Source organism: Quercus robur, chromosome 5 (assembly GCF_932294415.1).
Source record: "Quercus robur chromosome 5, dhQueRobu3.1, whole genome shotgun sequence".
Lineage (NCBI taxonomy): Eukaryota > Viridiplantae > Streptophyta > Magnoliopsida > Fagales > Fagaceae > Quercus > Quercus robur.
In genome coordinates this window covers 17214719-17358897 of record NC_065538.1, presented here as the reverse complement: position 1 = coordinate 17358897, position 144179 = coordinate 17214719, and the positions used below count along the sequence as shown (strand labels likewise).

Here is a 144179-nt window from a genome sequence, read left to right as displayed (position 1 = left end):
AACTGAACCCAGTATAGCAAATTAAATCCTCATCAAATATAAACAAACCAAGAAACATAATCCGATTCCACAGCAAATAGAAACAAACCCAGAAACCCAGAGACATAATTTGATCTCAAAAAACAACAAAACCTCGATCTTTTTTAAGAATTCTATTAGAAATTCAAAACAGAAACCAAAATAGAAAAAAATAAAAAAAAACAAATTGAAACCAAAGTTTCTTTGATTTTTCCCACTGTTTCCCAGCAACCAAACGGTGAAAGTGAAACACACTTTGAAGCAACTCACCTTTTATTTTAGTTTTGAGAAACCGCGTAGATTGAGGAACTCAAAGCTCTGTGAGTAAGAGTGGAGACTTTATCAAACCTCTGTACACCTTGCTGTGCTTTATCAAATCTTTTGTGCTAGGTGATGAATGTCAAATGGACTGAGTAAGAGAAGAGGGTGATCAGCGAAGTGATGAATGTTTAACAGAGTGGGAGAAGAGAGTGAGTGAGAGATGCGATGAAGTGTGAGAGGGAGAGGGTGTGACTGGTCTGGTTTGTGTGACAGAGACGGTGAGTGAGAGAGTGGATACTTTAAAAGTGAGGCGTTAATTTTAAAAAAACCCCTATTTGAAACCGAGTCTCTAAGACTCGGTTCCCCAGTCTTCCACGTGGTTCAACCACATCACAACCAGATTGCCACGTGGATGTCACGTGGGTAATCGAGTTTTAGAGACTCGATTTCCACGTGGCGTCCACGTAGACCTCCTGCCACGTTAGTTTTGATCAAAACATAAAAACCGAGTCTTAAAGACTCGATTTATAGGTCCAAAATCGAGTCTTTAAGACTTGAGGTGTTACTTAGTAATATACTTAGTGAACCAGACCTATTAACTAAATGGTTAGGAAATTATGGCTAATTACCCTGTAAGCGACTAAATTTCTAGTTTGAAATAAATCAAACAAGTAAAATAGTTTCACAAATGCGAATTTTGTATTGATGATTGTGTGGTACAATTCTCTGGAATTACAAAAGAGTTATCCTCTGATTCGATCTCCTTGCAAAACTTATTGATTAGATTTATGGTAATGTGGATTTGACTTGAACACAAAATATCCTTCAATTTGGTTGAGGGATGGATCGAAGATTACTGAAACAGAATTACAATGAATCTCTGGCTATGAGCTTGTTTAGAAATCCTTTGTTCTTCGCGTTCTTCGTGTTCTTCGTGCGTTCTTCGTCTTCGAAGGTTTGTGGTGGAAGTTCTTCGGAGCTTTAGAGGCTTGAATCCGTTGAGCTTCAATGATTTGTGATTTGTTGATGTTTTCGGACACGTTTGGCTTGATTCCCGTGAACTTTAGGATCTAGGCAGATGATCTGGACGATTCTGCTTCGAATGTTCTTCGATTTTGGGGTTGAAGTTCTTGAAGTTCTTGAAGCTTGATCTTCGCAGAGCTTTTTCACTTCTGAATTCTGGTCCCCTGAAATGTCTCAGGAAGGCTTCTATTTATAGGAGTTTTGGGGTGGGTGAGCGACACGTGGCGGAACTTGATTGGTGACACATGTCACAGCCTGATTGGTCTGCTTGTGTCATCGCTTACACGTGCTGGATCGCTTGAGTCATCGCTTACACGTGCGAGGCTACTTGAGTCATCGCTTACACGTGCGAGGCTGCTTGAGTCATCGCTTACACGTGCGCTGATGCATGATTGGTTATTGCATGACACTTGGCAAATTTCTGTTGGCTTCTGAATAGTGATAGCAAAACCTAGCAGCGATACATGGTGCTTTGTAATTGGCTGTATTTTGTGGACTTGGTAATGTGACGTGTCAGCTTGTGATAGGTCGGGAATTTTCCCTCTCTACAAATGCCCCCTCGAGACTCGTTCACGCACACAGTCTCGGAGTGTGGTGTGGGAATGGGTTTCGAAAAAATGGATTTTTGGTACTTGACTCTTTAAGTGAAGTAGTTGAAGGTGGTGGAGCTGTTGAAGGTGGTGGAGCTGTTGAAGGTGGTGGAGCTTTCAGAAGGATGGGATTAAGTTGAAGTACTTTCAAAAGAGTATTTTGGATCATTGGTGGCGATCATAAGATGTTGAAGATGGGGAAGATGAGAGAATGATGGCTGGATACAGCATGCAGGGTCATGGAGCTAGCCTCGTGTTTTTAAGAAGTCCAGGCGAAGTAATTTCTGAAGAACATACTTTGGATTACGGCGAGGACATGTGGGAAAGTGGTTGAATGTGCGTGTGTAATTGTTTCACCCAGGTTAAGTTGAGGTAATTTCAGAAGCTTATGTATTTTGGGTATGCTGGTGGTGGCAATGAAGAAGATGGAAATGAAGCAAAGTGAATGGATGAAACATACGCCACCATGGTGCTGGCCCTGTATGCTGGGACCCTTCTGGTGTAGATGTTTATGGGAAGTACAACTTTGAATATGGGACTGACTGTGTGTTGCATGGGGTCCGGCGGTTAGTAGTAGAATGTGCATGCGTGATGGGACCATGCCGACGGACGTTAAGTTGAAGTAATTTCAGAAGAGTACTTTTTGAAATTCTTCAAGCTGATTTTAAGTTGGAGTAATTTCAGAAAATGAGTTTTGAGGTACCAGTAACGATGACCTTTGGGTCCCATAGTAGTGGGGACATGGAATAAAGCTTTGATGACCATTTACCGGCACCAAAGGCTGAATTCTGATGAGCTGGCGCCTTGGAGGTTGTTTTAAGTGTTGGATGGAAAACAATTTGTAGGATACCCCAACACTTTTTACCATCTTCATCTACTGCCACTTGTTGGAAAAGCACAGAAAAAATGAAAGATGGAGCTAACTTGTGAACCTGGTTTGGAAACCAGACAAGTTGCTGTTTGTTCCGAACCACTGCTTCTGCTGGAAGACCAAGCAATTGGAAAGAGACTACAGGAGCTCTGAGGTTAGGAATAGGTGTGTCCGCTGGACTTGGATTTCCTGGCCAACCAAGTCCGCGGAAGCATGGGAGGACGATGCAGGCCTTGTTACGACTAATTTTATAGACAAAGGTGGTCATTAAGTGGAGAAACAAAGTTTGTTTGGATCTCAAAACTGCAATGATGTTGTAAATAGGGTTTCGACCGAACCATGAGAGGGTTGATCTCAAACCGATTATGAAGCAAAATCGGTTGCTAGGTGTTGAGAATGATGAGGTCATAGTGAGAAATGGTTGTGAAAAGGAGGATTTGAAAATCTGAAAGAGGCAAATCTTCATTTCATGATTCAGTGTTTTTTTTTTTTCTTCTTTTTTTTTTTTTTTTCTGGATGAGTTTTTGATGAACCCGGCCCTCCTATTTATAGTAGAGAGATGAAGAATGGTAGGTAGGTAGTTAAGAATGGTAGTTGAGAATTTTTGGTGAGAATGGTAGATGGGAACGGTAGGTGGGAGTGGTAGGCACCGAACGGGAATGGTAAGTTGGAGACTAGTAGGCACCGAACGGGAATCGCAGATTGAACTAATATCCTAGTGTAATTTTAAGACACATTTGTGAGAGTTCATTTGTACCTTGAAAGGCAAGTCTTGATGAAATCTGGAGAATAACCCTGCGGGGATCCTAATTAAATGGATGAATCTCAAATTTTGTTCTTGAGGACCTAAGTTTTTGAACACTTGAAATTGAGTCATTTTTGCAATTTTCAAGTCTCAAATGACGGAACGGACTCCAAAATCGGAATGTACTCGAAAAATTGAGCAAGATAGGTCTATCTCAAAAATTTTGACGTTTGGTCAACATTTGCACAAAAGTCAATTTTTTTGGAAATTGGACGTTTGCATAATTTCTGAGCTTCGAATGAAGAAACGGGTCCCAAAATCGGAATGTACTCGAAAAATTGAGTGGGACAGGTCCGTTTTGAAAATTTTGACTTTCTAGTCAATATTTGCACAAAAGTCAATTTTTTGGAAATTGGACGTTTGCACAATTTCTGAGCTTTGAATGAAGAAACGGGTCCCAAATCGGAATGTACTCGAAAAATTGAGTGAGACAGGTTCATTTTGAAAATTTTGATTTTCTGGTCAAGGTCAAAAGTCTGCTTAGTCAAAGCATTTTCTCTTTTTTTTTTTTTTTTTTTTTTTTTTTTTCAGGCGGTTCGGATTCGGGTCAAACCGGGTCAGACCGTAGTGGGTGGTGACGTCGCGGATGACGTCACTGTTCTTGGACGCGTGTGGCACGTGTGGAGGATGACGTCATCCATGACGTCATCTCACTCGTGTGGCACGTGCGAACCCTGACGGATCTTGATTGGCGCGTGGGATTTGAAGGCCGCGCCGCCGAATCTTTTGGCGGCGCGTGCGTGGGCTTTTGGGCCTAAAATTTTTGGGTTTTGTTGGTCGAAGGCCGTATAAGACCCCTGTATGGTCAGTTTTGTAAATCTCTGAGCAGGTTTGCACAAATCTGAAGGCTTAGGTCGCGGTTCCTTTGAGAGATTGTGGCGGTTCGTGGAGGCGGATGCGGCCGTTTCTGGGCTTGAAATTTTTGGGTTTTGCATATCGGGGCACGCTGGATCGAGTGGTGCGCTTAGTTTCCTGAAACGGTGTCTGGATTTGCACAGATTCGAGTGTGAGAGCCGCGGGTCGTTTAGGAGTTTGTGGCCGTTCGTGGCGGTGCGTGGCGGTGCGTGGCGGCGCCGTTGCTGAAGATTTTTCTGGGTTTTGTACACCAAAGTCCTTAGAAGACTTCTGTGGGTTGATTTCTTTGTGAAATTGTGTCAGAAACTTTAGAAATCCAGAACTACGTCCGCAGCCATTGTTGGTTTTTGCTGTCACCTTGGTCTACATGGGCGGTGGCCGTTCTGACAACACTTTGACAATCCAGGCAGGGAGTAGTTCCATGGTTCCAGAGCAAGCACTGAATGTCTCTGTGTTTCAAAGAGTTGGTGACATAGTAACAGGAAGCTTCCCTTCACTGGCTCAGAATGGGAAACTGCAAGCATTGCTGGACTTGTTGCCACCTTGGTCTACATTGGCGGTGGCCGTTCTGACAATGCTTGACAATCCAGGCAGCAAGTAGTTCCATGGTTCCAGAGCAAGCACTGAACGTCTCTGCTTCTCTTCAAAGAGTTGGTGACACAGTAAAACAAGAAGCTTCTGTGGATCCCTATATAAAGCCACTCAGGCATACACTAACTTGTACAAACATAGTCTCTAAAAACAGAATACATAATACTCTGTATGGAGAAACCATGCTCACCCTCTTTTTTATTTATTTATTTATTTATTCATTTTCTATTATTTGATAATAATAATAATAATAATAATAATTTTTTTTTTTTTTTTTTTTTTTACACAGCTATCATGACGCTCTTTTTTAAAGATTCGAAGATTGGCGAAGAATCAGCTTTGTTTATTTATAAGAAAAGAGATGGCAAAGATGCGAAGGCTACGACTTTGATTGTTCGTCCACCCATAATTGGAAGATTTTCAGAAAAATGGGGTCGTAACTCTTATCCTCTCAATTTGCCGAAATGGTCACAGATCGTTCCTTCTGATGGCGGCTCTAACTTGGAAACAACTGTCCTTCTTGCTTCACATCACAAAAATGTTGCTAGATCAAAGCCGTATAACACTTTAGGACGAGAGATAATTGCAATACGTGCGGATTGGGATTTTTCCTTTAGCGTGAATGGAGGGTTTTCCTACTTCTCCCTTTATTGGGATTGGCTAGAAGATGTGCTCAGTCGGTGTAAACACCTCCTTGATGCAACCCACCTCTACAGTGCTGTCTTTGCTTCTTTGTTCACATATGATTATGATGAGAATCTTATGAAAGCATTTTGTGAGTGTTGGAGTTCGTCAACCAATACCCTTCATACCTCAGTTGGGGAAATTTCCATCACACCATGGGATCTCTTCGTTCTCGGTGGACTTCCTTGCACCGGTGCATTTTATGATGAAGTAGTACCCAATGCACAAGAGCTGGATGGAATCAATGACCAGGGACGACCTTATCTGCCGTACAGCTGTCGCTACCTATTCCTAGCATATCATCATCTTCAAAACCGGCTGAAGAAACAAGGGAAAGTAAGTGTTCGCGACTGGATTACTTTTTGGTATAGAGGAAATAGCAAGTATCCAGCTCCTAGAAAACCAGCGAGACGGACAACCATTCCCAAGTTTAGTCAGAATCCCTCAGGTGAGATAAAGGAGCATGGACCATGGCTTGATAAAGAACACGGGGTCTTTGCGGATCTTCAAGTTGAAGGTGATTTAAAGGAGGAGACCTACTTATCGACGCTTCTTTCCTGTTGGCTGTGCATATTTGTCTTTCCTATCAAGGATCAGAACAGTATTCGTCCAGGCACTTTCAAGATTGCTAGTTCCATAGCTAATGGTCGTTCATTCGGCCTTGCTTCCCCAGTATTGGCTAGCATTTATCGTGGACTTAACACTATTTCTTCCTCTCCTACCCCGAGCAAGTCTGGAGCTAGTTTTGCCGTCCATTACGTTTATGCCTGGGTAGGTCATTTCTTCCGAAGCAATCGCCTTAGCCACGATAAACCATCTGATGCTTTGATGACTAAATATTCTGGTGTGGGCTATGCCTCTCCGTTCAATGAATTCTCTGCACGCAAGCACATACGAAACGCCACCAACTTTCTTTGGCACCAAACTGCTTTCAAGAAAAACTACGACCAGACTTTTATTGACAATGATCATTTATCCATTCAGAAGTTTGACTACTTTATGAGCCTACGCTCGGGGTACTTGTCACTTCGATGTGAAGATCAACATATTGTAGAGCCATATAGTCCTCACAGATTCAGTCGGCGTTTTGGATTTCATCAAGACATTCCAGGCGATTTGAAGGAAGAAATTCATACTGGTTCTTTAAAAGACCTGTGCCAATTCTACCAATCCTTCACTCGATGCAACACAGATTCTAAGATACTCATTTCAGCTTTTGCCACCGACTTTGGAAGTCGAGTCAGACATAGCTACAAACAATGGTGGGAAAGGGTATGCGGAAATGATTTTACCAAAGGAACAGATCTTCTTGCTGACATCGCCTCCTTCCCTGTTAAGCTAGTAACATCTAACAAACCTCAGAAGGGAAAGAGGGAACTACAAGACCCATACATTCCACAACCTTTGTCAAAGTTTGTACGACGTCGTCTTGAAGATGGTAATCATTCAAAGGACTCATCTCAACATATCGAAGTCACTTGCAGTCAAAGCACCAAAGGTCCATTTGTTGTACCAGTTAGGGATGCCAGTAAAATTTCTGAAGAGGAGGTGTGTAATGACCTAGGCTCCAATTGGAAACATTCGAAGAGTCCAATGGAGGGCGTTGATGCAGAGAATTCTATTAATCATGCGCACCTTCTTGCAAACAGTGAGTCTTCTATTTCAAAGCCATCTGCGAAGAGTTCAGATCTCAGGAGGTGTAAGTTTGCTGATGTTGGCGAGTCGTCCAAATTTCCGATTGAGACAGAAAGGGCACATCTCCCATCCCTGCAACTGACTAAACCTCCAGAAGTCTCTGTGTTTCAAGCCAAGGCGCATATTTCCTCCGTGTGTAGGAAAGGGGCTTCTATGCTAGGAGATGTTCTTCTAAACAGGCTTTCGAATCTTTCTGTAGACACCATCCTCCCACGAGCCGAAGTACATGAAATTTATAGTGGGGTTGAAAGTCTTGGAGTGGACCCTCAACACTTGCGTGAGAATGTTGACAAATATTGTGAGGGTATCGCAGACTATTTGAAAATGAAGGAATTTCTGAACAAATGACCAAGTCCTGTTATCTTATCTCAACGCCAGACTGAAGTTGAATTCCTCCTTTCTGAAGCATTGCAGAAGAAAGCATCTTTGAAGACCGAACTTGATGCTGTTAAATCAAGGATGGTTGACCTGAAAATCGAGCTCGTCCAACTAGAGCAATCGCTTTTTCAAATCGAGACTCATCAAGTTGAACAAGACAATGTTGTGCAAGACTTAGAAGAACAACTTGAAGAAGTCAAATCTACCCCCGTTCTTGAAGACCAGGATATGGAGGCTTTAGAGAAGATACGAGTCGTTCTGGAAGATAATCGTTCTAGCTTGAAAGATTTGAAATGGATGTCATAATTTCTTTCGTTTTAATTCCCTTCATACATGTCATCATGCTTTCCTCTTGTACTATTTTCCTTTCGTCAATCAATAAAGGAGACTTTATCCTCTGTTCCTTCATTTTTTTATTTTTATTTTTTCACAAATAATTTTTTTTTTTAGTGCGTGACTGAACTCAGCAAAAGATACTAAGTTGCCTACGTACCCCGGAGAGGGATCAAGTCATCATGTAGTTCAAAAGATTTTTGTTTTTGTTTTTTTTTTTTTTTTTTTAATAATAATAATTTTTTTTTTAGGTGTTTTTGCAAAAAAGGGGGCGCAGTGTGTAATAGTGGGTACCAATAAGGAGAAATTAATCCCACTCGCAATTGTTGACATGGAGTGGGATTAATTTCTCCTTATTGGTACATTTTCAAGCATAGAAGCATTTGCGGAACTTCCCATTGATGGGGCCGATCCTTGCATCGTCTTTGTTGATCAACTTGTGAGCTTAGTGCTTGCCCCCTGCTTGAGAGTTGGAAGTACATCCTAAGCAACGATCACATGGTTTGACCCGACAACTTCATTGAAGTCTAGATCAATCTTGTTTTCTTTGGCAAAAAGGGAGGGCTCACGTGTGTAATCCTCGCCCTACGCCCCACGGTATTTCATGGGTACCAATTGCGCATAGTGGGTATCACCATTAATCGAACCCGAGACCTTGGCCTCAAGGGCGACATAGGCATCCAACCACTATGCCACACTCGCAAATGGTGACATAGAGTGGGATTCATTTTTCTTTATTTGTACGCTTTCAAAGGTAATGGGAAGACATCATGTACCCTTGCAGCGTTATGGTGGGTAGTTTAAGCTCTTACCGAGGAGCAATCCTCGATTTTCAAGCATAGAAGCGTTTGAGGAACTTCCCATTGATGGGGCCGATCCTTACACCATCATTATCAATCAACTTGTAAGCTCCATTGGTGTAGACTTCTTGCACAACATAAGGTCCATCCCATTTTGAAGTGAACTTATTGCCTGTACGATGAGTTGTGACGATAGGTCTTCGAACGGCGAGGACTAAGTCACCAACTTGGAATGATCGTGGTTTGACTCTTTTATTGAATGCGCTTGAAAGACGAGCTTGATAGCATTCAAGGCGTTGTTGGGCCTCGAGCCTTTTTTCATCAAGTGCCTCTAATTCTTGCAACCTGAGCTTGGCATTTTCTTCTCCAGTCAATCCTTCTTGAATGGCAATCCGTAATGATGGGATTTGGCGTTCTAAAGGAAGGACGGCTTCCACTCCGTAGACAAGAGAATATGGCGTTGCTTGAGTGGGCGTTCGAAATGTTGTTCGATATGCCCATAATGCTTCTCCGATTCTTTCATGCCAGTCTCGCTTTGTCTTGGATACCACTTTTTTCAACAAACTGCCAAGTGTTTTGTTAAACGCTTCAGCTAGTCCATTTGCCGGGGCATTGTACATGGAGGAGTTGTATTGTTTAAATTCAAACTTCTCACATAGCTCTGTCATCAGCCTATTGTAGAATGGTTTGCCATTATCAGTTATGATATACCGAGGGACACCATACCGATAAATCAAGTGAGTTCGAATGAAATTGACCACTGTTTCTTTCTTCACTTCCCTAAGGGGTACAGCTTCCGCCCATTTCGAGAAGTAGTCAGTTGCGGCCAAGATGTACAAGTGGCCACCGGATGACTTTGGTAATGGCCCTATTGCATCAAGTCCCCATGCATCAAAAGGCCAAGAAGCTACAGTTGGGTGTAGAGGTTCTGGCGGTTGATGGATGAAGTTTGCGTGATACTGACAAGCTTCGCACTTCTTAGCGCATTCCATAGAATCTTGCACCATTGTAGGCCAATAGTAACCCATTCGTTTGATCCTATAATGTAACTTAGGACCTGACTGATGTGCGCCGCATATTCCAGAATGAGCCTCCTCCAAGGCTTGTTTAGCCTCCTCCTCTCCTAAGCAACGGAGAAACAATCCATCAAATGAACGGCGGAAAAAAGTGTCTTTATAGTAAATGAATCGAGCAGCCCTCCGCCGAATTTCGGTCTTGTGGCGTTTATCATCCGGGAGTCTTCCATGTTGAAGGTATTCAATGATCACTTGTCGCCAATCTTCTTTTTCGACAAGGCATACAGAAATGATGTTGGCTTGCTCTTCTTCTTCTTTTTCAATCATGAGAGGTACCACCCACCTTTGGGAAATAGCGACTTTGGTTGTCTCTTCTTGGGATAATGCTAAGGCAGTAGCCAAATTAGCTAAAGCATCGGCCTGTCTATTCTCCTTCCTCGGTATATGCTCCAATGTGATGGCCTCGAAATTTGCTAGCAACTTCTTCACATATTTGCAATAGGGAATGAGGTCTTCTTTCTTGACGTCATATTGCTCCAAGATTTGGTTAATAATTAATTTGGAGTCCCCAAAGATCTCAAGTTGCGATATGCCTATCTCAATGGCCATTTGTAGACCAATAATCAATGCTTGATATTCAGCTACGTTGTTAGAGCAAAGTTCACTTAATGAGAACGAGTACAGAAGTATTTGCCTTTGTGGAGAAACAAACACTACACCTGCCCCCGCTCCTTCTCGACGTGCAGCCCCATCGAAAAACATCATCCATGGTGGCATTACTTCAATGTAAAACACGTCTTCATCCGGGAAATCATCGGAGAACTCCCAATCAGATGGAACTGGGTGATCAGCTAGGAAATCTGCCAATGCTTGTCCTTTGACAGCTTTTTGTGGAACGTATGCAAGGTCATATTGCTGAAGCAAGACTGCCCATCGAGCTATACGACCCGAAACCACTGGCCTGGAGAGGACATATTTGATCGGATCCGCCTTTGCTATCAAACGGACTGTATATGCTTGCATGTAGTGCTCCAGTTTGTCTATGGCAAAGAAAAGAGCGAGGCACATCTTTTCAATAGGAGAATAATTTAATTCAGCCCCATTGAGAGTTCGACTTAGATAATAAAGGGCTCTTTCTTTCCCCTCTTTATTTTCTTGCGCCATAAGAGCACCTAGAGACCTTTCTTGGGCCGCAATATACAGCACCAAAGGCTTTCCTGGGATGGGAGCACCTAAAACTGGAGGATTAAGTAAGTATCTTTTGATGCGTGCAAAAGCATTGCTGCAAGCCTCATCCCATTCAAAGTGCACATCCTTTTTCATCAATCTATTGAAAGGTTGACATCGACCAGCCAAATTCGAGATAAATCGTCGTATGTAGGCCAGTTTTCCCTGCAAGCCTCTAAGTTCTCGCAGATTCTTGGGCTCTGGCATTTTCTGGATTGCTTCAATTTTGGACTGGTCAATTTCAATACCACGGTGCCTCACAATGAAACCAAGAAATTTTCCAGATGTTACGCCAAAAGCGCATTTGCGGGGGTTCATCTTAAGCTGATACTTTCTCAAGCGAGTGAACACGGATCGTAGATCTGCCAGATGGTCTTCCCTCCTTTTTGTTTTAACCACCAAATCATCGACATAACACTCCACGTATTTATGAAGTACATTATCAAAGATCTTCTGCATGGCCCGTTGATAAGTAGCACCAGCATTCTTTAGTCCAAAAGGCATCACTTTGTAACAGTAAATTCCCTTAGGGGTACGGAAAGCTGTAAGCTGCTCATCCTTAGGATTCATTCGAATTTGGTTGTAACTCGAAGATCCATCCATGAAAGATAAAGCTTCATGACCGGTAGTGGCATCAACCATGACCTCAGTGATGGGTAATGGAAAATCATCTTTGGGACATGCATTGTTCAAATCACGGAAGTCAACGCACACTCGGATTTGTCCATTCTTCTTCTTGACAGGGACGATGTTAGCAATCCATTCCGGGTACTGCACTTCACGAATGAAGCCTGCTTCAATGAGCTTATTGACCTCAGTTTCTATTTGAGGGATAAGCTCTGGCCGAAAGCGTCTTTGAGCTTGTTTGACTGGGCGCACGCCTTTCTTTACTGCCAAATGGTGTAGAGCAATACTCGGATTGAGCCCAGGCATTTCCTTGTAAGTCCAAGCGAACACATCTTTGTACTCTACTAGGAGCTTGAGGTATCCTTCTTCTTCTTCAGGGGTAAGAAGCGCACTGATGAAAGTTGGCCGGGGTTCTTCAGCAGTTCCTAAATTGATCTCTTTAAGTTCATCAACTGTAGCTTTTCCTCCATCTTCCAAGGCTGGAGGAGCTTCATCGACTTCTTCATTGGTTGCTTCAGCATCTGACAGTGTACCCTCTTCTATTGTAATATGAAACGAGGATGATACCTCTTCAATTTCCTCATCATGGACGGGTGACTGACTTGTATGTACAATCGTTCGTCTTTTGACTTTGAGCGATCCTTCAGCGTTGATCTCCAAGGTAAAGTTACGTTTCATGCGTGAAGGAATGCTACTGCGGATCTCATCATTGGCTTTCTTCTCCCCTTGAACGTCAAAGTTTATTGAACTTTGAGAATGACTATCAATAGACCTTTTCGTTGCCCCCAGTCGATCAAAGACTGATTTACAAGCAAGAGTGTCACGATTTGGTGTTAAACAAGTTGTATTTATCCTGTCGAACACTGTGATTCGTGATGACGAGGCCTCGATGCGATCAAACACTGAGACATGGGGTGAAGAATGGTCTTTTCTTTGATTTGAACTTTCGCTGACCTCCACCGTTATGTATTGAGAACTCGAAGGATCGCTTCTTTTCTTGATCCATATCTGAGCTGGTTGTTCGGGAGTATAACCTAATCCGGTCTTTAGGATAGGAATTTCATGCCCTTCAAGCCGCATTTTCCTCTGTGTTTTGCTAAGGCCATGCATCTTTTCTCCGGTGGCTTCTGGAATTAGCTTCCCTAAGTCTTCTTGTTTTGAGAAGTCGTAGCCTGCTTTGGCTAACAGCCTATATGCCTTTGGGTCGAACCATTCTTTCGTCCGCTCACTTGGTAGAATACCATGCTCTATTGGTCTTTGCGAAGACCTCACGAATCCATTTAACGGCCTCGATGGCAAAGGATTTGTAGATGAAGTTAAATGCATGACATGATTTTCTTTCAATACGGCTACATCCTCTCTCGTGAGCTTTGCAGGAGGCCTCCCCATGTCTTTTGTAGGTTGAGGGCATTCCGCGAATGGTGATTGTCCATTCTTGCGGTGTGATAATGGTATATACCGGAGGAATGGTTCTGGACCTTTCTTTGGGGAAGAAATGTCCTTTTTGGCGATGAATTTAACATGCTCCTTTTCATCCCGTTTACTTTTCATAGACGGGATCTCAACTGGAAGAACCTCACTAGAAATGTCTTCTTTTGCATAGAATTTTGCATCAGCAAAATGAGCTTCGGTCTCTGCAAAAGGCTTCAAATCGGCATCGACCTTTTTTATTCCATTTTGAAAGAATTTGAAGCATTGATGCAAGGTTGACGGCACTATTCCATTCTCGTGGATCCAGGGACGTCCTAACAACATGTTGTAGGTCGTCTTAGCGTCAATGACGTGGAACAAGATGCTGCTTTTCAATTATGCAATGGTTAATTCTAGGTGGATCAGGCCGATTGCACGTTGTCCTCCTTGGTTAAAACCTTGGATGACCAAACGACTGTGTGATAATTCTTCCATTGTAAAACCCAGTCGCTTCATGGTCATTTTTGGAAGTATGTTAACGGCTGAACCTCCATCAACAAGGATACGCTCAATCCTTTGTTCACGAACATAACCAGAGACATAGAGTGGGCGATTGTGGGGCTTAGAGCCTAACAATAGATCCTCATCAGTTAAGGTTAAGTCTGGAGAGCATGCGTAACATTCTTGTGTTTGTTGAAGCGTATTGGTATGAGGGGCGTATATCTCTGGCTCCTCAAGAGTTTGGGTGAGCACTTCTTTTGGTGGTGTGGAGGATTGCAAGGGTTTAACTTCATCGACCTGAGATTGGAGTTCCTCCAAAGATGACAAGATTTCTTTTGGATCACCATGGTCAACGTCCTCCTTTTCGTCCTGGATTTCGCAACGAGAAACTGTGTGGACGGCCTCGGCTGAGTCATTTTGAAAGAATTTTCTGGGGAAGAATTCTTCCAATGTGATTAGCTTTCGAGATTTTCGGGTTTGTGCTGAATCTTCATATACTTTTGTTCCCAGTCTCCTTTGCCTCTTATCACTCATTCTTTTTGACCAAGGCTGAATCTGGTTTTGTGCTCTTTTGTCCAACCTTCTTCCTCATCCGTTGTTGACCTTTTATCATCGTTTGCATTATAATGAGGTGCTTTTTGTGAGAGCTGAACTTGAACCGGTTCTAGAGAACCAAAATGGATGAGCGTGGTATTTGCCTCTTGCTTAGTATTTGGAGACAGGGAACTAGGTAACCCACAAGAAAATGTGACCAGGTTTGACTGAGCAACATCATTAAAATCCAAGTCGATTTTCCTTTCCTTGGCTAGCTTCATGATGAGTTCTTTAAGAACAAAGCATTTTTGGATTGGATGACTTATGATGCGATGATACCTACAATAGTTCGGGTCATCAACTTTTCCCATCTCTTCCGGTCGTTTGCATTCTGGCAATTCAATTAATTTCAACTTGAGCAGTTGTTCTAGCATTTCAGGCATATCAGCGTCTAGGAAAGGATAGACCTTTTGTTCCCATTCCTTAAGTGATGAGCGATGCGTCTCACGTTGTGGACCTCCTTCAGGCCTCTTTTCATTGGCCTTCACATTTTTTGTTGAAATTTTGACTGGGGCAGGATCGACATTCATTGAGTCTTTGATATTACTTTTCGCATTCCTGTCATTTTTCCTTATTTCCCGTCTTTCTTTCCTTTCTTCAGGTACTGGAGGTTTCGTATTTCCATGGCTGGAAATACTTAATTCCATGTCATGTGCACGAGTTGCCAACTCTTCAAATGTTCGGGGCTTTACTCCTTGAAGAATGTAAAGAAGTCCCCAATGCATGCCTTGGATGCACATCTCTATAGCAGATATTTCAGTAAGTCTATCCTTGCAATCTAGACTCAAAGAACGCCACCGATTGATATAATCAACGACGGGCTCATCCTTCCGCTGTTTAGTATTGGTAAGCTCCATCATGCTTACTGTGTGTCGTGTGCTGTAGAATCGGTTAAGAAACTCCCTTTCAAGTTGTTCCCAGCTATCGATTGACTCGGGCTCTAAGTCTGTATACCAATCAAAGGCATTCCCCTTTAATGAACGGACAAACTGCTTTACAAAGAGGCCTCCTTGAGTCCCTGCGTTCTCGCAAGTTTCTACAAAGTGAGCAATGTGTTGCTTAGGGTTTCCTTTGCCATCGAATTGCAAGAACTTGGGAGGTTGATACCCATTTGGCATTCTCATGTTATCAATGCGCTTTGTATAGGGTTTGGAATATATGAGAGAACTTGTGGAAGAACCTCCATATTGTGCCCGAATGGTATTTGTAATCATATCCTGCAGTTGTTGGACAGACATCGAGGCCATTGAGGTGGAATGTCCATGTTGAGAAGTGCCTTCACCTCTTTTTTCTTTATCACTCCTGGCATTTCCTCCTTTGAAGGTAAAGCCAGGTGGCTGCTCGGGGTCAAGACTTGATTCACCCGAATCTTGTACCTCCAGCTTGTTCATTAGGGTTGCAATTTTGACATCCTTTTCTTCAAGTGCCTTTGTGAGAAGGATGACCCTTTGTTCCATTTCAGCCATTTTTTCTTCCATGGTAGAGGTGTTAGTCATCATTACTGGCATGACCTCTATAGATGACGGAGAAAATGATGAAACAGAATGAGCTAGTGGTACTTCACTCCTTAAGTTTCTCATCACGGGTGAAGAGTTGATAGAAAAGGTTTTTGTTGGGGATGATTCATTATCGATCTCGAAATCTTTCGAGACAGATGAATCCTTAGTGGTAGCCTTCCTATTTGCAAGAAAGTCTAGAGAAATGGTTGGTTGGGGTTGAAGTCGATCAAGAGCTTTGGATCGACTGCGAGTGATTGGGCCGACATAATCATCAGCACTGGAATCATCGACCATTGATTTTCGGACATTCTTGCTAGAGGCCATTGAGACTAGTAGCAAATCGAATTTCTTTTCTTTTGAAGGAGAAAGAGATGAGAGGCAGAGATGTCCCACTGGGCGTGCCAGAATTTGTAAGCGACTAAATTTCTAGTTTGAAATAAATCAAACAAGTAAAATAGTTTCACAAATGCGAATTTTGTATTGATGATTGTGTGGTACAATTCTCTGGAATTACAAAAGAGTTATCCTCTGATTCGATCTCCTTGCAAAACTTATTGATTAGATTTATGGTAATGTGGATTTGACTTGAACACAAAATATCCTTCAATTTGGTTAAGGGATGGATCGAAGATTACTGAAACGGAATTACAATGAATCTCTGGCTATGAGCTTGTTTAGAAATCCTTTGTTCTTCGCGTTCTTCGTGTTCTTCGTGCGTTCTTCGTCTTCGAAGGTTTGTGGTGGAAGTTCTTCGGAGCTTTAGAGGCTTGAATCCGTTGAGCTTCAATGATTTGTGATTTGTTGATGTTTTCAGACACTTTTGGCTTGATTCCCGTGAACTTTAGGATCTAGGCAGATGATCTGGACGATTCTGCTTCGAATGTTCTTCGATTTTGGGGTTGAAGTTCTTGAAGTTCTTGAAGGCTTTGAGGCTTGATCTTCGCAGAGCTTTTTCACTTCTGAATTCTGGTCCCCTGAAATGTCTCAGGAAGGCTTCTATTTATAGGAGTTTTGGGGTGGGTGAGCGACACGTGGCGGAACTTGATTGGTGACACATGTCACAGCCTGATTGGTCTGCTTGTGTCATCGCTTACACGTGCTGGATCGCTTGAGTCATCGCTTACACGTGCGAGGCTGCTTGAGTCATCGCTTACACGTGCGAGGCTGCTTGAGTCATCGCTTACACGTGCGCTGATGCGTGATTGGTTATTGCATGACACTTGGCAAATTTCTGTTGGCTTCTGAATAGTGATAGCAAAACCTAGCAGCGATACATGGTGCTTTGTAGTTGGCTGTATTTTGTGGACTTGGTAATGTGACGTGTCAGCTTGTGATAGGTCGGGAATTTTCCCTCTCTACATACCCATTTCGTCCTTACAACTCCACTAACAAAAGTTGAAGGAGGGACTAACAATGCTTATTTTATAAACTCTAGGGACCAACAATACTCACTTGAAAGTTCAAGGACCAAAAGCACTCAGCAAGTAAACTTTAGTAACTAATATTATAATTTCACCTTACAAAAACCTATTTCCTATATAATAATCAAATTTCATATAAAAGAATAAATAAATTCAAAAGATGCCGCTAAGCTTGTTGTGACTTGTGTGAAAGGCTACACTAGATGCCCTAAGCTTACTATACATATACTCCCTCTCCAAACTTTGTCCCCTTAATTTGAAATTTGTCTATTATATGGTTTTAATTAAATATTATAATTTTTTTTAAAAAAATTAAGATTTGTTTGGATACCGCTTATTTTGATAAAATTGAAAACTTATTACTAAAAGTACTGTAGATAAAGATAAAAGTTATACTCCCTCTCCCAACTTTATCCCCTTAATTTGAAATTTGTCTATTATATGGTTTTAATTAAATACTATAATTTTTTAAAAAAAATTAAGGGTCTGTTTGGATATCGTTTATTTTGATAAAATTGAAAACTTATTACTGAAAATATTGTAGATAAAGGTAAAAGTTAGCTGAAATAATACAGTGGGGCTATGAATAGTACCAAAAAGTACAGTAAGGCTCATGAATAGTAACAAAAATAAGCTGAATAGTGAAATAATTTTCATTTTTCATTGGTATCCAAATGAAGGCTAAATATTATAAATCTAAATGAGTATTAAATATTAAATTATTAAAAATTTTAATTGAGTGGCTTTTTTTTTTTAGTCAATTTTGACTGATACTTTACACATAGTCAAATCTAGAAAATAAAATGTCATCCGTGAAACAGCTAATTCAAGTGAATTCTTGAAATCGAGACAAAATTATAATAATAAGTCACTGTTGGCATTGGTCCATATGCTTGGGTCCAATGGGCGTCCCCTTGTAAAGCCCAATATTAAAGGAAATCTGGAGTCCACCGCAATAGAAAGAGAGAGATATAGATGCTCTCCAGAAGAACTTTATTTTTCTAAAAAAAAAAATTAAAAAAAAACAACTATATTCATTCGATATCAATATATTTCTATTGCCTTTCTATCAAAAAAAGAAAAAAGAAAATCGCAGCCACTGATCCAAACGGTGCTGTGTTATCAAGACTCACACACATGTGGCATTAAATAATGAAGGAAATGGGTTACGGGATCATATCTATCCTGAGTAATGCTACAGTCACAAATTATTTTACAATATTTTTATAAAATATTAATGTGACCAACCTCTTATTGGTTTTCATCTAGGTCCACAATTAATATCATTTTTTTCATTTATTAATAATCATTCATCACATCAGTAGTTTGTAAAATTTTTTGTAAAATAGTTTGTATCTCTAATATTATTCATCTATCCTAGACCTGCTCGACTCGGTCAAACTATCTGACTAGTGGTGGCCTGATCCAAAACCCACTCAATTCGATGAGAGTGGTGGTCAACAATGGATGTGCAACTTCAATAATTCCATCGGGTTGAGTGGTGGGTCTCACTCTCCAAAAATTGGTCAAATTGATCTAATCACCCCTATCAACTCTGTTAAGATCTCTGTTGTCTATGACAAAAATCATTGTTGTCTATTGGTGGAGATCTCAAGATCTCCGATGAAGATTTTCTGCCTCTCTCCATTTCAATCGAAACTGACTTGACTAGGTTGAATCCGATTTGATTCAATCTGATGATGCTCTTTGGTCAATGACAGGCCCTCCATTCTATTACCCAACGGGATTTGGTCGGGTCTAGATTGAGCCCAAACCCATTGGCGGCTCTACACGTTACTCAGGGTGGTCATATGACCACCCTGAATTGATTTTTTTTTTTTTTAATACCTTAAAATTTTTGAATTTTAAATTAATATGGGTGTTGACCATCCGAGAAAAAAATCTTGACTACCCTAAAAAAAATCTTGAACACCCTAAATAAAAATTTGAGTTCATTAAAAATAAAGTTTGGTCACTCCAAAATTTTGGTCCGTTGAAGGTTGAACCAAAGAATTTCAAAAAATGCAATTTTTACAACATTTTCACAATAATTTCACAAATAAATCTTAAGTAGTAAGTTGTTATTGGCTGTTATTGGTGGATAAAAAAGTGATTTCTGTGGTAGGTTCAATTAGAACTAGTAAAAATTGCTCATCTATGATTTATTGTAAATGTGTCGTAAAAATGTTGCAAACATAACACTTTTCAAAAATTTCCCAAACAAATACAATTTAGCCTAAAAACCCAAATCAAATGTTTAATTGTGGTGTTTAAATTGTATTCTCAAAAGACACACCTTTTCAAATGGCTAGTCTATTAGTGTTTATTTTAGTCTAGTTGAATTTGTTGGATTTATGTGATATATTATGTACATACGCATATGCACTAAATTAAGTAATTCCTAAATACTTTATTGAATATGATTAATATAATAGTTGAATGCCTAAATTGAATATATTGAATGAACTTATAGTTTACCCTTTATTATTTTGCACTATGAATAAATTTCTTATAAAGAAATCACTTGTATTGTAAGATTAATATTCTAAGCAAAACTGTATTGACTTTAATAATTTTCTTTCAAATCATAGGCTATGAGAAAATGTCTCATCTTTTCATCCTATTGATTAGGTTGAAATAAGAAGAGCATATTTACAAAGAGGTTTTTGTCAACTTCTTGGCCATGATTTCCCTAAAAAAGAAATTAATGGAGCATTGTGTTGATTTAATACTAATTAGTTTAAAGAATACAAAAATTGTTTGCAATTGATCATAAAAAAAAAAAAAAAAAAAAAAAAAAAAAAAAAAAAAAAGATGATGTCTTTTGTTTATATTGTTACTTATTAGGCAAGATGTTCGTAATTGGATGGGATATCAGTAGTTTAATGATTTTTGGGTTGTATACATTGAAAATGATGTAGTTGATAGAATTGATAACGAAACTATCATACATCAATTTCAAAATATGAAACTCGTAGAATAGAATTTTAAAGATCTATGTATTTGCACTTTTTTTGTGATATCAATATATTCAAATTTTATTTTATTAAATTTTGTTTAATTTAAGTTTTTTAATGACCACCTTGAGAAAAATTCCTAGAGCCACAACTGTCCAAACCCGACTTGACCTAACCCATGTATACCCCTAGACTATAAAGATTCATTCTCTCAATTGTAAATATTAATAGAAAACTAGATTTCTTCATAAATTTAGATTCTTTGTGGAGAGAAGGTAAATACCATATTTTTTTACTCTTGAGAAACTGAATAATTATTATAAGAAATGACTTTAGCAAAGAAGATTGTTAAGCAGCTTAAGGCATAGGCCCATAGGGGCAATGAATTTGAAGGGAAGAAGCCATGGAATTCACCCAAATTATTATTCAGAGTATATTTTTGCTTGATCAATCAATGAGACAAAGTTTAGCTACAAAACCATTTGTAGCATAAGGCTACAAACTGCTCTAATAAATTGACATGTGTAAAAAAATGGCATGTGCATTGCACATGATTACTTAAGTAAACTTAACCCAACTAACCTTACTTAACCACACCATCTATTAAAAAAATAAAAACTAAAGAACTAAAATAGATACGTATTCTCTCTCTCTCTCTCTGTGCGGCTTCTCTCCAACCCCAAAAACCAAATCCCTCTCACCACTGGTCACCCCCTAATCTACCACGTGAGTCTCTCTCTCTCTCTCTCTCTTTTATTCTGTTTTGCATTTATTTTTCAATGCCACCAACTGTTTTTCAATGCCCAACAACTGTTTGAAACAAAGACTAAGTCAACATGTTTTTATTTTTCACCGTTGTTATTGATTGAAAACCTTTTCAAAGGTGATTATGACACAGTACAGTTCAATGGATATTAAAGGTTTCGATTGGTTTAATGGATATTTTATTATTGTTGTAGAATGGGTCGTATAGTGGCTTCAAGGGTGCAGAAACTAAATTAATATCTAACTTTGGGAAGAAACTAAAATCATATGCGTTGAATATATACTTAAAAATGTGAAAGAAAAATGGGCTATTGTTAAGGATGGGGAAGACTCAGCCTCTAAGTTAAAGGTGAAAGGTTTTCCTTTCCAGAAGTCCTACACTATCTACAGAGGAAATGATATTGTGGCTCAGGTACAAATAATTGATAAATGTTGCTAGCATTGAAAATTGAAGCCTTAATGATTCAGATTTGCTTTGTGTTTTGTGGAATTTACTGAAAAATGCAACAAAGATATATTGTTTTAAGCCTGATAAGTAACTTTGCAGAACCATATTTTGTTATTTACCAGAGGTTTAGGGTACTCCCGGGAACAAATCCAGTGGAGACGGGGTGGGGCCTGTAGCTCAGAGGATTAGAGCACGTGGCTACGAACCACGGTGTCGGGGGTTCGAATCCCTCCTCGCCCATAACCGGCCAAAAAGGGAAGGGCCTTTACCCCTGGGGTAGGAAAATCATGATCGGGATAGCGGACCCAAAGCGTGTGTGATTTGTGTATAGACTAGAAATTATTGAAGATTTTTAACAACAGCATACATTTGATGACTGGACAAAGAAATATGTACTTGGTACAAACTTAATAGCATTGCTCAACACTCTCTTTTTTTTTCTTTTTCTTTTTTCTTTTTTTTTTTTTTGCTGAGAGCTCAACAAATTGCTTAGTTAGCTACACTAAGATAAGATACATGACTTTTGCTTTATGTTATGAACTTTTAAACCATGCTTTTCTTTTGTGGCCTTAATTTATCTTGTTGATCTCTTGACTTGAACAGTTGAGCTACATTACTCTTGCTGGGGAATTAATTATATGTATAGGTACAGAATGACATGATTTTTAGGTCTTGTTCATCTCTTAATAGATTCATCTAATTTTTCATGCATGAATTTTTTTTTTTTTTTTCGTTCCTTAAAATTTTGTCTCATAGATTTGTTAAGAGCCACTAGCTGCTGCAATGTAAGTGTTGTAGATTGGTTATATATTTTTTTTCTCTTAATTTTGTAAGTACAATTTTATTCATTGTGGTTTTCAACATAAGGTCTCACTCTTATGTTTTGATGTAGGTATAAGTTGCGGCAGCTTATGCTAAAAGGAATAAATTTCGACTAACCATATTTCCTAGATCTGATGATCATGCTTTGGTTGTGGCATTGGTTGTAATATTTCTAGATTGAAGATAACACTTACGATAAAGCACCCTCCATAGTGCTGCAGGAGTACCAGGAACACTGCAAGACGTCCACTAGCACCTGAGAGTGCACCAAAGCCCAAAGGGCTATAGTCTTTTTAAGTTTCACTAGTTACATTATATGTTTTATTTATTTACGTGGGGTACTGTATTATGCTCAACACTAGAATGTACTCGGGTTGGCTACCATAAGCTGAGGTGGGCTAGCATGTCTTTGGTTGCCTAGCATGTCTTTGGTTGAGCACACCATGTAATTGACTCTTGCAATATATATATTTCTACCTTTCTCTCAAAAAAAAAAAAAAAAAAACTATTCTCTTCTCGTCTATTAATTTCTTGGAGGGTTGTCGCCTTGAATACAACTAATTCCTTTCAAACTCACCAGTTCACAGCATAGACTCTGGGGTATAGAACTAAACCAATTTTGATTAATCTACAAACAATAAATTGACAGATTCTAGAGGATCCACACAGCTATATGATAAAATAAATATAATTAATTAAATAAAAATCAAGCTTCCAATAATCTGCACCAAGTCATGTGCACATAAAGACAGCATTGTAATTTGTAGGGAAATCAATAAACAAAAACAGAGTTTTCTTGGTTTCCTATCAAATGTAAACTAGGAATGCAGAAAAAGTGGTACCATTTTGCACCACATGCTTTATCTCTCACAATAGCCAAAATAAATTCAGCCTAAACTATAAATATACATAACTTTTTTCTCTATAAACTTTATATCAAACAATAACTTAGTGCATTTCAAATGGTACAATAATAAGAAATAGTCATCAATCTGCCAATGGTTTGACAATAAAAAAACCAGCTTCAATCTGCCAATGGTCTAACTATAAAAAAAATAATAAAAAGTTAACAATTTGCCAATGGTTCTAAAAAACCAGCTTTAATCTGCCAATGGTCTAACGATAAAAAAAAATACTAAAAAGTTAACAATTTGCCAATGGTCTAACAATAAAAAATAGTCTTCAATCTGCCAATGGCCTAACAAAAATAAATAGTGTTCAATCTATAACAAATAAATTTGCATTGTCTTCAATCTCCACCCAAAATTCTTGCACCCTAACTCCAGTCTATTTAGTGCTTTTGCCAGTATGATGCTCTTCTTGGATGACATCAGAAGTAGCTATTGAAACCTGTAAATAATAGCAAAGAATAATTGTCACAAACTGTAAACAAATTTATGTGCCTACAAGATTGACAAATTATAGTGGAATGTAACATATCTTACTTTATTTAGGCTTCCAAGTGATTCAACTTGTCTCGCCTCACAATCTTTTTTTTGTAAGCCACTGACATGTTTTTTAGCATGTGTTGTTTTGCTTCGAGATTTACCATTTTTCTTCTCTAATGCAGATTTCAACCTTCTCTTTGGACGCCCAACAGTAGGTTTTGTTTTAATCCTACATATGCTATCACCTTGTAAAACATCTGTAGTAACATCATCATGGACCTCTATGCAACTTTCCATATTATTCGAATGACATTTTTTTCTAATCTCTTGCAATTCCTTCATTAATTTTTCAAAAGATTCTTTGGTATGTTCATACATTATCTCATTCTCTGCCGCAAGTGTAGAAATTTCACGAGCATTGTGGCTCAAATAAGAGTAGCGTTTTCCTATTGACTCTTGAGCATTACCTTTAATATCAATGCCATGATAGTCCTTGATAGAACCAGCCTTTGCATCTTGCGTCCATCTTTTCAATACATAATGAACGGGAAGTCTCTTAACATTTTTATGTTCAAGAACTTTCAAAGCATGGGCACACAGAATTCCTACAAAGCTGAACTTCTTGCAACTGCATTCCACCGAAGTAGTTGAGGCTTCATATTTAACTAGGTGCTCTTGAATTCTTTGACTATATTTGACCTTGTATTCTGTGATAGTATCAGATTTATTAGCCTTGTAAATAGTACAATCAGCAATCTTCATATATTCATTTTGAAACGTTTGAAAAATTTCTGGGGAGTACAACTCTACAACATGTCTCAACATCTCTACATTAGACTGTAAAATCGGTTTTGTTTGCCTCATTTTGAACTATGCCTGTAGTTCTTGATGTCTCTTATCAACCAAAACTCTAGAGTAATGTTCTGAAAAGCGCACAAAATCATGTTTTGGTTTCAAATATTTCTTTAACACATTGTTATTGACTCACTACGTTGGGTGCTTTTCATATCGGCAGTGAACATGTGTCGACCATATACAATAGCCCATTTTTCTTTCACATCAAATATGCTATGCAACCATTTATTATCAGTAAGACCATATTCCTTAAGCATATAATCCCATGAAATAAGCCATTCATCTTCATCTTCATACTCATATAAACAATCACTAAAATCTTTTGCAAATTGCTTAGATGAATGAAATACATGATGTAGATTCTTAGCAGCATTCTGATAAATATGCCATACACACAAACGATGATTAGATTTAGGAAATACCTCTGTTATTACTTTAGCCATTGCAGCAGATTGATCTGTAAGTATAGTTCTTGGCTGCTTTCCTGACATTGCAGTTAAAAAAGTTTCAAACAACCACTTAAATGACTCTATAGTCTCATCATAAAGTAAAGCTGCACCGAAGATAATTGATTGTCTGTGATGATTAACCCCAACAAATGGAGCAAAGGGACGATCATATCTATTTGTTCGATAAGTTGTGTCAAAACAAATAACATCTCCAAAGTTCCCATAATCAACTATTGATCTAGTATCAGCCCAAAAAATGTTCATGATTTGACCATCATCATCAACTTGTATTGAATAAAAATAAGATGGATCTACCAATTGCATCTTATGAAAGAACTCCATCATTGCAGGTCCATCTCCTTTCCTCAAAGCCATCCTCCTCTCATTATGTACATGATTCTTATAGTCAACATCTATAAACCCAAGATTTTCACGACCCCCAGCTTGCATGCTCAATAATTCAATGGTTTGTTTTATTGATATTCCAGACCTCTCTGCATCATTTGCAATGGCTTTTTGAGCAAGTGAAATTTTTCTCTTTGATCTTAACATATGTTTCATTGGCGAAGGAGCAAACTCATGATTATGCTGGCCGTGAAAAGAAACAACATGTAACATGCCATCCTTTTGAAGATGACAGGTCATCTGTGTTAAACAACCTGTTCGTGAAATTGGACGACGATAAGATGCATTTTTTCGACGTTTGTCAAAAACTCGTTCACCCTCTTTTGAGCAACTAAATGTTCTCCTTATAATTTGCCCCACATTTCCTCGCTTTACAGAATGTTTCCGTACACTAAAGCCGATTCGGTGAGCATAGTCTTTGTAAAATTCATATGCACTATCATCACAATCAAATTTCATACCAATTGCTGGAGTATTTGATTTGTTTGGACTTCCAGGAGTAATTTCTACTTTAGCCTTCTCTTGTTGATCAGGTATCCAACCAATGAATTCATCTTCCAACACAATTTCTGGAACTTCTACAATTTCTTTGCTATATTTACTTGGAGTATTTGATTTGTTTGGGCTTCCATGAGTAGGTTCTACTTGAGCCTTCTCTTGTTGATCAGCTATGCAACCATTCAATTCATCTTCCAATAAAATGATTTGACTAGTATCCATCATCTATAGTCAAGATACATATTCAAAATCAAATCAGAAAAAGGAAAAATTTTATAAACAATATTAAAAAAGTAGTATTCCAATATTCTGGACCCATTAAAGAATACTCTTAATGAATTACTTAAAAACATTACAGTTTTAGAATGTCTAAGTCTAGAAGCCTATAAAGTTTACTTACCCTCAGTTGCTTATATTTTTTAAAATCAAGTCAATATGAACAAGAAAAACAAACTTTTTTAGATGAATCAAAGATAAATTCAAATTTAAATGAAAAAGGAATACAATTTCTACAACTTAGCTAATTTAGTGAGGGAAAACTACAACAAAACCACAGTACAAGACAACAAATAGCAGCACTATTATATATTAGCGAAGAAGAAATACACAATTTCATTTTTTTATAAGTAAATTAAACAAGATTTGGTAACTTATAAACTACAGCTAGCAAATCCTCTTTAGTTTTTTAAGGAATCAAGGTTATCCATATACCAGATTTGCAAAATGTTCTAACATCAAGTTCTTGCTAATAGTTGAATCATTTAATCCTCACAAGTAATAAGATGTTAAATTGCAATTAATACTTCCTCGTTATGTATACAAAATAACAAATCATCATTGAGGCTTCAGTTTTCAATGCTAGCAACATTTATCAATTAAAAGTTCAGTGTATATGATTTTAGTTTCTTTCCAAAGTTAGATATTAATTTAGTTTCTGCACCCTTGAAGCCACTATAAGACCCATTCTACAACAATAATACGATATCCATTAAACCAATCAAAACCTTTAATATCCATTGAACTGTACTGTGTCATAATCACCTTTGAAAAGGTTTTCAATCAATAACAACGATGAAAAATAAAAACATGTTGACTTAGTCTTTGTTTCAAACAGTTGTTGGGCATTGAAAAACAGTTGGTGGCATTGAAAAATAAATGCAAAACGGAATAAAAAAAAGAGAGAGAGAGAGACTCACGTGGTAGATTGGGGGTGACCAGTGGTGAGAAGGATTTGGTTTTTGGGTTTGGAGAGAAGCCGCACACAGAGAGAGAGAGAGAGAGAGAGAGAGAGATAGAATACGTATCTATTTTAGTTTTTTAGTTTTTATTTTTTTATTTTTTTAATAGGTGGTGTAGTTAACTAGGGTTAGTTGGGTTAATTTTACTTAAGTAATCATGTGCAATTCACATGCCATTTTTTACACATGTCAATTTATTAGAGCAGTTTGTAGCCTTAGGCTACAAATGGTTTTGTAGCTAAACTTTGTCCAAAAAATTATAAATTGATAGTTAATATGGGCGTCAAAAAGATGGATTCTCAAAGATAACTCACAAAGAATCAAGTTTCTGGCCTCACAACTAATTTGTATGAACTAAGGATGAAATGATCCACAATAGGAAACTTGAACAAGAAAAGGTACATTCACTCTATGATATTTCTCTCTACATTCGCAAACTTATCATATTGCATACAAAGAACACTTGACTTCTAATCTTTGTTTGATAACTACCTAAGATGGGGCCATAAGCCTTATAGCTCAATTGACGCTTTCTAGTGAAGATGTCTAGGTTCTAATGCCCCCTCCCCAAACTACCAAATATTCCCCCCCCCCCCCCCCCCCCCCCCCCCCAAAAAAATCTACCTAGTATGAGGCACAATATCTGATTCATACTCCAAATGGGTCATTTTGAATGGAATGTTTGAAGTTGTTAAATTGGCCTCAATTGCCATCCTTCGAGTTCTTTCATGAGCCATCTCTAGAGCCAAACATTCCTTAAGTTCTGCCAACACATGACTCATGTCTAGCCTTTGGATAACATATGATGGTATGCATGACATGGCTATCTCTATAGCTTTCCAGGCAAAACTGGTGTTGAATTCTCTTTCTAATCTTGGATCAACAATGTTTTGAACATCACCCCTTTCAATCAAAGGATTAACCCAGTCAAGTATGTGATTGTTTTTCACAGGGCCTCTTACTATTGCAGTGCGGCCTGTGATTAGCTCAAACAAAATAATCCCAAAGCTATAGACATCGCTTTTCTTATTAAAGTTTCCAGATGCTTGAAATCTGCATGTAAAACATATGTGGATAGATAAATACAAGAAACTCATAGGTTGATTTAATTCTGCTATCTATTACTCTCATTATATCCTATCCTAGTTGCACTTAGTGATTAAATGATTGATTGCTTGGACCTTAAATAAGCATCCTAATGCTCTATATAACACTCCCATTGGTGAAGAAAGGGAGTTGTGCATCAAAATTATTATAGTACCCTGATGCTTTATATAACTCCTATCGGTGAAGAAAGTGAGCTGTGCATCAAAATTATAAAACTATGTACTTGTAAAAACTGCAAAGTTTTGAAATTTTGTTCAATTATTTGAAATTTGTGAATTTTATAGTGTTTGGATGCATTGGGTACTTGGAAATCAATGTTTGAACTTTAAAGGCAGAAAATATTTTTAATTAGTGGAAAATTTTATGATAACAGGCTTAGTGTGTTGCAGATTCCACTAGAACATATATACATGACACTTAAATTCACCCTTAACTCCAATTATATATATGGATTTCAAATCAATAGGTCTCAAAACTTACGCAGGATCAACGTATCCCAACGTGCCAGCTGGGCGAGTTGACACATGAGAGTCATTTTCTGTTGTGAAGGCTCTAGACAAACCAAAATCAGCTATCTTGGCTTGCATATGTTCATTTAATAAAATGTTGGAAGGTTTCAAATCTCTATGGATTATAGGTGGCTTGCAACTATTATGTAGATACTCCAACCCTACAACTCCACCAATATACCATTGGTAACTTATTCTTAATATATTTATAACTGAAATACAACAATATTGAAGATGAATAATCATGTAATTGATTTGTTTACAAACCATGTGCTGCATCCACTGCAATATGAAGTCTCTCATTCCAAGTTAAGACATTTCTGTTTGTCACTGCAGCCAAAACATTATCAATTTATCTCTTTAAGCTGGGATGTTATAAAAGATAGCTCTGATTTCACAATATTGTCAGAAAATTAGTAATATTTGTGAGTTTTTAGTCAAACTACACATCCCTAATCCTAATTATATGAAATAGAAATTGTACTTTTTTATATATTAAGCTTAGATTGGCTTGGTGGTACCTCACATTTCCTCTTTCTGGTTTGTTTTAATTGTTCTTATGCTTTGTATTGGTGTATCATGAAAATATTACCTGGGCCTTTGGATAGTTGTCATGCCCACATTCTAATATGCTTAGATAGTACCATAGGTGCTTCACTAAGGGGCAGGACATAGTTACAGTTTCATAGGCAGTATGCATTGTGTTTCATGATAAAATCAAGCAAAATGAGACTACCCACTGGAAAAAACTTGATACGCATCTGGTATGAGCAGCACATGTTAGGTGCCCTGCTCTCACTAGAAGCCAACATTCTTTTGATTTGACAAAGGTAACTAATCGCGGAAAAGACTGTACAGATTCTAATATGCTTAGCTAGCACTATAGGTGCAGTTATGGAGCCTTGCCCTAAACTAAATCATGCTTTTAATTTGACCAAGCCACAAAGGTAACTTATTGTGGGTCATATGATGAAGAGCCTTCAAACACAAATGGTAAATGGTAAATACCTGATAAATGCCGGTGCAGATTGCCATTAGCCATATACTCATATATAAATGCCTTCTTTTCACCCTCATCACAGTATCCAACAAGAGAAACCAAGTTTCTATGATGGACTATCATTAAGAGTTGTGCCTATTTCAAACCAATGCTCCAATTTAATCAAATGAAAGTATTTTAGCTGCATGCCTCATGCAATCCTAGTTTCAAATTAAATTAACATTTTTAAGTAGTCAAAAAGATTGGCTGCTATGTTCAATCTAATCTCTGCTCGAAATTCCTTATTGCCTTGGTTTGATGAAGTAGAGAGCAACTTAACAGCAACTTGAGTTTCATCTCTCAATTTGCCAAGGTACACTTTTCCAAATCCTCCTTCTCCAATGATGGTTTTGAAGTTATTAGTTATGCTCACAACCTCTGAGTAGCTATAATGTTGATTCTTTGATTTGATGTTGGATTTGGTGACCGTATCTACTGCAAGGAAGATTTTCACAATTGTAAAATGCAAAACCTATTAAATAAATTTCAAGGCTTGCGTGGGAATATGTAGATTTTATGCTCTAAATCTCTCATGTTTGTGTACTCAAATCGATTTCATCTCACACAACATTTTTGAGGATTAAATCTAGAGTCCACTATTCTAGATACAGAATGAAAATAAACTCTTGGGCTTGTGCCACCAAATCCATCTGCTGCTACATTTAGCTGACTTTATTTACAGTTTCTCCATAATATTTTGTTAGTGGTAAAGCTAGAGGAGGTCCTGGATTGCATGCTCATCTATGTGTTGTGCTTAAGGTAGAGTTGTCCAAATTTATATGGTCAGCATGGGCTCAAGATTGTATGAAGTGATCTGCCCAAGTTTGATTGCCTTCTCAATCTAAATTCCAAGAATTTTAGATGACTGGAACAAGACCTTTACAAAACCGCAAGAGATTGGGTTGACATGGTTAATAATCTCTGTGGCTCAGTGACTGGATTGTTATCATTTATTTGGCAATGTTAGGTGAATATAGGTACGGACTTGGTGTGTGGTGGTATATATAGGAACTTGGTGGTGTCGTGAAAGAAATAGTCAATTGTTTATTTGTTTTTTAACTACTTTTTTTTTTGTGCATCTTGAGATCTCATATGACTATTAGAAATCTTGCCAACTTGCCCATGGTCCCATGGATGTGATTAATACTGCAATTAATATTGTCATTTTGGTTGAGCAAAAAAGGGTATCACCACACAGTCCCAGGATGGCAATCCTGAGAAAAATACATCCCATTGACATCATAAAGTTAGGTAAAGCACAACTGAAACATGACTCGAGCATGATTCATATACGTGCATTGCATGAAGAGAATGAGCACATTTACCACTCAGATATTGAATGGTAAATGGATGGATTTTTATCGAATGCATTATATTCTGTCTTGATTGTGTGGTTTGTCGCAATCGCCACTGGTGAAAACTAATAATATTCTCAGCATTTTTATTCAATTTCTATAATTGATTTTCATAACTGTCTAAATAGCTTTGGTGTATCACAGGAAAAATAGGACTAGTTGGGACTGGGTGCTACATCTCCTGTAAACAACCTCACTTCAGTGAATTGTGATAACAATTACTGAACCAAAATATAAAGAAAGACGTACCTCCTTGTCTTTTCCTTCTACAGATAGCTAGAGCACTGAAGATGAACAGAAGAACCAGGACTGCTGCAATAGACGATGCAATGATTGGAATAACATATTCCTTTTTCATTTTTCTCTTGCATGGAACTGACATACAAAGATCTGGATTTTTGCCAACACTTGCATAAAATGCATCAAGGTAATAAGCCGGTAAGTTATTAAACATAGATAGATGGTGCTTCCATCATGCAATACAAATTGATGTCAGAAATATAGTAGACATCTGATTTTACATATCAGTGAACAACATATACTTTTTCTTGCATTTGGCATGTATAAAAAGCAGTTATAAACGGCAAAGAGAGAGAAAACATGAGAAGGTAAAAAAATGAAATTAGAGTTACTAAGTAAATAAAAATGTTGGAGGGAGGAAGTTAAGCAAACCTTAAGATTAATTTCCCATCCCTAAACGTTTGCAGAAGAGCCTCAAGAACTGAACCTGTGAGCTTGTTCCCGTTTACATTACTGCAAAGATATTATTATGCAGATCACCTCAATTTTCTTCCCTTGAATTTATGTTTGCTATACCAAGATCAATGCTAAAAAACTTACAAGGTGTTCAAATTCGGTAGTAGTGCCAAAAATTCTGGCAGAGGCCCGGTTAAGTCATTTTATGACAAATCCCTGGAAAAGAGTTAGCAAGATCCACAGATGTTAAGCTAAACAATTTATTTATTTATTTTTTGACAACCTAATATTCAACTGCAGGACTTGCATAGAGCATTTTCCAGATAAAAATTCCTGGGATCAAATCCCACATATACACTCTCCGAGCATTAACACCTTCTGCAATTAAGGGATCCATAATCTCAAGCTAGCAGATGGTGTTACTGGACCTGCCGGCTGCTGGTGTCTAGCTATCACTATTCTATAGCAACTGAAAGATAAATATCAATCACAATTCAGATTAAGACTCACAAGGACTGCATTGCTTTGAGATTAAAGAATGAAATTGCAATCTCCCCTGTCATATTGCTTGTGCTCAAGTTCCTGCTAGTCATTATGAAAGAAGGAAAAATTGTTACCATTCTTTGCAATTCAAACAAAGTTATTCTCATTTTGGGAAAGTGATGTGTTTGAGCCTTCCGTTGAAATGAATAAATCAAATATCAGAAGGAATGACATAACATTTTTTTTATAGCATATGAAAGGAGTCTGTTCCATTGTCACATTTCCTAAAATAATGCATCATCATATCAATAAATATGAGGGTCCATTTGATGTGTGTACAAGTTGAGGATTTTTTCACATTAGACAATATATTGATTGAAATTTCACAGCGTTTCAACACAAGTTTTGATGGTTTGGAAGTGCACTTACAATGAGATGATCCTTGGATGATGGTTGTCATTGCAGTTCAAACCATCCCATAAGTATTCACTTGGGACACATGGATCGCCTTGCCAGTTTCTAGTAACATTGTACATTTTCTTGATGTCCATGATAGCTTCAACTATAATTTTTTTTTTTTTTTTAATTCAAAAAGAGAGTGGGAGAGAAAGGTAGGTGAATCCGATATTATGGAAGTTAAATCCGATAGTTGAAAAATAATCTTCAAACTTCCCATATTTAGCTTGCTATGAGATAGAGTTGTTTTCCAAAAACAATTAGTGGAAAAAAATTTATAAAAACAAACCATACTTTTTCTATTGATCAAAGATATCTTTCCATTGACTCATTTTTTTTTTTTTTTATGTTACCAAATACTAAAAAAACTAAAAACTACATTTACATAAGATTTTCTATCGAAACAAATAGAACGTAATTGTTTTAAGATTATGTACATCAAATCAAAATAAGATCATAAGATATGGCACAAAGCTACAAAGTATTAATTGGTAAAATTCAGTTGCAGACTTGCATCATTTACTTCTTGTACTTAATTGGCAAAATTTAACTTGGTCTTTTAATTTTCTTTTCTTTTTGGGAGCTATGATGCCGTTTGGATTCAGCGTTTCCGTTGAATCCTGCGTTGCGTTTTTCTCTTCTCTCTTTTTTTTTTTTTTTTTTTTTTTTTTTTTGCTTTCATCGGAAGGAGACAAAATTTACTGTTCATGAGACAAATGTTATTGTTCACGCACTATTCATGGACCCACAGCCACTTTATTCAGAAAAAATTAAAAATGGGTCCCACGATACTATTCACATATTTAAAAATTATTTTGTTACAGTGTTTTCAATTTCAATTTTTAGTTTTAGCAAAATAAGCTCAATCCAAACGGACCTTATATCTTATAAATTAATAATACCTATAGATTAATGTACGAGCAAAAGTACAATTTCTATGGCTGGAGTACCACTTCTGTACGTGGCCGAGTCAGCCCAAATTCAAATACGGGTTGAAAGTATTTAACTGACGACGGTGAAGCCCAGACTCAAATCAAATATTGTAACCCAAAAAAATTGGTCCATAAGAGCGGAGCTCCAATTGAGAATGTTAGATGCCAAATACGAATAATTGGTTCTATGGATTAATTGCCCTCTTGCTTGCACTTCTCCCACTGTAATGGAATCGGGCTTTGTGTGTGAACTGTGAATTGGACACAAGCTGAACCCAATAACGTGTCCAATTAGGCAACGATCTCGAATTTCTAATCTATATATTTATATAAAACCGAAGCTTCAGAAGCTTCTACAATTTTTCACATCAGCACAATATTAAAATAATATAAACCGGATGCTCTGCTTCTCTATATTACATAAAAAACGACTAAGAGAGAGAGAGAGAGAGAGAGAGAGAGAGAGAGAGAGAGAGATATATATATATATATATATATAAAGAATAGAGAGCTTTTGTGACCGTGAAACACAGAAAAATCTGATACGATGCAAAGAGTGTTGGAGAGAGAAACCTAAGGGAGGCCTCTTCACTACTGTTAGACCAATCTCCCTCCATCTTCCAGTTCCACACAGTTGTCGGTAAGTTTTAGTTTCAGTTTCATGTTTTGTTCTATTCTATTTTGTTTTTTATTTTTATTTATTTGGCTTGATATTTGGGTTATTAGACAAGAAGGTAGTGGAGTAAATTTCAAATCCACAATGTTTCTCTCTCTCTCTCTCTCTCTCTCTCTCTCTCTCTCTCTCTCTCTGAATCTTTCTATTATTTGCCTTCTGTTTTTTGGTTTTTGATCTTAGTTTCATATTCTAGGGTTTTTAGGTTTATTGTGCTTATGCGATCAAAATTTGGGTAGTCCTGATTGATTTATAATCTGGGTTTGCTTTCATTTGATTAAAAAATGGGAAATTTCGTTTATTTTGTTGGGCAATTTGGGTTTTAATCTATGACTTGTTATCTGATTTTTGTTTTCCTCCTTCCTGTTTGTGCTTTTGATTTTAATCCTATCAGGGGGTTTCTCTACTTGAAAAAAGGGTCAAAATTAATGAAGTTCTTGCTTTTTATGAATACAGGTATATGGCCTTTGTTTTGACGCTGAGAAGAAATGCAAGCTTTTTGTTGTTAATTTTTTGTTCCAATTTTGTTTTCAGCGATTTAATTTTGATTTCCTTTATTTTTTATTTTTTATTGTGCAGAGAGAGTTGGAGAGAGAGAGAGATCTATGGGAGGCCCTTCACTACTATCAGACCGGTGCCCTCTAATACTGATGAAGAGATTGTTGTATTAGAGGGCACAACCAGATGAAGCATGGAGTTGAATATTATGTATATGAGATTGTTCTGGTATTGGACATATTCTTTTTCTTCTCTTTTAGTTTTATACTCTTGCACAGATTGTTTGTTCTTCTCTTTTCCATTATTATTATTTATTTTTATCTGAATGCAACCAAATGACCAATCTTTGGAACTCTGGCATATTTTTTTATATATGTTTTATTTAATTATTAGGTGTCTATGTGTTAGGAGGAACTGGAGCATGACTATAAGAAGAAGAATGAAAAGCCACTTCAATCTGCATATTTTATAATTTTAATGAGAACCAAAGCAGTCACAATGAATCTAAGAGGAGATATGAAAAACTTGAAATCTTTGACTTTCAATTCTTTTATTCGCTTGTATGTTATATGACTAAACATGTACCAAACATTGACTTTGTTATCATGTGATTGTTCATAATTGTTGGCTCATTCTAAGAAATCACAATGTGTATCACTATTGCACTCTTTCCTCTGTAAAAAAAAAGGGTATTTGGTATCGGATGTTGACTGAACTCTTTCCTCTGTAAAATAAAAGGGGGGGGGGCATTTGGTATCAGATACTGACTGGTAAAAATAAGCTGAGTGGATGTGTTTTGTTTGATTAAATGATGGAGATTACTAACAAATTGTTTCTTATGATTTAGTATTTATTTGTGTCTTACACATTACAATTAGGTGTTGGATTTTGAAAATTTTCTTGGTTTTAATAATTGAAGGATGGGAAAGAGGAAGGTGCTAGACAAATACTACTCACTTGTCTTCAACCCAGAGGCTTTTGAGGGGTCAAGCATGCATGATGCTCCCCATAAGTAGATGTTATTGGTGACAATTATTTAGGTATTCGAAGGTTCTGATTCTACTTCAAATGTACAGATGCTTTGTTGAGCTTACCATCAAGACTGACCCACAAAATTTCAACTATATTGTTGAGTCTGGTGCTACGAAAAATTTTGAACCTGTGTGAAGAGGATGAGGTAAAATAAAATAAATAAAAATAAAAGTCTTGCAATATTTGTACATATAACATGGTTTTTGACTAAATATTTTGATTATTCTTTTAATTCATTAGGCAGCAGCGACAATAACCATAAAAGAGAAGTTGGAGAGATGGAAGATGCAATGAAATCTTTAGAGAAGAAAAGCCTTGGATTTGAAAAGAAAAATGGACATCATTACTACATTGGATGGGATGAAATCTATGAAGGTATTATTTGCTTTACCAATTCTATTTTTATTTATTAGGGTAGGCTATCATCTCACAGTGCCACAAATGGAATCTTTAAGTCTTAAATAGCCTCTGTAAAAGATTATATGATTATAGATCAAAGTAGAAGGCCATGAAGGTTGTCTCTGGCCTTTCAGGTATAGGTTTTTATTTTTTGGGATGCTCTTCAAAGCATACACTTGGTTATGTGATGGCAATGTTTCTTTTAAATTTTCCTTCAAATTCACTCACTTTCTTAAAGTAATTTTTATTTTCTTTAGTTTATAATATCTGGTTCTTTATTTTTCGTTCAACTTTTATGGGTTCAGTTCTTTTTCTTTTATTTCATGGACTTAATCGGCAAACAAGGTACCCCCATGTGGTACTGCTCTTTCTTATCAATTTTCAGCTTCAATCTTCTTGGGTTTAATCCTTATTCAAATATGTTAAAACTTTTAAGGTTTTTGTCTTAATTGGTGGTAGTTGAGACTTGAGTGAGGATCTTGCAAAATATGCAAAAGTGTTAGTAGTAGGGGCTGATGGATTGGGCTGTGAGCTACTAAAAGACTTGGCTCAGTCAGGTTTCCAAAATCTCAAGGTTATAGACGTAGATAGGATTGAGGTTTACCGATTCATGTTTTTTTTTTTTTTAAATCATCACACCCATGTCATAGGTAATTTAGAAGATGTTACCATATAATAATAAAAGAAAATCAAAAAAAAAAAAAAAAAGTGATTTGGAAGATGTTTGCACTTGGGCAAAGTAGGTAAATGAGATCTATCAAGTATTTATCTTCCTATTTAATGATTAATTGTAAACATATAAAACAGGCAGTCATGAAGGTTTCAGTTGCAATAGTGAAACTTGGGATAGTATTTAACATTTTATGGCTTTTACAGAAATTATGAACTTGAGGTAGAGGAATGAATTTTGTTGCCAAGTTGTGATGGGTGTGAACCCTCATCCCTCAATTTTTAGCAAAGACAACATTCTTGGTGGCTGTGATGTCAAAGTTTACTTCATGCTTTTTCATTTCATTTTTTACAATTTTGTGGAAAGAGTAATGGAATTGAAGTTGAATAAGACGAAAGAGAGAATCTTTTTTATGGTATGGCAATGGTATCTTCTGCATCGTCACAATTTGGCATTCCAACTTCTAAGATTGGTGAGAGCATGTATTGGTAACTGTTTCTTCACCGTGTTGGCGTGCTTGACACAGCAATACGTGATGGAAATGTATGGTGCTGAGGACATAGATATAGGTTGTTTCTTCAAGTAATTTCTATTTGAAACCAAGGTAAACTACATATAGTTTCGATAATGTTTTATAGAAAGAGAATGATTGAAACTTTACTCTTAGTTTTAATATAGAGCTACATTCCATTTGCAATGATATGTTGACTCCAATTCCATTGATGATTTACGAAAGTCCCCTCTCTATATACCTGTTATCAATAAGTTATTTATGAAATGTTTTCCACATTGTCATTTGACCCTTTGACAATAGATTAATAGTTTTGTACATGAGCTATGATGCTACTTAGATTGATTACTTGATGAACAAATTAGTCTCTTATTGGTTTTTTTAATTTTTAATTTTTTTTTACCATGTGGTTGATTAATTATCTTTTTATTTAACTAGCCCGTGCATCGCACGGGTTAGCGACTAGTAATCAATTAATTATGTTACCTTCGGCTGCTATGAGCCACATACGCTGTAATCAACCAGTAGGTTTTTTTTTTTTTTTTTTAATTATATATTTTTTAATTTAATTTTATCAAATCAATAGTTATAATGTTTTTGTCAGACGACAAGAGCTGCATGTTGACCTATAATGCTTTTAATCAACCAGTCTTTCTTATTCTCTGAATTGAGCTATAAGGCTCTTAGTACCCATTTAGTTTTAGTGTCTGTGCGTCTGTATTTTTATTTTTAGCGTTTTTCCCTTTTTTTTTTTTTTTTAGCCTGCATTTGATGATTTTTTCACAATAAACAGTGCATTCATGCACTGTTTACAGACCTGTAAATTTCACTTTGCAGTCACTTTTTCATTAAAAATGGATCACACGATACTATTTACACATTTAAAAATTATTTTGCTACAGTATTTTCAGTTTTTAGTTTCAACAAAATAAACTATATCCACACGGACCATAATCAGCCGGTCTTTCTTCTTTTCTGAACTTCTCTGACAGAGAAGGCAACTAGTTTGAGAAAAAATAAAAATATCACTTGGGAAAAACTTAACACCACGGGTCAATGCTGATCAACAACCGATTTACAGTCTGTTGTTCTTTCTGCTGGGATGGATTTTCAATCATGGTCACAGATGGACCAATCATATATAGCTACAATTGTTGTAGATCAATGCTTCCATAGCTGCCGTTGTGGATATATATATCTTCCATAGCTACAATTTTGGCTTATAATTATAGCTTACAAACTTGTTTAATCACGATCATATTCGGACGACTCAAAGAGAAAAGAGTCAAAAGGAAAAAACCAATTTAGAAATACGGTCACCAAGGGGTTTTTTATTTTGTTTTTTAAAAACTGAAATCTCTTAGTAATTCTAAGCAAAAGATACCTAGTATTCGAAACTCCCTCCTCCAACAATTGAATTATCTGAAGAAAAGAAAAAAAAAAAAAAAAAGGCTATCATTTGAGAAAGGAAAAAGAGACATTACATTAATTTGTGACTACGGATATAGCACAGGAAGATTAAAATAGAATAATAAAGAAAAAAAACCTTTTTTAATATAAAAAAGAAAAAACTACTCTTCCCAAAATTTTCTTTTTAAAAGTCCAAATACCAATACTTTTTCCATCTTTCATAAAAGTGATGTCAAAATTTTCTTAAAATGAATTATTAACCGTTACCCTAAGGGCACCAATTAGAATGACTCAAAGAAAAATTACTCTTCCCAAAATACCATAACTTTTTCTTTAACTAACTTTGAAAAATAAGTGAGTTTCAATTAGTTCAACTGATTATCAGGTCTCTAATGATTGAATAAAATATCTGGAATTCAATACTCGCCTATACCAAAAATTGATTGGTGTCTTGTCTCTTGTTCTGATGATAAATAGTTATTATTAGGAGCGAACGCCATAAATTGAAACTCTAAAAAAAAAAAAAATTACAAAAAAAAAAAATTCATTCTTGCTAAAAGCTTTGTAGGTCAATTCATTGAAACCTTTTGATGTTTCAAAATGAGATATTTAGGATTCAAATCATTCTTTCCCCCTTATATGTTAAATTACATTGTGCTAATAATAATGAAATATTGAAATTTCATTTTTAACGGTAGTTCTCATGATTTGTAATATTTTACATATAAAATTTGTTTATTGACAAACAAATATAATCAATTATAAAAAGATTATAGTGTTTCTTGAAGATCCAAAGCTAAATTAAGAACAACTTCATTACATGCTCACTAAATTGATGATTTAATTCTTGTAATTGAGAATTTATTGGAACATATAAAATATCAAATTGATAAAGATGTTTAATTATAAAGTCATATTATTGATGAAAAAAAAAAAAACGATTCTTTAGGTGGATTTAAACAGCAAAGCAAGACCCAAATCCTAAAAGTCCCAAGTTTCTAACTTTGGCTTTGGGTATCAAGAACAAACAACCAACATATTATTCCAAATAGATAATCATAACTCACAATTCATTTGCATTATCTTTCAGAGGTTATTTATTTATTTTTATAAGAAATTTGTTTTTGTTTTATTAGTACAAATAAAAAATATATATATTTGGAAGGCCGCTACCAACACATTCAGATTTGCTGCATCATGATCCATGTTAGCCTTTCTCAGCAAATATATGCTCATGCTAGTATGTGCTTATAGGAGGATGAATGAGCTACTTATACGAGGATGAATGATACAAGGCAGATCGATTTTCTACCATCTTTATTGTTAAAGGATAGGGTATTCCTAATTCCTCTAAATGAATTTGAAGGGAAGTTTCTCCAACTCATTATTTGGTAACTCAGAATATCTATTGTAGGAATGATAGGCCCAGTAGTACATATTGGGCCGTGGGCCATGTCCGAGGACACCTAGTAGTCTGAGGACGGGTAAATGTTATCGCAGAAGTCCACATTAGTGAATGAAGAAAGGGGTCTAGTCATGAAGGTTCAGGAAGGTAGTTCGAGGAGGAGTGCCCCCTCGGCTAAGCAAAGTAGAGGTTAGAAGTTGTGGTTTGCTGTTAAGAGCAACACTCCAGAGGATTTTATTGATAAGGATAAACATCATGAAAGCATAGGACAAAGGGAAGCTAAGAAATATCTAAAAGAAAGCTGCTGCCACCATATTGAATGCTCTGCAACTAACTCTCTGACCACATTAATGTGGAAGTGATACCTGAACAGTGATTTTTAGCCTTACAGCTATTTCCAGAGATTTCATGAAAGTGCTAATGGGACAAGGATCAAAACCAGCTACTTGACCTACACGTGGATGGTGGATATGAAAGAAATAGGATAGTATAAAAGAGAAGGAAGCCCCTGAAGGAAGGGGATCGGAAAATTGATAGAAAAACATTGTGGCAATAAGAACTGGACTTGTAATCAAATTCAAAAGAAATATATACAAGAACTAATCTCCTCGAATTGTGCCGATGATGATTTTCTTTGGATAAAACCAATTTATCTTTGGTTTCTTGTCATCTGGACACTATAATTGTTATCCAATTCATTAGAGCCTAGTTTTCTAACCCACTCTCTATAAATTTATTGTATTAGGCTATTTAGGCCTAGATCCTTCTATCTTTGGGGCTTAGGAACCAAAATCTGCCCTTACATCGATGATGATTGTTCTTAATCTATATTAAACTCCAAACATAATATCATTTGATTTAAATGGACTGAATTTTAATTTGTTGATTTCTTTTCAAACTATAGGATTTAAAATTAAATTTTGTACTAAAAAAAAAAAAAAACCACCTTTAATTGTTTGTATTTACTTTAGAGAACATCCAACTAGTGCATCATTGATATATGATTTTATCAATGGAAAAGTTAAGTTACAAAATTAGTTATAGTCTAAGGCTACAACCTTACTCAATAAAAGAAATACTATTACATATTTTGAAAATCTAACCGTTGAATTGCATGTTCTTTATGCTCTTAATATACATGTCAAATTCTTTATCAATCGAATATTATTTACTACATGACTTATAAGTTTATATTTTATGCATAATTTTGAACTACAAAAACTTACAATTTAAATAATTTATTGATAACATAACTATTGATCTTTAATTTTTTAGAAATTTGAAAGTGTGGAGGATATAAGAAGAAGATGTAATCTAATGGTGGATTTGTCAAAATTTACATCCAATAAAAGATATTGAGTCAGGTTGTAGTCTTAGGTTACAACTAATTTTATAGCTAAACTTTGTCATTTATCAATAGGCACCTAGTACATAATGGATTGGAGAAATTTTCCTCCAAACTAGTTTGGTATTAAATTTTTTTCCTTTTTAAATTACCATGTAATAAATTGGAAATCTTTCCTCCAAACTAACTCTATCCAAAGAAAATTATTATCTAATTAGGACAAAGTTTGCCTACAAATTAGTTTGTAGGCAATGGCTTCAAACTCCCATTAAAAAAATTAATATGGCTATATATTTTAAAAATCTAACCATTAGATTACATGTTTGAAAATAAATGTCAAATTTCATTCAAATTGGATGTTATTTAATATTTGATTCATAAACTTAATTATTTTTTATGCAAAACTTAATGCTATAAAAACTTAAAATTTAAACATATAATTGATATATATGACTAATGATCTTCGATTTTCTTGAAATTTTGCAAGAAAGAAGAATATAATAAGAAAATGTTATCTAATAGTAGATTTGTCAAAATTCATATCGATTAAAAATATGTGTAGAGAGTTTGTAGTCATTGCCTACAAATCATCCAATTATAATTCATAATCTTCTTCATTTTTTTTTTTAAAGATATAAAAAAAATTAAAAAAAAAAACTTTTTGTCTTTTTTTTTTTTTTTTTTTTTTGGGAGAGAAAACCATACTCATTGGTATGTATTATTAAACTAGAAAATCTAAAAGAAAAAATGAAGAACATCTAGTGGAACATCCTCCATCTAAACCGTCAAAGGAAAAGAAAGTCTAACTCTTTATGCTAAAACATGGACTATAGAATTGCCTACCTCCTTACATGAGAGTAGGAGTGGGAATGATGCAAACCCGAAATAGACCTAAAGTCTTTTACAAGATGACCTATGCTCAAGAGGGAGGAATTTCCATCAGCAAGGGCTTTTATAATACATTTTGAGTCGCCGCCAACGTCTCCAAGGTTTCCACCAATAATGGTTGAGCTATCTTCTTAAATAAGGCAACCATAATTTCCTTGTTTTCATTTTGAATTACCGCACTAATCCCTGCCTCGCTTGATTCCACAAACATAACCCTATCAAAATTTGCCTTCACTTTAGGAGCATCTAGAGGCTTCCACTTGGACCTTGCTCAGCTCGGCCAATGAACGTGAACCCAAGTCTTTCTCTTATACTCAGATAGAAGATTAAGAATATATTCTAGAATTTTATGGGAAGGTAAACAAGGTTCATTACTTCTGATTTTGTTTCGTCGACACCATACTGAACAGGCCACCATTGCGAATAATTCCAGCTTGGGAAGTTGTGTATCCACCACTGGAACAAAGGCCCTAAGGGGAGTGAAGATGAGGATTATCAATTTTCACCTAGCAGAAAGATTTCATTATAGTGATTTTATGGTCACTATAATCCTCAATGTCTTCTACGGGGAGGTAAACAAAGTTCATTACTTCTGATTTTATTTCGCCAACACCACATTGACCAGGCCACCATCGCAAATAATTCCTGCTTGCGAGGTTGCGTATCCACCACTAAAACAAGGTTCGAAATGGAGTGAAGATGAGGATGATCAATTTTCACCCAGTCAAAAGATTTCATTATAGTGATTTTATGGTCACTATAATCCTTAATGTCATTCTTATTGAAAATGATTGCTGTTTTTTCTCTATTTATGGTCACTATAATCCTCATCATTTGGGAGATCATTGTTATGAAATTTTAAAGTACTCGCAACGGTACAAACCGTACCGAAGTATAGTTTGACAAGAACGAGGTCGAACCCACAGGAACTTGAATGAACGTAGGAAAATTAATCAAATCCTAACCAAATTAATTATAATCTAGTTTAATAAAAATTGGTTTTAAAAAAAAAAAAAATTAAATAAGCTAAACAAATAATTAAACTAAGCAAAGATATAATATAAAGCATAAAAGAGATGTAAACAATCTAGATAAAGAATTAAAGTTTTGGAATCCACCTTGTTAATTCTTATCAGCATATATTCAAAATCATTAATTTTTCCCAACCATTACATGATAATCTAGAAATCAATCTTGCTACCATGGAGAATATTATCATTAAAACTTCTATTTAAATATCTAAAGCATGCTCTTCTTTGGTTCCTTGGTATAAAATCAAATCATCAATTGTATCTGTAGTCAAATAAATCACAAGAGATATCCAATTTTAAAATCAAGAAATAATAAACCAAGCATTCAATTAATTAAGACAAATCATAAATCATGAGAAAAACATGATTGAACTTATATCTAGAATCTCATCTTAGTCAATTGATATGAAGCAAAAACAATTTAAATCATTAAAAAACAAATATTATGGCAAAAATCAAATCACATAAATAATACTGATAATCCTTAACAAGGTTTCATCTTCAACCCTAATTATAAATTTAACTAATCGTGATAATTGAAATAAAATACAAGAATAAAATACTAAACATTAAACTAAACAAATAAAATAAAATAAAAGATAGTCACAATGCTATCATGGAGAAAAGCCACATGCGGGCCCCAGCATTAGCCTCACTTTTCTGTTTGCTCATATTTATATCACACAAAGACGCGCACTTCAAAGAGAAGCCGCCTGACTTTATGAAAATTCCTAATACAAGTGAAACTAGGATTGTAAGCCACACGTTATGCTTTAAGTTGTGCCCAACTGAAACCGAAGACTAGCCCAAGAGTGTTAGTGTTTCAATAAGAAACAGAGAGGCCCACCAACAATTAACAAATGTTCATTTAAACCTCAAGCCCATGTATCTCTTCCACGTGAATAAGCTCCCTATCTATTAGTTCTTTTCTTTGCTCCTTCACGTATCTCCCTGTCCTTCTTTTCATGTTGGCTTTGAATCAATAAGCCTGGACCTCTTTTCTTTAATTTTCTTTCTACTTGCTTAGCACGTCATGCTTTTATTTTCTTTACTTCATGCCCTCCAGGTCCTTCAGGTTGGGTTAGCAATTGACTGAGCCCCACTTAGCATGTAAACCCTTATCACCTATTAAACAAAGATAATATATAATCAGTCGCAAAATAGCTTAAAAGTATGGCAAAAAAAATGCAAATATGAGAGTATTTTATTATATATGTTTCATGCACATCAATCATGCTCACTAAAACATTAGAAAATCACTATAATCTATGTCATTCTTAAAATTTATTGATAACCACATCATCTAACCTAATTAATTTGAGATAATATATATATATATATATATATATTTTCTACTTTCTTTCTCTCTCATTCTTACTGAAAATGACTGTTGTTTTCCCTCTATTTATGGTCACTATAATCATCATCATCTGGGAGATCATCCTCACTAAAACATTCTATGACATTCTTAAAATTTATTGATAACCGCATTATCTAACCTAATTAATTTGAGAGAATATTATATTATTTTCTTTTCTACTTTCTTTATCTCTTTTAATTAATTCATCCTTAGCCTTCACAAGTGTCCATTCTTAATGTTCTTAGGTTGAACCTGAGACCTCTCCCTTGTTAAGCACTATGGCTGACACCGTGACCAACATACCAGGTAAGCTCCTTATGAGCTAATAATAGGTATTATTAAATTTATATTAGATTTACATGATTTATAGTTTCTGAACTTCCATATCACCTCTATCTTAATGTATTAAATATTACTAAATTTGTTTTCATTGCTAAATTAACTTGTGATTTAAGAATAATACCTCTGCATAGGAATTTACTACTTATGACTTTATTTTAAAAGTGATTTTTATTTAATCAAAATAATTTCTACTTAAAGGATTGTATAATATATTTATTCATGCTTATTTATACTATACCTTTTTCTATTAACCTTATAATGTACTATTTTATGTTAACCTTATAATATCATGAAAATTTATTTGAAAGTTTGTTTCAATTTTTTAGATATTTTAGTCAATTTTGCTAATATTTACAAATTATTACCTTTATTTTATTTTAATTAATTACTAAATTAATTATGACATCATCATGATTTGACCTCGATCAACTTCAGTCTAACTTTAAAAACCTTGAACCTCTCCTTTTGCTGGTTCTTTGAATGGCCTGTGTTTGAAAACCATGGGTCACATCCCCTAACCACATCCCACATCCTGTCAATTTGCTTCAGCTTTAAATTTGTCAATTATGAAAAATAGACCAAGAAAATACATATATAAGGATGGTTGGATCAATAAGAAAATATATAAATAGAACTTCCCCATGCCAAACCTTATTGATGTGTGGGAACACGTTTTTGGGTAAAAATGCCACCATGGCCTGTGGGCTGTGGCTCACTTTTCAGATATTACAAATGAATGTGAAGAGCAAGAGCCAAGAGGCAATTTTTGGGTTTGTTTTTTTTCTTGTTCGATAGTGTCTCAATAGGACCATCTCAAACATTCTTAGCGCTTATACCGCATCACACTGTTATATTTTCCAAGTTTCAAATATTAAGCTTGGAAGCAATTTGGAAGAATAAAATGAAAATGAATGTGTGGAGACATGTTGGCCGGCTTCATCATCATCAAGACCATTCTTGTGCACTCATTCGTCGACGTGTTTCTTGAAAGTGCTATGAATATATACAAAAAGATCCAAACTTATTTTGAATATGGCTTCAAAAGGATGAAAGAAGGATATCAATGTTTTAAGTCGCAATATGGTGAAAGAAGGATTTCTTTTCGGATCAATTTCTAATGTTTTGGTTGCAAGCTAAGGACAATACAGTTCTATATGGATGTTATATTTAATAGTAAGTAGGTTGAAATGGGTTGTGTCACATTCATGTCAACCTAACACCACCCATTTATTAATCATGTCATGTGGGTTGGATTGTGTCAACCCACCCCATTAACAGGTCGAGTTAGGGTTGAATAGTTATGACATGATTATTAAATGAGTTGGGTTTAGATTGAGCCATTTAGTCAAATACCCTTACTTTGACATAACACAAACAAGACACGCTAACCTGAATTGACACCCTTACCTGACACCATGCAATACATTCCATCTTGATAGTTGTCATGTACCCACATGACATCAAGTACCCTTCCTGACACCTAATATGTGAGAGTCACTAAATAACCAGGGAGCCGACATGTACCCCCCCTATTGTTCGGTACCATACTTGAAGATTTGCAATGCAACCTACCTAGTGTCTACACTTCCAACATGCTGTGGTAACAAACGAGCAAGACCTGACAAATGGTCCTTTACACTTGGCTCTCAAACTCTAGCATGTTCTCCACTCCACTATCTCCATAAGGAAATAACATGCACACATCTTTTTACATATTCATATCTTCCAAGTATTGGAAGTCAAACTTGAAGATCTCTGGACATTAACTCCATACACTCCCTATAAGGGATAAGCCTACATTCACGGGAGCTTGGTTAGCTCTACACCACTATATAAGCAACAAGCCTCCTCTTCTCCAAGGCACGCCAAATTTCTTATCTCTCATACTTTTGGAGTTATTGGAAATCATTGAGTCACTAACTTAACTTTCAGAGGGTCTTTGGCCAGCACCCTATCGGTGCTCTCTGTAGGTTCTTCATCCTTCATTCTTTAAGTACCCCTCCTATCATTGCATGTTTGGATGATTGGATCATTGATGATTTTTTGTGCATCATCAATGCTAAAAGCTTTAGCTTTTAATAACCTAAAAAACTACTTTATCTATTTTAACACCCCACTTTATAATACACCCAACATCAAATGATCTATTTTCTTACCATTTCTTTTAAATATTTTTTCTTGTTCTTTCTCTATTCTTCCATCTCTCTCTCTTTCTCTCTTTTCTCCATCTCTATTTCTTTCTCTAAAGAAAGAACAACCATGAACAAACCCACACATTTTTCTTCATAACCTAGCAAACTCACAGCTGCCACCACCACCACTACCACCCACAAATCAAAATCCCAGGCCAAAACCAAATAAAAAAACCACAACCCCCACATCACAACTATCGAACCAACCTAGCCACAACCAACCACCACCACAATCACAACCATCCCACCATAACTTTGATATAAAATAAATAAAAATAAAAAAAAAAAAAAAAAAAAAAAACACAACAACCACCACCATTACCACAAACCCATCTCAACAACCATCATAAACAGCCACAAAATTGAGCAACCCACCACCCTTACAACCTACCATCGCTACCACAAACATCCATAGCCCACCCATTGCTGCAACAACTGAATTCAGCCAAAGCCAACCAAAATTGAAAAATAACAAGTCTAACCCAGCCATAAATCCATGATGAACGAGAGAGGAGGTAGAGAGAAGTGAGAGAGAGAAAGCGAGGAGAGGACAATGAGAGAGAAATGGAGAGTTAGAGAAGAAATACGAAGTGAGAGAGAGGAGGCGGAGAGCTTTGGCCATGGGTCTTGGTGGTGGTGGTGGCACTGTTAAGAGAGAGAGAGAGAGAGAGTTAGTAAATAGGGAGAGAAAGAGAATGACTAAAAATAATTTTTTTTTTTTTTAAATTTTACCTTTTAGCTACAGTGAACCTTTTAGCTACAACGAACTGGTATTGATACCATTTTATTGTTGCTAAACATTTTAGCTTTACCACCACCAATGTAGCATGTTTTTTGTGTTTTGGGGTGCTAAAATAGCTTTTTAGCAATTTCAGCACCATCAATGTGAGTGCTTATTGTTATTCTTTACTCATGGTGGTAGTATAAAGGAAGTAATTTATGAGAGAGAGAAGAATCCAGCTATAGATAGTTTAATGGCTTAATGCCTTATTCACTAATTACTAGAATCTTGACATGGCCACAAGTGGTCTTTAACCTTTAGATCAAATATAAATCAATGGTTTAAAAATGTGTAACTCTTACATTCTTTTCAGGATCACCCTGGGGGAGGACAAAATTTTCTATGTTTTTTTATGGACAAATAATATTCCATGTTCAGCTTTAGTATTTTCTCTTATCCTTTTTAGGTTTTTGTAATAGCGTACTTGTAACAAATATGAAGTTAGATAATTTGACTGTTGTGATCCATGTGTGACTAAAGTGTTAAATTGAACAAAAATTATAAGAGTTGAGTGATTTTTTTTAATTCAACAAAAATTATAAGAGATGAGTGATTTTTTTTTTTTTTTTTTTTTTTTTTTTATAAATTCAATAGTTGGAGGTTAGCCAATTTGAACCATGAATGTCTCAATTGATTAATATAAGACAGTTGAACACAAACTTGTAGATGTACAATTTTTGGTTAAGTGATGTCCATATTAATTATATTTACTAGTCAATTGAAGTTTGTCCGAAATGTCATCTTCCACCACTAACATGTAACTACCCTTTTTTGAGGCAAAAATTCGTAGAATAACATAATAATGGTGACAAAGGAGATCTAGCAACACAAACAATCCGAGCATAGAATTAATCAATCTTGTCATTTATGGATCTAAGGTTTTTTTACAATTTTAGTATAGACGTGTTTTTAACTTGTTCCTTTAAAAATAATAATAATAATAATAATAATAATAAAAAAAAAACCTTATTCCTTTAAAATAATTTTATCTCGTCTGTGTCAAATTTTATTTTTATTTTTTCTATTGCTAAATTTACTCGCATAGTCATCATCTCTATCAAACATAAAGTAGAGCAACTCAATTGCTTGGCTGCAGAAGGATTGGAGGAGCACAGAAAATTAGCGGCCGAAACGTAGGCCAACACAGTTGTCATGGACCAGCGCTTCCAGAATCACTTATCGCTCTCCCATTAATGAGCACCTTAAATATATAATACAATATACATAAATAAACCATAACTCATTTCAGGAATTAGATTTAAAACGAAAAAAAAAAATTTTTACAAGAAACCGAGTCAAACACCAAAAGAGAAAGTGCGAGAGAGACAGACCTCGTGATAGTAGGAGTTGACGGCATATATACAATAAAAATAATAATAATAATAATAATATAAACTCATTCATAATAAAAATTTTACATCATTGTATCGATATGCCCATCAAAGCAACAGAAATACATCGTATTACATCATTCGTACTTAATTGAAAGAGATACAAAACATTAGACAAGAATAAAAGAAATTCTTGAACTACCAATCTAATTCTAGAAATTTCTCATATGAGCATATCGCATGGAAGGAAAACTTGACCACAAACATTTTGTTTAACAACTACCTAGCAAGGGCAGCAATATCTGATTCAAGCTCTAAGTAGGATGTTTCAAGTGGAATGCTTGAAGGTGCCATATTACGCTCAGTTGCTAGGCTTGCATTAGTCATCTCCAAAGCCAAACATTCTTTTAGTTCTGCTAATACTTGACTGATGTCTGGCCTTTGGCTTGCAATTGGTGGTATGCATGACAAGGCAATCTCCACAGCTTTCCAGGCAGAATTGGTGTGAAATTTTCCTTGTAACCTTGGATCAACAACACTTTGAATATCCCCACTTTCAATTATTGGATAAATCCAGTCAAGTATGTGAGTGTTTTTCTCAGGTCCTCTCATTATTACAGGTCGACCAGTGATTAGTTCAAACAAAACAATACCGAAGCTATAGACATCACTTTTTTTACCAAAGTTTCCAGATGCTTGATATCTGTATGTAAAACACAAGGCAATCGGATCAAGACAAGAAATCCATAGCTTGATTTAATTCAACAGGTTATTACTTCCATTATATCTAGTTGCAGTTGGTGTTTCTATATAGTTGAATTTATAGATATTAGTTTTATATGTATTAGCCCAAGAAGCCCAATTATATTACTCGGCCCTAGATTCTAAACCATATATATACCCTACTGAAAATTCCCTATAGCATAGAATTGAGATTATATTAAAGATGAACTATCATATCAAGAGCTTCTTCTATGAATGTAGGCCGTTAGACCAAACCACGTAATCATTGCATTCTCTCTCTTCTCTTTATATTATTTCTTTCTCTCTTTTTAGATTTTCATAATATCTATCGTGGTATGAGCACCATAACTCTGATTCTAAAGTGTTGTTGGGCATTGTAGTGCAATCCTATCTTTCTCCGTGCTCTTGCCTTTGTCTTTTTTGGTCAAGCTCCACAATGCTCTAATCCTCTTTGGAATAGATCAATCATCATTACCAAAGACATTTTGTTTGTTTGTTTAGACCCCTGTAAACTTAGATTGTTTAACCTAATTAATTAACCAAATTGTTACTTAGGTTTATTATTTAAATCTAGGTTAAATACAAACAATCATATCACTAAGTACAGAAAAGTAAAAAAGACAAGCGATATGATGACCCGAGAAAACCAATGAAACCGTCCAGTTTCAAGGTAAAAAACTTGGGGAGGAATTAACCTAGACAATCCTCAAGGCAAAAAATTTGCTACATAGAATGGAAGTTTTACAATAGATTTTTCCCTAAATCTAATGCTACCTCTTGTCATACTTACTTGACTCGATGCAGCTCCGAATCCAAGGACTTTTCTATCTGAATTTGGTGTACACAAACACCTCCATTTGTGACTTTGAGATCTTACTTAAAGCTTTAGATCATCAGCAGCAATTGATCTTGTATGCAGCAACTTATCTCCACTAGTTCTTGTGATTGGATCTTCCTTTCGGTAGATGCTTGTTGAGTTAGAAGGTAACAGAACCTCACAGATCTCACAATAGTAACTCATAAAACTTCATAAGACTTTTGAAACTTGAATTAAGGTTTTCCTTTTTATATCTAGCAGTGTTGGACTCAAAACCTAAACATTTCATGGGCTTTCGAGCCTAATTTAAAATTTGTAGAAAACGAGTTTTGATCAGTCGAATCTGTCTCTCGATTGGTCAAGCCTTGCAATTTCTGAATTCTTCTTTCTGTAGCTTGACTATTCTTGAATCTTGACTTGGATCAACTTGAGCAATGTCTAATATTGTTCCAAGACTTAAATATCTTAAACTAGACATGTTTTTGTACTCAATTTGCCAACATACATAAAATTAAAGCCTAAACATTTATTTCTAAATATTTAGAACCTAACACATTTGATGTCATTAGATGCTGATAGATTGCCATAACACCATTGTTGATATTGGAACCACCTCTGTTTTGCCCACTGCCACTACCCTTGGGATGCTCCTTCGCTGATTTACTCAACCATGAAAGAATCACGGTCATTGAACGCATCATGCCTTGTTCAAAGTTTTTGCTTTTGCTCTCACACACCCATGCATTACCACATGCCTTTTGGACCCTTCATATGCTAGTGACCTACCTCCACACACCAGCCCTCTATGCCTATGCCATTTATCAACCTCCAAAATGTGCCACATCAGCTTTATGGCCATGTCATCAACCATGTTATGAGTATAAAACTAGGGGCAAAAGAGTAAACTGTATGTAGACCTATATATATCAATAATATGTTATATGTTAGGGTTAATTTCAATAACCCAATACATATGTTTTCTCTAAAACAAACCACATTTGCCATGTTAACACCAATGCCACATTAGTTATGCCACGTTAGCATTCATGTGTCACCTCAGCTTCCGCATCAGCCTATCTTCTCAAGTCATCATGCTATGTCAGGAATCTAGTCAAGTTAGGTTGAACTGAATATTTGACCTTACCCAAACTGAACTCGAATCGGTTTGATGGGTGGACTACTTGATCAATTCAAATTTGGATCTTTGAACTAGATTGGATAGTTGAGTTTTGGTTTAAAAAAGACTATGGACTAACTTTGATAGTTGACTTTCAATTTGAGTTTGACTAGTGACCACAGTTGACATTTTACAACCAAATGTGTCCCACTTTGTTTTTTGCTTAGATTCTAATTTATATTTTTTTAATAACGGGGAACCTCACCAAGGGAGGACCCTTTGGGACCTACCACTAGGGAATAAACCATAGATATATGATCCTAACTACCAGAAATGTGTATCAAGTGATCCAGGGGTACTCCTAGTGAAAATCAAACCTAGGATGTCTGGATTCATAACTCATCCCAAGCCTTCAACCATTGGGCTCACTTTGTTTCCTCATTTGAGGCTCCCAAGCCTCAAATCAGCAAAATAATAATAATGAAATTTGACCTTTTGCTCATTGAGTTCACCATCTATGATATTCATCAACTCATTCACATGCTTCATCACAACTCTATTTCGTTGCCAACGGCCCTCAAGCTATAACAGCTCCTCCTTGGTCATTGATGCAGCCTTCTTAGGCCCTTATTGTCTTTTGGCATTCATTAATCGTCGTTGTTTGCTCTCAATTTGCATGTTCATTGTCTGATCCATATGTGATTGTCTTCATGGTCATCTTCAAGGCATCTTTATCTTCACAAGTTACATTCCAAACCCAAAATGACACCTTGAGTTTGAGGAGGGGGGGGGGGGGGGGGGATGGGTTAGAGATATTTATGAGTATTAACCTAAGAGGCCCAATTATCTTACTCAGCCCATGTACGCCTAACCCTAGCTCCTAATCCCTATATATAGGTTGCTTAGGGTTCACTGTAACATAGAATTGAGATTATAGTGAAGAGTCGTCAAGGGCTTCCTTTGTGGACATTGATTGTAAGGCTAAATTACATAATCCTTGTGTTTTCTCTCTCTCTGTGTCTCTCTTCTATCTTTACGCTTTCTTTCTCTCTTCAAAGAATCTATCAGTTGATTACTTTAATTATAAGTAATAGCTTTTGGCATCCTAATGCTTTGACAACTCCCACCGGTGAAAATACTGAGTAATATCACCTTGTAACAATTTTTGTCTGTTCTCAAATCCCATTAGAACATATGTAAAAGATACTTAAATACAATCCAACTCCAACATAAAAAAAGAAAATAAAAAAGTATATCAACTAGTAAGTATAAACACTTACTCTGGATCAAGGTATCCTAATGTGCCAGCTGGGCAAGTTGACACATGAGAGTCACTTTCAGTTGCAAAGATTCTAGACAACCCAAAATCAGCTATCTTGGCTTGCATATGTCCAGTCAATAAAATGTTGGAAGTTTTCAAATCTCTATGAATTATAGGTGGTTTGCAACCATTATGAAGATACTCTAACCCTACAACTCCACCAACAATCCATCGTTAAGCCTAAGTAATAATTTATATAAAAAAAAAAAAAATCCAAAATGTATTAAAGATCAATAGTAATGTAATCAATTTGTTTGCGAACCATGTGCTGCATCCACTGCAATATTAAGCCTCTCATTCCAAGTCATCACATTTGTGTTTTTCACTACAGGAAAAATATATGAATATAACTGTCAGTTGGGTTCTATTGGAAAAGGTATTGTTTTGCAAATTCAAGGCATAAGAAATTATAATTGTAAGATGTTCGTCAAACATGCATTCCTAATCCAAATAGTATGAAATAGCAATAGCAATTCAGTTGTATAAAGCTTATGCTAGCTAGTTGGTACCTCACCCATCCCCCCGTTTTGTCTGTTTTAATTGGTCGGATGATCAGAAATTTCAAATTGTTGTATCGTGAAAAGATTAGCAGGACCTCTGATTAATTCTTAGGCATTTTAACCTACCTTCTCTCTCTCTCTCTCTCTCTCTCTCCACATCTTAGTATGTTTATTTGTTGCATAGGTGTTTCACTATGGGGTGGGGTAAGGCCTAGTTTCATTTTCATAAGAAGTTATCATTTTCACGCTAAGAGCAGGCCAAATGGGACTACTTATTGGAAATTATTTGGCAAGCATTTGATATGAGTAGCACCTTGTTTGGTGGTTTGCTCTTACTAAAAGCCAACCAAGTACAGTTATGGAACTCAATCCAGGTCTTGCCCTATATTAAAAATCATGCTTTTGACATGATAAAGGTAACCTATGATGAGTCATAGGAATACAGGATGAAGAGCGCTCTTCATCCTGTATTCCTATGACTCATCATAGGTTAAATGGTAAATACCTGATAAATGCTGGTGCAAATCGCCATTTTCCATATACTCATATAAGAGGGCCTTCTGGTCATCCTCGTCGCAGTATCCAACAAGAGAAACCAAGTTTCTATGATGAACAATCATCAAGAGTTGTACCTATATTTCAAACCAGTTCTTCAGTTTAGTTGGATGAAAATCTTTAGTTGCATGTCTCATGTAATTACAGATTCACAGTTTCAATTTAAAAAAAAAAAAAAAAAAAAAAAAAAAAATTCAAGCAATTCAGAAACAGGCTGCAATTTTCTATATTACCTCAACTTGAAATTCCTTATAGCCTTGCTTTGATGAAGGAGAGAGCAATTTAACGGCTACTCGAGCTTCATCTTTCAATTTACCAAGGTACACTTTACCAAATCCTCCTCCTCCAATGATGGTTTCGAAGTTATTAGTAATGCTAATAACCTCAGAGTAGCTATACCGTTGATCCTTTGATCTGATATTGGATTTGGTAACTATACCTACAGCAAGGAAGATTTTCAATAAAACTATCAAAACAATGTTTCAGAGTTGCGTGAGAAAATGCAGTCTATGTTCTAAATCTCTTATGTTTGTGTCCTCAAATCTATTTTATCTCACATGTTATTGTTACTAGGATTAAATATGGAGTCCACTTATCCTAGGTTGGGGATGCCAGTAAATGCTCACGCTTGTGGCCCCAAATCTATACACAGTAACAGTTTACCATATTTAGGTTAAGGTTTCTCAACATGTATTGTCCGTGGAAAAGCTAGAGGAAGTCTTGAATTGCATGTTTGTCTGCATCTTTTGCATTTTAGCATGAGTTCCCCATTGAAATTTTGTATTAATTTTTTTCAGAATAATAAATTTTATAATCAAATATTTTTTAATTAGTCACACTATACTCAAACAGAATGCAGAAATAAGTTTTCTACAGAAGAGAAGTTTTATTAGTAATTAGAACATTGCACACAGACACACTTTGTTAAACATATTAATCACTCTTCATTTGCACTATTGCTTTTTATTTCACTTACACATTTTCCCAATTAGTAGGAAGCCTTATATATATACCATACAAAAGAGACAGGCTTCCTAAACTTACCAGAACTACTTGCAAAAGGTTGAATATTTAAAGATACAAAGTCAACAAAGCAACTATTTCGCATTTAGATAGGGTTGTAAATGAGTCGAGTATTATAGTTCAGAATTGTTAGTTTTATTTTATTCTGAACACATGTCAAGCTTGAGCTCATCGGCAAACTAGATTACATATCCCAGCTTAGTCCATTTTCTTGTCGAACAAGTTTTAACTTGTTCGCGAGCTACTTGATTAATTTGTTCTTTTCCCATATATAATAATTAAAGACCCAAACTAAAATGTTTTATCTCTTCACAAATATATGCTAATAATTAAATTCACCAAACCTATATTGTTAAAAATCATATATAATTTTTAATACAAAATGGACTATTTATATTCTCAATAAATTATAAATAATAATTTAAGATCTTATAAACTTATTTACAAACTTACTATATCCAATTTCAAGTTTATAAAAATATATATACATGTATGCATATGAATATGTATTATTATATAAAGGAAAAGCATACAAACATGTTCTCATGTTGTAAATCAAAGGTTTTTGGTACTTTACCTCTTGGGTTTGGTATCAAACCCTAAGCAAAACTCAATGCCATGGAAATGGATCTACCACCACTCTTATGAATATGAACTATTATATATGTGCTCACCAAAAAAACCCTAATGGAATAGGTTTCCTACATGAGCGCCTATCTAGGAATCCTTATGGGCCCAAATGCCAACATTTTATATATTAGATGAAATTATTAAATTCACCATTTCCTAACAATTTAAAATTTTTAGATAATTTGTAATTTATCATGGTATGAGGAATTGGGTTCAATCCTTTGTCTCCAAATTACCTCTCATTTAATAAATAAATAAATAAAAACAAAGTTTTAGGCCCCACTTAAGGGCAGCTCAGGTGGACCACACATGAGTGTTAGATTAAATGACCAAATTAATTATTTCCTAACGGTTCAAGCTTTTAGGGCAATCAATTTTATCAATGTATACTTAAATCAAGCTTTAGACCTATGAGTTTGTACATGAATGCATTATTATGTTTGAGCTTAACTCATTTAATAGTCCAAGTCTAAACTGAGGCATGAGCTTGGCTCATATGCTAAATATATGAATATAAACAAGTTTTTCCCTAGTTGAGTTAGACTTGTTCATAAAACACTTGGTTCATTTACATCCCATCATCTAACATGTTATGCCCAAGTTGCTTATGTATTCCTAAGCCATTGAATGCCAAAGACAACCATCCGCCCACTAAAGTGAGATGTTATCCCTATCTTATTTTGTAGCTACTCTAAAGACATGCAAACACAAAATAGCACACATGCAAAATGCTTCAAGAACAAAGCATTGACCTATTGATAGAATCAATGCTAACTCTTACATAGTCCCCATCAACACCAACTACTTTCTCATGGCGTTGAGCTGCCATCAAAATTTGGAGAACTTCAAGATAGATTATCCCTTCATGAATATAACTGCTATATGTTCTTGAATATAACCTTTTAGTATATTTTCTCAAATAAAATGATGATGTACCTCAACTACTTCGTCCAAGAACGAAACACATTCTGTGCTGCCAACTTTATTCTCTACTTTATTTGTTGAGAGAGACATTGATAGCTACACCAAGATATTGTCCCCAACTAGAATTGAACATATATCCAGTTGTGGAAATATGTGTTGAAATATCTCCAGTACAATCAGCAGTGGAAAAACCAACTTCATAAAGAATCCCTAGACTAGATAATATCCTTAACATATTGTAGGATGCGTCAAACTTTTTCCAAATGTGGCTTGCTAGGATACTACATAAACTACCTTAATATCCCAATTATATAAGCAATATTTGGTCATGACAACGCTTAGTAGATTAAACTACCCAGTACTTTATTTTTGTTTTGTGGTATGATTGTGTCCATCATAAACTGAATTAGGCCTCTGCATAATTGGCTTAATTAATCAAGTTGGTAAATTTGGCTTAAAATTAATCAGCCAAGGTCTAAATTCCTAACACAGCCTTTTTCAGAAAGATCACTTATGTTTAGGTAGGCAATATCTTATATGGGAAGCTATCCCCATCCAAGGAAAGAATGCAATGCAGTAGTGCACGCCATTAATATGATAACCCTATGCATTCAATCTTGGGATCTTATATAACTTCTAGAATTCTTGCCAACCTGCCATGGATGTAGTCATTATTGTTATTAATATTTTTTTTTCAGTCCAGTAAAAAAGGCAACAACAGTTGAAGAATACTACCCACTGACACAATAAAGCTACTTAGAGCACCATCGAATCATGAATTCATACCAAAGCATTGCATGAAGAGAAATGAGTGCATTTACCCCTTGTTCACATGTTGAAGTGGTATGTGGATGTATTTATTATTGTCAATCAATTGCATAATATTGCGGTATTGCCATCACGACCGTGTCGTGTGGTTGGTCACAATTGCCTATGGTGAGAATTAAACAATGTTCGTTTTACTTTCATAACCATCTTAAAGGCGTTGGTGTATCACAGGAAAAATAAGACTGGCTAGGATTGGGTACTGCATCTTTTCTAAACGACATCACTAGCAATTACAAGAAAGAAATACCTCCATGTCTTTTCTGTTTATAGATAGCCAGACGACTAAAGATGAACAGAAGGAGCAGGACTGCTGCTGTGGACAATGCAACAACTGGAATAACAAACTCCTTTTTCTTCCTTCTCTTGCATGCAACTGACTGACAAGGATCTGGATTTTCATTCACCCTTGCATAGAGTGAATCAAGGTAGTATGCCATGGTAAGTAAGTTATTAAACATTAATGTTGCTGTCTTTATACAATAAAAATTGATATTGGAAAAATAAATGAGATACTCCTAAGATTTTACGTACATATAAGTGAAGAAGTATATATATGTATATATATATATAGTTTTTTTCTAGTATTAGGCACACAAAAGTAGTTATATATAAAAGGAAGAGAGAGAGAGAGAAAAAAAAAAAAAAAACAAAACAAAACAAAAACAAAAACAATAGAAAATGACCAAGTGAAATTAGAATTAAGAAGCAAAAGGAATTATGAAGGAAGATAAGATAACCTCAATGCCAACTTCCCATCCCTATACTTCTGCAGAAGATCCTCAGGAATTGAACCTGTGAACTTGTTCCCACGCAAATCACTGAAGAGACAGTGTTAGGCAGATGACCTCAATCTCCCTACACGAAAATTTACGTTTGCAATACCATGATCAAATCTCAAAAACTTACAGAGTGTTCAAATTTGGCAGTTGTGCCAAAAATTCTGGCAGCGGCCCAGTTAAGTTATTGTATGACAAATCCCTGAAAGAAGAGTTAGCAAGATCTTTAGAAAACATATACAGAAATGTTAAGTTAAAGAATAGTTTTCTGTTCTTGAAACCTGATACTGAACTTGCATATAACACAATTGTATAGGTGGTGTTGCTGGAACAGCTAGTATCTAGCTAGTACAATTGTATAGTAACCAAATGCAACATATCAACCACAATTCAAATTAAGACTCACAAGGACTGTATTGCTTTAAGATTCGAGAATGAAGTTGCAATCTTCCCAGTCAAATTGCTTGAGCTCAAGTTCCTGTTTGTCATTATGAAAAAAGGAAGAGGAGTTGAATTTTTGGTAGATAATTTGCAATCCAAATAAAATTAATCTCGTGCAATTAGTCAGCACCCATGGACGAAGGGAGGTGTTATGTGGTTGAACATTCGCTTTGTTTGTTTTGATGTAAAATATTTTCAGAAAAATATTTTCCTATTTTACTATGTTTGTTTTGCAGTAAAATATTTAGTCAAAAGTAAAATATTTTCAGTCAACCAAATCAACTAGGCAAATTTATGTAAAATATTTTACACTTAAAAATTTTGGTAAAACATTTTACATTTTCTTTCAAGCTCTCACCCAAACACTTCCTCAGACCTCACCCCTTAGTCCCTCTCACGCTCTTTCCCTTCTCACTCTCAAGTTCTCCCTCCCCACAAACTAGAGCCACCTAGCCACTCTCAGTTTCGTCGGCACCACTCATCTCCGGTAGCTCTCATCACCGGCTCCACCTCTGCCATCGTCGCCTGACTCCCCTCCACACCTCCACCGACTGAGTTTGGTTCAACCACTCAAACCCACCGATTCTTTTTTCGATCTTACCATACACCAGCTCTTACTCCACCGATTCTCTTACCACCATCACACCGGCTCTACCTCCACCTTCATCAACTCACCCACTAGTTCTCATATCTAGTTTTTTTTTTTTTTGACCACTACATGGGTTTATTGATTTGGGCTTTTTGGCTGGTTTTATGGGTTGTGGTGGGTGGCTGAGATGTTTGTAGGTCCGTTGATGGCTAAGGTTTTAGGTTGCTGGAATGGTTTGTGGGTTATGGTGAGGACTGGGTTTGTGGGTTATGGTGGGTGGCCAGCTCTGGCCTCTCTTTTTTTGTTTTTCATTCTCCAATTTGTGGATTTGTGTGGTCAATGGAGTGTCGGGGTGGTGGTGGTGGGTGTGTTTGTGGCGATCTAGTGGTGATTTGGGTGGTGGTGGTTTGGTTTTGTGAGATTGTCTTTTTTTTTTTTTTTTTTTTTTTTTTTTTTTTTTTTTTTTTTTTTTTTGAGCTAAAACAATAGAAAGTCTTTATTTAACTGAAGAAATTACATGTAAAACTAGTAACTAACAACCACATGGAGTGGTGTTCCCAGAGAAAGCACTGAAATACAATGGAAAACCCAACCCTAGAAACATTATACTTAGCCTGTTCAAACTTGTGTAGCCATTAGTTGTTGATATTCCTTAAAAAAAACCCATTGACACCCTCAAGGAATATGTTCGGTGGACCTGGACTTGCTCAAAATTGTTTTGTGAGATTGTTAAAATTCTTTTAAAATATACATTTTTTTTTTTTTTTGAATTTTCAAGAATACAAACCAAACATGGTAAAATGAAAATATTTTCAATAAAATATTTTACATGTAAAATATTTTATCTTTGCAAATATTTTACGTCGAAACAATCAAAGCGTGACATCACAAACAAGTAAATTCAGTTAAATATCATAAAACATGACATTACTTTTGGTCCACTCTATTATTGCGTGTGAAAGGAATCTGTTCCAATATCCCATTTCCTAAAATGACGCATCATAGTTCATATCAGTTTATACAATGGTCCATTTTATTTTTATGTGATGCCTGCAAGTTAAAGAGGATACTTTTCCCTTCAGATGATATATTGATTGGAATTTCACAGCAAGCCTGAACACAAATTATGATGTTTTGGAAGTGCACTTACACTGATATAATACTTGGAATAGAATAGTTGTAACTGCAGTGCAAACCATCCCATGAATATTCCCTCGGGACACATGGATCGCCTTGCCAGTTTCTAGTCAACTTGTACAGTGTCTTGATTTCCATTATGGCTTCAACTATTATTTTTAATGGAAAACAAGAATTTATAGATGATTATTCGAAAAGAGAGTGGGAAAGAGAAGCATAAGTTTGAAATACAAAATCATATAGAAATATGAAAAGTAAAAGCTAGTTCCAAATTTGCAGCAGTTGAACACATGCCTTGGCAGAGATGATAAATTGTCTGAATGTAGCTTGTATGATTAGCAAAGCAAATTACCAGCGGTTGCAAATACTATGGTTTTCTTTTGTTGATAAGTACAGTTGCAGATACTATGGTGGCAAGTAACAACGCAACTTATGATACAATTTCAATTCATCATATTTGTAAAATAACTTGGAGATTTCTCATTTCTATTATAATTAATTAAATTTCCACTAAAGTATTGAGAATTAAGTAAAATTAAAACCAAATCTTGAAAGAATATGCTGGATTACATACCATGGAGGGTACAATAGAGTCAAAAAGCAAGTTATTATTTAGGGATTTTGATGATCTGACTACTTTGATTTCAAATTGAAGGTTGATATATGAAATCCAATTGTAGGTTTGAACATTTATTTGGTGGGGTGATCAACGTTTTTGAAAAATTATATTTTAGAGTTGCAATTAACAGGGGATCTTACCTTAATTTGGTGTTTTTGTACATCAAAGCTAAGGAATTCAAAATGGACAGTAGTTATATGGAATTGAAGATCCAAATCGACTTTTAACACATTCTTAAGGTTAGTTACATATTAATTTAATAAGCTTAATGGTTATTAGTGAAAAAAAAAATAGTATTAGAGGATTTTGGAGTTAAGAGATATTTTACATAAAGTGATAGCATAAGTGTAAGATTATATATATCATAATTAGGCAGTATTATGTTTCTTTGGTTTAGGCTCCAAAGATCTTTCTAACTCCTTGTGCGAGATTGTTTTGCTTATTTGGTTTATGTGGTTAAGGTAAGTAAAATTTTACCCATCATGCTCTTATTTATTCCTTCTTTGTAAAACCTTGAGTTAGTCAATGCGTATCATTTCATGTCTACCTATTCGTTGTTGTCCTCAAGAATTATTTGTAGGTTCGGGATGAACTATAGACCTAAACATCTTATGTTCAATCCCCAATAGGAGTTCTCTTAGATTCCTTGATACACGGTTCTAGCGGTTGGGGTCGTGTATCTACGGTTTACTTCCCAGGGTGGATCCAAAAGACCCTACCTTAGTGAGATTCCATGTCATAAAATATATGTGGGTGTGTGTGCGTTCTGCATTTTATCATTATTCCTAGATTTTTATGTTTCTTTTGAAACATTCTTTTGCATTGCGAACAAACCTAAATATGTTTTATTTTAAGTAATGGATAAACTACTCTTTCTTGATTATAGCTCATAAATGATTTCAAGGACCATGTTCATAGAGGCAATGCATGGACTGTGATAGGGATTATGTTGTTCTTATATATGGTGTTATGGAGGATATGTTGGTGGTGGTTGAGAAGGTTATACATGACCCTTTCATGGAACTAATACATAGGACATTCTTCTGCTTGTGAGGCCCAATAAACAAGACATGAAGTTATTATATCTTATTTTGGTTATATTATTATATCCTTCATTGGATTCCTGTTTTGGTTATGTGGTTATGAATTTATATGTTCTTCTTCTTCATTTTTTCCCTTGATAATTTGACAATGACAATGAGGGAGGGGGGATCTGGACTTTGGATGTTTCCGTTCGAGACACTCGAAAGTGCTAGTTGAGCTACCGGGCTCCTTCTTCTTCTTCATTATTCATTTTAATATTAGATATCATTATTTCTTTAGTTTTAAATTTTTTACTTTAATCGGTAACTAAATCTTTGCACCCTGGTCTTTGAGTTACCTCTACAACTTTTGTATCCATTTATTTTCCAACTCTTTTATACCTACCTCATTGTACAAGCGAGTCACTTTGTACTTTTTTTTTATCAGTAATAAAATATTTTATTGAAAACAGAATAAAAGTACAACAAAAAAGAAATTCCCTGGAACACAGGGAGTGAACAAGGGAAGCAAAAATCTACCCAAAACTGCATAAATCTTGGAAATCCAAAATAGAGGGTATGGCAAGGCCATTCAAAGCAGTCTTCTATTCAAATAAAAATAAAAGGAAAGTGTGCTTCAACTCAATGATAAAACACTCCTCCCCTTCAAAGATTCTATTGTTCCGCTCTCTATATACTCCACATAATACACTGCGGAATAACATCCCAAACAGGTGTTGCTCTATGTCTCCCAACACCTCCATGCCAGCAAGCAAGCAACTCAACTACTTGTTTAGGCATAACCCAAGAGATACCAAACAAGCTAAACACAAATGACCACAAGTCAGAGGCAAAAGGAAAAATGAATGAGGTGGTGGTCCACCGATTCCCAATCACTTTTTACAGGTCAAATTTTACTTAGTGTGCATTTGGATACCATTTATTTTGCTAAAAACAATAAAAAAAATTTTCAATTACTGTTCACATGAACAGTGCACTGTTCATTTGCCTTGATGCACTGTTCATGTCCCATGAACAGTGCACCAGGAGCTGGTCAAAAAAAAAAAAAAAAAGCCGATGCAGACGCCAAAGCAAACCAAACAGAGCCTTAATGGTCTATATAGCTCAATTATGCATTATTATCATTATTTTTCAAATTAATTGTCTAGGTTTATAATCTTAAGGATCATTTAAGACGTGCATATTATGGCCTATAGGTTGACTCTTAGTTGAGATTTTGAGGGCTTAATATTTTAGAGAATTTTTCTTTGTTTTCTAGAAGTTTAAATATTATTAGAAAAAGTATACAAAACCCCCATGCGGCTTCTCCATAAAATATGGAAAACCTAACATTTCGACTATAACGTTAACCTCCCTGTTGTATTGTTTTGTTTTTAAAACATTAGTTGTACACACTAACCCCTGGGTTTTTTCAATGTAACACAAAACCCCCCCCTATGGTTTTGTTTTATGTGAAAATGCCGCATTTTCACATAAAACAATCCAACAAGGCACAAGCGATTTTGAGTTACACTTACCACAAGGGGATTAAGTGTTACACTCAAACCACCGCACACCCTTGGTGCGATGGTCACTCCACAAGTATAAGTGCTTATGGAGTGTGGAGGGCAAGGACCAGGATTCAAGTCTCCAGGAGGGAGCTTCACACACATATACACTTAGATTAGGCTAGAGTAGAATTCTGTCTTGTATAAAAAAAAAAAGTGTTACACTCAAACCCCTCCCCCCTCTCTCAAAGAAAATTGTTACATTCAAAATCTAAAAAAAAAAAAAAAAACTAAACTCAAGGGTGTTCAGAGTTTAAGGGAAAACTAAATTGTGGGTTTTGTATATTTTTTCCAATATTATTTTGGGAGTTTACTTTACCAAAGATTTTTTTTTTTTTTTTTTGAATGTTGTTAATGTTTTATCTTGAGAAGTCTATATATTATTGATGATTATTATGTGATTGGAATTGTTGGGAAAATTAACCAATTAATACAACATTCAGCAGAATTGCCTAAATTTATTTAAAACAGAGATTTCATATTTTGATTTTAATATCGAGGTTCGGGTTTAAAAATTCCGGGCATTTTAGACATACAGAATCACAGATTTTATTTTATTTTTTGGTGTGTAGAAGAATCACAGATTTCGTTGATAGATAGCAATCTATCGAAAAGGGGTAAAAGTATGATGGCTCTGAAAAAAGTTTTATAACAAGAATTTCCCAACTTCAACCACTACACTATAAATTTGCATTATCTACTCGGCAACAAACAAAGGCTCATGATCACAAGTCTATAACAAGCTTTTCTATATTTAGCATATGACACTAACAACTTAAAGCTATAATGTTCCATTCAGAAAAGAAAACCCCCGAATAAAAATTATTGAAACGACCATCATCACCAAGTTAAGGTTAGAACTCTTATTGAATCAGCAATTGAAGTTGAAGTCTCTTATTAAAAGATAAGGCTAATCAGTACAAAGGAAAATATAAAAGAGAAGAAAGCATACCATCTTCTATGGCAGTTGTTATATTTGGGAGCTCCTTTGACACAAAAATCTCTACAGCATTGAGGATTGGAGGAAACTTACTTCCCTCAGCTGCAATTATTGAAAAGTGAAGCCGTTCTCCCATAATTGCTGGCTCAGTCCGGAGTATGGTCTGTGGCTTTAGGTAATCAAGTCTAACAGATTCTGTCAGATACCGCTCACTGTTCAACAAAATTGTCATTTCCCTCTGCTGGCCATTTTCAAGCTTCTCAATCTCAGCAAAGTGAAAGTAAACATAACATTGTGAAAGAGAATCTGGTGGACTCAAGTACAAGCTCAACGGAGTGGTAGAGTTTTGTGATTTGGCTGCAGTCCTCAACACTACATCTGGTATGTTATAAGCGTTATCAGTGCTCAGGGAGTAAACGGTTAAGCTTGTGGCAATTGGAATCCAATTGTCAAATAGTAAAGGCTTCCAGATCCGATCATATCCATCATACGGATACCTAATTAAAAAAAATAAAATAAAATAAAATAATTGAGTCAGAAGATGATAGGGTTCACTCTATTAGTATTTATGTTTGTTATGTAAATTTTTGGCCGCAGCAAGCTTGGAATGTTTGCTGCCTTTGTTGTGTTTGATAAAGTTTCTCAATGAACAGAAGGTTCAAAAACCAAATTCATTGTATATGTATAAGCCACAAACTCAATTCCACACTGTTGAACTCAACAGATAAAAGCTCAAAATGTGATTTGAAACCCAAGTTGGAATGCTTTTACAAAGATGGAGTTGTGTCAAACTTGGACTCAGTGTGAGATTCGAAACCCAACTTGAGATTTGCTTTGTTTCATTTGTGTGTATGAGAGAGAGCAAGATGAAGAGAGGAAGACCAATGAAACTGGCTGGGAATTTGGCTCTGAAAATTTAAGCACGAGCACAATTTGTGCGGAATAACGGATGGAAACACAGCCGTTGTGTTTTGGCATCTCTCTTTGTCGATAAACTGAGTGGTTTTTTTTTTTTTTTTGATAAGAAACTGAGTTGGTTCTTTTCTTATGGATTTTTAATTGATGTGGCAGTATATAATTCAGCAACAAAGTTTTACAGAAAAATTTAGTTGTAATATAAGATTACAACTTTACTCAATACTTTCTAGGAAAAAACTATGACATAACAGAGTGTAATTAGTAAAGAAAAAATTGTGGAATTGGGCATGGCATAGTCAATATTTGAAGGAGACTCAGGGATAGCTTACAAGGCACTGAAGTCAGGTGATGTGGGTCACTCCTCAATTGGTCAGTACGTGAAAGACATAATGTCTATTTCTGGTTCGCTTCGAACTTTCTCTTTCTCTCATATTAGGAGGCAGGGTAATTGTGTGGCTCATGCCTTAGCAAAGAGAGCAAGATTTTCCTTTCCATTGTTAGTCTGGATAGAGCATGTTCCACCAAACGTGATTCCTTTTGTACTCTCAGATTTATAGTTTTCTAATAACATTTCGTCGTATTGATTCTCAAAAAAAAAAAAAAAAAAGTAAAGAAAAAATTGTGGATCCATGTATAAGTAATGGTTAACCACTCACAGTTTATTACATCAAAGTTGTGACAAAAAAATGGTTAGATGTAAATTTTGACAAATCTTCAATTGGATCATTTTTTTTTCCCATATATCCTCCATATTTGTATAATTTTCAGAAAATTAAAGATCAATAACAATTTCATCAATCAAAAGTTTATATTTCAAATTTTTATAGTTTAAAACTGTACATAAAAAATAAATTTATTAGTTGAATAGTAAATAACATCTAATTGGCATACAATCTGACATGTGTGTTAAAAACATAAAAACATGTAATTCAATGATTAGATTTTCAAAATATACAATCATTTTAATTTTTTTAGTGGGAGTTGGACTACAACCAGTGGCGGAGCCAGGATTTCAAGTTAGGAGGGGCAAAATTGAAGGTAAAATTAATCTAAGAAATATTAATCGATACTAATAACAAAATAAATAAACGACTATATGCCAACGTCAAATATAAAATTTTACTTTAATTCTTTTTTTTTTTCATTTCTAATTAAATTTACCCGATTGAAAAATCTACTTCAATACGAGCTTGTTTAGAATTTGACCTGGACATATTACTATGAAGTTGCATATGTTCCTCAATGCCATGAATGCTTTTAAAATGTTATGTAGACATTTGATTTTATAGCAAAAACTCAGGTTTTTTTTTTTGTTTCTTTTAGATCAGCAAAAACTCATGTTCAGCCTAAAAATGGTTGATTACAAGAGAAAAAAATTGTAAATAAGAGGCAGACTGGTGAGGTGCTACAATTTGTATCACTATTTTTTTTTTCCCAGTCCTATTCAGCGAAGTTGAGTGCAAAACCAATGTACTAGTAGGTGGGACCCATTATTCAATAAAAGTGCTGCTTCAGTGCTTTGTGAATGTAAAATTGTCTTCTTGTTGACAAGTTAGCTATACATATATAGTAAAAACTAAAAAGTTGTTTCAATCAGAAGGGGCAAATAACCTTTTACTACATTTATTAATAATTTACTACAAATACATAGAGAATTTTTTAGAAAGTCGGGGGGCAGTTGCCCCCCTCCCTCGGCTCCTGACTACAACCAAGTTTGTAGCCAAATTTTATCTTAATTAATATTGCACAAATTGTACATTAGTCAATTTTAAGTGAATACAAATCTTCTATCCCACTTTTTGTTTTACCTTTTATGCTCCACCAATCATGATACGTTATAACCTGTTATAGAATTCACATTTTGAAAATCTCTTAATTGAATTACGTGTTTTATATGTTTTTAACATTCATGTCAATTGTATGTCAAAAAAAAAAAAAAAAAAAAAGAAACACATTCATGTCAATTGGATGTTATTTACTACTCAATCCATAAACTCATCTTTATGCATTATTTTAAATTATAAAAACTTGAATTTAAACAATTGATCGCTGACATAGCCATTAATCTTTGATCACTTTAAAATTTTGCAAGCACGGAGAATATACGAAAATAATGTAATCTAACAATAGATTTATCAAAATTCACATTCAATTAAAACATATTGAGAGGTGTAACATTGTTTGAAGTTACACTAGGTATAACTTGAACCCTATATATATATATATATGATTTTAGGATATATATATATATATATATATATATATGAATTTAGGCTAAAATGCAGAACTCGCCCTCTATGTCTCACCATAATTGATTTCGGTCCACTAGGTTTCAAGTTTATTTAATTAAGGTCTCTTCACCAACTTTTGTTAAATGTTGCGGTTAATTGTGTCCAAATTTTTAATTTTTTTTCTTCAATTTTTATTAAATTAAAAAATCTAATTAATAATTGAAAGATATTTTCTAGAATTTTTTTTAAAAAATTAACAGAAGTTAATGGAAATGCCTTAATTAAATAAATTTGAAACTTAAAAGATTAAAGTGAACAAAAGAAAAATTAGAGAATTAAAATGAATTATAATGAAACCTTTCGGTAAGTTTTGTATTTTAACCTTGATATTAATTTTTTTTAATACTCATTTTTAAAGAGTAGATTTTAATAAGATACAACATTGAATGAAACGTCACTTGTCATATCATCAGGAAAAAAAAAAGTGTTTTTGATAAGGTCATGTCATCAATTGTCAATTACTACTTACCTTCACCTCATCGATCTATATCAAGAGTAATTCTTAGTTGCTTTGGGAGTGAATGATGCTCTCTCCTCATACATTTATGGTGAGGGTTTACTTATTAAATTTATGGTGAGGTCCACCAATAATGTGAGAGGAGCATCATTACACTATACTTTGGGAGTACTTAAGCATTTTCCCTATATCAATACTCCATTGCCAAGTGACAGAGGACTCTTAACTAGTAAAAAAGTTCACAAATTTTGGCAAACTTGGGTTTTAGACTGATATGTAAAACTACATTATACTTCTGAATTTCCAAACTAAATTTAACATGCATCTCCAGTAAGTCCTGTGGGTCAGAGGAGGAGGTGTGTTAAGGGAGGTCCAGTCATATGAGAAAGATAGAGAAAAGAGGGAGAAAAAGTAGAGGACCGGGAGGGAGAAGATAAGAGAGGAGGTGTGTTTGGTAACCATATTTTTCCCAGTTTTTTACTTAAAAAACTATTTTCTATTTTCTATTTTCTAAACCTAAAAACTTGTTTGGTAACTGAAAAAAAAAATGCTGTTTCCAAAATCTCTTATAATAAATCATATATATATATATATATATATTATTTTGTGTGATTGCCTATTTCTCTTTTGGGTATTCTACATACTTAGTATTTTATATTGGAGATCTTTCAATAGTAGTAATATTTTCACAGTTAATATTGTAAGTTGTATCTTGTATGGGAGTTCTATCTCTGGAGGTTTTTTCCCTTAACATTCTTAACATCTGAAGTATTCTTCATGATATGCAATAGAATGAGTTATAGCCACCACGTTATTGAAGATGAATATTCAGTGATAGAAAAAACTTCTGTTGTAAAAGGAAAAGAAAAATGAAGATGAAGCAAATATGAGATCCAGGAAATTGTTGAACTAATTTATTTTTTAGCTTAGGAAGGTATAAAAGACTCACCTGACGTCCGAGTCAGAAGGGTTCCTGCCAACGTCATATCCCCTTATTTTTGTCAGTGCTTTTCCCGGAATTTTCGATAAATGGAACCGTTCAAAGGCCGTAGTTCCAATGATGAAATGAAGGGTACCCCACGGCCCGTGTTTATTAGACATACGTCTATGTAATCCGTCAAGGGAACATGAATAATGTCACTATGAACAATACGATTTGGACCAGCATTTGTTAAATTCACTGTTTTCCATTCATTAACCCCAAGATGTAGGTCGAATACTGGTATCTGGTTTTTACCATCGTAATTCCCATAAAAGAATCTTGCCCTGATCAAATAATTATTGTTTTTACCTTGCTCTGGTTTCAGAGTGTAACAATTCCTTGTTCCTTGGGGAAAACTTCTCAAGTTCTTAGCATTTTGTCGAATATTTCCGGGTGAATCAGGGGATACCGTCTTAACTATGCCAGTGTCTATCAATCCTTTATCTGATATGTAAGGGATTTTGGTATGCTCGTCAATGTAATCTTCATTGCTGCCACAATCAATGCTAATGAAACCTTGAGATTTTGAAAAAGAAAGAGGGAGTTAATTAGACATAAGCAACCTATATAGTCTCCACAAATAAGGTACCAATTAGTTTCAGAACACCCTATGTTTTTCAGTGATAAAATTACCAAAATTCCTAAGACACAAATTTTCAAATAGCTTAAGCTCCAAGCTTGGGTGAGTCAATGTTGTTGCAAGTTGCACACCTAACTTTTTGTGGCCTTGTGAACTCCCATGCTAAGACAAAACTGTATATGTATGTGAAAACCAAAACGCTGGTTTTGGTTTGTTTAAAGTTTCAGATTATTCAGATGTTAACTTTTTTTTTTTTTTAATACCATAATTGTAGTGTTTAGTGTTTACTAATTAAAAGCTACCAGCCTATTACACAAGTGAATAGGAATTGATTATTCATTTGATAGAACAACTTCCTAAACCGCCTCGTTGTGTTTAACAAATTTACACTGATTGATCCAATCAAAAAAAAAATTTACACTGATTGAGGAACATAGTGACTCTCTAGTCAAAGAGACGTACAATAGAACGGACAAGTTGTATTAAAGCTTGAGAAACATTAAAATGCTGAGGCAATAGTGACCAAGAAAAAAAAAATGATGAATTGAACATGCACATGGGCAACTATACTAATGAAAAGAATCAAAAGATAAGTGAATGAACCTCTGGAATCAATCTTAACTGCACAATGCTGTGCAAAGGGGTCGTTGTATGCATGCTAACAAATTAACAAATAATAACATTAAGATATCCTAGATGACTTTAAAAGCAGTTCTGAACATGGAAACATGTTCGAAAAAATTTGCTATTCAGAACATTTTGGAAATTGCAATGCTTTTCCATTAGACAAAAAACATTACAATATCAATTGTGCAATATCTTGAACAGAAACGTTTGTCTTGACAAGGTTTCTTACAAATACCGGAAACATTGACTTTGATAGTATGGTACCATAATAAGTACGCATCTTTATTGGGGAAAAAAAAAATGTTTGGTTAACGAGTACCATTAGGGCATTAACAGCATTTGTTAAAGGACAATCTGAAAAAAAAAATAATAATAATAATATCATTTTTATGAAAAATATAAAAAGCTGTTAAAAAAAATCAATTATATATTTTTTTTCCTATAAAATTTTTTATACTCGGGCATCCATTAACTTTTTCAAAAAAAAAAAAACAAAACAAAAAAACTTCAAAAAGAGCATGTGTGTGCCAACTTTAAAAAGTCTCCTGGAAGCAATTGTGTACTCCAAAAAAGGAAGGTGTGAATTGGTACTAAGAAGGGCTGGAGAATGGAACGGGGTTGCTGTTATGAAACACATTTGGAACCTTTTTGCTGAAGTTGGTTCTCTTTGGGTTGCATTGGTCCATGAGGTTCTTTTGCAGGGTAGTGTACTTTTGGAATGTTAAAATTCCACAACAAAACACTTATTAGAGTTGGAGAACTTTGCTCAAATAAAAGAATGAGGCTAGGCAATTCTTTAAGTTTGAAGTAGGAGATGGTACTAAAAACATCATCCTTCGCCTGGATTGGTGGCATCTAGAGTGTGTTGACCAATGGGTAATGGGCTTGGTCCCCAGCTAGATGAATTTTAAATGAGTGGTATTTTACTTACAATCAAATCTAAGAAATAAAATCTTAACAATAAAACGAATTAACACTATTTTAACTGAAATGGATAAAATCCTGTTCTCCCAATTTTCATAATGAATTCATGAAATTGAAATAAAAATATAGTAACGAGCCATTCTTGGAATTGGGCCATATGCTTGGGCCCAATAGGTACCCATGTGGACAGCCCAATATCAGGAAATCTTAACCCACTGCAACGCTTCTCCAAAAGAACTAAAAGAAAATCATGTATTCAAAATAAATCCTCTCACCTAAACTAAACTTGAAGATGCCAGAAAATTTTGTACACATAAACCAATACAAAAACTTTGATCGAAAAATAAGAAACAATCTCAAACTCCAGTCAAAGAAATAAAGAGAGATTGGAAGAATCGTGAGCCTTATAGAAGAAAGAAGAAGAGGAAGAGGTGGTGAGAGTTTGGATATGAACTAAAAACATGGTCTCGGACTTTGTATTGTATCCCAGACTCGAATGTGCATGCAACTTCTTCGATCTAGTCAGGAAGTTTTTAGATGGCGTCATGGCAGAAATTCCTTGTATTTTATTTTTTTTTACTTAAAAAAAAATATTTTGATTTGGGAGTGTGTGATTGTGTGCATTTAGCTTTCTTAAAAAAGTATGACAAGGCACCAATTTAGCTTAACTTGAACTGAGTAATGCTACATAGTATATATATAAATTATTTTACAACATTTTTACAAATTACTGATATAGTTTTAATTGTTAGGACATATGTGTTTCACATGTTAAGAACATATGTCATGATGTTATGTAATTGGCTTATCCTTTGACAAAACGCACTTTACTTGTATTTTGGTAGATTTAGGATGTGTTTAAATACTTCAAGAAACCATGTTTCAAGATCAAGTGTTGAAAGCCTTCAAGTCTGTCCAAGAAAACAAGTTGATAGTGCAAATTCATTAAAACTCGACAGTTGGCTCGACAACTGCATCTATCGAGATTAAGAAAGCTGTTCAAAGCCCGGTGTACTCAACACCTGCTCGACAGCTGCTCGACACTTCCTATCTGTCGAGGTTTAAGATTTTCAGAATTCAAATATGATTTTCTTGGGATCCGTGAATATGTCTTTGGACCTTCTTTTCTCCTAACCCTAGACATATAAAAGGATTGTTTTAAGGGCCGTCAAAGAGTTCACAAGTTGCAAAAGAGTTCAAAAGTTGTACAAGCATTGAGCAAACTCTGTTCAAGCAAATTGTAACCGGAGACGAAGTTCTTACCCTAATTCATCTCTTTCTCTTGAAGAAGTTGTTGTGTATGTGCACCATAGGGTTTTGTGACCAAACATCTTCTTGATCTTCATCGTGTAGATGAACTGAGGAACTTTGCAACCAACAACCTTCTTAGTTGGTGATTGAGGTCGTGTACTGGGATCTACGCAATTGGTTAGTCATGTACTTGGGAGTTGTGCATCAGAAAGGGGAACTGTCACTATAGAACAAGTCCAATTGGGTATTCGGGTAAGGGTTCAACTATAGGTTGGTAATGTACTTGGGATTCCTATACTTGTAACCGCTTATTGTGATAATAGTGGAGTTTCGGGAGTGGTGACCTGAAAATCACCCGGTGAGGTTTTTGCCGTTAGGTTTTCCCTATTCGTAAACAAATCACCGTGTTATTTATTTTTCGCTACATAATTAGTTTATTGGTGATTTGTTTGTCTACCACGTTTTTGCATGATAAATTGATTAATTAATAACTTGGCTAATTAATTAATTAATTTCTATCACAAGGGGTCATTCAGTTTGTGGCCTATCAAGTGGTATCAGAGCAGGCACACTCTGATTAGGGTTTAATCTTTGCTGTGTTAATCCATTGACCCCTGTTGTCATGGCTGTAACTGGCTTGAAGAGATCTTTGTTTTCAAATACATCTTATTTTTCTAATCTCTTTTTAGTTGAGTGTTTCAGAAAATACAAGTCTAAAAGTTATTTGATTTCTCTTATGATGACTATTGAAAAAGATCTCGGTTTTGCTAAGAACAAACTAGACTGTCTTAGAATGAAAATATGTAAAGGAGTGCGTCTGAGAAGAGTGAAAGTTAAAGGCTTAGCTCGGAAAAGGTAGATGAGAGAAAGCATCATTCCCATTGATCTGTCATCTAAACATGAAGTGTGTTTTATGATGAAATCCGCATTTAAAGTTATGGACACATGTTTGTGGTACCTCGACAGTGGTTGCTCAAGACACATGACTGGAGATTGATCTCTCTTCAAGACTTTCGAGTCTAAAAAGGGTGGAAATGTCACTTTTGGTGATGACAACAAATCTCAAATTAAAGGAAAGGGAATTATTTCTCTACCTGAACTGCCAGACATTGTAAATGTCCTCTATGTAGAAGGTCTGAGGGTGAACCTATTAAGCATAAGTCAGATATGTGATCAAGACTTCATGGTACTTTTCTCAAAGGGAAAATGCCTTGTTATGGATGAGTCTAGAAAGAACCTCATAAGCGGTGTTCGCACTTTAGACAATTGTTATGGATTGGTTCCTGATGTTGATATTGTGTGCAACAGCATTCGTTTGCCAAATGAAGATTTATGTCATCAACGGATAGGACATGCTAGTTACAAACATCTTTCTATTGTATCTAGGCATGAATCAGTCTTGGGACTACCAAAACTAAGTAGAATGAGCAATGTGGTGTGTGGACCATGTCAGCTTGGGAAACAGACAAAAGCTAAGTATCCAAGCACTCAAACATCAGCTATATCTAGGCCATTGGAGCTTCTACATTTGGATCTTATGGGTCCAACTAGAACCGAGTCTCTTGGTGGTAAGAGATACATTATGGTTGTGGTAGATGACTTCACTAGTTATACTTGGGTCATTCTCTTACGATCCAAGTCTGATACTCCTAAGCACATTGAAGCTTTATGCACAAGATTGCAGAATGAGAAGAACCTGAAGATTGATCGAATTCGAAGTGACCATGGTAAAGAATTTGAGAACTCATATATGGAGTCCTTTTGCCAAAAATCAGGTATATCTCAAGAATTCTCTGCTCCTATTACTCCTCAGCAGAATGGTGTGGTAGAAAGAAAGAATAGAGTTATTCAGGAGATGGCCAGAGCCATGTTACACAATAAGGATTTGGCTAGAAACTTGTGGGGAGAAGCGGTTAACACTGCTTGTCATACAGTTAATAAGGTGTACTTCAAACCCGGTACCAAGAAGACTCCATATGAGTTATGGAAAGGAAGGAAGTCGAATGTGAAGTACTTCAGGATCTTTGGAAGCACCTGTTTCATCCTCAAGGATAGAGAGAATGTTGGAAAGTTTGACTCTAGGAGTGATGAAGGTATATTTTTGGGCTACTCCTCCACAAGCAAGGCTTATTGGGTATACAACAAGAGAACTATGAAGGTAATGGAAACAGTGAATGTTGTTATTGATGAGTCTTCAGATTCTGGTTCTCAGAAAGGAATTGAGGAGTTACCTAAAGAAATTCTTCCTCTAGAGCCTAATGAAGTTCAAGAACTTATTGAACAAGAACCTGCATCTCCAAGTGCTCCTAGTACTCCCAGTGTTTTGGAAGATTCTATAGACATACCCACTTCACCAGATTCTGAGTCTCATGAAGAAAAAAAACCTTCATCCAGGGTTAAATTAAATCATCCTCCAGAAGTTATTGTGAGAAATATGAATGAACTCACATTAAGGAAACGAACTGTTGACAAATGCGTTGTTAACTTTGTGTCTTATTCATGTTATCTATCACAAGTTGAACTCACAAAAGTTGAGGAAGCTCTTTAGGATGAAAGTTGGGTTGAAGCAATGCATGATAAACTTCTTCAGTTTCAGAGGAATGATGTTTGGACCTTGGTACCTAAACTGGAGGGTGAACACATCATTGGTACAAAGTGGATATTCTGCAATAAGACTGATGAGGAGGGCAATGTAATCCACAACAAGGCTCAGCTTGTAGCTCAAGGATACTCACAAATGGAAGGAGTTGACTATGATGAAACATTTGTTCCGGTTGCCTGTATGGAGTCCATCAAAATTCTCCTTGCACTGGCTTGTCAATTAAAGTTCAAGCTTTATCAGATGGATGTGAAGACTGCTTTCTTAAATGGTTTGCTCAAAGAAGACATTTATGTGGCTCAACCAAAAGGATTTATTGATCCACACTTTCTAGATCATGTACTGTACCTCAAGAAGGCACTCTATGGGTTAAAGCAAGCCCCCAGAGCTTGGTATGATCGGCTTACACAATACTTGGTGTCACATGGGTTCACAAGAGGAAAAGCTGATCAGACTCTTTTCATCAAAAGAGAAGATGGTGAGTTGATAGTTGCCCAAGTCTATGTTGATGACATCATCTTTGGATCGACTAAGGATGAACTTGCTTATGGTTTCTCAAAACTCATGCAGGCCAAGTTCAAGATGAGCATGATTGGAGAGCTGACTCACTTCCTTAGGTTACAGATTCGTCAACAAGATTCAGGTATATTCCTATCTCAATCTAAATATGCTAAGAATCTTGTGAAAAAGTTTGGTTTAGAATCTGCTAGTTTTGTCAGAACCCCTATGACCTCAAATGTTAAACTCACTGTTGACTTGTTAGGTAAAAGTGTTGATCCTTCTCTGTATAGAAGCATGATAGGTAGTCTTCTTTACCTTACTGCTAGTAGACCTAACATTAGTTACAGTGTTGGAGTGTGTGCTAGATATCAGGCTAATCCCAAAGAGTCTCATATGACTGCTTTAAAGAAAATCATAAAGTATGTCAAAACCACTGTTGAGTTTGGTGTGTGGTACAGCAAGGACACAAGTGATGTTCTAACTGGGTACTCTGATGCTGATTGGGTTAAGAATGCTGATGATAGAAAGAGTACTTCAGGGGGGTTTTTTCTACGTGGGTAATAATCTTGTCTCTTGGATGAGTAAAAAGCAGAATTCCTTCTCATTATCCACTGCAGAAGCTAAGTACATTGCTGCTGGTAGCTGTTGCACCCAACTCCTATGGATGCAAAAACTCCTCCATGATTATGGTATTTGTCAAGAACATCTCACTATCTATTGTGACAATACCAGTGCCATTAACATCTCTAAGAATCTGGTTCAACATTCTAGAACCAAACACATAGAGATTCGACATCATTTCATTAGGGAGCTTGTCGAAGATGGTACTCTCACTCTTGAGTTTATTCACACCGATGATTAGAAGGCTGACTTGTTTACCAAACCTCTTGACAGTAAACGCTTCAAATTCCTTCGTCAAAACATTGGTGTTATCTCCATGGGATGATCTTCTTCTCTTTTTCTTTCTTCCTTATGCATTTGCATCTAGTTTTTATGCTTTAGTTGTTTAACATGTTTTTGTTTGGTTATTTTTCAGTTTTGCTTTGTTTTGTTTTTCATATAAAAATTATAAAAAAAAATTGAAAAATCAGAAAAACACAAAAATAATGTATGTTTTGTGTACATTGGTACTTGTGTACCTTGGATGGCCATTGAAATAAAGTCTTCTAAATTTTGTATCATTTGTAGCTTAGATGAGTATCTTTATGCACAACTAAGCAAATGAGCTTTGTGGCTCGTATTTGTGATGAGTAAAATTAAGTTGTCTCTTATACTTAACACTCATATCACTCTTTTTGATGGGAAGGACTGGAAAATCCTAAGAGAAAGACATAAATAACCATTTCACCACTGTTGTCCGCCAATCATAATATGAAACCTGTATGCTTCAGCATAGCAAAAGTGCAATGTCAATGACATTTGTGTGCTTAGGCATAGCAAAATTGGAATGTCAAATATCATTGGGTATTTTTTTTCTCTCTCTAATATGCCCATGTATGATATGCTTAAAAGAAAAATATGCCAAGAAAAATCAAAAGCAAAAAGATCAAAAATGCTTTAAATATGATTGCAAACATGTATTCTAGGAGATGTGGGAGTTATAGGATGTACCTCGAAGGTGATAGTCCCCATCAAGCAGTTATGATTGTGTGTGAGTTAAAGTGATTTTCTCATATCTCAAATCATCATAACATGTATACACTTATGCAATCTTGCGATATTTTTTTACACACAACACGCAATATTCTTTACTATTCTTGATACATGTGCAGGTACAATGTGATTTGACCATCACAAGGTTTTACATGTGTTAATGTATGCTCACTAAACTGTCTTGACTTGTTTTTGAAATATAAAATTGGTCAGACTTGTTTAATGTGTGTGTGTGTGTTTCTTTTTGAAGATCCATGTGCTTAAAATTTTTATTGAAAGACGATTTTGAGAGCTTAATATATTGATTAGATCATTGGTTGAGTTGCATGTTGGATTGCATTCATGTCTGTATTTTTCACATCTCGAAAAACTGGTTTTAAATGTTGGCTCGACACCTCTTCGATACCTTGCTGTCTGTCAAGCTTCTTCAGCTTTTTCTAATCGCAATCCCAACAGCTGCTCGATACCTGGTGGATCGATTGAGAATGGCTCTACATCCTCGATAGCTTCTCCACACCTGGTGGATCGATCGAGCTTCTGTTCTTGGTTTTGTTGGGTTGTTCCTCGATACCTCAGCTGTCGACGACCATTTTTTGGACACCTCCCTCGACAGATATCTCGATACCTGCATCTGTCGAGATTTACTGCTGGCACTATTTAAGCTCCCTGTGCGATCCGAAACTCATTTCACTCGATCTCTCTTTGGATACTTCTCTCTTTTCTCTCCCAAACGTTCTCATCTCACTCCAATCTTTGTTCCTCAAGGTATCTTCAAGCTTTTTGAAGAATTTCTTTACTTGGTAAGCTTCTAATCCTTTCACATTCATGCATTTCATGTTTTGAAACCTAGGTTTTGGGGTTTTTGAAAAATTTTGGGGTTTTTCAAAATTGATGAGTTATTATTGAAATTTTGGGATGGGTTTTCACTTAAATGAGTTTAAAACCTCATACATTGCATCACATTAGCATTAAAATGGTATTGTCATGCATTTAGATGAGTGTTATCTGTTTATATGCTGATAGGTTTGGATTGGGCTGAGCCCATGATGCAATTTCTTTTGCATGTCACATGTTCATGAATTTCCCATACATATGTACTCTTTTTTAATATACTTGTTATATTTGAAATTGCTTGGAACTTTTTTGATTGTTTTTCTTTTCTCTCCCTCTCTTTCTGTTTACGTTAGTCGTGTCTATGGCACCTAAGCGTAAATCCACTTCAGCCCGGAACCCTCTTCGTTCCGGAGCTTCTTCATCATCTAATCCTACACCATCTCATATTCGATTCCATGATGATGATGCCTTCAAGGCATTTTCAGAGAACTTTTCTAGACGAGGCATTCATTCAGAACGCCAAGTCATTCTGTCAGGCTTTGCCGACACCGACCTTCCCTCTGTCATTCACAGTAGGGGATGGAAGTCACTGTGTGACGTCTCGGTCACCTGTCCTCTCGTGCTTATCCAAGAGTTTTGCTCTAACATGACGGGATTGATCGTTTAGTACCTCTTTTCTTCACTCCCGTTCGAGGTACGCACATTCCTATCACACCGCAACTTGTTGCGGATGTGCTTCGGGTCCCTAGGATAGAGTTTCCTGACTATCCTAGTTGTGAGCGTTTGAGGACTGTGTCTAGGGATGAGTTCATGTCTGCTTTCTGTGAGCGTCCTTCTATTTGGGGTAAGTGTCTGTTTACACCATGTCGACCTTTTGCTAAAGGTCCTAGATTCATGAACATAGTGATGACCTTTGTTTTGCATCCACTCTCTCACTATAACTCCATTACAAAGCCTCGTGCTCGATTTTTGTTATCTCTTCTTGAGCATCTTACTATAGATTTCCCTTCTCATTTTATTCTGTCTATTATAGATGTTCATCTAGATTCGGCGTCCCGTGATAAGCTCATCTTTTCTTCCGTTATCATGAGGATCTTACATCATTTTTCCGTTCCTTTTCCCTCTTCCGACCATTTCACCGTTATGTGTGCCATAGATTACGCTACCGCTAAACGTAGAGAGGCCCAGCTTCAGTTGCGGCAGTCGGATTCAGCAGCTCCTCCCTCCCATTCAGCTCCATCCATATTCGTTTCTCCCTCTTCTTCGGGCGATGTGACTTTAGGAGACATCATGGCGCAGCTGCAGTGCATGGATGCTCACCTAGATACACTCTCTACGGAGTTGTATCAGGTGAACATTCGTGTCAGTTGTATTGCACGGCGACAGGTGTCCATAGGTGGTTTTACTTCTGAGACTACTCCTTCACCACCTTCTCTCGTGGCTTCAGATTCTGAGGATGAGGATGATGATGATGGTGATGATGATGATGCTTCAGATGATGCTGATGGAGATGTTAGCTCTACCGATGAGATGTCTACTTGACACTTTTACCCTTTGTCACTTGTGACAAAAAGAGGGAGTAGTTTTGGATATGAGAGTTCTTAGAAGGAGAGTTAGTATAAGACCATTTTGTTAGGGGGAGTGTTGATATGTTTTGAGGGATATAGTGAGGATAGTATGTATCTTTTCGTTTCCTTCTTTTTAGATACATTATTCTTGTACATGAGGTCTTGTGACCATTTATAGACATACTTTGTACTTATTTCCTTATTTATGTTGATGTATGTCTTTCTTTCATCTACCCCTTCATGTGTTGTTTCTTTTCTCCCTTAATACATATGTTTCTTATACTTGTATGCAATCTATTATTTCTATTTCACACAAAGATGCCTTGATGAGTTTTGTTTAAAGTGTTTTAGAAATATAGGTTGTCAAAGTCTACTTGCCATAAACTCTCTTCTTACAAAGTTTTTCAAGAGTTTGTGTTAGGATAGATTTTATTGTATTCAACAAGTGAATATGAGTTGAGTGATTTATGACTTCTCTCATATGTTCATTTGTTTGTTGTGGTTTTGTCATGGATTGCCAAAAGAGGAGATTGTTAGGACATATGTGTTTCACATATTAAGAACATATGTCATGATGTTATGTAATTGGTTTATCCTTTGACAAAACGTACTTTACTTGTATTTTGGTAGATTTAGGATGTGTTTAAATACTTGAAGAAACCATATTTCAAGATCAAGTGTTAAAAGCCTTCAGGTCTGTCCAAGAAAACAAGTTAATAGTTCAAATTCATTAAAACTCAACAACTGACTCGACAGCTGCATCTATCGAGCTTAAAAAAGTTGTTCAAAGCCCGATGTGCTCGACACCTCCTATCTGTCGAGGTTTAAGATTTTCAGAATTCAAATCTGATTTTCTTGGGATCCGTGAATATGTCTTTGGGCCTTCTTTTCTCCTAATCCTAGACATATAAAAGGATTGTTTTAAGGGCCGTCAAAGAGTTCACAAGTTGTACAAGCATTGAGCAAACTCTGTTCAAGCAAATTGTGACCGGAGACGAAGTTCTTGCCCTAGTTCATCTCTTTCTCTTGAAGAAGTTGCTGTATATGTGCACTATAGGGTTTTGTGACCAAGCATCTTCTTGATCTTCATCGTGTGGATGAACTGAAGAACTTTGCAACCAACAACCTTCTTAGTTGGTGATTGAAGTCGCGTACTGGGATCCACGCAATTGGTTAGTAACGTACTTGAGAGTCGTGCATCAGAAAGGGGAACTGTCACTATAGAACAAGTTCAATTGGGTATTGGAGTAAGGATTCAACTATAGGTTGGTAAGGTACTTGGGATTCCTTTACTTGTAACTGCTTGTTGTGATAATAGTGGAGTTTCGAGGTGACCTAAAAATCACCCGGTGGGGTTTTTGTCATTAGGTTTTCTCCATTCGTAAACAAATCAGCATATTATTTATTTTCCACTGCATAATTAGTTTATTGGTGATTTGTTTGTGCTACCACGTTTTTGTATGATAAATTGATTAATTAATTACTTGGCTAATTAATTAATTAATTTCTATCACAAGGGGTCATTCAATTTGTGGCCTATCATTAGTGTTTTTCAAATAATTATTAGTAAGTAAAATTATAAAAATATGAGAGTAATGCTAAAGATACAAACTACTCTACATAAAATTTTACAAACTGCTAATGTGGTGAGTGATTATTGGTAAATGAAAAATTGATGCTAATGGTGAATCTAGATGAAAACTAATAAGAAGTTAGCTACATCAACATTTATTTTAAATGTTATAAAATAATTTATGGTTGTAGCATTACTCAAAATATGATGTTAGCCAAATTAGAACTAGTAAGAATTTGTCACATTAATAATTTGCAAAAATATTATAAAATAGTTTGTGAATGTACTGTAGTATAACTCACTTGCACCTCTTGTTGTTTCTAAGGAAAAATTCAAGATTCAAATTCCCTAGCTTCAAATTATATATATATATATATATATACACCCACATATATATAGTCTTTTATTTGAAGAAAACATTTTAAAAGTTTTATCCAGATCTTAAAAAATAAATAAAAAATAAAAAGAAAGAAAGAAATATTCACTTTTTTTACTTGACATCCTTAGAGCACCCACACTAGATGTGCTAAATGTGCCAAATGCCAAATATTTGGCACATTTGGCACACCAAACACCAAATATTAGATGTTCCAAATCTCATAATTTTTACAACATGCTATAGTATTCTCATATATTTGGCACGGTACAGACACATGTGGGATATGGTTTTATTATTTTTTTATTCCTCTTTCTCCTCAGTCCCTAGGTTCTGAGTTTTTAAATTTGTGACATCTGTGGCATACGGTACGGGCATCTTGACATCTGTGGCTACAGTCCACAGTCCCCAAGTTTTAAAATAAGAATTAAAAAGAATTAAGAAATAATATTTAAATAAAGTGGTAAAAATATAGAACATTTGATAAATAAGATATTGTAAAATGATGTGGTAAAATAATAAAGTAGGCTTTTGATGTAGTAAAATGACATAATTTTTGCAATAGCTGCTACGGATGCTCTAAAGTTAATATACTTAAAAACAAAAGGTACAGAATCTGTACGACTTGTCATAAACCAGTTAAAAAATTCAAGTATTTAATCAACACTCAAGTCCAAATCTATTGGTAATAATCGCAAACACGGTTACACTCTCTTACTTGATTTTGTATTAAAAAAAAGGCAAAAAGACAAGCGGAGTCATTTATGCTTTGAGACTTTCAAGTCAAATTGAGGTTAAGAGGGAACAAAGCTCGAGTAAAAAAAGAACAAAGAAAAAAAAAAAAAAGTGGAGTAATTTTGATCATAGGAATACAGTTTCTTAAAAGAACAAAGCTCGAGTAAAAAATGAAGAAGGCTGCATTAACTATGAAAGCTAGCACAGCAAGCTTCTCTACAACGTACACACATGAATTACTCGCTCCATTGTAAGAGACTAAGATCGAGTACAAGAAAGCATAAATAAATGCACAACAACTTGGCAAGCACCAAAGAAGAAGAAGAGAGAAATGTTGGTTGACCAAAATTCGAAGAAGTACTTACCGGGAATTTCATCAAGTTTTCTTCCAGCGTTCTGATTATTTCCTGCAGCTAGTCTTGAGTTGCCGAGAAAAGTTATGGCTAAAACAAAGAGGAGCCGTTCTTTTAGATTTGATGCGCTATTCATTTTGGTCTTTCGCAGCAACTTTTTGTTCATGCAAGTATATATGTTATATCAATGAGAGTGCGAGGCACATATATATATATATATATATGGAACTAGCAAATGACTTGCTCTCATTTATTTAGAAAAGTGAGCAGTAACATAAGATCGCATAGACATATATGAGCCCCACATGTCTCACCGTGAGAGAAGCGAAAATTTGACTCATTCTTTGTTATAAGTTATCACTACTGTTAAAGGATAGAGTGAGAGTTTGGATATAACTTATTCCTGCTTATTCTTGCGTTTGCATTTTTGTGTTTTTTTTTTTTCTTTTTTTTGCCTGCCGTTGTTTTTGACTTTTCAACCTGTTCACTGTACACTTTTCATCAACTCATGCACTGTTCATAGCTAAATAAGCAGTGGAGTGCACACCAATGGGTCCTATTTACTGTTCATGAAATCCACAAACATCACTTTTCAGCAATTTTTTCATTAAAAATGGGTCCCACAGTACTATTCATACATTTAAAAATTATTTTGCTACAGTGTTTTCAGTTTTCAATTTCAGCAACTTTTAGTTTCAACAATAATAAGTTGTATCCAAATGGACTCAGAGTTTCCCTTCCAACTCACCACTTGGTAACTCAAAAGAGTATCTTAGTTTACTTTTAGTCACATAACTTATTTAAATGGTTTTATAAATCTACATGTAACGGGGTTTTGGAGAAAAAAATTTTCCATTATTAAATAAAATTTTCATTTAATTTATTCTTGTTGTTGTAGGTGAGACAAGAGGAATTGAAACTTGTGACTCATTTCATGATAATTGCTTCTAACCATTAGGTCAAGAAATTAGTGAGGGTCTTTTCTTCTTCTTTTTTATTATTATTTTTAAAATTATTTATTTATTTATTTATTTATTTTATGTAGAGGTAATTTAAAATAAGATCCCTTATTTGAAAATAATAAATCTTACCAATTAAGTTAACTGAAACTCATGGTAAAAAACTTTCCCTCTAGCTACATGACATAACATTGTTTCCTTATCTGTATTAATTTAATGACGTAACAAATTAAATCTTATTAAACTTTGAAATTTCAATAAGTAATAAATTAAACTTTTAGTCTATATTAATCTCTACGACAATGTCATTCTACTAAATGGATTGAAGTTAATTTGTTACTTTTTAAAGAACTGGGTTAAAATTAATTTTTCCCTTTATTTATTTTTAAAATATTAAGGAAAAAAAAAAAAACCACCTTCAGTTGTTTATATTTACTATAGAGCATGCCCAATTGTGAATCATTAATAAGGGATTAAGATCTAAAATTTTTAGGGTAGCTTTATTGTGGGATTTATAAAATCTTATACATTCATTTTCAAACAGGTAAAATAAATTTTCTGTATCATCATAGTTTAAATAAATACCAAAATAGAGAATGTTAGCGTTTATCTAAATGTTGATGACTTGGTAAAATTTAATCAAGTCATTTCAATATGGATGGAATAATGGAAAATTTTTGGGAATCCCATGGTGGAATTACCCTAAAATTTAGAGGATTCGCTTTGTATTGATAGTATTTGTTTGTTTGTTTGTTTTTTTTTTTTTTTTGGGTGAAAAAATAAGCAAAACCCTCTTGTGGTTTTCCTATAAAACACAAAACCCAATCCTTGATTTTTTGAGTATAACACCAAATCCCACTATGATATTTTTATGTGTGCGCGTGTGTAAACGGCTCATTGTATAATATTGAACCCCTTCAGGCTTTAATTAGAGTGTAACACAAAGCCCCCATGTGGTATTGTTTCCTATGAAGATATAACTCTAAATATAGATATGTGTTATCATATGAGCAATTAATCATTTATTTTAATGGATGTTTAACAGTAAACATAAAACAACATTACATGGGTTAAGTTTTTCGTTTAAAACTTTGAAGAGTTTTTGTGTTTTAACAAGAAACCGCCGGGGGGGGGGGGGGTGGGGGTTGGTGCATTTTTCTAATTTTTTGCTTTTTCCTTTTGTAGAAGTGCATTCCAACTTGTAACTCAACATTTAAAATCCATAACCTGTGCTAAGAAAGCAACCTTGACTGTTAACAACACGCAAAAGAAATTGAACCAATTTTTCCTCCAAACACATTACGTAGCGGCTCATAAAGTCATCTATGTGTATTTATATTATTTAAACAAGTCATATCACTATTAAGCATGTCATATAAGTACAAATGAATAATTTCTTAAGTCATCGTATGTAGTATGTTGAAGGAACTTTCCTTCTAACTTAGTCCGAAAGAAAATTATTACCCAATTATAAATCAAGCTTTTCTTTCTAGAGATGAATACGAACATTTAGATGAATGTTATTTAAAGTTTGATTTGGTCAGTCCCTCGTGCATGCAATGGCAGACTGATACAATCTACCTAAAAAAATTTGAAGGACAACTTTTGAAGAGTACTCCCAATAAAGTAGGTAGACCAAAATCAAAGCCAACCCTCAGAGAATAAGGGTCATTTAAAATGTTACCTGTACATGATTTAGGACATTGGCTGAAATGAAATATAAGGCAAGTTCCGTGAGCAGAACTTTGGGTCTGGACTTTAAAAAGACTTTTAACCCTTTCGGGTAAGTCAACAGTCAACATGACATATACATCAATGGAATTTTGAGCCAGTTTGTTTGGTTGTGGTCATATTATCTACGTGTTTGTTTGACAAAAAACGTTTTCCAAAAAAGTAATTGTCTTTTTTTTTTTGGGTTAAAGATTTGACTCGTTTTGCTTGTGCTTTGGTTTGATTGCAATTTTGGAATAGGTTAAAAATATAAATTTTATGTTATTTGACTCGTAGGAAAAACAAAAATCAATAATATTTATTGTAATTTCAATAATTATATGATTAAAATCTTTCATTTACGAAATTATGGGTCCGTTTAGATACAGCTGAAAATTGAAATTGAAAACTGAAAAATACTGTAGCAAAATAATTTTTAAATGTGTGAATAGTATCGTGGGACCCATTTTTAATTAAAAAGTTGTTGAAAAGTGTAGTTTGTGAGATCCATGAATAGTGCACAAGAGCACTGTTCACAGAAGAAAAGTCAAAAAGTTACGGCTGGGAAGAAAAAAAAAAATCTGAAATGCAAACGCGCTTTCCAAACGCACTCTATATCTCAAATATGAAAATATACCTCAAATTTGGGAATTTAGAAGCCTCAAATGGATAAATATACCCCAAATTTGAAAAAAATTTAAAAAATCAAGTGGGAAAGAAGTTAATTGAGAAAAAGAAAAAAAAAAAAAAAAAAAGAAGAAAAGGTCATTTAAGAAAAAAAAAAATCATTTGTCATTCAATGTTAATCAAAATTTAATGGGTAATTAGAATATATTGAGGTGGAAGCTAGAAGGCTAAACTTTGTACCCTAAATTTTTCGAATGTATATTTTGCACCTTAAATTAAGACCTTTATTACACTTTGCACCCCTATGTTAAGTTTGCCATTAATTTGGATGGAAAAGTATGACATCATATGAAACTACCCAATTGTCCCTCTTCTAAATCTCTTAAAAACAAAGAAGATATTACACTTTATTATTATTATTTTTTATGTAGAGGTAATTTAAAGTGAGATCCCTTATTTGAAAGTAATAAATCTTACCAGTTAAGTTAACTGAAACTCATGGCAGAAAACTTTACCTCTAACCACATGACACAACAGTGATTCCTTACCTTTATTAATTTAATGACATAACAAATTAAATCTTATTAAAATTTGAAATTTCAATAAGTAATAAATTAAACCTTTAGTCTATATTAAACTCTAAGACAATGTCATTCTACTAAAATGGATTGAAGTTAATTTGTTGCTATTTAAAGAATAGGGTTAAAATTAATTTTTCCCTTTCTTTTTTTTTAAATATTAAGAATAAAAAACCACCTTTTTTTTTTTTAGTAAATAGAAATACTTATTAGAACACATACGACAATAGTAATAAAAAAAACCACCATCAATTATTTATATCTACTATAGAGCATGCCCAATTGTGAATCATTAATAAGGGATTAAGATCTAAAATTTTTAGGGTAGCTTTACCATGGGATTTATAAAATCTTATACATTCATTTTCAAACAAGTAAAATAAATTTTCTTGTATCATCATAGTTTAAATAAATACCAAAATAAAGAATGTCAACGTCTATTTAAATGTTGATGACTTGGTAAAATTTAATCAAGTCATTTCAATATGGATGGAATAATGGACAATTTTTGGGAACCCCATGGTGGAATTACCCTAAAAATTTAAAGGATTTGCTTTGTATTGATAGTAGTTTTTTTTTTTTTTTTGGGTGAAAAATACACAAAATCCTCTCGTGGTTTTCCTGCAAAACACAAAACCCAACCCTTGATTTTTTGAGTATAATACCAAATCCCACTATTATATATATATATATATATATATATCTTTTTTTATGTGTGTAAACGGCTAATTGTATAATATTAAACCCCTTAGGGCTTTAATTAGAGTGTAACACAAACCCCCATGTAGTTTTGTTTCCTGTGAAAATATAACTCTAAATATAGACATGTGCTATCATACGAGCAATTCATCATTTATTTTAATGGATGTTTAACGGTAAACATAAAATAACAATACATGGGTTAAGTTTTTCATTTAAAACTTCAAAGGGTTTTTGTGTTTTAACAAGAAACCATTTGGGGGGGGGGGGGGGGGGGGGAGTTGTGCATTTCTTTGATTTTTTGCTTTTTTTTTTCCTTTTGTAAAAGTGCATTCCAACTTGTAACTCAATATTTAATATCCATAACCTGTGCTAATAGAATAACCATGACTGTTAACAACACAAAAGAATTTAAACCAATTTTTCCTCCAAACACATAACGTAGTGGTTCGTAAGGTCATTTATGTATATTTATATTATTTAAACAAGTCATATCACTGTAAAGCATGTCATATAAGTACAAGTGAACAATTTTTTAAGTCATTGTAGTAGGTGGAAGAAACTTTTCTCCTAAGAAACTTTGTCCAAAAGCAAATTATTATCCAATTATAAATCAAGCTTTTCTTTCAAGAGATGAATATGAACATTTACATGAATGTTATTTAAAGTTTGATTTGGTCAGTCCCTCGCATAAGGCACGGCAGACTGATATAATATACCTAAAAAATTTGAAGGTCAACTTTTGAAGTGTACTCCCAATAAAGTAGGTAGCCCAAAATCAAAGCCAACCATCACACAATAAGGGTCTTTTAAAATGTTACCTATACATGATTTAGGTCATTGGCTGAAATGAAATGTTAGGCAAGTTCCGTGAATAGACCTTTGGGTGTGGACTTAATAAAAAGACTTTTAACCCTTTTGGGTAAGTCAAAAGTCAACATGACATATACATCAATGAAATTTTGAGCCCGTTTGTTTGGTTGTGGTCATATTGTCTACGCGTTTGTTTGACGAAAAACGTTTTCCCAAAAAAACGTTTGCTTGTGTTTTGGTTTGATTTCGATTTTGGAATAGGTTAAAAAAAATTATTTTTTTGACTCGTAGGAAAAATGAAAATCAATAATATTTGTTGTAATTTCAATTATTATATGATTAAAAACTTTCATTTAAGAAATTATATCTCAAATACGAAAATATACCTCAAATTTGGGAATTTAGAAGCCTCAAATGGATAAATATACCCCAAATTTGAAAAATATTTTAAAAAATCAAGTGGGAAAGAAGTTAATTGATAAAAAAAAAAAAAAAAAAGGTCATTTAAGAAAGAAAAAAATCATTCATCATTCAATGTTAATCAATAATTTAATTGGTAATTAGAAGATATTGAGGTGGAAGTTGGAAGGCTAAATTTTGTACCCTAAACTTTTCGAATGTATATTTTGCACTATAAATTATGACTTTTGTTACACTTTGCACTCCAATATTAAGTTTGCCATTAATTTGGATAGAAAATTATGACATCATATGAAACTAGCCAATTGTCCCTCTTCTCAATCCTTTAAAAACAAAGAAGAAATTACACTTTTTCATCTTAAACTATACTTTTGATTACACTTTGTACTCTAAACTTTGGATTTACATCAAAGTTAATGGCAAACTTAATGTTGGGGTGCAAAATGTAACAAGAGTCATAATTTAGGGTGTAAAATATGCATTCAAAACATTTAAGATACAAAGTGTAATTTATGGTATAGTTTAACATAGTAAAGTATAATTTTCCCAAAATGTGTCATATGATAGCATTTGGATAGTTGGGGAGGTGGGGAGACAGAAGGTTGAGAAGGGGTATAGTCATCTGGATGCATGTGAGGAGGGGATGGACATGTGGATGCTTCATGAGTGACTAAACCACAGCTAAAACATTGCTCCAAACTTGACTTAACAATTAAACATGGCATATTGACTTAACAAAGTTGCATATGCTAGAGTTATTTCGGTGGTTGCAGTTACAAAACCAGCTGATTGGTCACTACTGGTTTGAAGTGTAAGGTATGGGTGGCCATTATTAATAGGATATTTATATGAAAGATGTGAAATTATGCAATATTGGTAAGATTGAATATCTATGTAAATTTTTCAATGATAGTTGGCAAAATTTTGACCTCAAGAGTTGTTGAAGATGTGGAAAATCAAAGAGAATCAATGTGAACCCTCAAGCTCAGTAATTTTGGAATGTGAAATTAATGTAGATCAAAACTTGGCCACATCAAGAATTTGAAGAACTTGAACCTTGAAAGAAGAGCAGTTAAAGTAATTTGTGATGAGGGACTGTAATTATTATTTTTTGTTGTTCTCTCTGCTGAGATGGACTTTCAACCAGGGTCACAGATGGACCAATCATAGCTACAATTATTTCAGATTAAAGCTTCCATAGCTGCCTTTGTGGTTTATATATATAGCTTCCACAGCTACACTTTTGTCTTATAGCGTACAAACTTGTTTAATTAGGATTACCCTCGGGCTACCCAAACAGAAAAGAGTCAAAAGGAAAAATACCAATTTGAAATATTAATAACAGGTTACCAAAAACTTTGTAGTTGATGTAGGACACAATTTACTATTTAATTATTGTAATTTATTATTTTTGGTATTTTTATGTAAAAAACGTTATTTTAGGTTTAGATGATTTATTTCCTTGTTTTCAGGTGCATTTAATGCTTTTTAGGTCAAATTTAGTTCCTGTTATGGTTAGGTATTAGTTAGGAGTTATTTTAAAATATATTTTCTTGTCTTTCAAGTTTTACGGAGCCCTTAAAAAGGCCCCTAAGTCTGTAAACGTTTTTCATAGTTTATTATCAATAAAAATTCAGACTTGTGTCTATTGTGTTCTCTGGTGGATTTCAGACCTATCACCTTGTGGATTCAAGGAACCCCTCGTGGACTCGAGGTTTACTACCAGGAACTAACAATTTAGTTTTTTTTCCATCAAAGAGAGCATCGTGTGTGCTTTCTTTAGGCTTCCGCGACATCAGTTGGTATCAAAGCCTTGACTTACCCTGGTCTGATGGCTAACCAACGAGACGGTGACCACCACAACAATGACGATGGTGACGACGTCATAAACCCAGTCCTCACTAGGGCTGAGTTCCTTAATTTTTGTGATGAGAATCACCAATTTTGTGAAAAATGTCAGCAAATTATAGGTGAAATCAAGCAAAAGATTGCTACTCTTCTTGCTAGGAATTCATCTCACAATGACAATGACCAATACATTCAAAAAAGCACTCTTAACTACAAGAAAATTCCATTATTTTATGGAGATATGTGTAAGTTAGATTTTATCGACTGGCTTCTTGATTTGGAAGAGTATTTTAATTTTTGGAAGATTTGTAATGAAAAAAAAGTGCGGCTTGTATCTAATAAATTGGACGATGAAGCAGAGGAATGGTGGGAAGAGATTCAAATCGATAGAAAGCGGCGAGGTAAGCATCCAATCTACTCTTGGCAAAGAATGAAAAAAGTATTAATTGATTTATGGTTTCCTAATGACTATTATGATATACTAGATTATACAAGTGTTGATTATAAATCTGTATATTCATATGAAAATCAATATGTTCACAACATGAAAGGTCAAAACCAAAATTATCACAGCCAAGTCCATGTATCAAGTAAAGGAAAGAGTTTGAGGGTTGAGAAGAAGTAGCCTATTTCTAGAGAAACTTTTGAAGTAGTTAAAATAGGTCAAGACTTGCAACAAGTTGTTGAATTGAAACTTGAAAAGAAGATTGAGTTGATTGTGGAAGATCACAGAATAGAAATCAAGAGATAGTAATTATTGAGAATATTGTGGAAGATCCACTTGAGGTCAAAGGTGAGGACGAGTGCATAACTCACAACCCCCAGGTTCCGGTTGATTTATTGAAGTCGACTACACAATATGTTGATTTTCTTGGAGTAGAAAATTTTAATTTTATTATCTACCCATTTTTTATTGATGTTGCAAATAAATTGAAAGTAGATGCGAAGAAATTTTATGCTACACTTTATGAAGGATTCAAGTTTTAGAGCCTAATCAAGTTATTAAAGTACTCGAAGTATTTGTTTATTTGGAGTGGAAGATTTCAAATTTCAAAGATGAACTCAAGGATGAGTTTGTTTCAAGTGGAGGGGTCTGATGTAGGACACAATTTACTATTTAATTATTGTAATTTATTATTTTTTAGTATTTTTGTGTAAAAAAACTTTATTTTAGGTTTAGATGATTTATTTCCTTGTTTTTAGGTGCATAAAAAGGTCAAGACTTGTAACAAGTTGTTGAATTGAAACTTGAAAAGAAGATTGAGTTGATTGTGGAAGATCACAGAATAGAAATCAAGAGATAGTAATTATTGAGAATATTGTCGAAGATCCACTTGAGGTCAAAGGTGAGGACGAGTCCATAACCCACAACCCCCAGGTTCCGGTTGATTTATTGAAGTCGACTACACAATATGTTGATTTTCTTGGAGTAGAAAATTTTAATTTTATTATCAACCCATTTTTGATTGATGTTGCAAATAAATTGAAAGTAGATGAGAAGAAATTTAATGCTACACTTTATGAAGGATTCAAGTCTCAGAGCCTAATCAAGTTATTAAAGTACTCGAAGTATTTGTTTATTTGGAGTGGAAGATTTCAGATTTCAAAGATGAACTCAAGGACGAGTTTGTTTCAAGTGGAGTGGTCTGATGTAGGACACAATTTACTATTTAATTATTGTAATTTATTATTTTTAGTATTTTTATGTAGAAAACGTTATTTTAGGTTTAGATGATTTATTTCCTTGTTTTTAGGTGCATTTAATGCTTTTTAGGTCAAATTTGGTTTTTGTTATGGTTAGGTATCAATTAGGAGTTATTTTAAAATATATTTTCTTGTCTTTCAAGTTTTACGGAGCTCTTAAAAAGACCCCTAAGTCTGTAAACGTTTTTCATAGTTTATTATCAATAAAAATTCAAACTTGTGTTTATTGTGTTCTCTGGTGGATTCCAGACCTATCATCTTGTGGATTCAAGGAATCTCTCGTGGATTCGAGGTTTACTCCCAAGAACTAACAGTTTAGTTTCTGTCCATCAAAAAGAGCATCATGTGTGCTTTCTTTAGGATCTGATACCTACTGATGTCGCAGAAGCCTAAAGAAAGCACACACAATGCTCTCTTTGATGGACAAAAACTAAACTGTTAGTTCCTGGTAGTAAACCTTGAATCCACGAGGGGTTCCTTGAATCCACAAGATGATAGGTCTGGAATCCACCAGAGAACACAATAGACACAAGTCTGAATTTTTATTGATAATAAACTATGAAAAACGTTTACAGACTTAGGGGCCTTTTTAAGGGCTCTGTAAAACTTGAAAGACAAGAAAATATATTTTAAAATGACTCCTAATTGATACCTAACCATAACATGAACCAAAGTTGACCTAAAAAGCATTAAATGCATCTAAAAACAAGGAAATAAATCATCTAAACCTAAAATAACGTTTTTTACATAAAAATACCAAAAATAATAAATTACGATAATTAAATAGTAATTGTGTCCTACATCAGTAGTTCAACTAACATCCCTTAGCATTTTTAAGTAAAGAAATCTAGCATTTGAATCACTTTATGGCTACAGATATAGCATAGGAAGATTAAAATAAAATAATAAAGAAAAAACCCCCCTTTTTTAATATAAAAAAATTACTCTTCTCAAAATTTTCTATAAACTTCTTCTTTAACTAACTTAGAACGTAGAAATAAAAATCATTCTTGCTAAGAGCCTTGTAAATCAATTGATTGACACACTTTGATATTTTGAAATAAGATATTTAGGATTCAAATCATCCATTCCCCTTATACCTAATTAAAGATGCATTGGTGTAGAAATTTTAAAAAAAGAACAAAGTTTAGGGAAATTTTAGATATATGACTTGAATGCTGATGAATCAAGTCCAAGGGGATAACCACACTTTGTACACTCAATGCATGCATCATTTATTATTCTCGGATCCAATTTTGTTATGTATGGGTCCTTTGTTCTTATCCATTGGCAATAGGGGTTAAACCGTTTAAGACCATAGGTTGAGCCCCAAAGCTTTCAATTAAATGAATGATATTTCCATTGATGGCAACATGCATAACATTGATTGGCATCACATCAACATAATAAATAAAAATTTCAATTATAATTTTATTTTGTGTTAGAAAGTCAACACATTAGTTTGTAAGGCATAATTCAAAAATTTATTAACAATTTTTTAGAATCTAAATGTTAAATTACATTGTGCTTATAATAATGAATAATTGAAATTCCATTTTTAACAGTAGTTTCTCATGATTTGTAATATTTTACAAGTAAAAGTTTTTGTCAAAAAATAATTATCATCAATTATAAAATGATTCAAGTGTTTCTTGAGAATTCAAAGCTGAATTAAGGACAACTCTATTACAAGCTCACTAAATCGATGATTTAATTTTTATAATTGAGAATATACTGGAACATATAAAATATCAAATCGATAATGATGTTCAATTATAAAATTATCTTGTTGATGAAAAAAAAAAAAAAAAAACACAATTCTTTAGGTGGTTTAAACAACATAACATGACCGAAATCCTAAAAGTCCCAAGCTTTTAACTTTGGGTCTTGAGAAAGCAAACAACCAACATATCATAGCTCACAATTCATTTGCATTCTCTTTAAGAGGAGTTTTTTATAAGAAATTTTTTCTTGTTTTGTTAGTACAAATGATTTTTTTTGGAAGGCAGCTACAAGTCCCAACTCTAGATAGAGGTTAGGTGGTCACTCTAAAATTTTGGATTTTTTTGAGTCAACTTTCAATTTTGAGTTTTTTTCCTACTATAATATATATATATATATATATATATATATAGTCTTTTTATAGTTCAATTGTAAAATCATCTTGTTGATATAAATAAATAAAAAAAAAATAAAAAAAATAAAAAAACAATTCTTTAGTTGTTTTAAACAACATAACATAACCTCAATCATGAAAGTCCCAAGCTTTTAACTTAGGGTTTTGAGAAAGCAAACAACCAACATATCATAACCCACAATTCATTTGCATTCTCTTTCAAAAGGGTTTTTTTTTTTTTTTTTTCTTTTTTTTTTTTAGAAGTCAGCTACAAGTACCAACCCTAGATATGGGTTAGGTGCTCACTCTAAATTTTTGGATTTTTTTGAGTCAACTTTCAATTTTGAGGATCAAAAATAAAAATTTTGAACCCAACAATTTCAAATTTTTTCTACTAATATATATATATATATATATATATAATCTTTTTATAGTTCTACCTCTGACTGTGGATGATTATTTGAAAAATCAATTACTATAAGAAAATTGAAAAATATTCTTTCTCATACTATTTCAGTTGAATCTATTATGTTGTTGGCAGGCTAGGCATTCACCCTAAAAAAAAGTTCAGTGCACCTCAACATTTCTAAAGCTACAAATAATTTTTTTTTTTTTTTTTTTACTTTGCCAAAAAATTTAGTTTGAAAATATACTATAAACATTTTAGATTTTAATTATATAGTTATCAATAATCTTTTTCACTTTTCCACTTTTGAGGCCCTTCATTGCCACTTTTGAACTCAAATCTTTACTTTAGCCCACAAGTTGCCTTATTAATGAGATTGCGATTTACTATTTGTGTGACAGGGCCGCCCACAGGTTCACCAACCCAATAGGGCTCTACCTCGAGTTGAATCCATTCAAGTTACAATAATGTTGCGGGCATGACATTTTTTTACAATGAGTTCCACCATTTTTTAAATGATTGATGTGGATTCAACTGACACTCTTGAACTCATTATTCTTTCTTCACAACTCAGTTGATTATCTTAGCAAATATGAAATTTTATTATGAAAAAAAATGTGTCCGTAGCATTATTATTCAAGTTAGTTCAATTGATAAAATTTATTCTCTCAAATAAGAGATTTAGAATTTGAACCCTATTTATTTTAAAAACAAATTAGTGTCCTAGGTTTCATGATAAAGAAAAAAAAAATACCATGCAATGAACATTATGTTGAAATTATATCGAATTTATATAATAATAAAAAATTGTATTCAAGTTGTGTTCTAGTCTTAGAACATTAGGGACAATGTTATGTTTTTTTTAAAGAAATTATTTATGAATAAAGATAATGCATTAAAAAAAAAAATAAAAGGAAGAGGAGGGTTGTATCCATGAGTTGTGCTAGTGTCATATAAAGTGATATAACTTGCGCCACAACTCGTTCATATGATGAGTTGTGGGTGGTAGAGATGTGATCTGACATGGACCCACTATCACCTCTTTACCATTTACAACTCGCCACGCGGATGAATTGTAATACAAATTGTGCCACTTTACGAGACACAAGAATTATTCCTGTATCCATCTCTAACCTTTGGGACAAAGACCCCTTTATTGTAATCCGTGCACCTTTAGTGTAATCAAGTGCTCTGGGCATGCTCAAGCCCCATGCCTCACAGGAAAAAAAAAAAAAAAAAAAAAAAAAAAAAAAAAAAAAAAAAAAAAAAAAAAACAAACAAACAAACAAAAGTGAAAAACTTTGGGCTAGGATGAAAATTTATGGGCCGAAATTTTTTGCTAGGTTATAGCCTATATCCATTGTTGCAAGTGCTCTTCTTTTTACTCAAAAAGCCTAAAGAGTAGTAGCCAATAATTTAAAGTTCAATTGATATTTCTTTTATGTTTCAACAGGTCCAAGGTTCGAACTACCTCCCCTACTTAAGATATATTTAAATAAAATAATTAGAGCTTAGAGCATTCTTAGCAAATGTGTCAAATGATATAAATGTGATAATTTAACATCAAATTTTAAAAAAGCACCCTCCATCAAAGGTGCTAGATGTTATTAATTTTGACATCTAGCTAGAGTGGGCAACTATCTCTAGCAGCCCACTGTAGCAAGATGTTAAAAAAAAAAATTGTTTGTTTAATGAAACATTGTAGCAACAATGGATGTAATTATTGATTTAAATGGATAAAGAATAAAAAAAGAATATTTAAATGAAGTGGTAAAATAATAGAACTTTTGATATTGTGTATATTGTAAAATAAGTTGTTAAAAACTTAAAATGAATAAAGTAACTTTTTGAGATGCTAAATACTATATTTTACAGCATTCTTGATGAGAATGCTCTTAATGAGTGGTTATTATAAAATATAAAACAAGAGAATTTGCCGTCTGAAATGGGCTTTAATAGGTACTTGATCCGTTCAAAATACAGAGCCACTGTAGTTGACATTCTAGAGCATTATAATGTACATGTTATTAGGGAATATTGGGTTTTTGTCCTTATTTTGAAAAAATAACAACAACATGTCCCTGTTTTGAAACTATTTAGGTTCGTGTCCTTTTTTTTAAACTCGATTCTAACAAAATCGAGTTCGGTATAAAACTTGATATCCTCAAAATCGAGTTATATGTAAATTTTTAATTGAAACTTGACTTTTGCAAAGTTGAGTTTCACTTAAAATTTATTTAAAATTAAGTGGAAAAATATGCATAAAACTCAATATTGCTAATGTCGAGTTCTACTTGTAACTCGATTTTTTTGAAGTTGAGTACTAAAATAGGGACACGGACCTAAATAGTTTCAAAATAGGAACATTGTGGTAAATTTTTTACTAAATATGGTAAAAAGCCCAATATCCCTCATGTTGTTACATAACAATGTTTCTTAAAAAAAAAAAAAAACTAAACCCTTAAGCACATGCAGAATATAAATTATGCATATTTATAATTTACTTGTTCATTAGAAAGTAAGAAACAAGTTATAATACACAATCATACTTTCATTGAACAAGAGACAAAACAAGGATATAAGAAAGTTCGTCAAATACTAATGTAATGTAAACTAGTCATATAGCATACAAAGAACACTTGACCACTAATCTTTTATTTGATGACTACCTAATATGGGCCGCGAGTTTTATAGGTTAATTGATACTTTCTAGTGTTTTCAACAAAGATGTCCAAGTTCTAATGCTCCCTGTCCCACCTATCAAATATCCAAAAATAAAAATTCTACCTACTATGGGGCACAATATCTGATTCATACTCCAAATGGGTCATTTTGAATGGAGTGTTTGAAGTTGTTAAATTTCCCTTAATTGCCATCCTTTGAGTTCTTTCATAAGCCATCTCTAGAGCCAAACATTCCTTAAGTTATACCAACACATGACTCATGTATGGCCTTTGGATAGCATAAGATGGTGTGCATGACATGGCTATCTCTATAGCTTTCTAGGCAGAGCTGGTGTTGAATTCTCCTTCTAATCTTGGATAAAAAATGTTTTGAACATCACCCCTTTCAATCAAAGGATTAACCTAGTCAAGTATGTGACTGTTTTTCACAGGGCCTCTTACTATTGCAGCGCGGCCTGTGATTAGCTCAAACAAAATAATTCCAAAACCATAGACATTGCTTTTCTTATAAAAGTTTCCAGATGCTTGACATCTGCATGTAAAACACATGTGGCTCGATAAATACAAGAAATTCATAGCTTGATTTAATTCTACTAGTTATTACTTTCATTACTTGAGCCTTAAATAATAGTCGTTGGCGTCCTGATACTTTATATAACTCCCATTGGTGAAGAAAGTGAGTTGTGCTTAAAAAATATAATACAATGTACTTGTAAAAACTACAGAATTTTAAAATTTTGTTCAATTAAGAGAAATTTGTGAATTTTATAGTTTTTTGATGCATTGGGTACTTGGAAATCAATGTTTGCTCTTTAAAGGCAGAATATTTTTAAGTAGCGGAAAATTTTATGATAACAGGCTTAGTATGTTGCAGATTCCACTATAACCTCTATACATAATGATACCTAAATTCACTCTTAACTCCAAATATATATATATATATATATATATATATATCTACACACACAAATCAGCAGGCCTAAACACTTATGCAGGATCGAGGTATCCTAATGTGCCAACTGGGCGAGTTGACACATGAGAGTCATTTTCAGTTGCGAAGGCTCTAAACAGCCCGAAATCAGCTATCTTGGTTTGCATGTGTTCATTTAATAAAATGTTGTAAGGTTTCAAATCTCTATAGGTTAGAGGTGGCTTACAACCATTACGTAGATACTCCAACCCTGCAAACCCACCAATAAACCATTGGTAACTTATTCTTAATATATTTATAACCAAAATCCAACAACATTGAAGATGAATAATCATGTAGTTGATTTGTTTACAAACGATGTGCTGCATTCACTGTAATAAGAAGTCTCTCATTCCAAGTTAAGACATTTGTGTTTGTCACTGCAGCCGAAGCATATCAATTTCTCTTTAAGCTGGGATGTTATAGCTCTGATTTCACAATTTTGCAAGAAAATTAATAATATTTGTGAGTTTTTAGTCAAACTACACATTCCTAAGCCTAATTATATGAAATAGCAATTGCATTTTTTTTATGTATTAATTAAGCTTAGATTGGTTTTTTGGTACCTCACGCTTCCTCTTTTTTGGTTTGTTTTAATTGTTCTTATGTTTTGTATTGGTGTATCACGAAAATATTAGCTGGGCCTATGGATAGTGGTCATACCCACATTCTAATATGCTTAGATAGTAGTATAGTACCGTAGGTACTTCACTAAGGGGCAAGACTTAGTTATAGTTTCCTAGGCAGTATTCATTGTGTTTCATGATAAGATTAGGCAAAATGAGACTACCCAATGGAAAAGACTTGATACACATCTGGTATGAATTGCACCTGTTTGGTGCATTGCTCAAGCCAACATTCTTTTGATTTGATAGAGATAACTAATAGTGGAAAAGACTGTTCAGATTCTAATATGCTTAGCTACTACTATAGGTGCTGTTATGGAGCTTGCCCTCTACTAAATCATGTTTTTAATTTGATCAAACCACAAAGGTAACTTACTGTGTCATATGATGAAGAGCCTTTGGACACAAATGGTAGATGGTAAATGCCTGATAAATGTTGGTGTAGATTGCCATTAGCCATGAACTCATATATAAGTGCCTTCTTTTCACCCTCATCACAATATCCAACAAGAGAAACCAAGTTTCTATGATGGACTATCATTAAGAGTTGTGCCTTGTGATGCCCCAATTTGATTGATTGTGTGATGTGTGTGGGTGTGTGATGAGTCCCACATCGGATATTTACTAGGTTGAACTAGGCTTTATTAATAACTACAAGGAGCCTCAATTGTGACTAGTCCTTTTGAGGTATAGCGCAGATGTGACTAGCGCTTTTCCTTGGGTCGTTACATATGGTATCAGAACCAGCTCAGTAATCTCGTGGGGGCTCAGAGACACTACCCCACAAATTAAGAGTTGTGCCTTGTGATGCCCCAATTTGATTGATTGTGTGATGTGTGTGGGTGTGTGACGAGTCCCACATCGGGTATTTACTGGATTGAACTAGGCTTTATTAATAACTACAAGGAGCCTCAATTGTGACTAGTCCTTTTGAGGTATAGCGCAGATGTGGCTAGCGCTTTTCCTTGGGTCGTTACATATGGTATCAGAGCCAGCCCAGTAATCCCGTGGGGGCTCAGAGACACTACCCCACAAATTGGGCCCTAATGAGGACGTTAGGGATTTAAGTATGGGAAATTGTGATGCCCCAATTTGATTGATTGTGTGATGTGTGTGGGTGTGTGATGAGGATTGACATTTGGTTAGATTAAGTGATGTTTTTTCGGATTGTTTTGCAAATTTTAAGAGACGAGGTTGCATGCTAAATTGAGAAAGTGTGAGTGCTAGTTGAATAAAGTGGTGTTCTTAGGACATATGGTCTTTAGCAATGATATTACAATGGACCTTACTAAGATTGAAGCACTAGTAAATTGAGGTATGTTTGAATTTTCGACGACGAAAATTTTATAAGAGGGGGAGAATGTAACACCCGCCTCACTTAAATTTAATTTTATTGCTTCTAAAGTGAAATTGATGAATTATTTAATTTATTTTGAAGGTGATATTATTTTATATTATGATATCTACAAAGAAAATAAATAAAAGATGTAATGTGAGAGTTATTTTGTGGATTATTCACATTAAACTTTTAGTCTCCTTATCAGTTAAGGAAAATGATAAGAGACTAAAACCTATTTGGATTAGGAGTTTAAGTGTTAATGGAATTTTTTAGAGTTTTAGCCCATCTAAACAACCTTGATTTGAGTTTAATGGGGAATTAAAGTCTTGGAAGCTTATTTAAGTTTTAGTGGGTCTCAAACTCTAGCCCAAGTAGGAGTGTTATTTAAGAGTACCAATTGGAGTCGGATTGATCTTCCTAGACTGAATTGGAGTGTTATTTTAGAGGTTTATATATTGGGTCTTTTAAGTCAATCACGTCAAAGGTAGAGTGGTTAGCGTATAAAAGATTAAGAGAAGAGAATTAGGGTTTCTCAAAATTGAAGGGATAGAAGACCGTGGAACTGCTAGGGGCAGCCAGCAAATTCGTTATATTGAGGTAAACATCAATATATGCACGCCTTAGTGATAACATATTTGATTAAGGAAGCTTCATCTCTAGGCTGCCTGAAAATATTGGAATTATACTAACAGTTGCTTAGGAATTGAAGTTATCATGGAAGTGTATTTTAGACTTGGATTATTTTATTTGATTTTGAAACATATCCTCATATATTTACGTGGAGTAGCATCAAATCCTACATAGGTTAAGCACTAGTAGATGTTTTGTTGCTGGGATTTACGTAGATTGGTAGTGGTGCTAGCTTCATAACTTTTGTAATCTATATAATTGTTTCAAGTTTCTAAATTATTGTCATTGCATGATACAGGTTACTAGGTCCTACGGGTAGAAATAACTTTGTAAACCTATAGCATCCTTTCTATGTCTTACGGGTAGGAATCTTATTGGATGCCATGTATATGTAAGGTGGGATAATATGATCTATAAGCATAAAATTATTAGGAAGTGTCCCTTACATCCTTATGGTATACGTCAAGGTGGATTAATTATATAATTATGTTACTCCTTTACTTTTAGGTGTGGAGGAAAAGCTCATTTGATTTTGGATCTAGACTACGAGTATTAGCAACTAGATGTAAGTGGACTTCAGAATATGACGTCTCTCAAGACGTATATATTTATATATATTTTTGGTAAATATATATATATATATATATATAATATTGCAAAAGTGAAGTTTCCAAAAACTTATACCATTGTCTATGCATGATACATATTAGAATTTTATTATTTCTTATATATTGTTTTGAAACTGTATATGTTAAAGAATGACTCAAAACTATATTTTTTTGAAAGTATTTGTTATATGATATATGATTAATATTGGCAAAAATGTAATATAGTAAAAATGTTTTCAAACGGTTAGCTAAACAGTCTGCGACCTTTGCCAACACAGGGTTAAGTGTTGGTCTTCGGCCGATGTAGTGTTATTGTGGTGTTGTGTAGTGTTATCATTTGCTCTTTGGAGCCAGTGTTGCCTCTTTGAGGTTAGTGTTATTGTTCCCTATGGGGATCACCCACCACTTGTTTAGCAACTTATGTCTTTGTCTGGCTAATGTTTAATGTTTTCCACATCAAATTATTGTTTTATTGTTATTGGCTGTTACAAGTGGAAAAAATGTTTATTACTATATTAAATTGTTTCTGCCTATCTAGTGCATTTTGGCCAATTAAAGTGGTTACTATTTTATTTACTGATTACAATGTTATTGTAAATGTTTTCTTTCTAACAATTTTATAGAATATATTATATTACCGTTAAAGCTATATAGTAAATGTTTTGTAAAGACTATATTTTTAATGATACTAATGTTTTGTTTTGAAAGACATCCTCATGTTATGTAGTCTCTTATTGGGCTTCTAGCTCACCCCCCTTTCTCCACCCTTTCAGATTAGAGCAGTGGAATATCTTTTGGTAGTAGATCATTGGAGACATGGATTGAAGATTTCTTTTGGAGCTATGTTAGTTGATGGATTGTTTTAGTATATTTTCTTAGGATAGTAAGTTTGGCATTTGTGGAACTCTTTGAGATTGTATTTAGAGACTTTCTTGTTAAAGTCTTTGTTTTATGGATTTCATAGGAAAGATTTTGATTATTTGAAGTTAATTTGTGGATATTTAATTACGCTCTGTTCCATTATATTATTGTTGATTATTTATAAGATAGGTTATGCATCTAAATCCTTGGTATGGGTTTGGGGTGTTACATGCCTGTATTTCAAAACAATGCTCCAATTTAATTGGATAAAAGTATTTTATCTGCATGCTTCATGCCATCATAGTTTCAAAATTAAATTAGCATTTTGAAGTAGTCAAAAATTCAATCTAACCTTTGCTCGAAATTTGTTATAGCCTTGGTTTGATGAATTAGAGAGCAACTTAACAGCTACTTGAGTTTCATCTTTCAGTTTGCCAAGGTACACTTTTCCAAATCCTCCTTCTCCAATGATGGTTTTGAAGTTATTAGTTATGCTCACAACCTCTGAGTAGCTATAACATCGATTCTTTGATTTGATGTTGGATTTGTTAACCATATCTACTGCAAGGAAGATTTGCACAATTGAAAAATGCAAAATCTATTGAAAAAATTTTGAACCTTGTGTGGGAATATGTATTTTTTATGCTTTTCTTAATCTCTAATGTTTGTGTACTCAAATTGATTTCATCTCACACGGTATTGTTGAGGTTTCTCCATGATATTTTGTCAGTGGTAAAGCTAGAGGAGGTTCTGGATTGTATGCTCATCTCTATTTTGCACATCAAGAAGAGTTGTCCAAATTTATATGGTCAGCATGGGCTCAAGATTGTATGAAGTGATCTCCCCAAGTTTGCTCGCCTTCTCAATTTGAATTCCCAGAATTGAAGAAGGCTAGAACAAGACCTTTTACAAAACCACAGGAGATTGGGATGATATGGTTAATAATCTGTGTGGCACAGTGACCGGATTGTTATTTATTTATTTGGCAATTTTAGGTGACAATAGGTATGGACCTGGTGTGCGGTATTATATATATAAACTCAGCGGTGTTGTGAAGGAAAGATTCAAGTGTTCTTTAACTATTCTTTTGTGTAACTTGAGATCCCATGTGACTATTTGAACTGTTGACAACCTGCCCATGTATGTAAGAATTACTGTGATTAATATTATCTTTTTGGTCAAGCAAAATAGCATATCAGCACACAGTCCCAGGATGGCAATCCTCAGAAAAATAAATCCCACTGACATCATAAAGTTAGGTACAAAACAACTGAAACATGATTCATACCCTTGCATTGCATGAAGAGAATGTGCACACTTACCACTCAGTCACATGTTGAATGGTCCATGTATGTAATCAAAATTTTTTATCAGCTGCATTATTAGTGGTCTTGATTGTGTGGTTTGTCACGATAGCCACTAGTGAAAACTAATTAATATTCACAGTATTTTTCTTCAATTTCTATACATTATTTTCATGACTTTCTTAAAGTCTTTGGTGTATCACAGGAAAAATAGGACTACCTGGGACTGGATGCTACATCTCTTGTACCTCACTTCAGTGAATTGTGATAACAATTACAGAATCAGAAAATAAAGAAAGAAGTACCTTGTCTTTTCCTTCTATACATAGCCAGAGCACAAAAGATGAACAGAAGAACCATAATTGCTGCTATAGATGATGCAACAATTGGAACAACAAATTCCTTTTTCTTTTTCCTCTTGCATGGAACCGACATACAAAGATCTGGATTTTCGCCAACACTTACATAAAATGCATCAAGGTAATATGCCATAGTAAGTTATTAAACATAGATAGATGGTGCTGTCATCTTGCAATTCAATTGATGTTGGAAAAATAGAAGAAATCTGATTTTACATATTAGTGAACAACATATACTTTTTCTAGTATTTGGCATGTATAAAAAGCAGTTATAATTGTAAAAGAAAGAGAGAGAAAACACTAGAAGGTGAAAAAATGAAATTAGAATATTAAGTAAATAAAATATTGGAGGAAGGAAGATAAGCTACCTCAAGACCATTTTCTCATCCCTAAACTTCTGCAGAAGAGCCTCAGGAACTGAACCTGTGAGCTTGTTTCCTCTTATATTACTGCAAAGATATTGTTATGCAGATCACCTCAATTTCCTTCACTGAAATTTACATTTTCAATACCAAGATCAAAGCTCAACAACTTACAGTGTGTTCAAATTCAGTAGTTGTGCCAAAAATTCTGGCAGTGGCCCAGTTAAGTCATTGTATGACAAGTCCCTGAAACAGGAGTTAGCAAGATGCACAGATGTTAAGCTAAACAATTGTTTTCTTTTCTTGACAACCCGATAATCAACTACATGACTTGCATATAGAATTTCCAAGTAAAAATTCCTGAAATCAAATCCCACAAATACACTCTCCAAGCATTAACACCTTCGGCAATTAAGGGTTCCATTATCTACCTGCTGATTGGTAATCTCAAGCTAGCAGATGGTGTTTCTGGACCTGCTGGTGTCTAGCTATCACTATTGTATAGTATCTGAATGCTAAATATCAATCACAATTCAGATTAAGACTCACAAGGACTGCATTACTTTGAGATTGAAAAACGAAGTTGCAATCTCCCCTGTCATATTGCTTGAGCCCAAGTTCCTGTTTGTCATAATGAAAGAAGGAAGAGTTATTGCCATTTTTTGAAAGATAATTTGCAATTAAAACAAAATTATTCTTATTTTTGGGGAGGAGATGTGTTTGAACATTCCATCAATATGAAACAAATTTAGTCAAATATCAGAAGGTATGACAGAACCATATTTTTTAGTTGAATTTGAAAGGAGTCTGTTCCATTGTCACATTTCCTAAAATGATGCATCATATTTTCATATCAGTTAATATGATGGCCCATTTTATGTGCCTCCAAGTTAAGGAGGATTTTTTTTTTTCACATTAGACAATATATTAATTGAAATATCACAGCATGTGTATTGTGTCAACACAAGTTTTGATGTTTTGGAAGTTCACTTCCAATGAGATGATCATTGGATGATTGTTGTCACTGCATTTCAAACCATCCCATGAGTATTCACTTGGGAGACATGGATCACCTTGCCAGTTTCTAGTCACATTGTATACTTTCTTGATGCCCATGATAGCTTCAACTGTAGTTTTTTAAAAAATAAAAAGAAAGGTAGACAGAAAGGCAGGTGAATTCAAAATACAAAATCATACAGAAAGAAGAAAGATGAAAAGTCACAATTATATCCAACATTTCCAGAAGTTGAAACATATATGACTTTGCTATGATAATGAATTTCTCTAGAATGTAGCATTAATGATGTTCAAAGTGAACTACCAACAGTTGCAAATTCTATGGTGGCTAGCAACAATGCAAGTCATGATACCAAGCCATTTCATGAAAGCTATGAAATAATTTGAAATTTTCTTTTGCTATTATTTAACGAACTTGTATGATCCTATTCTATTTTGGCATGGAGAGATAAAATTCATGGGAGTAACACAGATTTCATTGATAGATGAAAAACTATTGACAAGGCCTAAAAGTGTGGTGGCTCTAATAAAAGTTTCATAACAAGGTTTTCTCAACTTAAACTACTGCACTAAAGTTTTTGATTTCTATTTTGGCAACAGACAAAGGCTCATTTGGAAAATATTCTTGATGTAATAAAGCTCTATATCAAACCTTCCTATGCTTAGAAACTATAATCACATATGACTATGTCAACTTAAACTAGAATTTCCATTTAGAAAAGACTCACTTATTAATTACTGAAAGGGACATCACCAATATTCTAAAGTCTTATTGTATCAGCAATCAAATTATCAACAAACCAAAAAAAAAAAAAAAAAAAGTTCTTAAAATTCTAATGTGATACAAACTCGTTATATATTATACAAGACACAATTAACACTCTTCTTTTGTTGTATTACTACCTAGCATGGGGAGCTATATCTGATTCATACTCCAAATAGGTCATTTTGGAAGGAATTCTCGAAGTTGTTTTATTCCCCTCAGTTTCCATCCTTTGAGTTCTTCCCCAAGCCATCTCTAGAGCCAAACATTCCTTCAATTCTGCCAACACATGATTCATGTCTAGCCTTTAGATAGCTAATGATGGTATACATGACATGGCTATCTCTATAGCTTTCCAAGCAGAATTAGTGTTGAATTCCCCTTCTAATCTTGGATCAACAATGTTTTGAACATCACCCCTTTCAATCAAAGGATTAACCCAATCAAGTATGTGATTGTTTCTCACAGGGCCTCTAAGTATTGCAAGGCGGCCAGTGATTAGCTCAAACAAAATAATCCCAAAGCTATAGACATCACTTATTGAAGTTTCCAAATGCTTGAAATCTGTAAATAAAACACAAGTAATTAGATAAAAACAAGAAATCCATAGCTTGATTTAATTCTGCTGGTTATTTCTACCATTATATCCTATTTGCACTTAATCATTAATAGCAATTGGAATTCGGATGCTTTGGACAACTCCCACTAGTTAAGAAAGTGATATGTTCATCCAAATATTAATAAGATGTACTTGAAAAAAAAAAAAAAACCAAAACATTTGAAAAATTCTATGCAATTAAGAGAAGTTGTAAATTTTACAAATTTTGGATGCGGTGAGAACTTGGAATTCAATGTGGTGATCCTTACATGCAAAACATTTTTAAGTAGAAAAATTTTAGATAAAAAGCTTAGTGTGTTGCAAATTCCATTAGTAGGTCTAAATGCTTACTCAGGATCAAGGTATCCCAATGTGCCAGCTGGGCGAGTTGACACATGAGAGTCACTTTCAGTTGCAAAGGCTCTAGACAGCCCAAAATTAGCTATCTCGGCTTGCATGTGTTCATTTATTAAAATGTTGGAAGGTTTCAAATCTCTATGGATTATAGGTGGCTTGCAACCATTATGTATTTACTCCAACCCTGCAACTCCATCAGAAAACCATCGTAAACTTTTATTCAAGAAAAAAAAAATCAATTATAAAAATATTGATGATTAAAAATCATGTAATTGATTAATTTGCAAACCATGTGCTGCATCCACTGCAATGTGAAGTCTCTCGTTCCATGTCAAGACATTTGTGTTTGTAACTGCAGTCAAAACATATCAATTTTTCTCTTTCAGCTGAATTGTTATTGAAAATAGCTCTGGTTTTGCAATCATTCATAAGACATAACATTCCTAAACCCAATTATAGGAAACAGCAACAGCATTTCAGTTATATAAAGCTTAGATTGGCTAGTTGGCACCTCACCCTTCCCCTTTTTGGTCTGTTTTAATTTGGTTTGATGTTTCAAATAGGTGTATCATGAAAAGAGTAAATGTCTCTGGATAGTTCTCAGGCTTTTCATCCTTTTTTTTTTTTTTTGGAACCTTTTTTTTGCCTCACCACATTCTACTATATTTAGATAGCACCCTAGTGGCTTCACTAAGGCGCAAGACTTAGTTACAATTTCATGCTAAGAGCAAGCAAAATGGGACTACCTATGCATTTTGTATGAGTTGCACTTTGTTAACAGGCTTGCCCCACACTTAATCATGTTTTTGATTTGATAAAGGTTACTTATAGTGAGTCAAAGAATGAAGCTCCTTTGAAGAAAAATGGTAAATACCTGATAAATGTTGGTGCAGATTGCCATTAGCCATGTACTCATATATGAGTGCCTTCTTTTCACCCTCATCACAGTATCCAACAAGAGAAACCAAGTTTCTATGATGAACTATCATCAAGAGTCGTGCCTATATTTCAAAACCAGTTCTACAATTTAGCTGATGAAAATCTTTTAGCTGCATGCATTGTGTCATCACAGCTTCAATTTAAAATAAAATTTTCAAACTAATTGAAAAGACTAGCAGCACCTCCTTGGTATGATGAAGTAGAGAGGAGCTTAACAGCAACTTTAGTTTCATCTTTCAGTTTTCCAAGGTACACTTTTCCAAATCCTCCTTCCCCAATGATGGTTTTGAAGTTATTAGTTATGCTCACAACCTCAGAGTAGCTATACTGTTGATTCTGTGATTTGATACTAGATTTGGTAACCATACCTACAGGAAGGACTATTTTCATAATTGTAACATGTAGATTGTAGAATTATATTAAAAAATATTGTGGGTTGTGTGGGAATATGTATTTTTTATGTTCTAATTCTCTCGTGTTTGTGTCCTCAAATCTAGGTCATCTTAAACAGAATCGTTACTAGGATTAAATTCGAAGTCCACCTATCCTAGAGACAGGGTGCAAATAAACTCTTGGGAATGTGTAACCAAATCCACCTTGTAAGGACACAAGGAAAAGGGCTAGGTCATCTCAAGTATGTAATTATTATTGCGGAGAATGAGCGCATTTACCACTCGTTCACATGTTAAAGTGTCCCTGGATGTATTCAATTGTCAATCAATTGCATAATATGCTTTCATGATCGTGTGCTTGGTCACAACGGCCTCTGGTGAAAATTAATTAGTGTTTTCTATATTTTCTTTGATTCTATAATTTATTTTCATAATTTTCATTAAGGCTTGGGTGTACCACAGGAAAAATAGGACTAGCTAGGATTGGGTACTACATCTCTTGTAAACAACCTCACCTCAGCGAATTGTGATGACAATTACAAAAGTAGAAAATAAAGAACTACCTCCATGTCTTTTCATTCTATAGATAGCCAGAGCACTAAAGATGAATAGAAGGACCAGGACTGCTGCTATTGATGATGCAATAACTGGAATAACGAACACCTTTTTCTTCTTTCTGTTGCATGGATCTGACAGACAAAGATCTGGATTTTCGCCGAAACTTGCATAAAGTGCATCAGGGTAATATGCCATTGTAAGTATATTATCAAACATGGATGGTGTTGTCATCATGAAATACAAATTAACATTGGAAATATAAAAGAAATTGTATTACAAATCAGTGAACAAGTGAACATATACTTTTTTAAGTATTTAGCATGTACAGAAGCCGCATGTAAAAGAGAAAATATAAAAATCAAAAGAAAATGACAAAATGAAACTAGAATTTTTAAGAGAATGAAATATTGGAGGAAGGAAAATAAGCTAACCTCAAGACCAATTTCCCATCCCTAGACATTTTCTGAAGAACCTCAGGAACAGAACCTGTGAGCTTGTTCCCACTTAAATTACTGCAAAGATAATGTTAGGTAGATCACTTCAATTTCCTTTCCCAAAATTAACGTTTACAATACTAAGATCAAAGAACAATAACTTACAGGGTGTTCAAATTCTGCAATTGTGCCAAAAATTCTGGCAGTGACCCAGTTAAGTCATTGTATGACAAATCCCTGAAAAAGGAATTAGGAAGGATTTAGCTAAACATATCCATAATTGTTACGCTAAAATAATTGTTTTAATTTTTTGATGACTTGATATTCAACATTTGCATATAAATCACTTTCCAAGTGAATATTCCTGGGATCAAATCCCAAAAAAAGAGAAATATCTCTCACCGCTTTTACTTGTTCACCGAAACAACGTGTCTCTAAAAGGCGGTTTGTACTTTGTCGGCGCCTCTTCGAGTCTACGGCTATGGGGTGAGGGGTTTGGCTTTCAAATTCGGCTACACCTAGTGGGTCCCAACATTTGCTAAAATAATTGTTTTAATTGCTTTAACACCATCGGCAATTAAGGATCCCTCATCCATGAGCCAATTGGTAATCTCAAGCTGGCAGATGGTGTTGCTGGACCAGCCAATGTCAAGCTAGCATTATTTTATAGTAACTGAATGCCACATATCAATCACAAATAAAATTAAGACTCACAAGGACTGCAGTGCTTTCAAGTTGGAGAATGAAGTTGCAATCACGCCTGTCAAATTGCTTGAGCTCAAGTTCCTGTTTGTCATTATGAAAGAAGGAAGAGCTGTTGCCATTGTTTGAAAAATAACTTGCTATTTAAACAAAATTATTCTCATGCAATTAGTTGACACCCACCAACCAGGGGAGGCAGTATATGTTTGAATGTCAAAATTCATTCATTCAGTTAAATATTTGAAAGCATGACAGAACTTTTTTTTCCTCCTCTTTGATTACATATGAAAGGAGCATGTTCCATTGTCCCATTTCCTATAATGAAGCATCATATTTTCATCTTAAGTACAATGAGGATCCATTTTATGTGATGCCTCCAAGTTAATGAGAATCTTTTGCCATTAGATGATATTTTGATTGAAATTCTAGAGCAAACCACTATTAGGATATGGTAAATTTAATTATTTAATCAATTCTTCTAACAACCACAACACAAGTTTTGATGTTTTGGAAGTGCACTTACAGTGAGATGATCCTTGGAGGATTTTTGTCACTGCAGTTCAAACCATCCCATGAGAATTCACTTGGGACACATGGATCGCCTTGCCAGTTTTTAGTCACTCTGTACCGTTCCTTGATTTCCATGATAGTTTCAACTATTTTTTTTAATTGGGGAAAAAAATTCATAGATGATCATTCATAAAGAAAGTCAAAGAGAGAGGTGGGTGAATTCAAAATACAAAATGAAACAGAAATATGAAATGTGATAGTCAGATCCAAAATTAGCAGCCTTTTTTTTTTTTTTTTTTTTGTTGAGTAAATATGCAGCAGTTGAACAAATATGCCTTTGTCTGATGGTGAATTTCCTGAATGTAGCATGCATGATGTTCAAAACAAACTACCTACAATTGCAAATTCCATGATGAACAATAACAATGCAACTCATGATATTGTGTCATTTCATCAAAAAATTGAAATAACTTGAAGATTTCTTTTGCAGTTAATTAATGAACATGTATGGCCGTATTCTATTTTGGCATGGATAGATTAAAAAAGATATGGGAGTTGCAAAGACTACATTGACAATGATAGATACATAACTATTTACATATAAAGTGTGGTGGCTCTGAACAAATTTGCAGAACAAAAACTTGTCAACTTAAAAGGTTCATTTTGCGAACTCTTCTTAATGGAACACAAGTCTATATCAAACCTTCCTAATCTTAGAAATTATCATCGCTTTTAAAGCTAATATGTTCCATTTATAAAAGGCTCCCTCTTGTTTAAGTAATGAAATGAGACCATCAGCTATCTAGAAGTCTTATTGTTCAGCAGTTGGAAGTGTCTCAAATTCATACAAGGAAGCCACAAACTGAGCATAATCCTTACAAGGAAGATAGAAAAGAGAAGAAAGCATACCATCATCTGTTGCAGTTGGTTTATTTGGCAGCTCTTTTAACACGGCAGTCTCAACAGCATTGAGGATTGGAGGAAGCTTAGTCCCCTCAGCTGCATAAATTGAAAAGTGAAGCTGCTCTCCACTAATTGGTGGATCATTTTGGACTATGATTTGTGGGTTTAGATAATCAAGTTTAATAGACTCTGTCAGGTAGCGCTCGCCGTTCAAATTAATTTTCAATTTCCTCTGCTGGCCAGCTTCAAGCTTCTCAATCTCAGCAAAGTGAAAGTAAACGTAACATTTTGAAAGAGAATCTGGTGGATTCCAGGAAAAGTTCAAGGGAATGCTAGCGTTCTGTGTTTTGACAGCAGTCCTCAACACTACATCTGGTATGTTATAAGCATTATCTGTGCTCTGGGAATGTATGGTTGAGTCTGTGGTGATTGGAATCCAATTATCATCATATTTAAAAAATCCCCAGGAGCGATCATAGACATCAACTGGATACCTAATTGGGAGAATACTTTTTCAGATTGTGTTGCAACAAGATGATACTGGAACAACCTGACATATTAATATACTAATAGGTATTTGAGTGCTTTTATAATTGATGCACATGAAAAAGGTAACTTGAAAATTAGAAATACTGTTGCCATGGGAAAAAAATTATAAGATGCAACTGGATGATGAGCTCATTTTCTAACCATATTAAGGTTTTAGAACATATAACCGTAAAGATGATAATCCTGATTGAGGTCAGAGTTGTCATAAAATGAAAGGCATGCCATAGTATTCTCCATATGCAATGGAATAAGTTATAGCCATGTCATTGAAGATTAATATTAAGTGTGAGAAAGAAATACTGTTGTAGAAAGTAAAGAAAAATGAACATGATGCAAATATGAGATCCTGGACTTGGTTGGACAAATTAATTTTTAGCTCAGAATGGTATAACTGATTCACCTGACTACTGATTTAGTTGTACTGCCGATGTCATATCTCCTTATGTTTGCAAGTGCCCTGCCATCAGTTTGATAAATGAAATTGTCCAAATGCCGTATTTCCAATGCTGAAATGTAGGGTACCCCATTTCCAGTGTTTGCTAGACACACTTCTATGAAATCCGTCAAGGGAACATGAATAACATCATAAAATGCATCTGCTTCATCCACTGTTAGCCATACATTAACCCCAAGATATAGGTCAAATACAGGGGTCTCGTTTTTGCCATCGTAATTCCCATAAAAGAATCTTGCCCTGATCATATAATTATTGTTTTTGCCTTGTTCCGGTCTCAGGGTGTAACAATTCCTTTTTCCTTGAGGAAAACTTCTCAATTTCTTTAGATACTGTCTAAGATTTACAGATGAATCATAGTGTATTGTATGAACTATTCCATTATCTATCAATTCTTTATCTGACTTGTAAGGAATTCCCGTGTCCTTGTCAATGTAATCTTCATCACCGCCACAGTCAATGCTAATGAAACCTTGAAATTTTGCAAAAAAAGAGAGGAAACTAGACATAAGCAATCAACATGGTCTCCTCAAATAAGGTTCCAATATGAGTTTCAGAACACCCCTTATTTTTCAGCAACAAAACAGGCACCAAAATTCTTAAGACATAAGCTATCAAACAGCTTAAGCTTCAAATATAGTTGAGTGCTTGTTGATTTAACACCTACCTTTTTGTTACCTTGTGAACTCCCATGCTATTACAAAACAGTATGTGAAGGCTAAACCGTTGGTTTTTGTTTTATTTAAAAGTTTCAGATGTTAACCATTTTTTTTATATATCAAATTTGTAGTGTTTACTAATTAAAAGACACAAGTAAATAGAATTCAATTATTAACGGAGAAGTACAACTTTCTAAAGGAGAGTTTGGTTACACACTTGGTTATAATTTGTAATTTAAGGCTACAACTTTTCTCACTATCTTCTTATTAGATGTGAATTTTGTTAAATCTACCATTGAATTACATTTTCTTCTTAAATACTTTATATTTGCAAAATTTCAAAAATTTAAAGATCAATAGCTAGATCATCAATCAATTTTTTAAATTACACATTTTTGTAGTATAAAATTATGCATAAAAAAATAAGTGGAAAAATACACTTTTGGTCTCAACATTAAAATAATTTTAAACCCTAAATTGATTTTGCACCTACTTCAGTTCTTGGAATCAGAAAATCATTTATATTTTGGTTCCTGCCATTAACCCATTAACAGAAAAATGTTACGTGACAGATGAAGTGTCCTATTTAAATACTAACGTGACTAATAAAATAATGAGAAAATATTTTAGTTGGTATTTTTTAAATGATACATCAGCATTTTAATTTTTTTTAAAAGTCACAAAAAATTTATTAAAAAAAGAAATTAAAATTAAAAAAAAAAACTTAAATCTAATTTAATTAAAATTATTTCTTAAAAAAACAAAAAATATTATCTTTTTAATTCTTTTTCTTTTTCTTTTACTCTTTATTCATCAGTCATCAAAACTTTTTTTTTTTAAATCTCTACACTTTCTCTATTTCTAATTCTCTCTCTCTCTTCACCCTCTATGGATGGAATCTCTCTCTGATCTCAAATTCTCTCTCTCCACTGTAGCTCCATGGCCGGAGCTCACAGGCTCGGCCTTCTTCTCCACCATGCACCGCTGACTAACTCAAACTTTCTCTAATCTCAAAATCTCATCTCCCTTCAAAACCTTACACCCGATCTGACCATGCATCGTGGTCGTGGCTTCTCTCTCAACCAACGGCGAGTAGATGAAGGGGCTGATCTTCGAGGTTTTTATCATGGAGGCCATAGGGTCTTGATGCGGAGAAAACAATGAGAAAATTTTAGAGTCTTGCTGGTGGGTGTTGTGAAAAACGGATCGGTGGTTGGTGGTTGTGGTGTTGTGAACCCCAAGTGGTGGTGGTTGTGGATTGGTTTGGATTCACTAGTTGTGGTGGGTTTGTTGTTGGTGTGGGTCGATTGGTGCTTTTGTATCTGGTCTCTCTTTGGTCAGTTGAGTTCGTTGATGATTTTGGCTTGGGTTGATTGGATTGGGTTTTCTCTGAGGTTTGTAGTGGATCTGATGGTGCTGGGCAATTGGTTTGTGTTGAATTGGGTTTTCTCTGAGGTTTGATGATTTCTCTGAAATTTGATTAATTTGGGCAATTGGGTTGTGTTGATGGTGCTAGGTGATTGTGATGAATTTGAGTAGATTTGGGTTTGATGATTGGATTGGGTTCATTGTTCTTCATTCTCCCTGTTAGTGTTTACTTTAATTTTTTCTTCTTAATTTTTTTTGTTTGTTTGAGTTCTTGATTGCTGGGTTTTATATGAGAAGAACACGAAGAACAAGTTGGAATGTTCTTACAAAAAATAATGAAAATTAAAATTTTTTTAATTTAATTTCTTTTTTTATTATAAATTTTCTGACGTGATTTTTAAAAAAGTATTTAAAAATAAAATACTGATGTGTCATTTAAAGAATGTCAATCAAAATATTTTATTATTATTTTATTAACTATGTCAATATTTATTGTGCAGCAAATAGAATACTCCGTATGTCAAGTAAGATTTTTCTATTAGTGGATTAATGGCAGTGATCAAAATAAAAACCATTTTTTGGTTTTAGAGACAAAAGTTGGTGCAAAATCAATTTAGAGTCCAAAATGAGAGTTTGCCCAAAATATAGAGATCAAAAGTGTATTTTTTTCAAAATAAGTTTATGAATTATATAGTAAATAATATCTGATTGACATAAAATTTGATATGTGTGTTAATAAAAAACTTGCAGTTCAACGGTTGGATTTTCAAAATATGTAGTCATATTAATTTTTTTATTTTTAATTAAAGTTGTAGTCTTAGTCTACAAATTTATTTTGTAGCCACACAAAATTTGATATGTGTGTTAATAAAGAACTTGCAATTCAATGGTTAGATTTTTAAAATATGTAGACATGTTAATTTTATTTTTTTTTAAATGAAAGTTGTAGTCTTAGGTTACAACTAAGTTTGTAGCAAAATTTTGTCACTTTCTAAATCTAAATAGCCTCTTTATGTAACGACCCAAGAAAAAGCGCTAGTCACATCTGCGTTATACCTCAAAAGGACTAGTCACAATTTAAGCTCCTTGTAGTTGTTAATAAAGTCTAGTTCAACCAAATAAATACCCGATATGGGACTCATCACACACCCACATTTAAACTCCCCCATTTAAATTCCTAACGTCCTCGTTAGGGCCCACTTTGTGGGATAGTGTCTCTAAGCCCACACAGGGTTACCGGGCCGGCTCTGATACCATATGTAACGACCCAAGGAAAAGCACTAGCCACATCTGTACTATACTTCAAAAGGACTAGTCACAATTGAGGCTCCTTATTAATAAAACCCAGTTCAACCTAGTAAATACCCGATATAGGACTTATCACACACCCATACATATCACACAATCAATCGAATTGAGACATCACACCTTATGTGTAACAAATTTTCACCATTTGATGACCAATATCAGTGACTAGCTAGTCAAAGAGACATAAGAGAGACTACCATAGTGGACTATTGTCCACCTAAAATCACTCCCCTGAGAGAAACAAAGATTGCTATGTAAAAATCAAATTATGAGTGATTGAAATCTACCAATCACATTAATTACTACATCAATTTGTAATTTTTATCATTTATATAGTAATACTTGTAAGCCTTAAACATTTTCTAAGACTTATTAAAGTCAATAAAATCATGTTTAAGAAAGAAAAAATTTTCAATTTGAAGTTAGGAAATAAATGGAAGTTTGTTATCATTAGTTTTAGATTTTCTCGTCAACTTCCTAAAAGCATTGGTTTAGAAAATATATTTAGAAACTTTTGATGAGGAAAAGAAAAAAGCAATTCATTTTTTTTTATTTTTGCAAGCTTTTTATATTTCTCATGAAAATGATATTAAAACTTCTCTAGAATAATCTATTAACAAATTTCCTAGGGCCATCTGTTAATAGGACCCTAATTAATTACCCAATGTTATTTATGTGGCTGCAAGCAGACTTGTCTATTGATTGATGTATGAGGTTTTGTTTTTGTACCAAGGTTATCAATTCCGTACCGTACCGGCCGTACCGGCCGGAATATACCGTACCGGCCAGCAATTCGGTACACTCGACCCCCTGTTTCGTACCGGAAAAAATACCGGCCGTACCGGCCAATTTCGGGCAATACCGGTACCGGCCGGTACAGAAAATTTTTTTTTTTTTTTTTTTTTTTTAAGTTTTGTAATTTTTGAATTTTTGTTAGGACAGAATGGTAACTTATTTGTATTAACTTATTAGTATTATTTGTTTTCTTAGTATGCAATGGTAACTTTTAAGCTTTCTATTTTATTTTTTTATTTTTTTTCCCTTTTAATTGATACTAAAGTCTAAAACCATGAATAATTAGTTCTGAATTGAGGAAATGTTTTATGGTAAACTTTTATATTTATTATAATATATATATATATATATATATACACAGACACATACATACATATATATATATATATATATATATATTTATAAATATAAAAAATAGCGGTAAACCCGAAACGATACACCGGTATTAACCGGTATCTGAAATATATCATACCAGTGGCCAAACCGGTACGGCCTCCGGTACGGTATTGACATCCTTGTTTTGTACAGGTCTGTTAATGACTTTTATATTCAGCAAAAGAAGGAAAGAAAAACACATTTGTTGTAAAATAGAGGAAATACATATAAGCAAGAGAATAATATATGAGAATGATATTATATTTAAATTGCTTATGGTCTAGTGGTCATCCATTGCAAAATATCATTTCTAAAATTGATAAACACATTTCTCTTTTGCTCTCAATGTTTCTCTAATATTTTTAGTGCATTACAATGGGAGCAAAGGCTCAAATATGTAGGTGAAGGATGAAATGCTAAAGCAACCAGACAAGATCCCCTAAAGCAACTACTCCTATTTAATGTGATGGACATATGTCCATCATCCGTGAAATTCTGGTCATACCACAAAAGGGTAAAGTGACAAATTTCAAATCATAAGAAGATACTTTAAATTTCGGTCAAGTGGATAAGTTGTAATTTGCCTTTAAACTTTTAAAGTGAAATGGATAGATCCCCAATTTTCACAATAGATTGGGCATTGGGCCATATGCCTAGTTCCAATAGGTATCCTCATTAGAGCATCCACATCCCGAAATGCTATCTTATCCCATTTTACCATCCCAAAAAGCTACTTTATTAATTATACAATACCATTTTACAATACATCCAGCATTCTAACTTTTATTTTCTTATTCTACTCATTAAAATAATATACCTACACAATAAAATATATTTTTCCATTTTTTGTTTTTTCCTAATTTTCTCCTCCCCTTCCCTCAACCTCTATCACCGCGCCTCCACTGCCCAGTCACCACCACCGTGCCTCCACCATGCCCACCACGCCACCACTGCCCACCAAAATCCCATCGGAACAAAAACGCATAAAAAAAATATAAAAAAAAAATAAAATAAAACCCAACGTCACAACAGAAACCCAGCAACACCGGACCCACACCGATCTCCACCAAACCCAGTGAGCTTACACAAAAACGTAATGGTGCACGATAACGAAACGATGCGTCGCAAAGTCAAGGACTAGGAGAGATAGCCGAGGCTTTTTCCGTTGTGGAATTTCGACGATGCAATGATAACGATGGGAAGTTCGCCGAAATTTCCGATGTACGATAACGATTTCGGGTGGGGCAAACCTTTGGTGATATGGAGCGGCGGAGCTAATAAATTCAACGGTAAGATTTTGGCTTTTCCGGGAAGAGAAGGCAACGGAAGCGCGCCGATCTCCACCAAACACAGTGACCCACGCCGAGCTCCACCAAACCCAGTGACCACGCACGCCGATCTCCACCAAACCCATCATCAATCTTAGCAACCCAGAAACCCAGCCATACCCACCTCTTCCTTTAAGCACCAGTCACAGCAAAAAAAAAAAAAAAAAAAAACATGACCTGGATCGCAACCCACCAGAAAAAAATGAACTACTGTGACGTGTGATGTTGATGTTAGGAGGAGGATGGTGTTTGGGTTTCAAGAGAGGAGAGAGTAGATGAGAGAGAAGGAAGAGAGAGTTGAGAAAGATAGAGAGCATTCCGGAGTTGAGAGAGATACTTGAGAATAAAATATTATTTAAATTTATACAATAGTGCTAGCACAATTCTAAAATTTTTTACAATTCTTCAGTTTTACAATTCCAGATGCCGACTCTTTTAGACTTGAAATGCCAAATTTTCTTTAGATATGGCATATGAAAGTCCCAGTGCTAATGCTCTTAAAAGCCCAATGTTAAAGGAAATCTGAGTCCACCGCAACAGAAAGAGAGACGCTTCTCTAAAATATAAAAAATAAAAAACAGAAACTCTGTATTCAGATTCTCAGAATCCTCTTTCCCCACCAACACTAACTTGAAGACACCAAAATCTTTAGTACACATCAACCTATACACAAACTTTGATCGAAAAATGAGGAAAAAAAATCTCAAATTCCAGTTAAAGAAATAGAGAGCGATTGGAGGAATAGTGAGCCATACAAAACAGTAATAGAGGTGGTGAGAGTTTGGCCATAAAATCAAGCTGAAGAGGAATTTTTTTTTTTTTTTTTTCAATTTGAAATTAGGAAATAAAAGAAAGTTTGTTTATAGCCAGTTTTAGATTTCATTCAACAATCAAATTTCAACAAGGTCTAACACAAAGGTACATCCCAGACTCTACTTAAAAGTCATAATAACTTATAACCGAAAGATAAGAAAAATATACTACACACAACACAATTCTTGACCCAATATTATTTGTGTAGTTGTAAGTAGCAGTTGTCTATTAATTGACGTGTGAAACCTTGTTTCTTTCTAAAAGCATTTATATTAGTTTGTCTAAAATTTTCTGTTAATTTTAACATAAGAACCTATTTTTCCATTTTGCACTACCATTTTATAAAAATACCCAAGTCTATTATTCAATTTATTTTCTTTTTTAAATAATAATTTCTTATTTTATTATATCCCCTACCCTAATCAGAACACTTTTTCTGCCTTTTCAATTAAAAACCTTCTCTCTTAGCTCTCTGTCTCTCTCTCATTCTCTGTTGTTTCTTTTTCTTCTCCTACCCACATCAAAACTCTCTCTCTCTTCTGAAAGCTTCTCCTCTCAGCCCTCTCACTCTCTGTTTCTTCTTCAGGTTGCACTCTTTCTTTTTCTTCTTCTTCTTCTTTTTTTGTGTTGCTAATTGGATTTGATTTTGTGTTTGGGTTGATGGGTTTGAGCTACCGTTGGGTTTGATTTGGGTTTTCCAGTTGGTGGGTCAATCAGGTTTTATGATAGGATGATCTGAGTTGTGACTTGTGGTGGTGGTGGCTGGGTTTATTTGAGAGCAGTGAAAAGAAGAGAGGAAGAGAGAGAGAGATGAAATAATTGGAAATTAATAAAATATTAGGATACAAAGCTATTGTAATCATGTATATTTACATGATTACTATAGCAAAAATATAACTTTACAGTCTTTAGATGTTGTGGGTTGATTTTGGAAGAAAAATGTGTAAATTTGACAGTTTTTTCTATTATACAACCACTAATGTGAATGTTGTAAATGTCTAATAATGAATTTCTTATTCAGAGGAAAAAAAAAAAAATCAAAACTCATTGACTAAGGTCACATTCTATACATAGCGGGCATGTTTTGATGAGAAATCTAGGAGGAAAAAATGCCTTTTTTTTTTTTTTTTTTCATCATAAGGGAATATAATAAACAACACTTCATTTAGATTGCCTATATTTATATTTTATGAGATGAGATGAATAACAAACACCACCTCCCCGTAAAATATATATAATACATGAAAGGGGAAGTTTATAAGCTTGTCTAAGAAGTGGAGTAATTTTAATCATAGGAATACAGCTTCTAAGAAGAACAAAGCTCGAGGAAAAAGAAGGTTGTATTAAGTATAAAATCACTGCAAACTTTTCTATAACAAATAGTCCCCATGAATTGCTGGCTCCATTGCAAGAGACCAAAGAGTCCAAGAAAAAGCATGCATATATGCACAACAACTTGGCAAGCACACCAAAGAAAGATTGGGAAGAAGAAGAAGAAGAAGACGAAGATAGAAATGTTGGTTGACCAAAATTTGAAGAAGTACTTACCGGGAATTTCATCAAGTTTTCCTCCAGCGTTCTGATTATTTCTTGCAGCTAGTATTGAGTTGCCAAGAAAAGTTATGGCTATAACAAAGAGGAGCCGTGCTTTTAGATTTGATGCGCCACTCATTTTGGTCTTTCGCAGCAAATTTTTGTTCATGCTAGCTAGTATGTTATATAGACGAGAATGAGTGATCCTTTAAGGTTGCGAGTGCCACACACACACACATATATATATATATATATATATATAAAAAACTAGCAAAAATAACATTTATTTGGCTGAAAATTAAAAACATTAAAAAAATATTTTTCGGTTGCGGTTTATTACTATTCACTATTGTTTAGTACTGTTTATTTGCCTATTTGTACTATTCATGGGCCTATTTGCACTGTTCATGGGAGGCGCTGAGCTAAAAAAAAAAAGGCAAAAAGGCAAACGCGTTTAACGAAAAAGTGATCCAAACAAACACTAAGGGGGGTGTTTGGGAGAGGAGTTTGAGTTATATTGTTTGAGTGTTTTTAATATACGTGTGGGTGAAAAAGTATGTGAAAATGTGAATTAGAACTCACTCACCAAACAGGGCCTAAGAGCACCTGTAGCAGTGGAGCTAAATAGCAATATAGCTATTTTAGCTCTACCAAAACACTAAAATGCATGCTGCAGCAGTGGAGGCATACCTAAATTTTTTTAGCTTCTTGCTATAGTTCACATCCATAAATGAATGTGCACTATAGCAAGAAGCTAAAAAAAATATATTTTATTAAATTTCTCTCTCTTCTCTCATTAAATTTTTCTCTTTTTTTTCTCTCTCTCTCTCTCTCCAGCTTGGCTTCTCTTCTTTCTTCTATTTTTTCCTTCTCATTTTTTTCCTCTAGTGCCTCCCTCATCTCCTCTCTACTTCGCCAACGAGCTCGCCGACCGCGGTGGTGCTCGAGTCAATCAGCCTTCAGTTCTAGTGGCCACGAGTCGAGCAGTTTTGGCGAGCGCGGGTTAAGTGGTTCTGGCGAGCCGAGACCCTATCTCCCCAAGCCCCATCGCCAATCTGTTACCCGAGCCCCATCGTCGCTGAGTTTGTGCTAGATTTGTGTATGTGTGCTGGGTTTTTGTTTTTGCCGTGGGTGTGGTCTGATTGGATTGTGGCTTGTGTGATTTTTGCCGTGGTGTGATTGTTACTGTAGTGTGATTGTCGTGGTGTGATTGTTGCTGTGGTGTGGTGGTTTGCTTGCTCTATATTAGAGAAGAGAGAGACGAAGAGGAAGAGAGAGAAAAAGATAGAGATGATGATGTTGTATATGATGAATATTTTATTGTTGTGTTTATATTATTTTATTGTGTTGAAAACTAAAATAGATCCACTACTGTAGGATGTTTTGTAAAATGAGTAGGTAAAATAGATAAAGTAACTTTTTGTGGTGCCAAATAACTAAAAAAATAGTTCCACTGCTATTGATGCTCTAAGTCATTTTTGGCAATAAATGAGAGTTTTACTCTTGTTTATTGCCAAAATTTAACTCATCATGTGATGACTCAAAAGAATATCTTAGTGTACTTTTAGTAATATAACTTACTAGATAGTCATATGATTTAGCGAACTGTGCACGTGAACGAATTTATAAACAGCTACGTAATGGGTGTTTGGAGAAAAACCTTTGTCCATTATTAAATAAAATTTCCGTTTAATTTATTCTTGTTGTTGTAGGTGGGGGTGAGAGGAATTGAAACTTATGAATCATTTCATGATTATTTTTTCTTACCATTAGGTGTAAATGCACTTTTAGTCCTTATATTTTGCAATTTTTCCATTTTGGTCCCTGCATTTTATTTTTACCACTTTTAGTCCATAAACCAATTAACGCCTAGCATTTAGGTCCTCTCCATCACCCAACAGACGAAAATATCTAAGGTGGCTGACAGTGGAATAAAAATATTATTAAAAATCCACTGTGGCACTCATCACCCATGCCACGTCAAAATTTTAAATATTAAAAAAGACACGTAAGAAAAACAATTAAAATAAAATTCTAAACTTGATTTTAAAAAATAAAATAATTTCGAAGATGTGTTCTTCACTAGAACATGATTGTTCATGTTCATCGTTGCCCATAAAATTTTATTTTCTCATTGTTATTTATTTACTTATTTTCCCATATCTTCATCTCTCTCATCTCGAACTCTCTCATATCTCAAACTTGCTCAAGCTGAAGACCCGAAACCTTTCTCTCTCTCTCTCTCAGATAAGTGTCTCTCTAAGATCAATGGTTCTCTCTCTTAGATCGGTGGGTGTTTCGGATCAGTGGGTGGTTTTTGTCTCAAATCGGTGTTACTTTCTCTATTTCATCTCTCTATCTCTCAACTCAGTGGTGGAGATTTCAGTGGGGATAGGTGGTGGCACACTCCGATGGTGGGTTTGTGGCTTATGATTTTTGTTGATTTGGGTTTTCACCTTGTTCGAATCTAGGTTGGTGAGGAGGGCTTAAGGTTCGATAAAGGGGATTTTCTGACAGAAAGAGTTTGAGGTGTGCTGGGTTAATGGTTTTGTGGGTATTTTGTTCAAATTTGAGTGGGAGTTGTGTTTGATTTTCTGGGTTTGTGCTTGTGTGTTCTGGGTTTGATTTTCTTGTGTTCTTGTGTTTGATTTTCTAGGTTTGTGCTTGAAATTTCTGGGTTTGGTGTTGGTGAGGATAGTTGTGGTCAGCTGGTTTATTTAAAGATTCTGGGTTTGTAGTTAGTGTGGAATGTGGATAGTTGTTTGTAGGTTATTTCTGCCTTTTTGAGTGTTTGATTTGCTGGGTTTGTGTTTTGATGATTGCTAGATTTTGTGTCTCCAAATTGGATCTGATTTTGTGTTTCTAATTTGGATTGGTGGGTTTCCAACTTGGTGATTGGTGTTGACTTTGTGAACAAAGAGGATGCAGGTTAGTTGATTTTGATTGGCGTATGTTGGGTTCAAATTTCTAGGTTCAAATTTCTGTGTTCAGTTTCTAGGTTCGGTTTCTAGGTTCAATTTCAGATATATAGATCTATTGATGTTGGTTGATTATTGTTTGAACTGAATTTTGAATTTTAATGTGTTTGGTTGTAAAGAAAATACAAGAAAAATAGAGAAAAGAAAATAAAACAAGGATTAATTTGCTAAGAACATGAAGAACATGAACAGTCACGTTTTGGGAAGAAGAACATGAACATGTCTTCTGAAATATTAATGAAAAGAAAAGAAAATTTTATTTTAATCATTTTATTTTATTTTTTAAAATCAAGTTTAGAATTTTATTTTAATTGTTTCTCTGACGTGTCTTTTTTTAATATTTAAAATTTTGACGTGGCATGGGTGATGAGTGCCACGGTGGACTTTTAATAATATTTTTATCAACTGTCAACCACCTCAGATATTTTTGTCTATTGGGTGACGAAAAGGACCTAAATGTCAGGCATTAATTGGTTTAGGAACTAAAAGTGGTAAAAATAAAATGTAGGGATCAAAATGAAAAAAGTGCAAAATGTAAGGACTAAAAATGCGTTTATACCTTATTTTTATTTTTACTGAGAGTAGGGATCAAGAAATTAGTGGTGGTCTTTTCTTCTTCTATTTTTATTTTTATTTTATTATTATTATATTTTTTTAATGTAGAAGAAATTCAAAGTAAGATCCCTTATTTGAAAATAAAAAATATTACCAATTAAGTTAACAAAAACTCAAGGCAGAAAACCTTACCATTTATCCAAATGACACCAATAACATTGATTACTTATTTGCATTAATTTAATGACATAACAAATTAAATCTTGTAATTTTTAAACTAACAAATTTAACATTGAAATTTGAAAAAGTTATAAATTAAACCCTCAATCTATATTAAACTCCAAGACAATATCATTCTACTTAAATGGATTGAAGTTAATTTGTTATTTTTTAAAGTATAGAGTTAAAATTAAATTTTCCCTTTACTCTTTTTTAAAAATGTTAAGGAAAAAACCACCATCAGTTTTTTATATTTACTATAGAGCGTGCCCAATTGTGAATCATTCATAAGGGATTAAGATCTAAAATTTTTAAGGTAGCTTTACTGTGAGATTTATAAAATCTTAAACATTCATTTTTAAAAAAGTAAATTAAATTTTCCTATATCAACATAGTTTAAATAGATACCAAAATGGTGAATGTCAGAGTCTATTTAAATGTTTGGTGAGTTGGTAAAATTTAATCAAGTCATTTCAAGACGGATGGAATAGAAATTTTTTGGGAACCCCATTGTGGAATTACCCTAAAAGCTCTAGGGATTAATTTTGTATTGTTAGTAGGTTTTTTTTTTTTGGGTGAAATAGTACACAAAACACTCTTGTGGTTTTTCAGTAAAACGCAAAACCCAACCCTAGAGTTTTTTAGTATAACACCAAATCCCTCTATGATGTTGTTTTGCGTGTAAACTGCTAATTGCCTAATTCTTAACCCTTAGAACTTTAGAGTATAACACAAAACCCTGATGCAGTATTGTTTCTTGTAAAATTATAGCTCTAAATATAAATATGTGTGATCATATGAGGAACTCACTTTTTATTTTAATGGATGTTTAACGATAAACATAAAACAAGATTACATGGAGTTAAGTTTTTCATTTAAAACCTCAAAGGGTTTCGTGTTTTAGCAAGAAACCAATTGGGGGGTATTTCGCATTTTTTTGATTTGTTTTTTTATTCTTTTTTAAAAGTGCATTCCAACTCATAACTCAACATTTAATATTCATAATCTGTGTTAATAGAAAAGCCATGACTATTAATAACACACACAAGAAATTGAACAAAGTTTTCTTCCAAGCACATTACGTAGTGGTTTATAAGATAATTTATGTATATTTATATTATTTAAACAAGTCATGTCACTTTTAAGCACACCATATAAATACAAGTTCAAGTGAATAATTTTTTAATTTATTGTTTGTAGTAGGTTGAAGTAACTTTCTTCCAAACTAATTTTATTCAAAAAAAATTATTATCCAATTATAATTCAAACTTTCTTTCTTGGGATGAGTATGAACATTTAGATGAAGAGTACGGCAGACTGATAAAATCATATACCTAATAAATTTGAATGAAGAGTACTCCAACAAAGTAGGTAGACCAACTCCTCTAGGGTAGGAGTTCTCTCTCTCATTGGTATACGAGGCTCTCTCCCTTAGGTCCTGCTAAGGGTTTGTCTTTATATTAGTCTTAGCATTAGTCATAGAGTTTCTTAAGTTATGGCTGACGAAGTGATACACAGCCTGGTGAGCATGAAGTTAACCACAGAAGAGGAGGAAGTCAGATCTATATCTGATGAGGACAGGCAAGAAGAGATTGAAAGTTGTTCAGAAAGTTTGATCGGTAAGCTTCTCACTTGCAAACCTTTTAATAAGTGGGCTGCCCAAAGCACTCTAAAGAGAGCATGGGGTTTGGAGAATAAAGTCCAAGTAGTGGAGGTTGGAGCAAACCTCTTTCAATTCAAGTTTTAGACTGAGTTTGATATGGAGAGGGTTTTGAGAGATGGGCCATGGACCTTTGATAATCAAGTCCTATTACTTGTTCGATGGCAAGCTGGAATGACCGTCGGTAATGTTAAGTTTGAATCAGCATCCTTTTGGGTGCAAATATGGGGAGCATCGTTCAATATGGTCTCCCAAAAGTTGCAGAGGAAATAGGTAACCGATTAGGAACTGTTGAGGAAGTGGAGAAGAGGTCGAAACAGGACATTCCAAGCTTCTTTATGAGAGTTAAGGTAGCAATACCCTTAGCCAAACCTATTCAGAGAAGAGCCTTTTTAGCAGGGTCGAGTGGGCAAAGAAGCTGGGTAACGTTTAAGTATGAAAGACTTGCTCTGTTTTGTCATCATTGTGGGTTGCTCGGCCATGACCTCAAACACTAAGCCCAATATTTCGCAGTTGCTAAGGGCAAGGGTAATGGGGAGGTTGATTGCCAGTATGGGGAATGGATGAAAGCATCAGGAAGCCGTGTCCGTTCCCCAAGCCATAGAGGTCAAACGCGAGACATGGGTGATCATGGAGATGAAGAAAGGAGAACCAATCAACAACAGGTGAAGGATGTGGTTGGGACGGTGAACGGCGGCGGAAGGAGTGAGCCAGATAATAGGGATGGAGGTGACAAACGCATTAATGACGATAATGACAAGGGCATTAATGACGATAACATGAACATTGGGACTGCTCCAGAAATCTTGCCGGCGAATCCCGTGAAGCATGGCAAGCAGAGTACGAAGAAATGCACGCTGAATGAAGTAGTTGGGCCAAGCAGGGATGGGCTGGAGGCAGTGGCTGGGCCCATAAATGAAAATGGAAGTAATAAGCCCCAGGGAGTTGAAAAACAACGAACGTGGACCAGATTGGCCCGCATGGACTATGGGCCTATGGAGACATTAAAAGAGAGCACAACACCAGTTCTGGGCAAACGTTTACACCATGCGTAGCAGCAAGTATGTTTTCATAATATGAACGAGCAAGCAGGGAAGAGGGTCAAAACTGGGGATGTTACCCAAACAACTGAAGCGGCGGGGGTGTCGAAACACCCTCGCCGAACACAATGAGGCTGTTAAGCTGGAACTGCCAAGGGCTTGGGAACCCTTGGACAGTTCGAAGCCTTTACGATATCGTGAGGGATCAAGCTCCCACTGTTTGTTTCCTAATGGAAACCAAACTTGAGAATTAGCTTTTCCAAATAAATTTATTGTTAAAAAGCCCAACTCTGGTGGAGGGTTAGCTTTGGTTTGGAAAGAAGAGGTTAGGCTGGAAGTAATTAATTATACGGACAATCATGTTTTGGCAAAAGTTGTTGAGAATTCTGGCTTCCAATGGTTTTTGTCTAGTTTCTATGGCTGGCAGGAAGTAAGTCAAAAACACAAGTCCTGGACTCTCTTAAGGCATCTATCCTCGCTTGTTAATGGTCTGTGGTGTTGTGTTGGATATTTTAATGCATTTCTACACTCTTCAGAAAAGCTAAGTAGCCATCCACCGCCGGTGAAACAAATGGAAGACTTTGGGACTGCTCTGGAGGATTGTCACTTGATTGATTTGGGTTTCCAAGGTTATAAATTTACTTGGAACAACAAGAGACCAGGTGCAGCAAACACTAAAGAAAGGCTTGATCGTGTGGTTGCAAATAAGGAGTGGATTGATTATTTTTCAGCGAGCACGGTATATCATAAATTTTCACATGCATCTGATCATATGCCAATTATCTTACAGACTGGGTTGGATAGCAAATTCCAAGGCAGAATGGCTCGGGGGTTTAAGTTTGAAGAACGGTGGCTATTAGAGGAGGATTGTGGTAATGTGATTGAAGAAGCTTGGTGCCGTGTAGGATGTGGAGGGTCTTCAATGGCCAGTATTAGCACTAAAATAAACTGTTGTGGGGCAGACTTAAATGCTTGGGGTTCAACCAGAACAAAACCGGAGGTGAATGAAATTAAAAGATTGAAGAAAGTGCTTGAAAGACTACATGAAGGTGACCAAAATCAGGCAACCAGAGCTGAGTTTGTGGCAGTCAGTAAATAACTTGATGATCTATTGCTGAAGCAAGAACTCTATTGGGCGCAACGTTCCCGTTTGTCTTGGTTAAAGTCCGGGGATAAAAACGCAAAATTTTTCCACTCTAAGGCCTCGCAATGGTGTCGTAGAAATTTTATACAAGGCATTAAAAATTCTGAAGGGGTATGGGTTGAGAAGATTGAAGACGTAGCAGAAGTGGCAGTCCAGTATTTTGAGAATTTGTTTGCCTCAAGGAGATGTGATCGGCTGGAGGAATGCCTTAATGCAGTCAATCCCAAGATTTCTCTAGATATGCTCAATATTTTGTCCAATGAGTTTAGTGCTGAGGAGGTAAAAACGGCAATATTCCAGATGGGACCGACTAAAGCTCCTGGACCGGACGGTATGAATGCTTTATTCTATAAGAAATTTTGGCATATTGTCGATAATGATGTAACTAGTGTTGTTTTGGATTTTCTGAATACTGGTATTTTGTTACCTGAATTAAATACACCCACATTGTCCTCATACCTAAGGTAAAGTCTTCGGAAAAAATGTCAGATTTTAGACCTATTAGCCTATGTAATGTTATTTATAAAATAATTTCTAAAGTGCTGGCTAACAGGTTGAAGTTAATTTTACCCCAATTAATCTCACCCACTCAGAGTGCTTTTGTGCCCGGTCGTTTAATTACGGATAATGTGCTTGTGGCCTATGAAACTTTGCATTCTATGCATGGCCTAAAAAAGGGTAAAAAAGGAGCACTGGCTCTGAAATTGAACATTAGCAAGGCGTATGACAGAGTTGAGTGGCCTTTCTTAAAGGGTATGATGATCAAGTTGGGCTTCCCGCAAGGGTGGATTGATTGGATAATGAGTTGTGTCACTACCACCTCTTTCTCTGTCCGTCTCAATGGCAAGGCCTATGGGAATTTCATACCTACTAGGGGTCTTCGCCAGGGTGATCCGCTATCCCCTTATTTATTCTTGTTTTGTGCTGAGGCCTTCACATCTCTACTGGCCAGGGAAGAGGAGAATGGTAGGATTCATGGAGTGTCTATTAGTCGGTATGCCCCTACTATCTCTCATTTGCTATTTGCTGATGATTCTCTTTTGTTTTGCCAAAATAAACAGGAGGAAGTGCAAGTGATCTTTGATGCTCTAGAGTTGTATGCTGTGGCCTCCGGTTAATGTATCAACTTAGAAAAATCCTCTGTTTTCTTTAGCAATAATACATCGAGGATGCAAAGGGATTGGATAAAAAATGAGTTGGGAGTGCAGGAAGTAGAGAAATTTGAATCCTATCTGGGTTTGCCCACATTGATTGGCCGGTCAAAATATCAAGCCTTCTCTTTCCTTAAAGAAAGGGTTTAATATCAATTCCTACATACACGATGGGAGTGTTTCAATTACCAGTGAAACTTTGTAACGAATTAAATATGATTTGTGCAAGGTTTTGGTGGGGTCAATGTGGAGATGATAAGAAGATTCATTGGAAGAGTTGGGAGTCCCTTGTCCAACCAAAGAAGGGGGGTGGTATGGGTTTAAGAGATATTCGAAGTTTCAACCTTGCTATGTTGGCAAAGCAAGGGTGGAGAATGTCAACCGATCACAATTCTCTTCTCTATCAGTGCTTTAAAGCCAAATACTTTCCTCAGTGCACCTTTTTAGAGGTGGTTGATCACCCAAATAGCTCATATGTTTGGAAGAGCTTACTTGCGGCTCAGCCTATCTTGAGGAAAGGGTGTTGTTGGCGTGTAGGTTCGGGTTCTTCCATTCGGGTGTTATCTGACAAATGGTTGCTAGGCCATCCAACTAACAAAGTTCTAGTCCCACCATATGAAGTAGAAGAAGATTGGCATGTGTCAGAGTTAATTGATTGGGCTACTTTCTAATGGAACCGTGCCTTCATTGACATGGCTTTTAACAGGTATGATGCAGAGGCTATTTATTAGATCCCTCTGAGTAGGCGATGTGTTCCAGACAAGCTGTTCTGGCTGTATAACAAAAATGGGAGGTACTCGGTGAGATCTGGCTATCATACAGCAAGGTACTTGTGGAATGAGTTAAAGCAGGAAGGTGAGGAGTCCAATCCAAGGCCTAGCAGCGAAATTTGGGCGAGAATCTGGAAGTTTCGCCTACCAAATAAGATAAAAGTCTTTATGTGGCGAGCTTGTCATAATATTTTACCAACGCTTAAAAGGCTTAGGCAGCGAAGGATTATTGAAAATGCTTTGTGCCCCATATGCATGCAAGCCCCTGAAACAATAATTCACGCACTGTGGGAGTGTGGAGCAGCCTAAGACGTGTGGGCTAGTTGCTCTCACCGTGTTCTGCAGAAAGGGCTGACTGCCCAGGTCTCTGTATTTCGGTTAGTTAAGGAGCTGATGCAAAAGCTGGCCGAGGATGCTCTTGAATTTTTTCTGGTGCAAAGCTGGCTACTTTGGCATAGGTGCAACCGAGTAGTGCATGGTGGTTTTTTGCAGGAGCCGGGTACATTGAATGAGCGGGCACGCAGCTTGCTAGCAGAGTATAAGGATGCTCAGTCTCTGCTTGCACTTCCCGCCCCTGCTGGCCTATCACTGTTGTGGTGGCCACTTGATGGTTCAATGTATAAGCTGAACTTTGACGCGGCGGTCTTCACAGATTCATCAACTTCAGGCGTGGGCATGATGATCAGAAATGCTGGCGGTCAGGTGATGGCAGCATTGTCGTCAAGGGGCCACGCAGTCATGGACAGTGAAGAGGCTGAGGTCTTGGCTTGCCGTCGAGCTTTGGAGTTCACGATTGAAGCTGGGTTCTCAGACTTAATCGTGGAAGGAGACAATTCAAATGTTATGAGGTCCATTGTGTCAACTCAAGCAGATTGGTCTCAGTTGGGGAACCTTTATGAGGATATTCGCTGCTTGGCTGGAAGGTTGCGACTGGTGGAATTCAAGGCCATTAGACGTGTTGCTAATGGAGTAGCCCATTCTTTAGCTCGGTTTGCTAGAAATCTTAGGGAGGAAGTTGTTTGGTTGGAGGAGGATCCTCCTCCGGCGCTTGAAGCTTTGTATGTGGACTCGTGTTCCTTGTCTAATTGATGAAGTTGGTTTTGCTTTCAAAAAAAAAAAAAAAAGGTAGGTAGACCAAAATCAAAGCCGACCCTCATACAGTAAAGGTCCTTTTCAAATGCTACCTCAAACACGTGGGATTATTAGATGAACTGAACCACTGGAGTTTGATATAAAGGCTGGGTTTCAGAAAAAGTCAAGGAAGTGATTTTATGTTGGTTCAGGTGGGTGAGATGAGTGAACGGGGAAGTTGGATTATGAGTAATGGCATCTGAAGTAAGAGAGCAATTAACTGAGGGAAAAGGTAGTGTAAAACTCTTGCTTAAGCCAGGAAGAAACCAAAAAAAGAGAGAGTTCCAATGGTCTGAAATTTGATGCAACTACACACTGCACCGGGTCTCACTTAATTGCAAGTAATAACCAAAATGCCATCAAACTCAGTTTTTAAAACTGAAAACATCATTTAAAATATCCCAAAAATCACCTATCCGTTTGGCACCTTAACCCGGTCATGGTTTTCAATTACAAAAACCGAAAACGCAGGCCCTACTGTCTGACTGTGGAAGTGATGTTTGTGATAACTGTGGTAGGTGTTTTGTTTAATTGGGTCATTAGAGTCATTGGTAGCACAGTATTGGGACATGGAGTTTAAAAACTGAGGTGATATGGTCTGATCATAGGCCCCAATACTTGCTAAAAATTACACAAAATGCCATTGTTACTCATGTCTTTGAGAGCTGAAGTGGAAAGTTTAAACTCTAAAGAGGAGAAAAAGAGAATAGGAGACAACTCAGTCTCAGACAAGACGTGTCTGGTTGAGATCAAAAAGGCAAAAGGAAAATATCTTATAAACTCACACAGTGACTCAAACTCAAGCGGCAAGACCAAGACTTAAGAGACAAGACCTGATTGAGATTTGAGACTAATTCAATTTCCACGGTCCTCCTAACACACGTTAACTTATAGGTCTGTTTGGATTGAACTTATTGTTGCTGAAACTGAAAACTGAAAACTGAAAGTACTGTACCAAAATAATTTTTAAATGTGTGAATAGTATCGTAGGACCCATTTTTAATATTTTTTAATGCATAAACAGTGATAAATAGTGCTGCTACAGTATTGCTACAGTGCGCTACAGTTCTTATTGTCCCTGGAACACGTGAAGTGAGGAAAAAAGAAAAAAAAAAAAAGGAAAAACGCAGCTTGGATTTAGCGGAAAACGCTGAATCCAAACGGCGCCATAGAGGCATTTGTTAGGGCACACGTTTATGCCAATGACAGTGAGGGCCCCTTTGCATATAATATACTCAGCGCCCTAAAGCTAGAAAAATGGACAACTACAGCTTGGGAAATCTGGAATACACGGAATAAGTTTTATTTTGACCGTGTTCAAACTCACCCAAAGCTTATTTTTGAGGGTGCTGTTTCTCTGTTGGAGGAATATCAAAGATTAAATGCAGCACAAAGGTGATGTGGGTCGTCACAGAGTAGGCGTCAGCGAGGTCGTTGGCTTCTTGGGTCATAGTTTCGTTCTCTGTTTTTTTCGAAAAAAGCTTATGTATTGCTCTTTGGGACACCACATTGGGATATTGGTAGTTACTCCCAACTGGTTTGATTAAGCCAGGTCATTACTGTAATGTTTCTTCAGTCAATAATATACTCCTATCGTTCTTAATTCAAAAAAAAAAAAAAAATATATATATATATATATATATAACACTCGGGTTGGTTCGAGTTTCGTCGATGTGCACATCTCAGTGACAACGGCCGCACCGGTCCGACGTCGATACTGAAGAAATACAGCCGACCATCGTGCCGAAAACCTTCGGCAGAGCCTTGAGCGGGGCAGATCGGCGTGATTAGACCGGTTTCTTAAGTGCCGGTAGAAACATGAACAGGCCTATTTACCAATCACATTAATTGTCATATCAATTTGTATATGTACTGTAATAAAATTTGTAATGTTTTTATTATTTTCCAAAAAAAATTTAGTTATATATATATATAGCAGTAATTCCAAAACGGTACATTGGTATTGACCGGTACCAAAATATATCGTTCATTTGATTAAACCAAAACGGTCTCGGGTACGAAATTAACTCCCTTGATTTAGGAGCCTCAAATTGAAAAATATACCCCAAATTTGAAAACTAGTAAAAAAAAATCAAGTGGGAAAGTAATTAATTTGAGAAAAAGAAAAGAAAAGAAAAAGGTCTTTTAAAAAAAAAAAAAACATTCATCATTTAGTGTTAATCAATAATTGTAATAGAAGATAATGAGGTGGAAGGCTAAACTTTGCATCTTAAACTTTTCGAATGCACATTTGCACCCTAAACTATAACCTTTGTTATACTTTACACCTTAGTGTTAAATTTGCCATTAACTTGGATGGAAAAATATGACATTACGGGTTTGTTTGGATATAGCTTATTTTGCTGAAAACTGAAAATACTGCAGCAAAATAATTTTTAAATGTGTGAATAGTGTCGGGAGACTCATTTTTAATATTTTTTTTTCCTGAATATAGTGGTTGTGAGTCCCGTGAATAGTGCGCTTTGTCTCTTAAAAGCTAAAATGCATGCATAGAAAAAAAAAAGAAAAAAAAGAGGAAATGCTGAAAACGCAGACGCATAGGAAATAAGCCCAATCCAAACATATACTACGTGAAAAATACCCAATTGTCTATTTTCTCAATCCCTTAAAAAAAAAAGAAGAAATTATATTTTACCACCTTAAACTATACTCTTGATTACACTTTGCATCCTAAACTTTGGATTTACATCAAAGTTAATGGAAAACTTAACATCAAGGTGCAAAGTATAACAAGAGTCATAATTTAGGATGCAAAATGTGTATTCGAAAAGTTTAGGATACAAAGTGTAATTTATGGTATAATTTAGGATAGTAAAACGTAATTTCCCTAAATGTGCCATATGGCAGCATTTGGATAGTAGGAGAGACAAAAGGTTGAGAAGGGGTATAGTCATTTGGATGCATGTGAGGAAGAGATGGACATGTGGATGTTTCATGAGTGACTAAACCACATCTAAAACATAGTTGAAGAAGATTTTCATATTGTATAGTCTATAAATGAAAACCAATCCGAATGCATTTTACAATTGGAAGACTATAATTGTTTGTTTTTAGAACCTAATTAAAACATTTATTAACTATTTTTAAAGTCAGGTTGTCAATTAGATCAATTATGAATTGCCTTTTGTTAACGCAACAATCACCAATATTATGCAAATAATAAAAGCAACTGAAAACACAGAACATAGTGATATGGCGACCCAAGGAAAATCAATGGAATAGAAATTCCAACCCTTGAGCAAAATAAATCCACTAATTGAATAAAAGTTTTACAATCACTAGATAAATCTATTCCTAATAAAACTTATTAACATTACCCAACACAGTGTCGAATCTGTTACGACCCAAACCTGTACTTCAGAATTTAGAGCATGACCGGCATGCTAATATCAAGTTTACCTTAATACTAACACGAACCAACTAAAGTTGAAGGTGCTTATCAAAAATCATTTCTTGTATTCCTTTTTATTTCCTTGCATAAAAGCCATAATATTCAAAATTGATAAAAACTTTGAAACTTCATTTCATTTTGAACTTTGCAAGATTACAACTTGGCTTTAACATAAGATATTCGTGTAAATATTACATAACTAAACATTTAGCAAAATTCTTAATTACAAGCCTAACCCCAAAGACATACAACTGGGGTTCAAAACGAACTACGGTTCTGAAATACATCTATGCTCAAATGGATCAAGTACATCTTGATTCCTCCTATACAACAAAAGAGCTAAACTACTATATAACAAAAACTATACATTCTAACAAATGAGAATCATAGATTTCTTGCCATCTCTAATACTCTTGCTGCTTTTAGGAAAGAACCTGTGCACTGAAATATAATAGGGTGAGCTACAAAGCCTAGTAAGGTTTTAAGTTCCATGAGCGTTTAATAAAAATGCATGTAAATCAAATATTTTATGGATATGCTAGCTTTGATAAATAGTCTTCATACTATTCATACTATTTTTAAAATAACTTATGAACTTTCAGATGAAAATACATCATTTTCCTTTCATATAATAATAAAAGGACATAATAAGGAACTTAAACATAATTCAGTAACCTTATCTTTAAATAGACTATAAAATATTTTATCATAAACTTTCTATCAGACTTATAACACATTCAACATACATTTCTTATCATCATACTTTTCTTATAATTTCCAAATAACTTAATAGCTCATTTATAATACATATTAGTCAGTCCAATTATAAGTTGTCACAACTTTGGAAGGCTTCCAGCACATTGTGCCAAGCATCTAGCATTCCCCACAATACTAGGAAATCCCAGGATCATATTTGAGAGTATCACACCCCTTTCGGTGTAATCATATCATCAACCATCGGGTCGGTTGACATCCTCCACAAGTTAGTCGTTTCCAACAAGGGCAAGGACAGCAGAGTTCTCACCACTCATAATAGCCAATCAAAATTTCCATGGAAATGCCAGTACTATAACCCCTACTGGCTAAGTTCAAATCATAACAATGGAATAACCCGAAAACTATATTTTTCTAATGATTATGCTTTTACACAAATCTTTCATAACAGTAGCATATCCACTTCATTCTTAAATATTACGTTTGTGATATAAATAATAACATCAATATGCTAAAATTATCATATATATATAGGATTCAATAAGTTACGAACATATATCTTTACTTAAATTATACTTATATGTAATTCTTCTAATTAAAAGGTTTTAATTCATAATAAATTTTCTAAACAATGCTTATACTTATCAAACACACATGTCACATATCCCTTACTTGAAAATAGAAGATGCGAAAGATTTGTATAAAAGGACCTCAAGTGTCCATGTTCTCATTCTCGTCACTTAAATGAATGACTAAAACTTATTACTAACAAATTCTTCCTAAGTATTTAAACTTATACATGAATCACAACCTAACTCTCAAACTCAAGAAAACCTTAATTCCCATCTCAAAAGGTTCCCTTAGCACAAGATACATTCATCAAACACATTATGTATCAAATCGTAGAGAAACCAAGAGATACAAAATTTATTATGATCCAGACATACCAAAAGATGAGCATACTAATTTATAACTCAAAACATTCACCCTAACTTTAGAATTAAATCCTCAAAGTCAGGTATATCATTTACTGTTCACTACTTATTTCAGCAGCATATACCTCATTTATAAAATACAAATGGGCAATCCAATCACATCTAATTTTCATGCAATTTTACAGAGATACTCCTCTGGATGTCTAGTAGATACCATATCAATTTCAGAGTCAAAACATAAAACCATGATTTACTAAAAATCATACAATATAACATACTCAAATCTGTCCTAACAAAATGTCATGCAACTTAGAAATTAAATCATTATTTTTATATTGATCCAATTGCTGTGAGGCCACTTCGATTACAACCATGTGTGTCTTAGAATTCATAAGAACTACTCCTAGCATCCAAATTCACAGAATATGATTTAATCTAGCTTTTTCATGTTGTAGACACTGAATCTGTCACAGTGGCAGCTTTAACATATTTTCTCACAAAATTATTGCTGCGACTTAAATAATGCTCCCAAGTGTAGGATTGTCACGAAGTAATAATTCAGAAAGTTCAAGGTCGAATCCATAGGGAAAAGGGAATTGATTAGCAAACCACAAGAGAATAAAACTAAAATAATAAAGTTTAACTGAAGAGATTTTTGATAGTTTAGTAAAAGTAATTTAAATTGAGAGAAAATAATAATATATTAAGGCGCTAAGGTTTAGGGATCCACACACAACACATCTATTGGTAGTCTTAACAATATTTATTTTATAACTCAATTAAAATTCATATGAAGGATGATCTTAGTTGGATGATTTAACAATAAAAACTCAAGAATTAATTGTCTAAGGTAGTTTCATGCAATTGATTAATTTTAGGCAAAACAAAACTAGTGAATTAGTTCGCAGAAAATACTAAGCATTTAACATGCCCGGAGTCTACGATAAATCAAAGGATTATACAGAACTAAACACTTTTCTAGATGATTAAAATAATAAAAAACATAAAAACATAAGCATTAAAACCAATAAATAATTATTAAGAACATACTAATAAACGGTTGGGTTTCACTCCTTGCCTTAGTAAGGCTTCTAGCAAGCCATAACACAAATAAAACTCTAAAAAATGTAAAGAAACTTTAAGAAAACCTAAATTATGTTCTACAATAGCTTCCCTCTAAATTTTGCCCTAAAGAGCCTTTAAATAGGTCAAGGAATCCTATTACAAGTTGAATTCCCGTTTGGAGAAAATCTCAGGTTTTTAGGCATCATTAACCGACATTTTTGGCCCATTTATCTTTAGAATTTGGACTTTTGGTAAACTACAAAGTTGTAGCCCTTTAAGTTAGCTTTCCATCCCAATTGAATCATCTTGATTGTACATTTGAGCCGAAAGTTATGCTCCAAATATTAACTGGTGTGCAAGCTGGAATCTTAATCCGAATTGGACTTGAATTAGGTGCAAATTTCCTTTGATTCCTTACTCCAATTGGACTTGAATTTAATTGGGTTGGCCTTCTTTGAATTTATCATGGCCCTTGTAAAATTAAAGTCCATTAGCTTGGAGAAAATGGGCAAATGCCTTTTTGTCCCAAACTAAGCAGTGTTTTGCCCCATTTTTCAAATTAATTAGGGAAATGCCCCTATTTTGTAACTTGATTTGAGATAAATCAAGTTTAAAAAAAAAAATATTCTAGAGCCCTATAGCAGCGTTTTTAAGGACCTATAATGACGTTTTAAGGACCTATAATGGCGTTTTGTAACTTAACCTCCATGAAATCGAGTTATAGGCAATTTTTATTATTATTTTTTTTACCTATAACTCGATTTCATAGAGGTCGAGTTACAAAATGCCACTATAGGTCCTGGAAACATCACTATAGGCTCCTTAAAAACGCCGCTATAGGGCCTAACTCAATTTATGACAAATCGAGTTTCAAAAGAGGGGTATTTCTCTAATTAGTTTGGAAAAGGGAGCAAAGAGCTGCTATTTTTGCTCGAAAAGGGCATTTGGCAATTTTTTCCCCATTAGCTTTCTTCTTTGTACAAATCCACTTATTTAATTTTATTATCCTACAAAAAACAAATTCACGCATTAAAATTCAATTAAGCACAAAATTGAATATTTAGCATTATTCTAAAATCAACTATAAAATTCATGAATTAACTCAAAATAAGTATGATATTATCAATCATCAACTAATTACAATTGGCCTTCATTTCGTGTGAGTTTCTTATACCTATGCAGTACATGTTAGAATACATTAATAGGCATCCAATTGACCATAATATCTTCAATCTTTCAAATTGTTGACACAAAACCACAATTTCCAGCTTCTAACAATCAAATTAGAGAATGCTATTTCAAGAAAAAAGGAAGAGATTGTTTTTTTTCCCGAAGATTCAGATTCTGACTCCTCATCCTCTGCTTTTGATAAATTTGTTTTCAAATTACTTGAAATTAAAAGATTTATTGGAAAACCCAATCTCATGTCTTTTACAAAAAACTGGTATTCAAAACCTACTCTTGATATGCAGTTAGAAGAAAGATTTTTCCAAACCTAGTTTTCTGTTTCTGCTGATAAGCTTTATGAATGGAACATTGATGACTTACATGAACAAGAAATTATTAATAAAATGGGTCATATGTCTATGGTTGCTAATGCTTATATTACCAACCATAATCTTGACCATGCTGAAATTGTTGATCTTTTTACTACCAGTTTTTCTGGAACCCTTCAAGGTTGGTGGGAAAAATATCTTATCGAAGAGTCTAGAGAATCCATCAAAAAGGCCGATAAAAAAGATGATGATGGTTTACCCATTTTTTATGAAAGAATTGGCCAAGGTATTCTTGATGGAGTCAATACTTTAATTTATACTATTATTAAACATTTTGTTGGAACTCCTTCTAATATTTCTTCTCGTATAAGTGACTATCTAAACAATTTACGTTGTCCTACTATGTCTAATTACAGATGGTACCAAGATCTTTTTATTTCTAGAGTAATGCTTCGGAAAGATTGCTTGAAACGCTATTGGAAAGAGAAGTTTATTGCTGGCCTGCCTCTTTTCTTTACTCATAAGGTAAAAGAAGAATTAACTGATAAAAATGGTACTATTAATTATGATGATTTAACATACAGTGATATTTTTAGCACTATTAAAAAAACTTGGTATTAACATGTGTAATGACCAAAAAATGTTAAAACAACAATTAAAAAATAGTAAAAAGGCTAAATATGAAATGGGTAATTTCTGTGAACAATATGGTTTACCCCCCATTGCCCCTTCCAGGGAAAAAGGAAACAAGGAACATGATAAAGTCCATAAAGATTACAAATATAGGAAATATAGAAGACGTTCTACTAAACCTAATAATTTTTATGATAAAAAGAAAAATGTCTATAAGAAACATGATAAGCAGAAATTTGGTAAAGGAAACTGTTTAAATTGTTGAAAATTTGGTCACTTTAGTAAAGACTGCAAACAAAAACCTAGCAAATTGAAGAATAAGCTTAATATGTTAGATATCAATGACTATAGAGGATCTATTTTGGATCCTTGAATCAAGATCTTTTGCTTCATCTGATTCTTCAGAAGATGATTTTCTCTCCTCAACTAATTCTGGCTCTCACACTAACAGTGAAACTTCTGATTCCCCTAACATTAAAATTGGTTGTAGAGACTCTTGTTGCAAAACTATTAATGTTCTCTCCAAAGGTCTCAAAACAATTAATGTTTTAACCAAAGGAGAAGAACAAGAAAATTTGCTAATAAATTTGATAAGCCAAATTGATAATCTTGAGCTAAAAGAAGAATATCTTAAAAAGCTCAAGAAAACCCCTGGTTAAGGATGAAAATGATAAAAAGATGAAATCAAAGATAAGTCTTGATGAAACTTTGGAAAGATTTAATAAAAAAAATTCCCAAGAGATAACTGTTAGTTATTAAGAACATGAAATTACTATTATTAAGAAAGAAATCATTGAGCTAAAAAATGATTTAAAAAATGTTAAAAATGATAACTTTGACTTAAAACAAGAAATGTTACTTTTAAAAATTGATAAACAACTTGGGGTAGGTTTTTTATTTTATTTTATTTTTTTGAACATGGGGTAGTTTTGGTTGTGTAGATGGGGAAGTGGGAAGTTTTATAGAACATGGGGTAGTTTTATAAACATGGGTAGGTTTTTTGTTTTTAATTTTTGTCAATTTACAATTTTAACCTCAATTTTATGTATTAGGAATAAGGATAAGTTAATTAAATTAGTGGTATTTTTGGAAGTAAAAAAGACAATAACTAACTTTCTATATCCTCTTAATATATAGAGATTACATGTAATGACTAATGAGTTTTTTTCTTAAAATCATGTTACTGCATGAAACGAAAATATTATGTATGTATCTACTCTATAATTAAAAGTATAAAATATATATACTAAACGTTTTCTATATTATGCTTTGTACAAAAATATTTCAACATAAATATTTTAATACTCTTATCAGTTGTGCAATAGTTTATTTTTTCCAAAACGTCTCACTAATATATTACAATAAAATTATGGAAAAAAATATTTTGTGTTCCATGTTTAATTAATTACTAGTTATATTAAATATCAATATATTCATTATAATCTTGATTTTTTTTTTTTTGGCTTGATCTATTAAAATTTTCTATACTCTGGATGATTATATCCTAATATTTATGCATATATATATATATATATTGGATTTTAAATAAACCAAAAATAATCATTTTAAATGATAATAATTTAAGAAAATAATTTTTTTTTTCCGTTTTCTTGTTAAGTGTAAGTAAATGAATGAATATATTAAACATTATTTTCTTCGTTGGCAACTTATTTTTTTGTATGAAAACACAACCAAAAGCTGTATAAAAAATTAAAAAAAAAAAAAAACACTAAATATATTAATTACTGTAAGGACACAAAATCTTTAACGGCCCAGCGACGATGTTGGGCTCGCACACTGAAAGTCCCTCACAATAATATTTGTAGAGAGTGGGGTTAAAAGGCCAGCGTTGGATCACAGGATGACATTTTGGGCCGGACTTTAGATGAACCAACATGAGATAAAGCTTTGGGCCGGATATTCAGGCCCTTCGATCTTGTATTGAGGAGGATCTGGCTCCTCGGATAGTGTCCGAGGAGCGGTGGTGTTGTCCCCGATTACCCGTCGGCGGGTTTTTTAGGTGATGTCCGGCGTATATTCTTCAGACATTCTCTTTCATCAAGATCTTTTTCAGGGGCTCCCTCTGGGCCTCTCCCTTTGGTCACATAACCTTCTCTTTTATACTAGCCTACGTTCGTTGTCCTTCGTCCACGTGTAGGGTCGATCTCTCCTGGACAGATATCTGTCTCATCAGTCTAGTCCAAAAATTGCTGTAGATGATCCATAAAGCCTAAGATCCCGGCTCTGTTAGGGGCAGTGTCATGTCAGGGAAGGGTATTAAAGACAACTTCCTCAGGATATTTTCTGATCTTTCTAGCGTACTCGTGTTTCACTCCTATCCCTGAGATTTTGGGCCTGCCGAGGATGAAACCGTCCTCGGCTATGTCTTCGGGCTATTTCTATGTTTCCTAGTTTCGAGCTTGGACCCTGGCCTCCTTCAGTTTAAGACCGGTGGGCTTCCTATAAGCGTGTGGGCCGGACCCATAAATTACTGGGCCCCACATTAGCCCCTCAAAATCCTGCTGTCCAACATCATGGTAGGACAGGTGGATTTTGATGATGTCAAGCCCTTATTGCCGTTCACTTTCTTCGGATCTTGATTAACTCTGGCGACTCTTCCCCTCCACAAGGAACGCGCCGGTCTACGAGGCGTTTTTCCTGGATTTTCGCACGTTGCCGTTATGCTGCGTGGTTATCTGCAGCGTGTCTTTAATGCCTTCCCATTTACGAGGCTTCCCAGATGCGACGGTTACTGATGGTGTGGGAGGACGAAGCGGTGCGTTATACTCTGGATTCCCCTGGGGATATAAGCGCGTTGCAGACTCCCTTCTTCGTTCCCTATATAAAGAGAGAAGAATGAGGGTGACCCTCCCATATCTGAATCCCTCACGTTCTTCTTAAAATCCACTTCCTCCATCCGGTTACTCCCTATTCCATAATACTTCTCTCATTAGTAATCCACCATGAACAAATCCTTCTTTTCCCAGAAACACCATGTCCTGATAAAACTTGAGATGGCTCGGTCGGGGCAAGGATGGCGGAGGCTTAAGATTTGCCTCCCCATTCTTTTAGCCAAAATCCGAAGCAGGGACTCGTCACACCCCATTTCTGGTGTGACTGAGTCGAAAACCTCCCTTGTCATCTCCATCCGCTCTCTCATGAGCATACCTAATATGGCTCCCCTTTTCCCTCTTTTGCTCCTTTTACTTTCTTTTCATTGCTTCCCTCTTCTTCTCCTCCTTCCCGCTCATGTCTTCCATCTTCTTTTTCCCTTGCATTCTTCAGTGACAAGAGCTTGCTGAAGTGCTTCCATGTCTTCTAATTCTTCTTCCTTCTCCTTCATTATTTTTGTATAAGGATCTTCTCCTGATATGAACAGTTCTGAGGCATAGATTTCAGAGAGACTTTGAAGGCGAGTTCAGAAGACACTTGATGGTTTACTTATTTGTGTTACGGATGCGGTTACTATTTTAGCAGCTCAATTTTTTTTTGTATAGGCTTGTTTAAGCCCTTCCTTGTATGTTGTAACAATTTTTCATATTAATAAAAGTGATTGTTACTCTATTTCGTATGTCTTGTCTATATACTTTAACAAATGTGAAAGCGCTGTTCGGCATAGTAGTATAGCATTTGAATCAATAATAACTAAGGCCAAGGTAATCGTTTCTAAAAAGATGTCACGATAATTCTAACAAAAATATTATTCAACATGGCAATCCGACCAGTAAGGAATGAGACTTATCTTAAAATTGGCCGTGATGTGTATTAAATGCTTCGATAAGATGTAAGAAGTAGCTATCCGAGGACGTGTTACCCACCGGATGAATGGCCTCTTTTGGTTGACGATCATTAGGTTGTTCTGCTATTTTCATGATACGCGAGACTTAACCCTTTCCAGTATTGCAGCCGAGAAATTTCTTCATTCGGGCAGTTGATCTCCCAATGAGCCTGAGTCCGAGGACTTTGTAAAACCTGGGTTTTGTTCAAGACTTATGCGTTTTATCCTATGTACTTGACTTTTTCCCTTTAGGCTTGAGTCCGAGACTTGGGTCTTTA

At 34.8% G+C, this 144179-nt stretch overlaps 4 protein-coding genes, 1 non-coding gene and 3 pseudogenes across 5 annotated transcripts; 3 read left to right on the top strand and 5 right to left on the bottom strand.

The window, feature by feature from the left end:
- Positions 1 to 21045: 21045 nt before the first annotated feature.
- On the top strand, positions 21046 to 22372 carry LOC126727912 (protein LURP-one-related 7-like). Its single transcript, XM_050433808.1, has 4 exons — positions 21046 to 21076; positions 21221 to 21333; positions 21973 to 22015; positions 22278 to 22372. Exons 1-4 carry the CDS (start codon positions 21046 to 21048, stop codon positions 22370 to 22372), a joined length of 282 nt encoding a protein of 93 aa, XP_050289765.1.
- TRNAR-ACG (transfer RNA arginine (anticodon ACG)) lies at positions 21531 to 21609 on the top strand. The gene has a single exon. It is a non-coding gene; the product is annotated as a tRNA-Arg (tRNA).
- A 1149-nt stretch (positions 22373 to 23521) lies between the features above and the next one.
- On the bottom strand, positions 23522 to 24443 carry LOC126727911 (protein FAR1-RELATED SEQUENCE 5-like). Its single transcript, XM_050433807.1, has 2 exons — positions 23741 to 24443; positions 23522 to 23541 (listed from the first exon to the last, which is right to left on the bottom strand). Exons 1-2 carry the CDS (start codon positions 24441 to 24443, stop codon positions 23522 to 23524), a joined length of 723 nt encoding a protein of 240 aa, XP_050289764.1.
- Positions 24444 to 24544: 101 nt separating this feature from the next.
- Positions 24545 to 26008, bottom strand: LOC126727910 (protein FAR1-RELATED SEQUENCE 5-like). The gene has a single exon (XM_050433806.1). It carries the CDS (start codon positions 26006 to 26008, stop codon positions 24545 to 24547), a length of 1464 nt encoding a protein of 487 aa, XP_050289763.1.
- A 1636-nt stretch (positions 26009 to 27644) lies between these two features.
- Positions 27645 to 32889, bottom strand: LOC126727909 (putative leucine-rich repeat receptor-like serine/threonine-protein kinase At2g19230; annotated as a pseudogene).
- A 16687-nt stretch (positions 32890 to 49576) lies between these two features.
- On the bottom strand, positions 49577 to 83421 carry LOC126725295 (putative leucine-rich repeat receptor-like serine/threonine-protein kinase At2g19230; annotated as a pseudogene).
- A 14415-nt stretch (positions 83422 to 97836) lies between these two features.
- LOC126727908 (putative leucine-rich repeat receptor-like serine/threonine-protein kinase At2g19230) lies at positions 97837 to 121385 on the bottom strand (annotated as a pseudogene).
- Positions 121386 to 130137: 8752 nt separating this feature from the next.
- On the top strand, positions 130138 to 130638 carry LOC126727907 (uncharacterized mitochondrial protein AtMg00310-like). The gene has a single exon (XM_050433804.1). The coding sequence runs from the start codon at positions 130138 to 130140 to the stop codon at positions 130636 to 130638; it is 501 nt and encodes a 166-aa protein (XP_050289761.1).
- Positions 130639 to 144179: the final 13541 nt, after the last annotated feature.

Excerpts from the sequence above, each read along its gene's own strand:
- LOC126727910 (XM_050433806.1), bottom strand. The coding sequence starts at position 26,008 with ATGGATACTAGTCAAATCATTTTATTGGAAGATGAATTGAATGGTTGC.
- LOC126727907 (XM_050433804.1), top strand. The coding sequence starts at position 130,138 with ATGGGAGTGTTTCAATTACCAGTGAAACTTTGTAACGAATTAAATATG.
- LOC126727912 (XM_050433808.1), top strand. The coding sequence starts at position 21,046 with ATGACACAGTACAGTTCAATGGATATTAAAG. Across the intron at positions 21,077-21,220 it reads CAGTTCAATGGATATTAAAG|AAAAATGGGCTATTGTTAAG; the intron begins GTTTCGATTGGT and ends AAAATGTGAAAG. Across the intron at positions 22,016-22,277 it reads GGAATTAATTATATGTATAG|CTTATGCTAAAAGGAATAAA; the intron begins GTACAGAATGAC and ends AAGTTGCGGCAG.
- LOC126727911 (XM_050433807.1), bottom strand. The coding sequence starts at position 24,443 with ATGAGGCAAACAAAACCGATTTTACAGTCTAATGTAGAGATGTTGAGA. Across the intron at positions 23,542-23,740 it reads TGCATTAGAGAAGAAAAATG|GTTTCAATAGCTACTTCTGA; the intron begins GTAAATCTCGAA and ends TATTATTTACAG.